Here is a 136,081-nt window from a genome sequence, read left to right as displayed (position 1 = left end):
ATCCCCAGTGCTGTTGTCTCTGTAGATAGGGTGCCAAGGGTAGGTGAAGAGCAGCAACAGCTTTCAGGGCTGGGCCCTTCCTTGTGGGAGAAGGAGCCGGACGTTTGCCTTTTCGGCAAGAGGCTCTGCCGCGGCCGAGCGCCATGAGATGTTGCGTCTCTGGGAAAGCACAGATCCCCACTGCTGTTGTGCCTGTAGATAGGGCGCCAAGGCACCGTGAAGAGCAGCAACAGCTTTCAAAGCTGGGCCATTCCTTGTGGGAGAAGGAGCCGGACGTTTGCCTTTTCGGCAAGAGGTTCTGCCGCGGCCGAGCGCCATGAGATGTTGCGTCTCTGGGAAAGCACAGATCCCCACTGCTGTTGTGCCTGTAGATAGGGCACCAAGGGTAGGTGAAGAGCAGCAAGAGCTTTCAGGGCTGGGCCATTCCCTGTGGGAGAAGGAGCCGGACGTTTGCCATTTCGGCAAGAGGCTCTGCCGTGGCCGAGCGCCATGAGATATTGCGTCTCTGGGAAAGCACAGATCCCCACTGCTGTTGTGCCTGTAGATAGGGCTCCAAGGCACCGTGAAGAGCAGCAACAGCTTTCAGGGCTGTGCCCTTCCCTGTGGGTGAAGGAGCCAGACGTTTGCCTTTTCGGCAAGAGGTTCTGCCACAGCCGGGCACCATGAGATGTTGCGTCTCTGGGAAAGCACAGATCCCCACTGCTGTTGTGCCTGTAGATAGGGCGCCAAGGCACCGTGAAGAGCAGCAAGAGCTTTCAGGGCTGGGCCCTTCCTTGTGGGAGAAGGAGCCGGACGTTTGCCTTTCCGGCAAGAGGCTCTGCCGCGGCCGAGCGCCATGAGATGTTGTGTCTCTGGGAAAGCACAGATCCCCAGTGCTGTTGTGCCTGTAGATAGGGTGCCAAGGCACCGTGAAGAGCAGCAAGAGCTTTCAGGGCTGGGCCCTTCCTTGTGGGAGAAGGAGCCGGACGTTTGCCTTTTCGGCAAGAGGCTCTGCCGCGGCCGAGCGCCATGAGATGTTGCGTCTCTGGGAAAGCACAGATCCCCACTGCTGTTGTGCCTGTAGATAGGGCGCCAAGGCACCGTGAAGAGCAGCAACAGTTTTCAGGGCTGAGCCCTTCCTTGTGGGAGAAGGAGCCGGACGTTTGCCTTTACGGCAAAGGCTCTGCCGTGGCCGAGCACCTTGAGATGTTGCGTCTCTGGGAAAGCACAGATCCCCAGTGCTGTTGTTCCTGTAGGTAGGGCGCCAAGGCACCGTGAAGAGCAACAAGAGCTTTCAGGGCTGGGCCCTTCTCTGTGGGTGAAGGAGCCGGACGTTTGCCTTTTCGGCAAGAGGCTCTGCCACAGCCGGGCGCCATGAGATCTTGCGTCTCTGGGAAAGCACAGATCCCCACTGCTGTTGTGCCTGTAGATAGGGTTCCAAGGCACCGTGAAGAGCAGCAACAGCTTTCAGGGCTGGGCCCTTCCTTGTGGGAGAAGGAGCCAGATGTTTGCCTTTTTGGCAAGAGGCTCTGCCGCGGCCGAGCGCCATGAGATGTTGCGTCTCTGGGAAAGCAAAGATCCCCAGTTCTGTTGTGCCTGTAGATAGGGTGCCAAGGCACCGTGAAGAGCAGGAAGAGCTTTCAGGGCTGTGCCCTTCCTTGTGGGAGAAGGAGCCGGACGTTTGCCTTTTTGGCAAGAGGCTCTGCCGCGGCCGAGCGCCATGAGATGTTGCGTCTCTGGGAAAGCACAGATCCCCAGTGCTGTTGTCTCTCTAGATAGGGTGCCAAGGGTAGGTGAAGAGCAGCAAGAGCTTTCAGGGCTGGGCCCTTCCTTGTGGGAGAAGGAGCCGGACGTTTGCCTTTTCGGCAAGAGGCTCTGCCGCGGCCGAGCGCCATGAGATGTTGCGTCTCTGGGAAAGCACAGATCCCCACTGCTGTTGTGCCTGTAGATAGGGCGCCAAGGCACCATGAAGAGCAGCAACAGCTTTCAAAGCTGGGCCATTCCTTGTGGGAGAAGGAGCCAGACGTTTGCCTTTTCGGCAAGAGGTTCTGCCGCGGCCGAGCGCCATGAGATGTTGCGTCTCTGGGAAAGCACAGATCCCCACTGCTGTTGTGCCTGTAGATAGGGCACCAAGGGTAGGTGAAGAGCAGCAAGAGCTTTCAGGGCTGGGCCATTCCCTGTGGGAGAAGGAGCCGGACGTTTGCCATTTCGGCAAGAGGCTCTGCCGTGGCCGAGCGCCATGAGATATTGCGTCTCTGGGAAAGCACAGATCCCCACTGCTGTTGTGCCTGTAGATAGGGCTCCAAGGCACCGTGAAGAGCAGCAACAGCTTTCAGGGCTGTGCCCTTCCCTGTGGGTGAAGGAGCCAGACGTTTGCCTTTTCGGCAAGAGGCTCTGCCACAGCCGGGCGCCATGAGATGTTGCGTCTCTGGGAAAGCACAGATCCCCACTGCTGTTGTGCCTGTAGATAGGGCGCCAAGGCACCGTGAAGAGCAGCAAGAGCTTTCAGGGCTGGGCCCTTCCTTGTGGGAGAAGGAGCCGGACGTTTGCTTTTTCGGCAAGAGGCTCTGCCGCGGCCGAGCGCCATGAGATGTTGCGTCTCTGGGAAAGCACAGATCCCCAGAGCTGTTGTGCCTGTAGATAGGGCGCCAAGGCACCCTGAAGAGCAGCAATAGCTTTCAGGGCTGGGCCCTTCCTTGTGGGAGAAGGAGCCGGACGTTTGCCTTTTTGGCAAGAGGCTCTGCCGCGGCCGAGCGCCATGAGATGTTGCATCTCTGGGAAAGCACAGATCCCCACTGCAGTTGTGCCTGTAGATAGGGTGCCAAGGCACCGTGAAGAGCAGCAAGAGCTTTCAGGGCTGGGACCTTCCTTGTGGGAGAAGGAGCAGAACGTTTGCCTTTTCGGCAAGAGGCTCTGCCGTGGCCGAGCGCCATGAGATGTTGCGTCTCTGGGAAAGCACAGATCCCCACTGCTGTGCCTGTAGATAGGGCTCCAAGGCACCGTGAAGAGCAACAAGAGCTTTCAGGTCTGGGCCCTTCTCTGTGGGTGAAGGAGCCGGCCGTTTGCCTTTTCGGCAAGAGGCTCTGCCACAGCCGGGCGCCATGAGATCTTGCGTCTCTGGGAAAGCACAGATCCCCACTGCTGTTGTGCCTGTAGATAGGGTTCCAAGGCACCGTGAAGAGCAACAAGAGCTTTCAGGGCTGGGCCCTTCCTTGTGGGAGAAGGAGCAGAACGTTTGCCTTTTCGGCAAGAGGCTCTGCCGCGGCCGAGCGCCATGAGATGTTGCGTCTCTGGGAAAGCACAGATCCCCACCTCTACTGTGCCTGTAGATAGGGTGCCAAGGCACCGTGAAGAGCAGCAAGAGCTTTCAGGGCTGGGCCCTTCCTTGTGGGAGAAGGAGCCAGATGTTTGCCTTTTTGGCAAGAGGCCCTGCCGCGGCCGAGCGCCATGAGATGTTGCGTCTCTGGGAAAGCACAGATCCCCAGTGCTGTTGTCTCTCTAGATAGGGTGCCAAGGGTAGGTGAAGAGCAGCAACAGCTTTCAGGGCTGGGCCCTTCCTTGTGGGAGAAGGAGCCGGACGTTTGCCTTTTCGGCAAGAGGCTCTGCCGCGGCCGAGCGCCATGAGATGTTGCGTCTCTGGGAAAGCACAGATCCCCACTGCTGTTGTGCCTGTAGATAGGGCGCCAAGGCACCGTGAAGAGCAGCAACAGCTTTCAAAGCTGGGCCATTCCTTGTGGGAGAAGGAGCCGGACGTTTGCCTTTTCGGCAAGAGGCTCTGCCGCGGCCGAGCGCCATGAGATCTTGCGTCTCTGGGAAAGCACAGATCCCCACTGCTGCTGTGCCTGTAGATAGGGCGCCAAGGCACCGTGAAGAGCAGGAAGTGCTTTCAGGGCTGTGCCCTTCCTTGTGGGAGAAGGAGCCGGACGTTTGCCTTTTCGGCAAGAGGCTCTGCCGCGGCCGAGCGCCATGAGATGTTGTGTCTCTGGGAAAGCACAGATCCCCAATGCTGTTGTGCCTGTAGATAGGGCGCCAAGGCACCGTGAAGAGCAGGAAGAGCTTTCAGGGCTGTGCCCTTCCTTGTGGGAGAAGGAGCCGGACGTTTGCCTTTTTGGCAAGAGGCTCTGCTGCGGCCGAGCGCCATGAGATGTTGCATCTCTGGGAAAGCACAGATCCCCACTGCAGTTGTGCCTGTAGATAGGGTGCCAAGGCACCGTGAAGAGCAGCAAGAGCTTTCAGGGCTGGGACCTTCCTTGTGGGAGAAGGAGCAGAACGTTTGCCTTTTCGGCAAGAGGCTCTGCCGTGGCCGAGCGCCATGAGATGTTGCGTCTCTGGGAAAGCACAGATCCCCACTGCTGTGCCTGTAGATAGGGCTCCAAGGCACCGTGAAGAGCAGCAAGAGCTTTCAGGGCTGGGCCCTTCTCTGTGGGTGAAGGAGCCGGACGTTTGCCTTTTCGGCAAGAGGCTCTGCCACAGCCGGGCGCCATGAGATGTTGCGTCTCTGGGACAGCAGAGATCCCCACTGCTTTTGTGCCTGTAGATAGGGTGCCAAGGCACCGTGAAGAGCAGCAACAGCTTTCAGGGCTGGGCCCTTCCTTGTGGGAGAAGGAGCAGAACGTTTGCCTTTTCGGCAAGAGGCTCTGCCGCGGCTGAGCGCCATGAGATGTTGCGTCTCTGGGAAAGCACAGATCCCCACTGCTGTTGTGCCTGTAGATAGCGTGCTAAGGCACCGTGAAGAGCAGCAAGAGCTTTTAGGGCTGGGCCCTTCCTTGTGGGAGAAGGAGCCAGACGTTTGCCTTTTTGGCAAGAGGCTCTGCCGCGGCCGAGCGCCATGAGATGTTGCGTCTCTGGGAAAGCACAGATCCCCACTGCTGTTGTGCCTGTAGATAGGGCGCCAAGGCACCGTGAAGAGCAGCAAGAGCTTTCAGGGCTGAGCCCTTCCATGTCGGAGAAGGAGCCGGACGTTTGCCTTTACGGCAAAGGCTCTGCCACGGCCGAGCACCATGAGATGTTGCGTCTCTGGGAAAGCACAGATCCCCAGTGCTGTTGTCCCTGTAGATAGGGCGCCAAGGCACCGTGAAGAGCAGCAAGAGCTTTCAGGGCTGGGCCCTTCCTTGTGGGAGAAGGAGCCGGACGTTTGCCTTTTCGGCAAGAGGCTCTGCCGCGGACGAGCACCATGAGATATTGCCTCTCTAGGAAAGCACAGATGCCCAGTGCTGTTGTGCCTGTAGATAGGGTTCCAAGGGTAGATGAAGAGCAGCAAGAGCTTTCAGGGCTGGGCCCTTCCTTGTGGGAGAAGCAGCCGGACGTTTGCCTTTTCGGCAATAGGCTCTGCCGTGGCCGAGCGCCATGAGATGTTGCGTCTCTGGGAAAGCACAGATCCCCACTGCTGTGCCTGTAGATAGGGTGCCAAGGCACTGTGAAGAGCAGCAAGAGCTTTCAGGGCTGGGCCCTTCCTTGTGGGAGTGGGAGGCGGACGTTTGCCTTTTCGGCAAGAGGCTCTGCCGCGGCCGAGCGCCATGACATGTTGCGTCTCTGGGAAAGCACAGATCCCACCTTCTGCTGTGCCTGTAGATAGGGCGCCAAGGCACTGTGAAGAGCAGCAACAGCTTTCAGGGCTGGGCCATTCCCTGTGGGAGAAGGAGCCGGACGTTTGCCTTTTCGGCAAGAGGCTCTGCCGCTGCCGAGCGCCATGAGATGTTGCGTCTCTGGGAAAGCACAGATCCCCAGTGCTGTTGTCCCTGTAGATAGGGCGCCAAGGCACCGTGAAGAGCAGCAAGAGCTTTCAGGGCTGTGCCCTTCCTTGTGGGAGAAGGAGCCAGACGTTTGCCTTTTCGGCAAGAGGCTCTGCCGCGGCCGAGCGCCATGAGATGTTGCGTCTCTGGGAAAGCACAGATCCCCACTGCTGTTGTGCCTGTAGATAGGGTGCCAGGGCACCGTGAAGAGCAGCAACAGCTAATCAGGGCTGAGCCCTTCTCTGTGGGTGAAGGAGCCGGAAGTTTGCCTTTTCGGCAAGAGGCTCTGCCGCGGCCGAGCGCCATGAGATGTTGCGTCTCTGGGAAAGCACAGATCCCCACTGCTGCTGTGCCTGTAGATAGGGCGCCAAGGCACTGTGAAGAGAAGCAACAGCTTTTAGGGCTGGGCCCTTCCTTGTGGGAGTGGGAGCCGGACGTTTGCCTTTTCGGCAAGAGGCTCTGCCGCGGCCGAGCGCCATGAGATGTTGTGTCTCTGGGAAAGCACAGATCCCCACCTCTGCTGTGCCTGTAGATAAGGTGCCAAGGCACCGTGAAGAGCAGCAAGAGCTTTCAGGGCTGGGCCCTTCCTTGTGGGAGAAGGAGCCAGATGTTTGCCTTTTTGGCAAGAGGCTCTGCCGCGGCCGAGCGCCATGAGATGTTGCGTCTCTGGGAAAGCACAGATCCCCAGTTCTGTTGTGCCTGTAGATAGGGCGCCAAGGCACCGTGAAGAGCAGCAACAGCTTTCAGGGCTGGGCCCTTCCTTGTGGGAGAATGAGCTGGACGTTTGCCTTTTCGGCAAGAGGCTCTGCCGCGGCCGAGCGCCATGAGATTTTGGGTCTCTGGGCAAGCACAGATCCCCAGTTCTGTTGTGCCTGTAGATAGGGTTCCAAGGGTAGGTGAAGAGCAGCAACAGCTTTCAGGGCTGGGCCCTTCCTTGTGGGAGAAGGAGCCGGACGTTTACCTTTTCGGCAAGAGGCTCTGCCGCGGCCGAGCGCCATGAGATGTTGCGTCTCTGGGAAAGCACAGATCCCCAGTGCTGTTGTGCCTGTAGATAGGGCGCCAAGGCACCGTGAAGAGCAGCAAGAGCTTTCAGGGCTGGGCCCTTCCTTGTGGGAGAAGGAGCCGGACGTTTGCCTTTTCGGCAAGAGGCTCTGCCGCGGCCGAGCGCCATGAGATGTTGCGTGTCTGGGAAAGCACAGATCCCCACTGCTGTTGTGCCTGTAGATAGGGTTCCAAGGGTAGGTGAAGAGCAGCAAGAGCTTTCAGGGCTGGGCCCTTCCCTGTGGGAGAAGGAGCCGGACGTTTGCCATTTCGGCAAGAGGCTCTGCCGTGGCCAAGCGCCATGAGATGTTGCGTCTCTGGGAAAGCACAGATCCCCACTGCTGTTGTGCCTGTAGATAGGGCGCCAAAGCACCGTGAAGAGCAGCAAGAGCTTTCAGGGCTGTGCCCTTCCTTGTGGGAGAAGGAGCCGGACGTTTGCCTTTTCGGCAAGAGGCTCTGCCGCGGCCGAGCGCCATGAGATGTTGCGTCTCTGGGAAAGCACAGATCCCCACTGCAGTTGTGCCTGTAGATAGGGCACCAAGGCACCGTGAAGAGCAGGAAGAGCTTTCAGGGCTGGGCCCTTCCTTGTGGGAGAAGGAGCCGGACGTTTGCCTTTTCGGCAAGAGGCTCTGCCACGGCCGAGCACCATGAGATGTTGCGTCTCTGGGAAAGCACAGATCCCCACTGCTGTTGTGCCTGTAGATAGGGTTCCAAGGGTAGGTGAAGAGCAGCAAGAGCTTTCAGGGCTGGGCCCTTCCTTGTGGGAGAAGGAGCCGGACGTTTGCCTTTTTGGCAAGAGGCTCTGCCGCGGCCGAGCGCCATGAGATGTTGCGTCTCTGGGAAAGCACAGATCCCCAGTTCTGTTGTGCCTGTAGATAGGGTTCCAAGGCACCGTGAAGAACAGCAAGAGCTTTCAGGGCTGGGCCCTTCCTTGTGGGAGAAGGAGCAGAACGATTGCCTTTTCGGCAAGAGGCTCTGCCGCGGCCGAGCGCCATGAGATGTTGCGTCTCTGGGAAAGCACAGATCCCCACTGCTGTGCCTGTAGATATGGTGCCAAGGCACCGTGAAGAGCAGTAACAGCTTTTAGGGCTGGGCCCTTCCTTGTGGGAGTGGGAGCCGGACGTTGGCCTTTTCGGCAAGAGGCTCTGCCGCGGCCGAGCACCATGAGATGTTGCGTCTCTGGGAAATCACAGATCCCCAGAGCTGTTGTGCCTGTAGATAGGGCGCCAAGGCACCGTGAAGAGCAGCAAGAGCTTTCAGGGCTGGGCCCTTCCTTGTGGGAGAAGGAGCAGAACGTTTGCCTTTTCGGCAAGAGGCTCTGCCGCGGCCGAGCGCCATGAGATGTTGCGTCTCTGGGAAAGCACAGATCCCCACTGCTGTTGTGCCTGTAGATAGGGTTCCAAGGGTAGGTGAAGAGCAGCAACAGCTTTCAGGGCTGGGCCCTTCCTTGTGGGAGAATGAGCCGGACGTTTGCCTTTTCGGCAAGAGGCTCTGCCGCGGCCGAGCGCCATGAGATGTTGCGTCTCTGGGAAAGCACAGATCCCCAGTGCTGTTGTGCCTGTAGATAGGGTGCCAAGGCACCGTGATTAGCAGCAAGAGCTTTCAGTGCTGGGCCCTTCCCTGTGGCTGAAGGAGCCGGACGTTTGCCTTTTCGGCAAAGGTTCTGCCACGGCCGAGCACCATGAGATGTTGCGTCTCTGGGAAAGCACAGATCCCCACTGCTGTTGTGCCTGTAGATAGGGCTCCAAGGCACCGTGAAGAGCAGCAAGAGCTTTCAGGGCTGGGCCCTTCCTTGTGGGAGAAGGAGCCGGACGTTTGCCTTTTCGGCAAGAGGCTCTGCCGCGGCCGAGCGCCATGAGATGTTGCGTCTCTGGGAAAGCACAGATCCCTACTGCTGTTGTGCCTGTAGATAGGGTTCCAAGGGTAGGTGAAGAGCAGCAAGAGCTTTCAGGGCTGGGCCCTTCCCTGTGGGTGAAAAAGCCGGACGTTTGCCATTTCGGCAAGAGGCTCTGCCGTGGCCGAGCGGCATGAGATGTTGCGTCTCTGGGAAAGCACAGATCCCCACTGCTGTTGTGCCTGTAGATAGGGCGCCAAGGCACCGTGAAGAGCAGCAAGAGCTTTCAGGGCTGGGCCCTTCCTTGTGGGAGAAGGCGCAGGACGTTTGCCTTTTCGGCAAGATGCTCTGGCGCGGCCGAGCGCCATGAGATGTTGCGTGTCTGGGAAAGCACAGATCCCCACTGCTGTTGTGCCTGTAGATAGGGTGCCAAGGCACCGTGAAGAGCAGCAACAGCTTTTAGGGCTGGGCCCTTCCTTGTGGGAGTGGGAGCAGAACGTTTGCCTTTTCGGCAAGAGGCTCTGCCGCGGCCGAGCGCCATGAGATGTTGCGTCTCTGGGAAAGCACAGATCCCCACTGCTGTTGTGCCTGTAGGTAGCGTGCTAAGGCACCGTGAAGAGCAGCAAGAGCTTTCAGGGCTGGGCCCTTCCTTGTGGGAGAAGGAGCCAGACGTTTGCCTTTTTGGCAAGAGGCTCTGCCGCGGCCGAGCGCCATGAGATGTTGCGTCTCTGGGAAAGCACAGATCCCCACTGCTGTTGTGCCTGTAGATAGGGCGCCAAGGCACCGTGAAGAGCAGCAAGAGCTTTCAGGGCTGAGCCCTTCCATGTCGGAGAAGGAGCCGGACGTTTGCCTTTACGGCAAAGGCTCTGCCACGGCCGAGCACCATGAGATGTTGCGTCTCTGGGAAAGCACAGATCCCCAGTGCTGTTGTCCCTGTAGATAGGGCGCCAAGGCACCGTGAAGAGCAGCAAGAGCTTTCAGGGCTGGGCCCTTCCTTGTGGGAGAAGGAGCCGGACGTTTGCCTTTTCGGCAAGAGGCTCTGCCGCGGACGAGCACCATGAGATATTGCCTCTCTAGGAAAGCACAGATGCCCAGTGCTGTTGTGCCTGTAGATAGGGTTCCAAGGGTAGATGAAGAGCAGCAAGAGCTTTCAGGGCTGGGCCCTTCCTTGTGGGAGAAGCAGCCGGACGTTTGCCTTTTCGGCAATAGGCTCTGCCGTGGCCGAGCGCCATGAGATGTTGCGTCTCTGGGAAAGCACAGATCCCCACTGCTGTGCCTGTAGATAGGGTGCCAAGGCACTGTGAAGAGCAGCAAGAGCTTTCAGGGCTGGGCCCTTCCTTGTGGGAGTGGGAGCCGGACGTTTGCCTTTTCGGCAAGAGGCTCTGCCGCGGCCGAGCGCCATGACATGTTGCGTCTCTGGGAAAGCACAGATCCCACCTTCTGCTGTGCCTGTAGATAGGGCGCCAAGGCACTGTGAAGAGCAGCAACAGCTTTCAGGGCTGGGCCATTCCCTGTGGGAGAAGGAGCCGGACGTTTGCCTTTTCGGCAAGAGGCTCTGCCGCTGCCGAGCGCCATGAGATGTTGCGTCTCTGGGAAAGCACAGATCCCCACTGCTGTTGTCCCTGTAGATAGGGCGCCAAGGCACCGTGAAGAGCAGCAAGAGCTTTCAGGGCTGTGCCCTTCCTTGTGGGAGAAGGAGCCAGACGTTTGCCTTTTCGGCAAGAGGCTCTGCCGCGGCCGAGCGCCATGAGATGTTGCGTCTCTGGGAAAGCACAGATCCCCACTGCTGTTGTGCCTGTAGATAGGGTGCCAGGGCACCGTGAAGAGCAGCAACAGCTAATCAGGGCTCGGCCCTTCCTTGTGGGAGAAGGAGCCAGATGTTTGCCTTTTCGGCAAGAGGCTCTGCCGCGGCCGAGCGCCATGAGATGTTGCGTGTCTGGGAAAGCACAGATCCCCACTGCTGTTGTGCCTGTAGATAGGGTGCCAAGGCACCGTGAAGAACAGCAAGAGCTTTCAGGGCTGGGCCCTTCCTTGTGGGAGAAGGAGCAGAACGTTTGCCTTTTTGGCAAGAGGCTCTGCCGCGGCCGAGCGCCATGAGATGTTGCGTCTCTGGGAAAGCATAGATCCCCAATGCAGTTGTGCCTGTAGATATGGTGCCAAGGCACCGTGAAGAGCAGCAAGAGCTGTCAGGGCTGGGCCCTTCCTTGTGGGACAAGGAGCCGGACGTTTGCCTTTTCGGCAAGAGGCTCTGCCGCGGCCGAGCGCCATGAGATGTTGCGTCTCTGGGAAAGCACAGATCCCCAGAGCTGTTGTGCCTGTAGATAGGGTGCCAAGGCACCGTGAAGAGCAGGAAGAGCTTTCAGGGCTGGGCCCTTCCTAGTGGGAGAAGGAGCCAGATGTTTGCCTTTTCGGCAAGAGGCTCTGCCGCGGCCGAGCGCCATGAGATGTTGCGTCTCTGGGAAAGCACAGATCCCCACTGCTGTTGTGCCTGTAGATAGCATGCTAAGGCACCGTGAAGAGCAGCAACAGCTTTCAGGGCTGGGCCCTTCCTTGTGGCGGAAGGAGGCGGACGTTTGCCTATTCGGCAAGAGGCTCTGCCGCGTCCGAGCGCAATGAGATGTTGCGTCTCTGGGAAAGCACAGATCCCCACTGCTGTTGTGCCTGTAGATAGGGCGCCAAGGCACCGTGAAGAGCAGCAAGAGCTTTCAGGGCTGGGCCCTTCACTGTGGGTGAAGGAGCCAGACGTTTGCCTTTTCGGCAAGAGGCTCTGCCGCGGCCGAGCGCCATGAGATGTTGCGTCTCTGGGAAAGCACAGATCCCCAGAGCTGTTGTGCCTGTAGATAGGGCGCCAAGGCACCGTGAAGAGCAGCAAGAGCTTTCAGGCTTGGGCCCTTCCTTGTGGGAGAAGGAGCCGGACGTTTGCCTTTTCGGCAAGAGGCTCTGCCACAGCCGGGTGCCATGAGATGTTGCGTCTCTGGGAAAGCACAGATCCCCACTGCTGTTGTGCCTGTAGATAGGGCTCCAAGGCACCGTGAAGAGCAGCAACAGCTTTCAGGGCTGGGCCCTTCCCTGTGGGTGAAGGAGCCAGACGTTTGCCATTTCGGCAAGAGGCTCTGCCACAGCCGGGCGCCATGAGATCTTGCGTCTCTGGTAAAGCACAGATCCCCAGTTCTGTTGTGCCTGTAGATAGGGCGCCAAGGCACCGTGAAGAGCAGCAACAGCTTTCAGGGCTGGGCCCTTCCTTGTGGGAGAAGGAGCCGGATGTTTGCCTTTTCGGCAAGAGGCTCTGCCGCGGCCCAGCGCCATGAGATGTTGCGTCTCTGGGAAAGCAGAGATCCCCACTGCTGTTGTGCCTGTAGATAGGGCGCCAAGGCACCGTGAAGAGCAGCAACAGCTTTCAGGGCTGGGCCCTTCACTGTGGGTGAAGGAGCCAGACGTTTGCCTTTTCGGCAAGAGGCTCTGCCGCGGCCCAGCGCCATGAGATGTTGCGTCTCTGGGAAAGCACATATCCCCAGTGCTGTTGTGCCTGTAGATAGGGCGCCAAGGCACCGTGAAGAGCAGCAAGAGCTTTCAGGCTTGGGCCCTTCCTTGTGGGAGAAGGAGCCAGACGTTTGCCTTTTCGGCAAGAGGCTCTGCCACAGCCGGGCGCCATGAGATGTTGCGTCTCTGGGAAAGCACAGATCCCCACTGCTGTTGTGCCTGTAGATAGGGCGCCAAGGCACCGTGAAGAGCAGCAACAGCTTTCAGGGCTGGGCCCTTCCTTGTGGGAGAAGGAGCCGGATGTTTGCCTTTTTGGCATGAGTCTCTGCCGCGGCCGAGCGCCATGAGATGTTGTGTCTCTGGGAAAGCACAGATCCCCAATGCTGTTGTGCCTGTAGATAGGGTGCCAAGGCACCGTGAAGAGCAGCAAGAGCTTTCAGGGCTGGGCCCTTCCTTGTGGGAGAAGGAGCCGGACGTTTGCCTTTTTGGCAAGAGGCTCTGCCGCGGCCGAGCGCCATGAGATGTTGCGTCTCTGGCAAAGCACAGATCCCCACTGCTGTTGTGCCTGTAGATAGGGCGCCAAGGCACCGTGAAGAGCAGCAATAGCTGTCAGGGCTGGGCCCTTCCTTGTGGGAGAAGGAGCCGGACGTTTGCCTTTTCGGCAAGAGGCTCTGCCGCAGCTGAGCTACATGAGATGTTGCGTCTCTGGGACAGCACAGATCCCCACTGCTGTTGTGCCTGTAGATAGGGTGCCAAGGCACCGTGAAGAGCAGCAAGAGCTTTCAGGGCTGGGCCCTTCCTTGTGGGAGAAGGAGCCGGACGTTTGCCTTTTCGGCAAGTGGCTCTGCCGCGGCCGAGCGCCATGAGATGTTGCGTCTCTGGGAAAGCACAGATCCCCACTGCTGCTGTGCCTGTGGATAGGGCGCCAAGGCACCGTGAAGAGCAGCAAGAGCTTTCAGGGCTGGGCCCTTCCTTGTGGGAGAAGGAGCAGAACGTTTGCCTCTTCGGCAAGAGGCTCTGCCGCGGCCGAGCGCCATGAGATGTTGCGTCTCTGGGAAAGCACAGATCCCCAATGCAGTTGTGCCTGTAGATATGGTGCCAAGGCACCGTGAAGAGCAGCAAGAGCTGTCAGGGCTGGGCCCTTCCTTGTGGGAAAAGGAGCCGGACGTTTGCCTTTTCGGCAAGAGGCTATGCCGCGGCCGAGCGCCATGAGATGTTGCGTCTCTGGGAAAGCACAGATCCCCACTGCTGTTGTGCCTGTAGATAGGGCGCCAAGGCACCGTGAAGAGCAGCAACAGCTTTCAGGGCTGGGCCCTTCCTTGTGGGAGAAGGAGCCGGATGTTTGCCTTTTCGGCAAGAGGCTCTGCCGCGGCCCAGCGCCATGAGATGTTGCGTCTCTGGGAAAGCAGAGATCCCCACTGCTGTTGTGCCTGTAGATAGGGCGCCAAGGCACCGTGAAGAGCAGCAACAGCTTTCAGGGCTGGGCCCTTCACTGTGGGTGAAGGAGCCAGACGTTTGCCTTTTCGGCAAGAGGCTCTGCCGCGGCCCAGCGCCATGAGATGTTGCATCTCTGGGAAAGCACATATCCCCAGTGCTGTTGTGCCTGTAGATAGGGCGCCAAGGCACCGTGAAGAGCAGCAAGAGCTTTCAGGCTTGGGCCCTTCCTTGTGGGAGAAGGAGCCAGACGTTTGCCTTTTCGGCAAGAGGCTCTGCCACAGCCGGGCGCCATGAGATGTTGCGTCTCTGGGAAAGCACAGATCCCCACTGCTGTTGTGCCTGTAGATAGGGCGCCAAGGCACCGTGAAGAGCAGCAACAGCTTTCAGGGCTGGGCCCTTCCTTGTGGGAGAAGGAGCCGGATGTTTGCCTTTTTGGCATGAGTCTCTGCCGCGGCCGAGCGCCATGAGATGTTGTGTCTCTGGGAAAGCACAGATCCCCAATGCTGTTGTGCCTGTAGATAGGGTGCCAAGGCACCGTGAAGAGCAGCAAGAGCTTTCAGGGCTGGGCCCTTCCTTGTGGGAGAAGGAGCCGGACGTTTGCCTTTTTGGCAAGAGGCTCTGCCGCGGCCGAGCGCCATGAGATGTTGCGTCTCTGGGAAAGCACAGATCCCCACTGCTGTTGTGCCTGTAGATAGGGCGCCAAGGCACCGTGAAGAGCAGCAATAGCTGTCAGGGCTGGGCCCTTCCTTGTGGGAGAAGGAGCCGGACGTTTGCCTTTTCGGCAAGAGGCTCTGCCGCAGCTGAGCTACATGAGATGTTGCGTCTCTGGGACAGCACAGATCCCCACTGCTGTTGTGCCTGTAGATAGGGTGCCAAGGCACCGTGAAGAGCAGCAAGAGCTTTCAGGGCTGGGCCCTTCCTTGTGGGAGAAGGAGCCGGACGTTTGCCTTTTCGGCAAGTGGCTCTGCCGCGGCCGAGCGCCATGAGATGTTGCGTCTCTGGGAAAGCACAGATCCCCACTGCTGCTGTGCCTGTGGATAGGGCGCCAAGGCACCGTGAAGAGCAGCAAGAGCTTTCAGGGCTGGGCCCTTCCTTGTGGGAGAAGGAGCAGAACGTTTGCCTCTTCGGCAAGAGGCTCTGCCGCGGCCGAGCGCCATGAGATGTTGCGTCTCTGGGAAAGCACAGATCCCCAATGCAGTTGTGCCTGCAGATATGGTGCCAAGGCACAGTGAAGAGCAGCAAGAGCTGTCAGGGCTGGGCCCTTCCTTGTGGGACAAGGAGCCGGACGTTTGCCTTTTCGGCAAGAGGCTATGCCGCGGCCGAGCGCCATGAGATGTTGCGTCTCTGGGAAAGCACAGATCCCCACTGCTGTTGTGCCTGTAGATAGCGTGCTAAGGCACCGTGAAGAGCAGCAACAGCTTTCAGGGCTGGGCCCTTCCTTGTGGGGGAAGGAGCCGGACGTTTGCCTTTTCGGCAAGAGGCTCTGCCGCGGCCCAGCGCCATGAGCTGTTGCGTCTCTGGGAAAGCAGAGATCCCCACTGCTTTTGTGCCTGTAGATAGGGCGCCAAGGCACCGTGAAGAGCAGCAACAGCTTTCAGGGCTGGGCCCTTCACTGTGGGTGAAGGAGCCAGACGTTTGCCTTTTCGGTAAGAGGCTCTGCCGCGGCCCAGCGCCATGAGATGTTGCGTCTCTGGGAAAGCACATATCCCCAGTGCTGTTGTGCCTGTAGATAGGGCGACAAGGCACCGTGAAGAGCAGCAAGAGCTTTCAGGCTTGGGCCCTTCCTTGTGGGAGAAGGAGCCAGACGTTTGCCTTTTCGGCAAGAGGCTCTGCCACAGACGGGCGCCATGAGATGTTGCGTCTCTGGGAAAGCACAGATCCCCACTGCTGTTGTGCCTGTAGATAGGGCTCCAAGGCACCGTGAAGAGCAGCAACAGCTTTCAGGGCTGGGCCCTATCCTGTGGGTGAAGGAGCCAGACGTTTGCCATTTCGGCAAGAGGCTCTGCCACAGCCGGGCGCCATGAGATGTTGCGTCTCTGGTAAAGCACAGATCCCCAGTTCTGTTGTGCCTGTAGATAGGGCGCCAAGGCACCGTGAAGAGCAGCAACAGCTTTCAGGGCTGGGCCCTTCCTTGTGGGAGAAGGAGCCGGACGTTTGCCTTTTCGGCAAGAGGCTCTGCCGCGGCCCAGCGCCATGAGATGTTGCGTCTCTGGGAAAGCAGAGATCCCCACTGCTGTTGTGCCTGTAGATAGGGTGCCAAGGCACTGTGAAGAGCAGCAAGAGCTTTCAGGGCTGGGCCCTTCCCTGTGGGTGAAGGAGCCAGACGTTTGCCTTTTCGGCAAGAGGCTCTGCCACAGCCGGGCGCCATGAGATCTTGCGTCTCTGGGAAAGCACAGATCCCCAGTTCTGTTGTGCCTGTAGATAGGGCGCCAAGGCACCGTGAAGAGCAGCAAGAGCTTTCAGGGCTGGGCCCTTCCTTGTGGGAGAAGGAGCCGGACGTTTGCCTTTTTGGCATGAGTCTCTGCCGCGGCCGAGCGCCATGAGATGTTGTGTCTCTGGGAAAGCACAGATCCCCAATGCTGTTGTGCCTGTAGATAGGGTGCCAAGGCACCGTGAAGAGCAGCAACAGCTTTCAGGGCTGGGCCCTTCCTTGTGGGAGAAGGAGACGGACGTTTGCCTTTTTGGCAAGAGGCTCTGCCGCGGCCGAGCGCCATGAGATGTTGCGTCTCTGGGAAAGCACAGATCCCCACTGCTGTTGTGCCTGTAGATAGGGCGCCAAGGCACCGTGAAGAGCAGCAACAGCTTTCAGTGCTGGGCCCTTCCTTGTGGGAGAAGGAGCCGGACGTTTGCCTTTTCGGCAATAGGCTCTGCCGCGGCCCAGCGCCATGAGATGTTGCGTCTCTGGGAAAGCACAGATCCCCACTGCTCTTGTGCGTGTAGATAGGGCTCCAAGGCACCGTGAAGAGCAGCAAGAGCTTTCAGGGCTGGGCCCTTCCTTGTGGGAGAAGGAGCCGGACGTTTGCCTTTTCGGCAAAGGCTCTGCCACGGCCGAGCACCATGAGATGTTGCGTCTCTAGGAAAGCACAGATCCCCACTGCTGTTGTGCCTGTAGATAGGGCGCCAAGGCACCGTGAAGAGCAGCAATAGCTGTCAGGGCTGGGCCCTTCCTTGTGGGAGAAGGAGCCGGACGTTTGCCTTTTCGGCAAGAGGCTCTGCCGCAGCTGAGCAACATGAGATGTTGCGTCTCTGGGACAGCACAGATCCCCACTGCTGTTGTGCCTGTAGATAGGGTGCCAAGGCACCGTGAAGAGCAGCAAGAGCTTTCAGGGCTGGGCCCTTCCTTGTGGGACAAGGAGCCGGACGTTTGCCTTTTCGGCAAGAGGCTCTGCCGCGGCCCAGCGCCATGAGATGTTGCGTCTCTGGGAAAGCACAGATCCCCACTGCTGTTGTGCCTGTAGATAGGGCTCCAAGGCACCGTGAAGAGCAGCAAGAGCTTTCAGGGCTGTGCCCTTCCTCGTGGAAGAATGAGCCGGACGTTTGCCTTTTCGGCAAGAGGCTCTGCCACGGCCCAGCACCATGAGATGTTGCGTCTCTAGGAAATCACAGATCCCCAGTTCTGTTGTGCCTGTAGATAAGGAGCCAAGGCATCGTGAAGAGCAGCAACAGCTTTCAGGGCTGGGCCCTTCCTTGTGGGAGAAGGAGCCAGATGTTTGCCTTTTCAGCAAGAGGCTCTGTCGCGGCCGGGCGCCATGAGATCTTGCGTCTCTGGGAAAGCACAGATCCCCACTGCTGTTGTGCCTGTAGATAGGGCGCCAAGGCACCGTGAAGAGCAGCAACAGCTTTCAGGGCTGGGCCCTTCCTTGTGGGAGAAGGAGCCGGACGTTTGCCTTTTTGGCAAGAGTCTCTGCCGCGGCCGAGCGCCATGAGATGTTGTGTCTCTGGGAAAGCACAGATCCCCACTGCTGTTGTGCCTGTAGATAGGGTGCCAAGGCACCGTGAAGAGCAGCAAGAGCTTTCAGGGCTGGGCCCTTCCTTGTGGGAGAAGGAGCCGGACGTTTGCCTTTTTGGCAAGAGGCTCTGCCGCGGCCGAGCGCCATGAGATGTTGTGTCTCTGGGAAAGCACAGATCCCCACTGCTGTTGTGCCTGTAGATAGGGTGCCAAGGCACCGTGAAGAGCAGCAACAGCTTTCAGGGCTGGGCCCTTCCTTGTGCGAGAAGGAGCCGGACGTTTGCCTTTTCGGCAATAGGCTCTGCCACAGCCGGGCGCCATGAGAAGTTGTGTCTCTGGGAAAGCACAGATCCCCAGTGCTGTTGTGCCTGTAGATAGGGCGCCAAGGCACCGTGAAGAGCAGCAACAGCTTTCAGGGCTGGGCCCCTCCTTGTGGGAGAAGGAGCCGGACGTTTGCCTTTTCGGCAAAGGCTCTGCCACGGCCGAGCACCATGAGATGTTGCGTCTCTAGGAAAGCACAGATCCCCAGTGCTGTTGTGCCTGTAGATAGGGCGCCAAGGCACCGTGAAGAGCAGCAACAGCTTTCAGGGCTGGGCCCTTCCTTGTGCGAGAAGGAGCCGGACGTTTGCTTTATCGGCAAGAGGCTCTGCCGCGGCCGAGCGCCATGAGATGTTGCGTGTCTGGGAAATCACAGATCCCCAGAGCTGTTGTGCCTGTAGATAGGGCGCCAAGGCACCGTGAAGAGCAGCAATAGCTGTCAGGGCTGGGCCCTTCCTTGTGGGAGAAGGAGCCGGACGTTTGCCTTTTCGGCAAGAGGCTCTGCCGCAGCTGAGCAACATGAGATGTTGCGTCTCTGGGACAGCACAGATCCCCACTGCTGTTGTGCCTGTAGATAGGGTGCCAAGGCACCGTGAAGAGCAGCAAGAGCTTTCAGGGCTGGGCCCTTCCTTGGGGGAGAAGGAGCCGGACGTTTGCCTTTTCGGCAAGTGGCTCTGCCGCGGCCGAGAGCCATGAGATGTTGCGTCTCTGGGAAAGCACAGATCCCCACTGCTGCTGTGCCTGTGGATAGGGCGCCAAGGCACCGTGAAGAGCAGCAACAGCTAATCAGGGCTGGGCCCTTCCTTGTGGGAGAAGGATCCAGATGTTTGCCTTTTCGGCAAGAGGCTCTGCCGCGGCCGAGCGCCATGAGATCTTGCGTCTCTGGGAAGCACAGATCCCCAGTTCTGTTGTGCCTGTAGATAGGGCGCCAAGGCACCGTGAAGAGCAGCAAGAGCTTTCAGGGCTGGGCCCTTCACTGTGGGTGAAGGAGCCAGACGTTTGCCTTTTCGGCAAGAGGCTCTGCCGCGGCCGAGCGCCATGAGATGTTGCGTCTCTGGGAAAGCACAGATCCCCACTGCTGTTGTGCCTGTAGATAGGGCGCCAAGGCACCGTGAAGAGCAGCAAGAGCTTTCAGGCTTGGGCCCTTCCTTGTGGGAGAAGGAGCCGGACGTTTGCCTTTTCGGCAAGAGGCTCTGCCACAGCCGGGCGCCATGAGATGTTGCGTCTCTGGGAAAGCACAGATCCCCACTGCTGTTGTGCCTGTAGATAGGGCTCCAAGGCACCGTGAAGAGCAGCAAGAGCTTTCAGGGCTGGGCCCTTCCCTGTGGGTGAAGGAGCCAGACGTTTGCCATTTCGGCAAGAGGCTCTGCCACAGCCGGGCGCCATGAGATCTTGCGTCTCTGGTAAAGCACAGATCCCCAGTTCTGTTGTGCCTGTAGATAGGGCGCCAAGGCACCGTGAAGAGCAGCAACAGCTTTCAGGGCTGGGCCCTTCCTTGTGGGAGAAGGAGCCGGATGTTTGCCTTTTCGGCAAGAGGCTCTGCCGCGGCCCAGCGCCATGAGATGTTGCGTCTCTGGGAAAGCAGAGATCCCCACTGCTGTTGTGCCTGTAGATAGGGCAGCAAGGCACCGTGAAGAGCAGCAAGAGGTTTCAGGGCTGGGCCCTTCCCTGTGGGTGAAGGAGCCAGACGTTTGCCTTTTCGGCAAGAGGCTCTGCCACAGCCGGCGCCATGAGATCTTGCGTCTCTGGGAAAGCACAGATCCCCAGTTCTGTTGTGCCTGTAGATAGGGCGCCAAGGCACCGTGAAGAGCAGCAACAGCTTTCAGGGCTGGGCCCTTCCTTGTGGGAGAAGGAGCCGGACGTTTGCCTTTTCGGCAAAGGCTCTGCCACGGCCGAGCACCATGAGATGTTGCGTCTCTAGGAAAGCACAGATCCCCAGTGCTGTTGTGCCTGTAGATAGGGCGCCAAGGCACCGTGAAGAGCAGCAACAGCTTTCAGGGCTGGGCCCTTCCTTGTGCGAGAAGGAGCCGGACGTTTGCTTTATCGGCAAGAGGCTCTGCCGCGGCCGAGCGCCATGAGATGTTGCGTGTCTGGGAAATCACAGATCCCCAGAGCTGTTGTGCCTGTAGATAGGGCGCCAAGGCACCGTGAAGAGCAGCAATAGCTGTCAGGGCTGGGCCCTTCCTTGTGGGAGAAGGAGCCGGACGTTTGCCTTTTCGGCAAGAGGCTCTGCCGCAGCTGAGCAACATGAGATGTTGCGTCTCTGGGACAGCACAGATCCCCACTGCTGTTGTGCCTGTAGATAGGGTGCCAAGGCACCGTGAAGAGCAGCAAGAGCTTTCAGGGCTGGGCCCTTCCTTGGGGGAGAAGGAGCCGGACGTTTGCCTTTTCGGCAAGTGGCTCTGCCGCGGCCGAGAGCCATGAGATGTTGCGTCTCTGGGAAAGCACAGATCCCCACTGCTGCTGTGCCTGTGGATAGGGCGCCAAGGCACCGTGAAGAGCAGCAACAGCTAATCAGGGCTGGGCCCTTCCTTGTGGGAGAAGGATCCAGATGTTTGCCTTTTCGGCAAGAGGCTCTGCCGCGGCCGAGCGCCATGAGATCTTGCGTCTCTGGGAAGCACAGATCCCCAGTTCTGTTGTGCCTGTAGATAGGGCGCCAAGGCACCGTGAAGAGCAGCAAGAGCTTTCAGGGCTGGGCCCTTCACTGTGGGTGAAGGAGCCAGACGTTTGCCTTTTCGGCAAGAGGCTCTGCCGCGGCCGAGCGCCATGAGATGTTGCGTCTCTGGGAAAGCACAGATCCCCACTGCTGTTGTGCCTGTAGATAGGGCGCCAAGGCACCGTGAAGAGCAGCAAGAGCTTTCAGGCTTGGGCCCTTCCTTGTGGGAGAAGGAGCCGGACGTTTGCCTTTTCGGCAAGAGGCTCTGCCACAGCCGGGCGCCATGAGATGTTGCGTCTCTGGGAAAGCACAGATCCCCACTGCTGTTGTGCCTGTAGATAGGGCTCCAAGGCACCGTGAAGAGCAGCAAGAGCTTTCAGGGCTGGGCCCTTCCCTGTGGGTGAAGGAGCCAGACGTTTGCCATTTCGGCAAGAGGCTCTGCCACAGCCGGGCGCCATGAGATCTTGCGTCTCTGGTAAAGCACAGATCCCCAGTTCTGTTGTGCCTGTAGATAGGGCGCCAAGGCACCGTGAAGAGCAGCAACAGCTTTCAGGGCTGGGCCCTTCCTTGTGGGAGAAGGAGCCGGATGTTTGCCTTTTCGGCAAGAGGCTCTGCCGCGGCCCAGCGCCATGAGATGTTGCGTCTCTGGGAAAGCAGAGATCCCCACTGCTGTTGTGCCTGTAGATAGGGCAGCAAGGCACCGTGAAGAGCAGCAAGAGGTTTCAGGGCTGGGCCCTTCCCTGTGGGTGAAGGAGCCAGACGTTTGCCTTTTCGGCAAGAGGCTCTGCCACAGCCGGCGCCATGAGATCTTGCGTCTCTGGGAAAGCACAGATCCCCAGTTCTGTTGTGCCTGTAGATAGGGCGCCAAGGCACCGTGAAGAGCAGCAACAGCTTTCAGGGCTGGGCCCTTCCTTGTGGGAGAAGGAGCCGGACGTTTGCCTTTTTGGCAAGAGTCTCTGCCGCGGCCGAGCGCCATGAGATGTTGTGTCTCTGGGAAAGCACAGATCCCCAGTGCTGTTGTGCCTGTAGATAGGGTGCCAAGGCACCGTGAAGAGCAGCAAGAGCTTTCAGGGCTGGGCCCTTCCTTGTGGGAGAAGGAGCCGGACGTTTGCCTTTTTGGCAAGAGGCTCTGCCGCGGCCGAGCGCCATGAGATGTTGCGTCTCTGGGAAAGCACAGATCCCCACTGCTGTTGTGCCTGTAGATAGGGTGCCAATGCACCGTGAAGAGCAGCAACAGCTTTCAGGGCTGGGCCCTTCCTTGTGGGAGAAGGAGCCGGACGTTTGCCTTTTCGGCAATAGGCTCTGCCACAGCCGGGCGCCATGAGAAGTTGTGTCTCTGGGAAAGCACAGATCCCCAGTGCTGTTGTGCCTGTAGATAGGGAGCCAAGGCACCGTGAAGAGCAGCAAGAGCTTTCAGGGCTGGGCCCTTCCTTGTGCGAGAAGGAGCCGGAGGTTTGCTTTATCGGCAAGAGGCTCTGCCGCGGCCGAGCGCCATGAGATGTTGCCTCTCTAGGAAAGCACAGATGCCCAGTGCTGTTATGCCTGTAGATAGGGCGCCAAGGCACCGTGAAGAGCAGCAAGAGCTGTCAGAGCTGGGCCCTTCCTTGTGGGAGAAGGAGCCGGACGTTTGCCTTTTCGGCAAGAGGCTCTGCCGCAGCTGAGCAACATGAGATGTTGCGTCTCTGGGACAGCACAGATCCCCACTGCTGTTGTGCCTGTAGATAGGGCGCCAAGGCACCGTGAAGAGCAGCAACAGCTTTCAGGGCTGGGCCCTTCACTGTGGGTGAAGGAGCCGGACGTTTGCCTTTTCGGCAAGAGGCTCTGCCGCGGCCCAGCGCCATGAGATGTTGCGTCTCTTGGAAAGCAGAGATCCCCACTGCTGTTGTGCCTGTAGATAGGGCGCCAAGGCACCGTGAAGAGCAGCAAGAGCTTTCAGGGCTGGGCCCTTCCTTGAGCGAGAAGGAGCCAGACGTTTGCCTTTTCGGCAAGAGGCTCTGCCGCGGCCGGGCGCCATGAGATGTTGCGTCTCTGGGAAAGCACAGATCCCCACTGCTGTTGTGCCTGTAGATAGGGTGCCAAGGCACCGTGAAGAGCAGCAACAGCTTTCAGGGCTGGGCCCTTCCTTGTGGGAGAAGGAGCCGGACGTTTGCCTTTTTGGCAAGAGGCTCTGCCGCGGCCGAGCGCCATGAGATGTTGCGTCTCTGGGAAAGCACAGATCCCCACTGCTGTTGTGCCTGTAGATAGGGCGCCAAGGCACCGTGAAGAGCAGCAACAGCTTTCAGGGCTGGGCCCTTCCTTGTGGGAGAAGGAGCCGGACGTTTGCCTTTTCGGCAAGAGGCTCTGCCGCGGCCCAGCGCCATGAGATGTTGCGTCTCTGGGAAAGCACAGATCCCCACTGCTCTTGTGCGTGTAGATAGGGCTCCAAGGCACCGTGAAGAGCAGCAAGAGCTTTCAGGGCTGGGCCCTTCCTTGTGGGAGAAGGAGCCGGACGTTTGCCTTTTCGGCAAAGGCTCTGCCACGGCCGAGCACCATGAGATGTTGCGTCTCTAGGAAAGCACAGATCCCCAGTGCTGTTGTGCCTGTAGATAGGGCGCCAAGGCACCGTGAAGAGCAGCAAGAGCTTTCAGGGCTGGGCCCTTCCTTGTGCGAGAAGGAGCCGGACGTTTGCTTTATCGGCAAGAGGCTCTGCCGCGGCCGAGCGCCATGAGATGTTGCATGTCTGGGAAATCACAGATCCCCAGAGCTGTTGTGCCTGTAGATAGGGCGCCAAGGCACCGTGAAGAGCAGCAATAGCTGTCAGGGCTGGGCCCTTCCTTGTGGGAGAAGGAGCCGGACGTTTGCCTTTTCGGCAAGAGGCTCTGCCGCAGCTGAGCAACATGAGATGTTGCGTCTCTGGGACAGCACAGATCCCCACTGCTGTTGTGCCTGTAGATAGGGTGCCAAGGCACCGTGAAGAGCAGCAAGAGCTTTCAGGGCTGGGCCCTTCCCTGTGGGAGAAGGAGCCGGACGTTTGCCTTTTCGGCAAGTGGCTCTGCCGCGGCCGAGAGCCATGAGATGTTGCGTCTCTGGGAAAGCACAGATCCCCACTGCTGCTGTGCCTGTGGATAGGGCGCCAAGGCACCGTGAAGAGCAGCAAGAGCTTTCAGGGCTGGGCCCTTCCTTGTGGGAGAAGGAGCAGAACGTTTGCCTTTTCGGCAAGAGGCTATGCCGCGGCCGAGCGCCATGAGATGTTGCGTCTCTGGGAAAGCACAGATCCCCACTGCTGTTGTGCCTGTAGATAGCGTGCTAAGGCACCGTGAAGAGCAGCAACAGCTTTCAGGGCTGGGCCCTTCCTTGTGGGACAAGGAGCCGGACGTTTGCCTTTTCGGCAAGAGGCTCTGCCGCGGCCCAGCGCCATGAGCTGTTGCGTCTCTGGGAAAGCAGAGATCCCCACTGCTGCTGTGCCTGTAGATAGGGCGCCAAGGCACCGTGAAGAGCAGCAACAGCTTTCAGGGCTGGGCCCTTCACTGTGGGTGAAGGAGCCAGACGTTTGCCTTTTCGGCAAGAGGCTCTGCCGCGGCCCAGCGCCATGAGATGTTGCGTCTCTGGGAAAGCACATATCCCCAGTGCTGTTGTGCCTGTAGATAGGGCGCCAAGGCACCGTGAAGAGCAGCAAGAGCTTTCAGGCTTGGGCCCTTCCTTGTGGGAGAAGGAGCCGGACGTTTGCCTTTTCGGCAAGAGGCTCTGCCACAGCCGGGCGCCATGAGATGTTGCGTCTCTGGGAAAGCACAGATCCCCACTGCTGTTGTGCCTGTAGATAGGGCTCCAAGGCACCGTGAAGAGCAGCAACAGCTTTCAGGGCTGGGCCCTATCCTGTGGGTGAAGGAGCCAGACGTTTGCCATTTCGGCAAGAGGCTCTGCCACAGCCGGGCGCCATGAGATCTTGCGTCTCTGGTAAAGCACAGATCCCCAGTTCTGTTGTGCCTGTAGATAGGGCGCCAAGGCACCGTGAAGAGCATCAAGAGCTTTCAGGGCTGGGCCCTTCCTTGTGGGAGAAGGAGCCGAACGTTTGCCTTTTCGGCAAGAGGCTCTGCCGCGGCCCAGCGCCATGAGATGTTGCGTCTCTGGGAAAGCAGAGATCCCCACTGCTGTTGTGCCTGTAGATAGGGCGCCAAGGCACCGTGAAGAGCAGCAAGAGCTTTCAGGGCTGGGCCCTTCCCTGTGGGTGAAGGAGCCAGACGTTTGCCTTTTCGGCAAGAGGCTCTGCCACAGCCGGGCGCCATGAGATGTTGCGTCTCTGGGAAAGCACAGATCCCCAGTTCTGTTGTGCCTGTAGATAGGGTGCCAAGGCACCGTGAAGAGCAGCAAGAGCTTTCAGGGCTGGGCCCTTCCTTGTGGGAGAAGGAGCCGGACGTTTGCCTTTTTGGCATGAGTCTCTGCCGCGGCCGAGCGCCATGAGATGTTGTGTCTCTGGGAAAGCACAGATCCCCAGTTCTGTTGTGCCTGTAGATAGGGTGCCAAGGCACCGTGAAGAGCAGCAAGAGCTTTCAGGGCTGGGCCCTTCCTTGTGGGAGAAGGAGACGGACGTTTGCCTTTTTGGCAAGAGGCTCTGCCGCGGCCGAGCGCCATGAGATGTTGCGTCTCTGGGAAAGCACAGATCCCCACTGCTGTTGTGCCTGTAGATAGGGCGCCAAGGCACCGTGAAGAGCAGCAACAGCTTTCAGGGCTGGGCCCTTCCTTGTGGGAGAAGGAGCCGGACGTTTGCCTTTTCGGCAAGACGCTCTGCCGCGGCCCAGCGCCATGAGATGTTGCGTCTCTGGGAAAGCACAGATCCCCACTGCTCTTGTGCGTGTAGATAGGGCTCCAAGGCACCGCGAAGAGCAGCAAGAGCTTTCAGGGCTGGGCCCTTCCTTGTGGGAGAAGGAGCCGGACGTTTGCCTTTTCGGCAAAGGCTCTGCCACGGCCGAGCACCATGAGATGTTGCGTCTCTAGGAAAGCACAGATCCCCAGTGCTGTTGTGCCTGTAGATAGGGCGCCAAGGCACCGTGAAGAGCAGCAAGAGCTTTCAGGGCTGGGCCCTTCCTTGTGCGAGAAGGAGCCGGACGTTTGCTTTATCGGCAAGAGGCTCTGCCGCGGCCGAGCGCCATGAGATGTTGCGTCTCTGGGAAAGCACAGATCCCCACTGCTGTTGTGCCTGTAGATAGGGCGCCAAGGCACCGTGAAGAGCAGCAATAGCTGTCAGGGCTGGGCCCTTCCTTGTGGGAGAAGGAGCCGGACGTTTGCCTTTTCGGCAAGAGGCTCTGCCGCAGCTGAGCAACATGAGATGTTGCGTCTCTGGGACAGCACAGATCCCCACTGCTGTTGTGCCTGTAGATAGGGTGCCAAGGCACCGTGAAGAGCAGCAAGAGCTTTCAGGGCTGGGCCCTTCCTTGTGGGACAAGGAGCCGGACGTTTGCCTTTCCGGCAAGAGGCTCTGCCGCGGCCGAGCGCCATGAGATGTTGCGTCTCTGGGAAAGCACAGATCCCCACTGCTGTTGTGCCTGTAGATAGGGCTCCAAGGCACCGTGAAGAGCCGCAACAGCTTTCAGGGCTGGGCCCTTCCCTGTGGGTGAAGGAGCCGGACGTTTGCCTTTTCGGCAAGAGGCTCTGCCACAGCCGGGCGCCATGAGATCTTGCGTCTCTGGGAAAGCACAGATCCCCAGAGCTGTTGTGCCTGTAGATAGGGCGCCAAGGCACCGTGAAGAGCAGCAACAGCTTTCAGGGCTGGGCCCTTCCTTGTGGGAGAAGGAGCTGGACGTTTGCCTTTTCGGCAAGAGGCTCTGCCGCGGCCGAGCGCCATGAGATGTTGCGTCTCTGGGAAAGCACAGATCCCCAGTGCTGTTGTGCCTGTAGATAGGGCTCCAAGGCACCGTGAAGAGCAGCAAGAGCTTTCAGGGCTGTGCCCTTCCTTGTGGAAGAATGAGCCGGACGTTTGCCTTTTCGGCAAGAGGCTCTGCCACGGCCCAGCACCATGAGATGTTGCGTCTCTAGGAAAGCACAGATCCCCAGTTCTGTTGTGCCTGTAGATAAGGAGCCAAGGCATCGTGAAGAGCAGCAACAGCTTTCAGGGCTGGGCCCTTCCTTGTGGGAGAAGGAGCCAGATGTTTGCCTTTTCAGCAAGAGGCTCTGTCGCGGCCGGGCGCCATGAGATGTTGCGTCTCTGGGAAAGCACAGATCCCCACTGCTGTTGTGCCTGTAGATAGGGCGCCAAGGCACCGTGAAGAGCAGCAACAGCTTTCAGGGCTGGGCCCTTCCTAGTGGGAGAAGGAGCCGGACGTTTGCCATTTCGGCAAGAGGCTCTGCCACAGCCGGGCGCCATGAGATCTTGCGTCTCTGGTAAAGCACAGATCCCCAGTTCTGTTGTGCCTGTAGATAGGGCGCCAAGGCACCGTGAAGAGCAGCAACAGCTTTCAGGGCTGGGCCCTTCCTTGTGGGAGAAGGAGCCGGATGTTTGCCTTTTCGGCAAGAGGCTCTGCCGCGGCCCAGCGCCATGAGATGTTGCGTCTCTGGGAAAGCAGAGATCCCCACTGCTGTTGTGCCTGTAGATAGGGCACCAAGGCACCGTGAAGAGCAGCAAGAGGTTTCAGGGCTGGGCCCTTCCCTGTGGGTGAAGGAGCCAGACGTTTGCCTTTTCGGCAAGAGGCTCTGCCACATCCGGCGCCATGAGATCTTGCGTCTCTGGGAAAGCACAGATCCCCAGTTCTGTTGTGCCTGTAGATAGGGCGCCAAGGCACCGTGAAGAGCAGCAACAGCTTTCAGGGCTGGGCCCTTCCTTGTGGGAGAAGGAGCCGGACGTTTGCCTTTTTGGCAAGAGTCTCTGCCGCGGCCGAGCGCCATGAGATGTTGTGTCTCTGGGAAAGCACAGATCCCCAGTGCTGTTGTGCCTGTAGATAGGGTGCCAAGGCACCGTGAAGAGCAGCAAGAGCTTTCAGGGCTGGGCCCTTCCTTGTGGGAGAAGGAGCCGGACGTTTGCCTTTTTGGCAAGAGGCTCTGCCGCGGCCGAGCGCCATGAGATGTTGCGTCTCTGGGAAAGCACAGATCCCCACTGCTGTTGTGCCTGTAGATAGGGTGCCAATGCACCGTGAAGAGCAGCAACAGCTTTCAGGGCTGGGCCCTTCCTTGTGGGAGAAGGAGCCGGACGTTTGCCTTTTCGGCAATAGGCTCTGCCACAGCCGGGCGCCATGAGAAGTTGTGTCTCTGGGAAAGCACAGATCCCCAGTGCTGTTGTGCCTGTAGATAGGGCACCAAGACACCGTGAAGAGCAGCAAGAGCTTTCAGGGCTGGGCCCTTCCTTGTGGGAGAAGGAGCCGGACGTTTGCCTTTTCGGCAAGAGGCTCTGCCGCGGCCCAGCGCCATGAGATGTTGCGTCTCTGGGAAAGCACAGATCCCCACTGCTCTTGTGCGTGTAGATAGGGCTCCAAGGCACCGTGAAGAGCAGCAAGAGCTTTCAGGGCTGGGCCCTTCCTTGTGGGAGAAGGAGCCGGACGTTTGCCTTTTCGGCAAAGGCTCTGCCACGGCCGAGCACCTTGAGATGTTGCGTCTCTAGGAAAGCACAGATCCCCAGTGCTGTTGTGCCTGTAGATAGGGAGCCAAGGCACCGTGAAGAGCAGCAAGAGCTTTCAGGGCTGGGCCCTTCCTTGTGCGAGAAGGAGCCGGAGGTTTGCTTTATCGGCAAGAGGCTCTGCCGCGGCCGAGCGCCATGAGATGTTGCCTCTCTAGGAAAGCACAGATGCCCAGTGCTGTTATGCCTGTAGATAGGGCGCCAAGGCACCGTGAAGAGCAGCAAGAGCTGTCAGAGCTGGGCCCTTCCTTGTGGGAGAAGGAGCCGGACGTTTGCCTTTTCGGCAAGAGGCTCTGCCGCAGCTGAGAAACATGAGATGTTGCGTCTCTGGGACAGCACAGATCCCCACTGCTGTTGTGCCTGTAGATAGGGCGCCAAGGCACCGTGAAGAGCAGCAACAGCTTTCAGGGCTGGGCCCTTCACTGTGGGTGAAGGAGCCGGACGTTTGCCTTTTCGGCAAGAGGCTCTGCCGCGGCCCAGCGCCATGAGATGTTGCGTCTCTTGGAAAGCACATATCCCCAGTGCTGTTGTGCCTGTAGATAGGGCGCCAAGGCACCGTGAAGAGCAGCAAGAGCTTTCAGGCTTGGGCCCTTCCTTGTGGGAGAAGGAGCCAGACGTTTGCCTTTTCGGCAAGAGGCTCTGCCACAGCCGGGCGCCATGAGATGTTGCGTCTCTGGGAAAGCACAGATCCCCACTGCTGTTGTGCCTGTAGATAGGGCGCCAAGGCACCGTGAAGAGCAGCAACAGCTTTCAGGGCTGGGCCCTTCCTTGTGGGAGAAGGAGCCGGACGTTTGCCTTTTTGGCAAGAGGCTCTGCCGCGGCCGAGCGCCATGAGATGTTGCGTCTCTGGGAAAGCACAGATCCCCACTGCTGTTGTGCCTGTAGATAGGGCGCCAAGGCACCGTGAAGAGCAGCAACAGCTTTCAGGGCTGGGCCCTTCCTTGTGGGAGAAGGAGCCGGACGTTTGCCTTTTCGGCAAGAGGCTCTGCCGCGGCCCAGCGCCATGAGATGTTGCGTCTCTGGGAAAGCACAGATCCCCACTGCTCTTGTGCGTGTAGATAGGGCTCCAAGGCACCGTGAAGAGCAGCAAGAGCTTTCAGGGCTGGGCCCTTCCTTGTGGGAGAAGGAGCCGGACGTTTGCCTTTTCGGCAAAGGCTCTGCCACGGCCGAGCACCATGAGATGTTGCGTCTCTAGGAAAGCACAGATCCCCAGTGCTGTTGTGCCTGTAGATAGGGCGCCAAGGCACCGTGAAGAGCAGCAACAGCTTTCAGGGCTGGGCCCTTCCTTGTGCGAGAAGGAGCCGGACGTTTGCTTTATCGGCAAGAGGCTCTGCCGCGGCCGAGCGCCATGAGATGTTGCATGTCTGGGAAATCACAGATCCCCAGAGCTGTTGTGCCTGTAGATAGGGCGCCAAGGCACCGTGAAGAGCAGCAATAGCTGTCAGGGCTGGGCCCTTCCTTGTGGGAGAAGGAGCCGGACGTTTGCCTTTTCGGCAAGAGGCTCTGCCGCAGCTGAGCAACATGAGATGTTGCGTCTCTGGGACAGCACAGATCCCCACTGCTGTTGTGCCTGTAGATAGGGTGCCAAGGCACCGTGAAGAGCAGCAAGAGCTTTCAGGGCTAGGCCCTTCCCTGTGGGAGAAGGAGCCGGACGTTTGCCTTTTCGGCAAGTGGCTCTGCCGCGGCCGAGAGCCATGAGATGTTGCGTCTCTGGGAAAGCACAGATCCCCACTGCTGCTGTGCCTGTGGATAGGGCGCCAAGGCACCGTGAAGAGCAGCAAGAGCTTTCAGGGCTGGGCCCTTCCTTGTGGGAGAAGGAGCAGAACGTTTGCCTTTTCGGCAAGAGGCTCTGCCGCGGCCGAGCGCCATGAGATGTTGCGTCTCTGGGAAAGCACAGATCCCCAATGCAGTTGTGCCTGTAGATATGGTGCCAAGGCACCGTGAAGAGCAGCAAGAGCTGTCAGGGCTGGGCCCTTCCTTGTGGGACAAGGAGCCGGACGTTTGCCTTTTCGGCAAGAGGCTATGCCGCGGCCGAGCGCCATGAGATGTTGCGTCTCTGGGAAAGCACAGATCCCCACTGCTGTTGTGCCTGTAGATAGCGTGCTAAGGCACCGTGAAGAGCAGCAACAGCTTTCAGGGCTGGGCCCTTCCTTGTGGGGGAAGGAGCCGGACGTTTGCCTTTTCGGCAAGAGGCTCTGCCGCGGCCCAGCGCCATGAGCTGTTGCGTCTCTGGGAAAGCAGAGATCCCCACTGCTGTTGTGCCTGTAGATAGGGCGCCAAGGCACCGTGAAGAGCAGCAACAGCTTTCAGGGCTGGGCCCTTCACTGTGGGTGAAGGAGCCAGACGTTTGCCTTTTCGGCAAGAGGCTCTGCCGCGGCCCAGCGCCATGAGATGTTGCGTCTCTGGGAAAGCACATATCCCCAGTGCTGTTGTGCCTGTAGATAGGGCGCCAAGGCACCGTGAAGAGCAGCAAGAGCTTTCAGGCTTGGGCCCTTCCTTGTGGGAGAAGGAGCCGGACGTTTGCCTTTTCGGCAAGAGGCTCTGCCACAGCCGGGCGCCATGAGATGTTGCGTCTCTGGGAAAGCACAGATCCCCACTGCTGTTGTGCCTGTAGATAGGGCTCCAAGGCACCGTGAAGAGCAGCAACAGCTTTCAGGGCTGGGCCCTATCCTGTGGGTGAAGGAGCCAGACGTTTGCCATTTCGGCAAGAGGCTCTGCCACAGCCGGGCGCCATGAGATCTTGCGTCTCTGGTAAAGCACAGATCCCCAGTTCTGTTGTGCCTGTAGATAGGGCGCCAAGGCACCGTGAAGAGCAGCAACAGCTTTCAGGGCTGGGCCCTTCCTTGTGGGAGAAGGAGCCGAACGTTTGCCTTTTCGGCAAGAGGCTCTGCCGCGGCCCAGCGCCATGAGATGTTGCGTCTCTGGGAAAGCAGAGATCCCCACTGCTGTTGTGCCTGTAGATAGGGCGCCAAGGCACCGTGAAGAGCAGCAAGAGCTTTCAGGGCTGGGCCCTTCCCTGTGGGTGAAGGAGCCAGACGTTTGCCTTTTCGGCAAGAGGCTCTGCCACAGCCGGGCGCCATGAGATGTTGCGTCTCTGGGAAAGCACAGATCCCCACTGCTGTTGTGCCTGTAGATAGGGCGCCAAGGCACCGTGAAGAGCAGCAACAGCTTTCAGGGCTGGGCCCTTCCTTGTGGGAGAAGGAGCCGGACGTTTGCCTTTTCGGCAAGAGGCTCTGCCGCGGCCCAGCGCCATGAGATGTTGCGTCTCTGGGAAAGCACAGATCCCCACTGCTCTTGTGCGTGTAGATAGGGCTCCAAGGCACCGTGAAGAGCAGCAAGAGCTTTCAGGGCTGGGCCCTTCCTTGTGGGAGAAGGAGCCGGAAGTTTGCCTTTTCGGCAAAGGCTCTGCCACGGCCGAGCACCATGAGATGTTGCGTCTCTAGGAAAGCACATATCCCCAGTGCTGTTGTGCCTGTAGATAGGGCGCCAAGGCACCGTGAAGAGCAGCAAGAGCTTTCAGGGCTGGGCCCTTCCTTGTGCGAGAAGGAGCCGGACGTTTGCTTTATCGGCAAGAGGCTCTGCCGCGGCCGAGCGCCATGAGATGTTGCGTGTCTGGGAAAGCACAGATCCCCACTGCTGTTGTGCCTGTAGATAGGGCGCCAAGGCACCGTGAAGAGCAGCAGTAGCTGTCAGGGCTGGGCCCTTCCTTGTGGGAGAAGGAGCCGGACGTTTGCCTTTTCGGCAAGAGGCTCTGCCGCAGCTGAGCAACATGAGATGTTGCGTCTCTGGGACAGCACAGATCCCCACTGCTGTTGTGCCTGTAGATAGGGTGCCAAGGCACCGTGAAGAGCAGCAAGAGCTTTCAGGGCTGGGCCCTTCCTTGTGGGACAAGGAGCCGGACGTTTGCCTTTTCGGCAAGAGGCTCTGCCGCGGCCGAGCGCCATGAGATGTTGCGTCTCTGGGAAAGCACAGATCCCCACTGCTGTTGTGCCTGTAGATAGGGCTCCAAGGCACCGTGAAGAGCCGCAACAGCTTTCAGGGCTGGGCCCTTCCCTGTGGGTGAAGGAGCCGGACGTTTGCCTTTTCGGCAAGAGGCTCTGCCACAGCCGGGCGCCATGAGATCTTGCGTCTCTGGGAAAGCACAGATCCCCAGAGCTGTTGTGCCTGTAGATAGGGAGCCAAGGCACCGTGAAGAGCAGCAACAGCTTTCAGGGCTGGGCCCTTCCTTGTGGGAGAAGGAGCTGGACGTTTGCCTTTTCGGCAAGAGGCTCTGCCGCGGCCGAGCGCCATGAGATGTTGCGTCTCTGGGAAAGCACAGATCCCCAGTGCTGTTGTGCCTGTAGATAGGGCTCCAAGGCACCGTGAAGAGCAGCAAGAGCTTTCAGGGCTGTGCCCTTCCTTGTGGAAGAATGAGCCGGACGTTTGCCTTTTCGGCAAGAGGCTCTGCCACGGCCCAGCACCATGAGATGTTGCGTCTCTAGGAAAGCACAGATCCCCAGTTCTGTTGTGCCTGTAGATAAGGAGCCAAGGCATCGTGAAGAGCAGCAACAGCTTTCAGGGCTGGGCCCTTCCTTGTGGGAGAAGGAGCCAGATGTTTGCCTTTTCAGCAAGAGGCTCTGTCGCGGCCGGGCGCCATGAGATGTTGCGTCTCTGGGAAAGCACAGATCCCCACTGCTGTTGTGCCTGTAGATAGGGCGCCAAGGCACCGTGAAGAGCAGCAACAGCTTTCAGGGCTGGGCCCTTCCTAGTGGGAGAAGGAGCCGGACGTTTGCCTTTTTGGCAAGAGTCTCTGCCGCGGCCGAGCGCCATGAGATGTTGTGTCTCTGGGAAAGCACAGATCCCCAATGCTGTTGTGCCTGTAGATAGGGTGCCAAGGCACCGTGAAGAGCAGCAAGAGCTTTCAGGGCTGGGCCCTTCCTTGTGGGAGAAGGAGCCGGACGTTTGCCTTTTTGGCAAGAGGCTCTGCCGCGGCCGAGCGCCATGAGATGTTGCGTCTCTGGGAAAGCACAGATCCCCACTGCTGTTGTGCCTGTAGATAGGGTGCCAAGGCACCGTGAAGAGCAGCAACAGCTTTCAGGGCTGGGCCCTTCCTTGTGCGAGAAGGAGCCGGACGTTTGCCTTTTCGGCAATAGGCTCTGCCACAGCCGGGCGCCATGAGAAGTTGTGTCTCTGGGAAAGCACAGATCCCCAGTGCTGTTGTGCCTGTAGATAGGGCGCCAAGGCACCGTGAAGAGCAGCAACAGCTTCCAGGGCTGGGCCCTTCCTTGTGCGAGAAGGAGCCGGACGTTTGCTTTATCGGCAAGAGGCTCTGCCGCGGCCGAGCGCCATGAGATGTTGCGTGTCTGGGAAATCACAGATCCCCAGAGCTGTTGTGCCTGTAGATAGGGCGCCAAGGCACCGTGAAGAGCAGCAATAGCTGTCAGGGCTGGGCCCTTCCTTGTGGGAGAAGGAGCCGGACGTTTGCCTTTTCGGCAAGAGGCTCTGCCGCAGCTGAGCAACATGAGATGTTGCGTCTCTGGGACAGCACAGATCCCCACTGCTGTTGTGCCTGTAGATAGGGTGCCAAGGCACCGTGAAGAGCAGCAAGAGCTTTCAGGGCTGGGCCCTTCCTTGTGGGAGAAGGAGCCGGACGTTTGCCTTTTCGGCAAGAGGCTCTGCTGCGGCCGAGCACCATGAGATGTTGCGTCTCTGGGAAAGCACAGATCCCCACTGCTGTTGTGCCTGTAGATAGGGCTCCAAGGCACCATGAAGAGCCGCAACAGCTTTCAGGGCTGGGCCCTTCCCTGTGGGTGAAGGAGCCGGACGTTTGCCTTTTCGGCAAGAGGCTCTGCCGCGGCCGAGCGCCATGAGATGTTGCGTCTCTGGGAAAGCACAGATCCCCAGAGCTGTTGTGCCTGTAGATAGGGCGCCAAGGCACCGTGAAGAGCAGCAACAGCTTTCAGGGCTGGGCCCTTCCTTGTGGGAGAAGGAGCTGGACGTTTGCCTTTTCGGCAAGAGGCTCTGCCGCGGCCGAGCGCCATGAGATGTTGCGTCTCTGGGAAAGCACAGATCCCCAGTGCTGCTGTGCCTGTAGATAGGGCTCCAAGGCACCGTGAAGAGCAGCAAGAGCTTTCAGGGCTGGGCCCTTCCTTGTGGGAGATGGAGCCGGACGTTTGCCTTTTCGGCAAGAGGCTCTGCCACGGCCCAGCACCATGAGATGTTGCGTCTCTAGGAAAGCACAGATCCCCAGTTCTGTTGTGCCTGTAGATAAGGAGCCAAGGCATCGTGAAGAGCAGCAACAGCTTTCAGGGCTGGGCCCTTCCTTGTGGGAGAAGGAGCCAGATGTTTGCCTTTTCAGCAAGAGGCTCTGTCGCGGCCGGGCGCCATGAGATCTTGCGTCTCTGGGAAAGCACAGATCCCCACTGCTGTTGTGCCTGTAGATAGGGCGCCAAGGCACCGTGAAGAGCAGCAACAGCTTTCAGGGCTGGGCCCTTCCTTGTGGGAGAAGGAGCCGGACGTTTGCCTTTTCGGCAAGAGGCTCTGCCGCAGCTGAGCAACATGAGATGTTGCGTCTCTGGGACAGCACAGATCCCCACTGCTGTTGTGCCTGTAGATAGGGTGCCAAGGCACCGTGAAGAGCAGCAACAGCTTTCAGGGCTGTGCCCTTCCTTGTGGGAGAAGGAGCCGGACGTTTGCCTTTTCGGCAATAGGCTCTGCCACAGCCGGGCGCCATGAGAAGTTGTGTCTCTGGGAAAGCACAGATCCCCAGTGCTGTTGTGCCTGTAGATAGGGCGCCAAGGCACCGTGAAGAGCAGCAACAGCTTTCAGGGCTGGGCCCTTCCTTGTGGGAGAAGGAGCCGGATGTTTGCCTTTTCGGCAAGAGGCTCTGCCGCGGCCCAGCGCCATGAGATGTTGCGTCTCTGGGAAAGCACAGATCCCCACTGCTCTTGTGCGTGTAGATAGGGCTCCAAGGCACCGTGAAGAGCAGCAAGAGCTTTCAGGGCTGGGCCCTTCCTTGTGGGAGAAGGAGCCGGACGTTTGCCTTTTCGGCAAAGGCTCTGCCACGGCTGAGCAACATGAGATGTTGCCTCTCTAGGAAAGCACAGATCCCCAGTGCTGTTGTGCCTGTAGATAGGGAGCCAAGGCACCGTGAAGAGCAGCAAGAGCTGTCAGGGCTGGGCCCTTCCTTGTGCGAGAAGGAGCCGGACGTTTGCTTTATCGGCAAGAGGCTCTGCCGCGGCCGAGCGCCATGAGATGTTGCGTCACTGGGAAATCACAGATCCCCAGAGCTGTTGTGCCTGTAGATAGGGCGCCAAGGCACCGTGAAGAGCAGCAATAGCTTTCAGGGCTGGGCCCTTCCTTGTGGGAGAAGGAGCCGGACGTTTGCCTTTTCGGCAAGAGGCTCTGCCGCGGCCGAGCACCATGAGATGTTGCGTCTCTAGGAAAGCACAGATGCCCAGTGCTGTTATGCCTGTACATAAGCCGCCAAGGCACCGTGAAGAGCAGCAAGAGCTGTCAGGGCTGGGCCCTTCCTTGTGGGAGAAGGAGCCGGACGTTTGCCTTTTCGGCAAGAGGCTCTGCCGCAGCTGAGCAACATGAGATGTTGCGTCTCTGGGACAGCACAGATCCCCACTGCTGTTGTGCCTGTAGATAGGGTGCCAAGGCACCGTGAAGAGCAGCAAGAGCTTTCAGGGCTGGGACCTTCCTTGGGGGAGAAGGAGCCGGACGTTTGCCTTTTCGGCAAGTGGCTCTGCCGCGGCCGAGAGCCATGAGATGTTGCGTCTCTGGGAAAGCACAGATCCCCACTGCTGCTGTGCCTGTGGATAGGGCGCCAAGGCACCGTGAAGAGCAGCAACAGCTAATCAGGGCTGGGCCCTTCCTTGTGGGAGAAGGAGCCAGATGTTTGCCTTTTCGGCAAGAGGCTCTGCCGCGGCCGAGCGCCATGAGATCTTGCGTCTCTGGGAAAGCACAGATCCCCACTGCTGTTGTGCCTGTAGATAGGGTGCCAAGGCACCGTGAAGAGCAGCAAGAGCTTTCAGGGCTGGGCCCTTCCTTGTGGGAGAAGGAGCAGAACGTTTGCCTTTTCGGCAAGAGGCTCTGCCGCGGCCGAGCGCCATGAGATGTTGCGTCTCTGGGAAAGCACATATCCCCACTGCTGTGCCTGTAGATAGGGTGCCAAGGCACCGTGAAGAGCAGCAAGAGCTTTCAGGGCTGGGCCCTTCCTTGTGGGAGAAGGAGCCGGACGTTTGCCTTTTCGGCAAGAGGCTCTGCCGCGGCCGAGCGCCATGAGATGTTGCGTCTCTGGGAAAGCACATATCCCCACTGCTGTGCCTGTAGATAGGGTGCCAAGGCACCGTGAAGAGCAGCAACAGCTTTCAGGGCTGTGCCCTTCCCTGTGGGTGAAGGAGCCGGACGTTTGCCTTTTCGGCAAGAGGCTCTGCCACAGCCGGGCGCCATGAGATCTTGCGTCTCTGGGAAAGCACAGATCCCCAGTGCTGTTGTGCCTGTAGATAGGGCACCAAGGCACCGTGAAGAGCAGCAAGAGCTTTCAGGGCTGGGCCCTTCCTTGTTGGAGAAGGAGCCGGACGTTTGCCTTTTCGGCAAGAGGCTCTGCCGCGGCCGAGCGCCATGAGATGTTGCGTCTCTGGGAAAGCACAGATCCCCAGAGCTGTTGTGCCTGTAGATAGGGCGCCAAGGCACCGTGAAGATCAGCAAGAGCTTTCAGGGCTGGGCCCTTCCTTGTTGGAGAAGGAGCCGGACGTTTGCCTTTTCGGCAAGAGGCTCTGCCGCGGCCGAGCGCCATGAGATGTTGTGTCTCTGGGAAAGCACAGATCCCCAATGCTGTTGTGCCTGTAGATAGGGTGCCAAGGCACCGTGAAGAGCAGCAAGAGCTTTCAGGGCTGGGCCCTTCCTTGTGGGAGAAGGAGCCGGACGTTTGCCTTTTTGGCAAGAGGCTCTGCCGCGGCCGAGCGCCATGAGATGTTGCGTCTCTGGGAAAGCACAGATCCCCACTGCTGTTGTGCCTGTAGATAGGGTGCCAAGGCACCGTGAAGAGCAGCAACAGCTTTCAGGGCTGTGCCCTTCCTTGTGGGAGAAGGAGCCGGACGTTTGCCTTTTCGGCAATAGGCTCTGCCACAGCCGGGCGCCATGAGAAGTTGTGTCTCTGGGAAAGCACAGATCCCCAGTGCTGTTGTGCCTGTAGATAGGGCGCCAAGGCACCGTGAAGAGCAGCAACAGCTTTCAGGGCTGGGCCCTTCCTTGTGGGAGAAGGAGCCGGATGTTTGCCTTTTCGGCAAGAGGCTCTGCCGCGGCCCAGCGCCATGAGATGTTGCGTCTCTGGGAAAGCACAGATCCCCACTGCTCTTGTGCGTGTAGATAGGGCTCCAAGGCACCGTGAAGAGCAGCAAGAGCTTTCAGGGCTGGGCCCTTCCTTGTGGGAGAAGGAGCCGGACGTTTGCCTTTTCGGCAAAGGCTCTGCCACGGCTGAGCAACATGAGATGTTGCCTCTCTAGGAAAGCACAGATCCCCAGTGCTGTTGTGCCTGTAGATAGGGAGCCAAGGCACCGTGAAGAGCAGCAAGAGCTTTCAGGGCTGGGCCCTTCCTTGTGCGAGAAGGAGCCGGACGTTTGCTTTATCGGCAAGAGGCTCTGCCGCGGCCGAGCGCCATGAGATGTTGCGTCACTGGGAAATCACAGATCCCCAGAGCTGTTGTGCCTGTAGATAGGGCGCCAAGGCACCGTGAAGAGCAGCAATAGCTTTCAGGGCTGGGCCCTTCCTTGTGGGAGAAGGAGCCGGACGTTTGCCTTTTCGGCAAGAGGCTCTGCCGCGGCCGAGCACCATGAGATGTTGCCTCTCTAGGAAAGCACAGATGCCCAGTGCTGTTATGCCTGTACATAAGCCGCCAAGGCACCGTGAAGAGCAGCAAGAGCTGTCAGGGCTGGGCCCTTCCTTGTGGGAGAAGGAGCCGGACGTTTGCCTTTTCGGCAAGAGGCTCTGCCGCAGCTGAGCAACATGAGATGTTGCGTCTCTGGGACAGCACAGATCCCCACTGCTGTTGTGCCTGTAGATAGGGTGCCAAGGCACCGTGAAGAGCAGCAAGAGCTTTCAGGGCTGGGACCTTCCTTGGGGGAGAAGGAGCCGGACGTTTGCCTTTTCGGCAAGTGGCTCTGCCGCGGCCGAGAGCCATGAGATGTTGCGTCTCTGGGAAAGCACAGATCCCCACTGCTGCTGTGCCTGTGGATAGGGCGCCAAGGCACCGTGAAGAGCAGCAACAGCTAATCAGGGCTCTGCCCTTCCTTGTGGGAGAAGGAGCCAGATGTTTGCCTTTTCGGCAAGAGGCTCTGCCGCGGCCGAGCGCCATGAGATCTTGCGTCTCTGGGAAAGCACAGATCCCCAGTTCTGTTGTGCCTGTAGATAGGGTGCCAAGGCACCGTGAAGAGCAGCAAGAGCTTTCAGGGCTGGGCCCTTCCTTGTGGGAGAAGGAGCAGAACGTTTGCCTTTTCGGCAAGAGGCTCTGCCGCGGCCGAGCGCCATGAGATGTTGCGTCTCTGGGAAAGCACATATCCCCACTGCTGTGCCTGTAGATAGGGTGCCAAGGCACCGTGAAGAGCAGCAAGAGCTTTCAGGGCTGGGCCCTTCCTTGTGGGAGAAGGAGCCGGACGTTTGCCTTTTCGGCAAGAGGCTCTGCCGCGGCCGAGCGCCATGAGATGTTGCGTCTCTGGGAAAGCACATATCCCCACTGCTGTGCCTGTAGATAGGGTGCCAAGGCACCGTGAAGAGCAGCAACAGCTTTCAGGGCTGTGCCCTTCCCTGTGGGTGAAGGAGCCGGACGTTTGCCTTTTCGGCAAGAGGCTCTGCCACAGCCGGGCGCCATGAGATCTTGCGTCTCTGGGAAAGCACAGATCCCCAGTGCTGTTGTGCCTGTAGATAGGGCACCAAGGCACCGTGAAGAGCAGCAAGAGCTTTCAGGGCTGGGCCCTTCCTTGTTGGAGAAGGAGCCGGACGTTTGCCTTTTCGGCAAGAGGCTCTGCCGCGAGCGAGCGCCATGAGATGTTGCGTCTCTGGGAAAGCACAGATCCCCAGAGCTGTTGTGCCTGTAGATAGGGTGCCAAGGCACCGTGAAGATCAGCAAGAGCTTTCAGGGCTGCGCCCTTCCTTGTGGGAGAAGGAGCCGGACGTTTGCCTTTTCGGCATTAGGCTCTGCCACAGACGGGCGCCATGAGATGTTGCGTCTCTGGGATAGCACAGATCCCCAGTGCTGTTGTGCCTGTAGATAGGGCGCCAAGGCACCGTGAAGAGCAGCAACAGCTTTCAGGGCTGGGCCCTTCCTTGTGGGAGAAGGAGCTGGACGTTTGCCTTTTCGGCAAGAGGCTCTGCCGCGGCCGAGCGCCATGAGATGTTGCGTCTCTGGGAAAGCACAGATCCCCACTGCTGCTGTGCCTGTAGATAGGGCTCCAAGGCACCGTGAAGAGCAGCAAGAGCTTTCAGGGCTGGGCCCTTCCTTGTGGGAGAAGGAGCCGGACGTTTGCCTTTTCGGCAAAGGCTCTGCCACGGCTGAGCAACATGAGATGTTGCCTCTCTAGGAAAGCACAGATCCCCAGTGCTGTTGTGCCTGTAGATAGGGAGCCAAGGCACCGTGAAGAGCAGCAAGAGCTTTCAGGGCTGGGCCCTTCCTTGTGCGAGAAGGAGCCGGACGTTTGCTTTATCGGCAAGAGGCTCTGCCGCGGCCGAGCGCCATGAGATGTTGCGTCACTGGGAAATCACAGATCCCCAGAGCTGTTGTGCCTGTAGATAGGGCGCCAAGGCACCGTGAAGAGCAGCAATAGCTTTCAGGGCTGGGCCCTTCCTTGTGGGAGAAGGAGCCGGACGTTTGCCTTTTCGGCAAGAGGCTCTGCCGCGGCCGAGCACCATGAGATGTTGCCTCTCTAGGAAAGCACAGATGCCCAGTGCTGTTATGCCTGTACATAAGCCGCCAAGGCACCGTGAAGAGCAGCAAGAGCTGTCAGGGCTGGGCCCTTTCTTGTGGGAGAAGGAGCCGGACGTTTGCCTTTTCGGCAAGAGGCTCTGCCGCAGCTGAGCAACATGAGATGTTGCGTCTCTGGGACAGCACAGATCCCCACTGCTGTTGTGCCTGTAGATAGGGTGCCAAGGCACCGTGAAGAGCAGCAAGAGCTTTCAGGGCTGGGACCTTCCTTGGGGGAGAAGGAGCCGGACGTTTGCCTTTTCGGCAAGTGGCTCTGCCGCGGCCGAGAGCCATGAGATGTTGCGTCTCTGGGAAAGCACAGATCACCACTGCTGCTGTGCCTGTGGATAGGGCGCCAAGGCACCGTGAAGAGCAGCAACAGCTAATCAGGGCTGGGCCCTTCCTTGTGGGAGAAGGAGCCAGATGTTTGCCTTTTCGGCAAGAGGCTCTGCCGCGGCCGAGCGCCATGAGATCTTGCGTCTCTGGGAAAGCACAGATCCCCAGTTCTGTTGTGCCTGTAGATAGGGTGCCAAGGCACCGTGAAGAGCAGCAAGAGCTTTCAGGGCTGGGCCCTTCCTTGTGGGAGAAGGAGCAGAACGTTTGCCTTTTCGGCAAGAGGCTCTGCCGCGGCCGAGCGCCATGAGATGTTGCGTCTCTGGGAAAGCACATATCCCCACTGCTGTGCCTGTAGATAGGGTGCCAAGGCACCGTGAAGAGCAGCAAGAGCTTTCAGGGCTGGGCCCTTCCTTGTGGGAGAAGGAGCCGGACGTTTGCCTTTTCGGCAAGAGGCTCTGCCGCGGCCGAGCGCCATGAGATGTTGCGTCTCTGGGAAAGCACAGATCCCCACTGCTGTTGTGCCTGTAGATAGGGCTCCAAGGCACCGTGAAGAGCAGCAAGAGCTTTCAGGGCTGTGCCCTTCCCTGTGGGTGAAGGAGCCGGACGTTTGCCTTTTCGGCAAGAGGCTCTGCCACAGCCGGGCGCCATGAGATCTTGCGTCTCTGGGAAAGCACAGATCCCCAGTGCTGTTGTGCCTGTAGATAGGGCACCAAGGCACCGTGAAGAGCAGCAAGAGCTTTCAGGGCTGGGCCCTTCCTTGTTGGAGAAGGAGCCGGACGTTTGCCTTTTCGGCAAGAGGCTCTGGCGCGGCCGAGCGCCATGAGATGTTGCGTCTCTGGGAAAGCACAGATCCCCAGAGCTGTTGTGCCTGTAGATAGGGCGCCAAGGCACCGTGAAGATCAGCAAGAGCTTTCAGGGCTGCGCCCTTCCTTGTGGGAGAAGGAGCCGGACGTTTGCCTTTTCGGCATTAGGCTCTGCCACAGACGGGCGCCATGAGATGTTGCGTCTCTGGGATAGCACAGATCCCCACTGCTGTTGTGCCTGTAGATAGGGCGCCAAGGCACCGTGAAGAGCAGCAACAGCTTTCAGGGCTGGGCCCTTCCTTGTGGGAGAAGGAGCTGGACGTTTGCCTTTTCGGCAAGAGGCTCTTCCGCGGCCGAGCGCCATGAGATGTTGCGTCTCTGGGAAAGCACAGATCCCCACTGCTGCTGTGCCTGTAGATAGGGCTCCAAGGCACCGTGAAGAGCAGCAAGAGCTTTCAGGGCTGGGCCCTTCCTTGTGGGAGAACGAGCCGGACGTTTGCCTTTTCGGCAAAGGCTCTGCCACGGCCGAGCACCATGAGATGTTGCGTCTCTAGGAAAGCACAGATCCCCAGTGCTGTTGTGCCTGTAGATAGGGTGCCAAGGCACCGTGAAGAGCAGCAAGAGCTTTCAGGGCTGGGCCCTTCCTTGTGGGAGAAGGAGCAGAAAGTTTGCCTTTTCGGCAAGAGGCTCTGCCGTGGCCGAGCGCCATGAGATGTTGCGTCTCTGGGAAAGCACAGATCCCCAATGCTGTGCCTGTAGATAGGGTGCCAAGGCACTGTGAAGAGCAGCAACAGCTTTCAGGGCTGGGCCCTTCCTTGTGGGAGTGGGAGCCGGACGTTTGCCTTTTCGGCAAGAGGCTCTGCCGCGGCCCAGCGCCATGAGCTGTTGCGTCTCTGGGAAAGCAGAGATACCCACTGCTGTTGTGCCTGTATATAGGGCGCCAAGGCACCGTGAAGAGCAGCAACAGCTTTCAGGGCTGGGCCCTTCACTGTGGGTGAAGGAGCCAGACGTTTGCCTTTTCGGCAAGAGGCTCTGCCGCGGCCCAGCGCCATGAGATGTTGCGTCTCTGGGAAAGCACATATCCCCAGTGCTGTTGTGCCTGTAGATAGGGCGCCAAGGCACCGTGAAGAGCAGCAAGAGCTTTCAGGCTTGGGCCCTTCCTTGTGGGAGAAGGAGCCGGACGTTTGCCTTTTCGGCAAGAGGCTCTGCCACAGCCGGGCGCCATGAGATGTTGCGTCTCTGGGAAAGCACAGATCCCCACTGCTGTTGTGCCTGTAGATAGGGCTCCAAGGCACCGTGAAGAGCAGCAACAGCTTTCAGGGCTGGGCCCTATCCTGTGGGTGAAGGAGCCAGACGTTTGCCATTTCGGCAAGAGGCTCTGCCACAGCCGGGCGCCATGAGATCTTGCGTCTCTGGTAAAGCACAGATCCCCAGTTCTGTTGTGCCTGTAGATAGGGCGCCAAGGCACCGTGAAGAGCATCAAGAGCTTTCAGGGCTGGGCCCTTCCTTGTGGGAGAAGGAGCCGAACGTTTGCCTTTTCGGCAAGAGGCTCTGCCGCGGCCCAGCGCCATGAGATGTTGCGTCTCTGGGAAAGCAGAGATCCCCACTGCTGTTGTGCCTGTAGATAGGGCGCCAAGGCACCGTGAAGAGCAGCAAGAGCTTTCAGGGCTGGGCCCTTCCCTGTGGGTGAAGGAGCCAGACGTTTGCCTTTTCGGCAAGAGGCTCTGCCACAGCCGGGCGCCATGAGATCTTGCGTCTCTGGGAAAGCACAGATCCCCAGTTCTGTTGTGCCTGTAGATAGGGCGCCAAGGCACCGTGAAGAGCAGCAAGAGCTTTCAGGGCTGGGCCCTTCCTTGTGGGAGAAGGAGCCGGACGTTTGCCTTTTTGGCAAGAGGCTCTGCCGCGGCCGAGCGCCATGAGATGTTGTGTCTCTGGGAAAGCACAGATCCCCAGTTCTGTTGTGCCTGTAGATAGGGTGCCAAGGCACCGTGAAGAGCAGCAACAGCTTTCAGGGCTGGGCCCTTCCTTGTGGGAGAAGGAGACGGACGTTTGCCTTTTTGGCAAGAGGCTCTGCCGCGGCCGAGCGCCATGAGATGTTGCGTCTCTGGGAAAGCACAGATCCCCACTGCTGTTGTGCCTGTAGATAGGGCGCCAAGGCACCGTGAAGAGCAGCAACAGCTTTCAGGGCTGGGCCCTTCCTTGTGGGAGAAGGAGCCGGACGTTTGCCTTTTCGGCAAGAGGCTCTGCCGCGGCCCAGCGCCATGAGATGTTGCGTCTCTGGGAAAGCACAGATCCCCACTGCTCTTGTGCGTGTAGATAGGGCTCCAAGGCACCGTGAAGAGCAGCAAGAGCTTTCAGGGCTGGGCCCTTCCTTGTGGGAGAAGGAGCCGGACGTTTGCCTTTTCGGCAAAGGCTCTGCCACGGCCGAGCACCATGAGATGTTGCGTCTCTAGGAAAGCACAGATCCCCAGTGCTGTTGTGCCTGTAGATAGGGCGCCAAGGCACCGTGAAGAGCAGCAAGAGCTTTCAGGGCTGGGCCCTTCCTTGTGCGAGAAGGAGCCGGACGTTTGCTTTATCGGCAAGAGGCTCTGCCGCGGCCGAGCGCCATGAGATGTTGCGTGTCTGGGAAAGCACAGATCCCCACTGCTGTTGTGCCTGTAGATAGGGCGCCAAGGCACCGTGAAGAGCAGCAATAGCTGTCAGGGCTGGGCCCTTCCTTGTGGGAGAAGGAGCCGGACGTTTGCCTTTTCGGCAAGAGGCTCTGCCGCAGCTGAGCAACATGAGATGTTGCGTCTCTGGGACAGCACAGATCCCCACTGCTGTTGTGCCTGTAGATAGGGTGCCAAGGCACCGTGAAGAGCAGCAAGAGCTTTCAGGGCTGGGCCCTTCCTTGTGGGACAAGGAGCCGGACGTTTGCCTTTTCGGCAAGAGGCTCTGCCGCGGCCGAGCGCCATGAGATGTTGCGTCTCTGGGAAAGCACAGATCCCCACTGCTGTTGTGCCTGTAGATAGGGCTCCAAGGCACCGTGAAGAGCAGCAACAGCTTTCAGGGCTGGGCCCTTCCTTGTGGGAGAAGGAGCTGGACGTTTGCCTTTTCGGCAAGAGGCTCTGCCGCGGCCGAGCGCCATGAGATGTTGCGTCTCTGGGAAAGCACAGATCCCCAGTGCTGTTGTGCCTGTAGATAGGGCTCCAAGGCACCGTGAAGAGCAGCAAGAGCTTTCAGGGCTGTGCCCTTCCTTGTGGAAGAATGAGCCGGACGTTTGCCTTTTCGGCAAGAGGCTCTGCCACGGCCCAGCACCATGAGATGTTGCGTCTCTAGGAAAGCACAGATCCCCAGTTCTGTTGTGCCTGTAGATAAGGAGCCAAGGCATCGTGAAGAGCAGCAACAGCTTTCAGGGCTGGGCCCTTCCTTGTGGGAGAAGGAGCCAGATGTTTGCCTTTTCAGCAAGAGGCTCTGTCGCGGCCGGGCGCCATGAGATGTTGCGTCTCTGGGAAAGCACAGATCCCCACTGCTGTTGTGCCTGTAGATAGGGCGCCAAGGCACCGTGAAGAGCAGCAACAGCTTTCAGGGCTGGGCCCTTCCTAGTGGGAGAAGGAGCCGGACGTTTGCCTTTTTGGCAAGAGTCTCTGCCGCGGCCGAGCGCCATGAGATGTTGTGTCTCTGGGAAAGCACAGATCCCCAATGCTGTTGTGCCTGTAGATAGGGTGCCAAGGCACCGTGAAGAGCAGGAAGAGCTTTCAGGGCTGGGCCCTTCCTTGTGGGAGAAGGAGCCGGACGTTTGCCTTTTTGGCAAGAGGCTCTGCCGCGGCCGAGCGCCATGAGATGTTGCGTCTCTGGGAAAGCACAGATCCCCACTGCTGTTGTGCCTGTAGATAGGGTGCCAAGGCACCGTGAAGAGCAGCAACAGCTTTCAGGGCTGGGCCCTTCCTTGTGCGAGAAGGAGCCGGACGTTTGCCTTTTCGGCAATAGGCTCTGCCACAGCCGGGCGCCATGAGAAGTTGTGTCTCTGGGAAAGCACAGATCCCCAGTGCTGTTGTGCCTGTAGATAGGGCACCAAGGCACCGTGAAGAGCAGCAACAGCTTCCAGGGCTGGGCCCTTCCTTGTGCGAGAAGGAGCCGGACGTTTGCTTTATCGGCAAGAGGCTCTGCCGCGGCCGAGCGCCATGAGATGTTGCGTGTCTGGGAAATCACAGATCCCCAGAGCTGTTGTGCCTGTAGATAGGGCGCCAAGGCACCGTGAAGAGCAGCAATAGCTGTCAGGGCTGTGCCCTTCCTTGTGGGAGAAGGAGCCGGACGTTTGCCTTTTCGGCAAGAGGCTCTGCCGCAGCTGAGCAACATGAGATGTTGCGTCTCTGGGACAGCACAGATCCCCACTGCTGTTGTGCCTGTAGATAGGGTGCCAAGGCACCGTGAAGAGCAGCAAGAGCTTTCAGGGCTGGGCCCTTCCTTGTGGGAGAAGGAGCCGGACGTTTGCCTTTTCGGCAAGAGGCTCTGCCGCGGCCGAGCGCCATGAGATGTTGCGTCTCTGGGAAAGCACAGATCCCCACTGCTGTTGTGCCTGTAGATAGGGCTCCAAGGCACCATGAAGAGCCGCAACAGCTTTCAGGGCTGGGCCCTTCCCTGTGGGTGAAGGAGCCGGACGTTTGCCTTTTCGGCAAGAGGCTCTGCCACAGCCGGGCGCCATGAGATCTTGCGTCTCTGGGAAAGCACAGATCCCCAGTGCTGTTGTGCCTGTAGATAGGGCACCAAGGCACCGTGAAGAGCAGCAAGAGCTTTCAGGGCTGGGCCCTTCCTTGTGGGAGAAGGAGCCGGACGTTTGCCTTTTCGGCAAGAGGCTCTGCCGCGGCCGAGCGCCATGAGATGTTGCGTCTCTGGGAAAGCACAGATCCCCAGAGCTGTTGTGCCTGTAGATAGGGTGCCAAGGCACCGTGAAGAGCAGCAACAGCTTTCAGGGCTGGGCCCTTCCTTGTGCGAGAAGGAGCCGGACGTTTGCCTTTTCGGCAATAGGCTCTGCCACAGCCGGGCGCCATGAGAAGTTGTGTCTCTGGGAAAGCACAGATCCCCAGTGCTGTTGTGCCTGTAGATAGGGCGCCAAGGCACCGTGAAGAGCAGCAACAGCTTCCAGGGCTGGGCCCTTCCTTGTGCGAGAAGGAGCCGGACGTTTGCTTTATCGGCAAGAGGCTCTGCCGCGGCCGAGCGCCATGAGATGTTGCGTGTCTGGGAAATCACAGATCCCCAGAGCTGTTGTGCCTGTAGATAGGGCGCCAAGGCACCGTGAAGAGCAGCAATAGCTGTCAGGGCTGTGCCCTTCCTTGTGGGAGAAGGAGCCGGACGTTTGCCTTTTCGGCAAGAGGCTCTGCCGCAGCTGAGCAACATGAGATGTTGCGTCTCTGGGACAGCACAGATCCCCACTGCTGTTGTGCCTGTAGATAGGGTGCCAAGGCACCGTGAAGAGCAGCAAGAGCTTTCAGGGCTGGGCCCTTCCTTGTGGGAGAAGGAGCCGGACGTTTGCCTTTTCGGCAAGAGGCTCTGCCGCGGCCGAGCGCCATGAGATGTTGCGTCTCTGGGAAAGCACAGATCCCCACTGCTGTTGTGCCTGTAGATAGGGCTCCAAGGCACCATGAAGAGCCGCAACAGCTTTCAGGGCTGGGCCCTTCCCTGTGGGTGAAGGAGCCGGACGTTTGCCTTTTCGGCAAGAGGCTCTGCCACAGCCGGGCGCCATGAGATCTTGCGTCTCTGGGAAAGCACAGATCCCCAGTGCTGTTGTGCCTGTAGATAGGGCACCAAGGCACCGTGAAGAGCAGCAAGAGCTTTCAGGGCTGGGCCCTTCCTTGTGGGAGAAGGAGCCGGACGTTTGCCTTTTCGGCAAGAGGCTCTGCCGCGGCCGAGCGCCATGAGATGTTGCGTCTCTGGGAAAGCACAGATCCCCAGAGCTGTTGTGCCTGTAGATAGGGCGCCAAGGCACCGTGAAGAGCAGCAACAGCTTTCAGGGCTGGGCCCTTCCTTGTGGGAGAAGGAGCTGGACGTTTGCCTTTTCGGCAAGAGGCTCTGCCGCGGCCGAGCGCCATGAGATGTTGCGTCTCTGGGAAAGCACAGATCCCCAGTGCTGCTGTGCCTGTAGATAGGGCTCCAAGGCACCGTGAAGAGCAGCAAGAGCTTTCAGGGCTGGGCCCTTCCTTGTGGGAGATGGAGCCGGACGTTTGCCTTTTCGGCAAGAGGCTCTGCCACGGCCCAGCACCATGAGATGTTGCGTCTCTAGGAAAGCACAGATCCCCAGTTCTGTTGTGCCTGTAGATAAGGAGCCAAGGCATCGTGAAGAGCAGCAACAGCTTTCAGGGCTGGGCCCTTCCTTGTGGGAGAAGGAGCCAGATGTTTGCCTTTTCAGCAAGAGGCTCTGTCGCGGCCGGGCGCCATGAGATCTTGCGTCTCTGGGAAAGCACAGATCCCCACTGCTGTTGTGCCTGTAGATAGGGTGCCAAGGCACCGTGAAGAGCAGCAACAGCTTTCAGGGCTGGGCCCTTCCTTGTGGGAGAAGGAGCCGGACGTTTGCCTTTTTGGCAAGAGTCTCTGCCGCGGCCGAGCGCCATGAGATGTTGTGTCTCTGGGAAAGCACAGATCCCCAATGCTGTTGTGCCTGTAGATAGGGTGCCAAGGCACCGTGAAGAGCAGCAAGAGCTTTCAGGGCTGGGCCCTTCCTTGTGGGAGAAGGAGCCGGACGTTTGCCTTTTTGGCAAGAGGCTCTGCCGCGGCTGAGCGCCATGAGATGTTGCGTCTCTGGGAAAGCACAGATCCCCACTGCTGTTGTGCCTGTAGATAGGGTGCCAAGGCACCGTGAAGAGCAGCAACAGCTTTCAGGTCTGTGCCCTTCCTTGTGGGAGAAGGAGCCGGACGTTTGCCTTTTCGGCAATAGGCTCTGCCACAGCCGGGCGCCATGAGAAGTTGTGTCTCTGGGAAAGCACAGATCCCCACTGCTGTTGTGCCTGTAGATAGGGCGCCAAGGCACCGTGAAGAGCAGCAAGAGCTTTCAGGGCTGGGCCCTTCCTTGTGGGAGAAGGAGCCGGACGTTTGCCTTTTCGGCAAGAGGCTCTGCCGCGGCCGAGCACCATGAGATGTTGCCTCTCTAGGAAAGCACAGATGCCCAGTGCTGTTATGCCTGTACATAAGCCGCCAAGGCACCGTGAAGAGCAGCAAGAGCTGTCAGGGCTGGGCCCTTCCTTGTGGGAGAAGGAGCCGGACGTTTGCCTTTTCGGCAAGAGGCTCTGCCGCAGCTGAGCAACATGAGATGTTGCGTCTCTGGGACAGCACAGATCCCCACTGCTGTTGTGCCTGTAGATAGGGTGCCAAGGCACCGTGAAGAGCAGCAAGAGCTTTCAGGGCTGGGACCTTCCTTGGGGGAGAAGGAGCCGGACGTTTGCCTTTTCGGCAAGTGGCTCTGCCGCGGCCGAGCGCCATGAGATGTTGCGTCTCTGGGAAAGCACAGATCCCCACTGCTGCTGTGCCTGTGGATAGGGCGCCAAGGCACCGTGAAGAGCAGCAACAGCTAATCAGGGCTGGGCCCTTCCTTGTGGGAGAAGGAGCCAGATGTTTGCCTTTTCGGCAAGAGGCTCTGCCGCGGCCGAGCGCCATGAGATCTTGCGTCTCTGGGAAAGCACAGATCCCCAGTTCTGTTGTGCCTGTAGATAGGGTGCCAAGGCACCGTGAAGAGCAGCAAGAGCTTTCAGGGCTGGGCCCTTCCTTGTGGGAGAAGGAGCAGAACGTTTGCCTTTTCGGCAAGAGGCTCTGCCGCGGCCGAGCGCCATGAGATGTTGCGTCTCTGGGAAAGCACATATCCCCACTGCTGTGCCTGTAGATAGGGTGCCAAGGCACCGTGAAGAGCAGCAAGAGCTTTCAGGGCTGGGCCCTTCCTTGTGGGAGAAGGAGCCGGACGTTTGCCTTTTCGGCAAGAGGCTCTGCCGCGGCCGAGCGCCATGAGATGTTGCGTCTCTGGGAAAGCACATATCCCCACTGCTGTGCCTGTAGATAGGGTGCCAAGGCACCGTGAAGAGCAGCAACAGCTTTCAGGGCTGTGCCCTTCCCTGTGGGTGAAGGAGCCGGACGTTTGCCTTTTTGGCAAGAGGCTCTGCCACAGCCGGGCGCCATGAGATCTTGCGTCTCTGGGAAAGCACAGATCCCCAGTGCTGTTGTGCCTGTAGATAGGGCACCAAGGCACCGTGAAGAGCAGCAAGAGCTTTCAGGGCTGGGCCCTTCCTTGTTGGAGAAGGAGCCGGACGTTTGCCTTTTCGGCAAGAGGCTCTGCCGCGGCCGAGCGCCATGAGATGTTGCGTCTCTGGGAAAGCACAGATCCCCAGAGCTGTTGTGCCTGTAGATAGGGCGCCAAGGCACCGTGAAGAGCAGCAACAGCTTTCAGGGCTGGGCCCTTCCTTGTGGGAGAAGGAGCTGGACGTTTGCCTTTTCGGCAAGAGGCTCTGCCGCGGCCGAGCGCCATGAGATGTTGCGTCTCTGGGAAAGCACAGATCCCCAGTGCTGCTGTGCCTGTAGATAGGGCTCCAAGGCACCGTGAAGAGCAGCAAGAGCTTTCAGGGCTGGGCCCTTCCTTGTGGGAGATGGAGCCGGACGTTTGCCTTTTCGGCAAGAGGCTCTGCCACAGCCCAGCACCATGAGATGTTGCGTCTCTAGGAAAGCACAGATCCCCAGTTCTGTTGTGCCTGTAGATAAGGAGCCAAGGCATCGTGAAGAGCAGCAACAGCTTTCAGGGCTGGGCCCTTCCTTGTGGGAGAAGGAGCCAGATGTTTGCCTTTTCAGCAAGAGGCTCTGTCGCGGCCGGGCGCCATGAGATCTTGCGTCTCTGGGAAAGCACAGATCCCCACTGCTGTTGTGCCTGTAGATAGGGTGCCAAGGCACCGTGAAGAGCAGCAACAGCTTTCAGGGCTGGGCCCTTCCTTGTGGGAGAAGGAGCCGGACGTTTGCCTTTTTGGCAAGAGTCTCTGCCGCGGCCGAGCGCCATGAGATGTTGTGTCTCTGGGAAAGCACAGATCCCCAGTGCTGTTGTGCCTGTAGATAGGGTGCCAAGGCACCGTGAAGAGCAGCAAGAGCTTTCAGGGCTGGGCCCTTCCTTGTGGGAGAAGGAGCCGGACGTTTGCCTTTTTGGCAAGAGGCTCTGCCGCGGCTGAGCGCCATGAGATGTTGCGTCTCTGGGAAAGCACAGATCCCCACTGCTGTTGTGCCTGTAGATAGGGTGCCAAGGCACCGTGAAGAGCAGCAACAGCTTTCAGGGCTGTGCCCTTCCTTGTGGGAGAAGGAGCCGGACGTTTGCCTTTTCGGCAATAGGCTCTGCCACAGCCGGGCGCCATGAGAAGTTGTGTCTCTGGGAAAGCACAGATCCCCACTGCTGTTGTGCCTGTAGATAGGGCGCCAAGGCACCGTGAAGAGCAGCAAGAGCTTTCAGGGCTGGGCCCTTCCTTGTGGGAGAAGGAGCCGGACGTTTGCCTTTTCGGCAAGAGGCTCTGCCGCGGCCGAGCACCATGAGATGTTGCCTCTCTAGGAAAGCACAGATGCCCAGTGCTGTTATGCCTGTACATAAGCCGCCAAGGCACCGTGAAGAGCAGCAAGAGCTGTCAGGGCTGGGCCCTTCCTTGTGGGAGAAGGAGCCGGACGTTTGCCTTTTCGGCAAGAGGCTCTGCCGCAGCTGAGCAACATGAGATGTTGCGTCTCTGGGACAGCACAGATCCCCACTGCTGTTGTGCCTGTGGATAGGGCGCCAAGGCACCGTGAAGAGCAGCAACAGCTAATCAGGGCTGGGCCCTTCCTTGTGGGAGAAGGAGCCAGATGTTTGCCTTTTCGGCAAGAGGCTCTGCCGCGGCCGAGCGCCATGAGATCTTGCGTCTCTGGGAAAGCACAGATCCCCAGTTCTGTTGTGCCTGTAGATAGGGTGCCAAGGCACCGTGAAGAGCAGCAAGAGCTTTCAGGGCTGGGCCCTTCCTTGTGGGAGAAGGAGCAGAACGTTTGCCTTTTCGGCAAGAGGCTCTGCCGCGGCCCGAGCGCCATGAGATGTTGCGTCTCTGGGAAAGGCACATATCCCCACTGCTGTGCCTGTAGATAGGGTGCCAAGGCACCGTGAAGAGCAGCAAGAGCTTTCAGGGCTGGGCCCTTCCTTGTGGGAGAAGGAGCCGGACGTTTGCCTTTTCGGCAAGAGGCGCTGCCGCGGCCGAGCGCCATGAGATGTTGCCGTCTCTGGGAAAGCACATATCCCCACTGCTGTGCCTGTAGATAGGGTGCCAAGGCACCGTGAAGAGCAGCAACAGCTTTCAGGGCTGTGCCCTTCCCTGTGGGTGAAGGAGCCGGACGTTTGCCTTTTTGGCAAGAGGCTCTGCCACAGCCGGGCGCCATGAGATATTGCGTCTCTGGGAAAGCACAGATCCCCAGGCTGTTGTGCCTGTAGATAGGGCACCAAGGCACCGTGAAGAGCAGCAAGAGCTTTCAGGGCTGGGCCCTTCCTTGTTGGAGAAGGAGCCGGACGTTTGCCTTTTCGGCAAGAGGCTCTGCCGCGGCCGAGCGCATGAGATGTTGCGTCTCTGGGAAAGCACAGATCCCCAGAGCTGTTGTGCCTGTAGATAGGGCGCCAAGGCACCGTGAAGATCAGCAAGAGCTTTCAGGCTGCGCCCTTCCTTGTGGGAGAAGGAGCCGGACGTTTGCCTTTTCGGCATTAGGCTCTGCCACAGACGGGCGCCATGAGATGTTGCGTCTCTGGGATAGCACAGATCCCCAGTGCTGTTGTGCCTGTAGATAGGGCGCCAAGGCACTGTGAAGAGCAGCAACAGCTTTCAGGGCTGGGCCCTTCCTTGTGGGAGAAGGAGCTGGACGTTTGCCTTTTCGGCAAGAGGCTCTGCCGCGGCCGAGCGCCATGAGATGTTGCATCTCTGGGAAAGCACAGATCCCCACTGCTGCTGTGCCTGTAGATAGGGCTCCAAGGCACCGTGAAGAGCAGCAAGAGCTTTCAGGGCTGGGCCCTTCCTTGTGGGAGAAGGAGCCGGACGTTTGCCTTTTCGGCAAAAGGCTCTGCCACGGCTGAGCAACATGAGATGTTGCCTCTCTAGGAAAGCACAGATCCCCAGTGCTGTTGTGCCTGTAGATAGGGAGCCAAGGCACCGTGAAGAGCAGCAAGAGCTTTCAGGGCTGGGCCCTTCCTTGTGCGAGAAGGAGCCGGACGTTTGCTTTATCGGCAAGAGGCTCTGCCGCGGCCGAGCGCCATGAGATGTTGCGTCACTGGGAAAATCACAGATCCCCAGAGCTGTTGTGCCTGTAGATAGGGCGCCAAGGCACCGTGAAGAGCAGCAATAGCTTTCAGGGCTGGGCCCCTTCCTTGTGGGAGAAGGAGCCGGACGTTTGCCTTTTTCGGCAAGAGGCTCTGCCGTGGCCGAGCACCATGAGATGTTGCCTCTCTAGGAAAGCACAGATGCCCAGTGCTGTTATGCCTGTACATAAGCCGCCAAGGCACCGTGAAGAGCAGCAAGAGCTGTCAGGGCTGGGCCCTTTCTTGTGGGAGAAGGAGCCGGACGTTTGCCTTTTCGGCAAGAGGCTCTGCCGCAGCTGAGCAACATGAGATGTTGCGTCTCTGGGACAGCACAGATCCCCACTGCTGTTGTGCCTGTAGATAGGGTGCCAAGGCACCGTGAAGAGCAGCAAGAGCTTTCAGGGCTGGGACCTTCCTTGGGGGAGAAGGAGCCGGACGTTTGCCTTTTCGGCAAGTGGCTCTGCCGCGGCCGAGAGCCATGAGATGTTGCGTCTCTGGGAAAGCACAGATCACCACTGCTGCTGTGCCTGTGGATAGGGCGCCAAGGCACCGTGAAGAGCAGCAACAGCTAATCAGGGCTGGGCCCTTCCTTGTGGGAGAAGGAGCCAGATGTTTGCCTTTTCGGCAAGAGGCTCTGCCGCGGCCGAGCGCCATGAGATCTTGCGTCTCTCGGAAAGCACAGATCCCCAGTTCTGTTGTGCCTGTAGATAGGGTGCCAAGGCACCGTGAAGAGCAGCAAGAGCTTTCAGGGCTGGGCCCTTCCTTGTGGGAGAAGGAGCAGAACGTTTGCCTTTTCGGCAAGAGGCTCTGCCGCGGCCGAGCGCCATGAGATGTTGCGTCTCTGGGAAAGCACATATCCCCACTGCTGTGCCTGTAGATAGGGTGCCAAGGCACCGTGAAGAGCAGCAAGAGCTTTCAGGGCTGGGCCCTTCCTTGTGGGAGAAGGAGCCGGACGTTTGCCTTTTCGGCAAGAGGCTCTGCCGCGGCCGAGCGCCATGAGATGTTGCGTCTCTGGGAAAGCACAGATCCCCACTGCTGTTGTGCCTGTAGATAGGGCTCCAAGGCACCGTGAAGAGCAGCAAGAGCTTTCAGGGCTGTGCCCTTCCCTGTGGGTGAAGGAGCCGGACGTTTGCCTTTTCGGCAAGAGGCTCTGCCACAGCCGGGCGCCATGAGATCTTGCGTCTCTGGGAAAGCACAGATCCCCAGTGCTGTTGTGCCTGTAGATAGGGCACCAAGGCACCGTGAAGAGCAGCAAGAGCTTTCAGGGCTGGGCCCTTCCTTGTTGGAGAAGGAGCCGGACGTTTGCCTTTTCGGCAAGAGGCTCTGCCGCGGCCGAGCGCCATGAGATGTTGCGTCTCTGGGAAAGCACAGATCCCCAGAGCTGTTGTGCCTGTAGATAGGGCGCCAAGGCACCGTGAAGATCAGCAAGAGCTTTCAGGGCTGCGCCCTTCCTTGTGGGAGAAGGAGCCGGACGTTTGCCTTTTCGGCATTAGGCTCTGCCACAGACGGGCGCCATGAGATGTTGCGTCTCTGGGATAGCACAGATCCCCAGTGCTGTTGTGCCTGTAGATAGGGCGCCAAGGCACCGTGAAGAGCAGCAACAGCTTTCAGGGCTGGGCCCTTCCTTCTGGGAGAAGGAGCTGGACGTTTGCCTTTTCGGCAAGAGGCTCTGCCGCGGCCCGAGCGCCATGAGATGTTGCGTCTCTGGGAAAGCACAGATCCCCACTGCTGCTGTGCCTGTAGATAGGGCTCCAAGGCACCGTGAAGAGCAGCAAGAGCTTTCAGGGCTGGGCCCTTCCTTGTGGGAGAACGAGCCGGACGTTTGCCTTTTCGGCAAAGGCTCTGCCACGGCCGAGCACCATGAGATGTTGCGTCTCTAGGAAAGCACAGATCCCCAGTGCTGTTGTGCCTTTAGATAGGGTGCCAAGGCACCGTGAAGAGCAGCAAGAGCTTTCAGGGCTGGGCCCTTCCTTGTGGGAGAAGGAGCAGAAAGTTTGCCTTTTCGGCAAGAGGCTCTGCCGTGGCCGAGCGCCATGAGATGTTGCGTCTCTGGGAAAGCACAGATCCCCAATGCTGTGCCTGTAGATAGGGTGCCAAGGCACCGTGAAGAGCAGCAACAGCTTTCAGGGCTGGGCCCTTCCTTGTGGGAGTGGGAGCCGGACGTTTGCCTTTTCGGCAAGAGGCTCTGCTGCGGCCGAGCGCCATGAGATGTTGCGTGTCTGGGAAAGCACAGATCCCACCTTCTGCTGTGCCTGTAGATATGGTGCCAAGGCACCGTGAAGAGCCGCAAGAGCTTTCAGGGCTGTGCCCTTCCCTGTGGGTGAAGGAGCCGGACGTTTGCCTTTTCGGCAAGAGGCTCTGCCGCGGCCGAGCGCCATGAGATGTTGCGTCTCTGGGAAATCACAGATCCCCAGAGCTGTTGTGCCTGTAGATAGGGCGCCAAGGCACTGTGAAGAGCAGCAAGAGCTTTCAGGGCTGGGCCCTTCCTTGTGGGAGAAGGAGCCGGACGTTTGCCTTTTCGGCAAGAGGCTCTGCCGCGGCCGAGAGCCATGAGATGTTGCCTCTATAGGAAAGCACAGATGCCCAGTGCTGTTGTGCCTGTAAATAATCCGCCAAGGCACCGTGAAGAGCCGCAAGAGCTGTCAGGGCTGGGCCCTTCCTTGTGGGAGAAGGAGCCGGACGTTTGCCTTTTCGGCAAGAGGCTCTGCCACAGCCGGGCGCCATGAGATCTTGCGTCTCTGGGAAAGCACAGATCCCCAGTGCTGTTGTGCCTGTAGATAGGGCACCAAGGCACCGTGAAGAGCAGCAAGAGCTTTCAGGGCTGGGCCCTTCCTTGTGGGAGAAGGAGCCGGACGTTTGCCTTTTCGGCAAGAGGCTCTGCCGCGGCCGAGCGCCATGAGATGTTGCGTCTCTGGGAAAGCACAGATCCCCACTGCTGTTGTGCCTGTAGATAGGGCTCCAAGGCACCGTGAAGAGCAGCAAGAGCTTTCAGGGCTGGGCCCTTCCTTGTGGGAGAAGGAGCCGGACGTTTGCCTTTTCGGCAAGAGGCTCTGCCGCGGCCGAGCGCCATGAGATGTTGCGTCTCTGGGAAAGCACAGATCCCCAGAGCTGTTGTGCCTGTAGATAGGGCGCCAAGGCACCGTGAAGAGCAGCAAGAGCTTTCAGGGCTGGGCCCTTCCTTGTGGGAGAAGGAGCCGGACGTTTGCCTTTTCGGCAAGAGGCTCTGCCGCGGCCGAGCGCCATGAGATGTTGCGTCTCTGGGAAAGCACAGATCCCCAGTGCTGCTGTGCCTGTTGATAGGGCTCCAAGGCACCGTGAAGAGCAGCAAGAGCTTTCAGGGCTGTGCCCTTCCTTGTGGGAGATGGAGCCGGACGTTTGCCTTTTCGGCAAGAGGCTCTGCCACTGCCCAGCACCATGAGATGTTGCGTCTCTAGGAAAGCACAGATCCCCAGTTCTGTTGTGCCTGTAGATAAGGAGCCAAGGCATCGTGAAGAGCAGCAACAGCTTTCAGGGCTGGGCCCTTCCTTGTGGGAGAAGGAGCCAGATGTTTGCCTTTTCAGCAAGAGGCTCTGTCGCGGCCGGGCGCCATGAGATCTTGCGTCTCTGGGAAAGCACAGATCCCCACTGCTGTTGTGCCTGTAGATAGGGCGCCAAGGCACCGTGAAGAGCAGCAACAGCTTTCAGGGCTGGGCCCTTCCTTGTGGGAGAAGGAGCCGGACGTTTGCCTTTTTGGCAAGAGTCTCTGCCGCGGCCGAGCGCCATGAGATGTTGTGTCTCTGGGAAAGCACAGATCCCCAATGCTGTTGTGCCTGTAGATAGGGTGCCAAGGCACCGTGAAGAGCAGCAAGAGCTTTCAGGGCTGGGCCCTTCATTGTGGGAGAAGGAGCCGGACGTTTGCCTTTTTGGCAAGAGGCTCTGCCGCGGCCGAGCGCCATGAGATGTTGCGTCTCTGGGAAAGCACAGATCCCCACTGCTGTTGTGCCTGTAGATAGGGTGCCAAGGCACCGTGAAGAGCAGCAACAGCTTTCAGGGCTGGGCCCTTCCTTGTGCGAGAAGGAGCCGGACGTTTGCCTTTTCGGCAATAGGCTCTGCCACAGCCGGGCGCCATGAGAAGTTGTGTCTCTGGGAAAGCACAGATCCCCAGTGCTGTTGTGCCTGTAGATAGGGCGCCAAGGCACCGTGAAGAGCAGCAACAGCTTTCAGGGCTGGGCCCTTCCTTGTGGGAGAAGGAGCCGGATGTTTGCCTTTTCGGCAAGAGGCTCTGCCGCGGCCCAGCGCCATGAGATGTTGCGTCTCTGGGAAAGCACAGATCCCCACTGCTCTTGTGCGTGTAGATAGGGCTCCAAGGCACCGTGAAGAGCAGCAAGAGCTTTCAGGGCTGGGCCCTTCCTTGTGGGAGAAGGAGCCGGACGTTTGCGTTTTCGGCAAAGGCTCTGCCACGGCTGAGCAACATGAGATGTTGCCTCTCTAGGAAAGCACAGATCCCCAGAGCTGTTGTGCCTGTAGATAGGGCGCCAAGGCACCGTGAAGAGCAGCAAGAGCTTTCAGGGCTGGGCCCTTCCTTGTGGGAGAAGGAGCCGGACGTTTGCCTTTTCGGCAAGAGGCTCTGCCGCGGCCGAGCACCATGAGATGTTGCCTCTCTAGGAAAGCACAGATGCCCAGTGCTGTTATGCCTGTACATAAGCCGCCAAGGCACCGTGAAGAGCAGCAAGAGCTGTCAGGGCTGGGCCCTTCCTTGTGGGAGAAGGAGCCGGACGTTTGCCTTTTCGGCAAGAGGCTCTGCCGCGGCCGAGCGCCATGAGATGTTGCGTCTCTGGGAAATCACAGATCCCCAGAGCTGTTGTGCCTGTAGATAGGGCGCCAAGGCACTGTGAAGAGCAGCAAGAGCTTTCAGGGCTGGGCCCTTCCTTGTGGGAGAAGGAGCCGGACGTTTGCCTTTTCGGCAAGAGGCTCTGCCGCGGCCGAGAGCCATGAGATGTTGCCTCTATAGGAAAGCACAGATGCCCAGTGCTGTTGTGCCTGTAAATAATCCGCCAAGGCACCGTGAAGAGCCGCAAGAGCTGTCAGGGCTGGGCCCTTCCTTGTGGGAGAAGGAGCCGGACGTTTGCCTTTTCGGCAAGAGGCTCTGCCACAGCCGGGCGCCATGAGATCTTGCGTCTCTGGGAAAGCACAGATCCCCAGTGCTGTTGTGCCTGTAGATAGGGCACCAAGGCACCGTGAAGAGCAGCAAGAGCTTTCAGGGCTGGGCCCTTCCTTGTGGGAGAAGGAGCCGGACGTTTGCCTTTTCGGCAAGAGGCTCTGCCGCGGCCGAGCGCCATGAGATGTTGCGTCTCTGGGAAAGCACAGATCCCCACTGCTGTTGTGCCTGTAGATAGGGCTCCAAGGCACCGTGAAGAGCAGCAAGAGCTTTCAGGGCTGGGCCCTTCCTTGTGGGAGAAGGAGCCGGACGTTTGCCTTTTCGGCAAGAGGCTCTGCCGCGGCCGAGCGCCATGAGATGTTGCGTCTCTGGGAAAGCACAGATCCCCAGAGCTGTTGTGCCTGTAGATAGGGCGCCAAGGCACCGTGAAGAGCAGCAAGAGCTTTCAGGGCTGGGCCCTTCCTTGTGGGAGAAGGAGCCGGACGTTTGCCTTTTCGGCAAGAGGCTCTGCCGCGGCCGAGCGCCATGAGATGTTGCGTCTCTGGGAAAGCACAGATCCCCAGTGCTGCTGTGCCTGTTGATAGGGCTCCAAGGCACCGTGAAGAGCAGCAAGAGCTTTCAGGGCTGTGCCCTTCCTTGTGGGAGATGGAGCCGGACGTTTGCCTTTTCGGCAAGAGGCTCTGCCACTGCCCAGCACCATGAGATGTTGCGTCTCTAGGAAAGCACAGATCCCCAGTTCTGTTGTGCCTGTAGATAAGGAGCCAAGGCATCGTGAAGAGCAGCAACAGCTTTCAGGGCTGGGCCCTTCCTTGTGGGAGAAGGAGCCAGATGTTTGCCTTTTCAGCAAGAGGCTCTGTCGCGGCCGGGCGCCATGAGATCTTGCGTCTCTGGGAAAGCACAGATCCCCACTGCTGTTGTGCCTGTAGATAGGGCGCCAAGGCACCGTGAAGAGCAGCAACAGCTTTCAGGGCTGGGCCCTTCCTTGTGGGAGAAGGAGCCGGACGTTTGCCTTTTTGGCAAGAGTCTCTGCCGCGGCCGAGCGCCATGAGATGTTGTGTCTCTGGGAAAGCACAGATCCCCAATGCTGTTGTGCCTGTAGATAGGGTGCCAAGGCACCGTGAAGAGCAGCAAGAGCTTTCAGGGCTGGGCCCTTCATTGTGGGAGAAGGAGCCGGACGTTTGCCTTTTTGGCAAGAGGCTCTGCCGCGGCCGAGCGCCATGAGATGTTGCGTCTCTGGGAAAGCACAGATCCCCACTGCTGTTGTGCCTGTAGATAGGGTGCCAAGGCACCGTGAAGAGCAGCAACAGCTTTCAGGGCTGGGCCCTTCCTTGTGCGAGAAGGAGCCGGACGTTTGCCTTTTCGGCAATAGGCTCTGCCACAGCCGGGCGCCATGAGAAGTTGTGTCTCTGGGAAAGCACAGATCCCCAGTGCTGTTGTGCCTGTAGATAGGGCGCCAAGGCACCGTGAAGAGCAGCAACAGCTTTCAGGGCTGGGCCCTTCCTTGTGGGAGAAGGAGCCGGATGTTTGCCTTTTCGGCAAGAGGCTCTGCCGCGGCCCAGCGCCATGAGATGTTGCGTCTCTGGGAAAGCACAGATCCCCACTGCTCTTGTGCGTGTAGATAGGGCTCCAAGGCACCGTGAAGAGCAGCAAGAGCTTTCAGGGCTGGGCCCTTCCTTGTGGGAGAAGGAGCCGGACGTTTGCGTTTTCGGCAAAGGCTCTGCCACGGCTGAGCAACATGAGATGTTGCCTCTCTAGGAAAGCACAGATCCCCAGAGCTGTTGTGCCTGTAGATAGGGCGCCAAGGCACCGTGAAGAGCAGCAAGAGCTTTCAGGGCTGGGCCCTTCCTTGTGGGAGAAGGAGCCGGACGTTTGCCTTTTCGGCAAGAGGCTCTGCCGCGGCCGAGCACCATGAGATGTTGCCTCTCTAGGAAAGCACAGATGCCCAGTGCTGTTATGCCTGTACATAAGCCGCCAAGGCACCGTGAAGAGCAGCAAGAGCTGTCAGGGCTGGGCCCTTCCTTGTGGGAGAAGGAGCCGGACGTTTGCCTTTTCGGCAAGAGGCTCTGCCGCAGCTGAGCAACATGAGATGTTGCGTCTCTGGGACAGCACAGATCCCCACTGCTGTTGTGCCTGTAGATAGGGTGCCAAGGCACCGTGAAGAGCAGCAAGAGCTTTCAGGGCTGGGACCTTCCTGTGGGGAGAAGGAGCCGGACGTTTGCCTTTTCGGCAAGTGGCTCTGCCGCGGCCGAGAGCCATGAGATGTTGCGTCTCTGGGAAAGCACAGATCCCCACTGCTGCTGTGCCTGTGGATAGGGCGCCAAGGCACCGTGAAGAGCAGCAACAGCTAATCAGGGCTGGGCTCTTCCTTGTGGGAGAAGGAGCCAGATGTTTGCCTTTTCGGCAAGAGGCTCTGCCGCGGCCGAGCGCCATGAGATCTTGCGTCTCTGGGAAAGCACAGATCCCCAGTTCTGTTGTGCCTGTAGATAGGGTGCCAAGGCACCGTGAAGAGCAGCAAGAGCTTTCAGGGCTGGGCCCTTCCTTGTGGGAGAAGGAGCAGAACGTTTGCCTTTTCGGCAAGAGGCTCTGACGCGGCCGAGCGCCATGAGATGTTGCGTCTCTGGGAAAGCACATATCCCCACTGCTGTGCCTGTAGATAGGGTGCCAAGGCACCGTGAAGAGCAGCAAGAGCTTTCAGGGCTGGGCCCTTCCTTGTGGGAGAAGGAGCCGGACGTTTGCCTTTTCGGCAAGAGGCTCTGCCGCGGCCGAGCGCCATGAGATGTTGCGTCTCTGGGAAAGCACATATCCCCACTGCTGTGCCTGTAGATAGGGTGCCAAGGCACCGTGAAGAGCAGCAACAGCTTTCAGGGCTGTGCCCTTCCCTGTGGGTGAAGGAGCCGGACGTTTGCCTTTTCGGCAAGAGGCTCTGCCACAGCCGGGCGCCATGAGATCTTGCGTCTCTGGGAAAGCACAGATCCCCAGTGCTGTTGTGCCTGTAGATAGGGCGCCAAGGCACCGTGAAGATCAGCAAGAGCTTTCAGGGCTGCGCCCTTCCTTGTGGGAGAAGGAGCCGGACGTTTGCCTTTTCGGCATTAGGCTCTGCCACAGACGGGCGCCATGAGATGTTGCGTCTCTGGGATAGCACAGATCCCCAGTGCTGTTGTGCCTGTAGATAGGGCGCCAAGGCACCGTGAAGAGCAGCAACAGCTTTCAGGGCTGGGCCCTTCCTTGTGGGAGAAGGAGCTGGACGTTTGCCTTTTCGGCAAGAGGCTCTGCCGCGGCCGAGCGCCATGAGATGTTGCGTCTCTGGGAAAGCACAGATCCCCACTGCTGCTGTGCCTGTAGATAGGGCTCCAAGGCACCGTGAAGAGCAGCAAGAGCTTTCAGGGCTGGGCCCTTCCTTGTGGGAGAAGGAGCCGGACGTTTGCCTTTTCGGCAAAGGCTCTGCCACGGCTGAGCAACATGAGATGTTGCCTCTCTAGGAAAGCACAGATCCCCAGTGCTGTTGTGCCTGTAGATAGGGAGCCAAGGCACCGTGAAGAGCAGCAAGAGCTTTCAGGGCTGGGCCCTTCCTTGTGCGAGAAGGAGCCGGACGTTTGCTTTATCGGCAAGAGGCTCTGCCGCGGCCGAGCGCCATGAGATGTTGCGTCACTGGGAAATCACAGATCCCCAGAGCTGTTGTGCCTGTAGATAGGGCGCCAAGGCACCGTGAAGAGCAGCAATAGCTTTCAGGGCTGGGCCCTTCCTTGTGGGAGAAGGAGCCGGACGTTTGCCTTTTCGGCAAGAGGCTCTGCCGCGGCCGAGCACCATGAGATGTTGCCTCTCTAGGAAAGCACAGATGCCCAGTGCTGTTATGCCTGTACATAAGCCGCCAAGGCACCGTGAAGAGCAGCAAGAGCTGTCAGGGCTGGGCCCTTTCTTGTGGGAGAAGGAGCCGGACGTTTGCCTTTTCGGCAAGAGGCTCTGCCGCAGCTGAGCAACATGAGATGTTGCGTCTCTGGGACAGCACAGATCCCCACTGCTGTTGTGCCTGTAGATAGGGTGCCAAGGCACCGTGAAGAGCAGCAAGAGCTTTCAGGGCTGGGACCTTCCTTGGGGGAGAAGGAGCCGGACGTTTGCCTTTTCGGCAAGTGGCTCTGCCGCGGCCGAGAGCCATGAGATGTTGCGTCTCTGGGAAAGCACAGATCACCACTGCTGCTGTGCCTGTGGATAGGGCGCCAAGGCACCGTGAAGAGCAGCAAGAGCTTTCAGGGCTGGGCCCTTCCTTGTGGGAGAAGGAGCCAGATGTTTGCCTTTTCGGCAAGAGGCTCTGCCGCGGCCGAGAGCCATGAGATCTTGCGTCTCTGGGAAAGCACAGATCCCCAGTTCTGTTGTGCCTGTAGATAGGGTGCCAAGGCACCGTGAAGAGCAGCAAGAGCTTTCAGGGCTGGGCCCTTCCTTGTGGGAGAAGGAGCAGAACGTTTGCCTTTTCGGCAAGAGGCTCTGCCGCGGCCGAGCGCCATGAGATGTTGCGTCTCTGGGAAAGCACATATCCCCACTGCTGTGCCTGTAGATAGGGTGCCAAGGCACCGTGAAGAGCAGCAAGAGCTTTCAGGGCTGGGCCCTTCCTTGTGGGAGAAGGAGCCGGACGTTTGCCTTTTCGGCAAGAGGCTCTGCCGCGGCCGAGCGCCATGAGATGTTGCGTCTCTGGGAAAGCACAGATCCCCACTGCTGTTGTGCCTGTAGATAGGGCTCCAAGGCACCGTGAAGAGCAGCAAGAGCTTTCAGGGCTGTGCCCTTCCCTGTGGGTGAAGGAGCCGGACGTTTGCCTTTTCGGCAAGAGGCTCTGCCACAGCCGGGCGCCATGAGATCTTGCGTCTCTGGGAAAGCACAGATCCCCAGTGCTGTTGTGCCTGTAGATAGGGCACCAAGGCACCGTGAAGAGCAGCAAGAGCTTTCAGGGCTGGGCCCTTCCTTGTTGGAGAAGGAGCCGGACATTTGCCTTTTCGGCAAGAGGCTCTGCCGCGGCCGAGCGCCATGAGATGTTGCGTCTCTGGGAAAGCACAGATCCCCAGAGCTGTTGTGCCTGTAGATAGGGCGCCAAGGCACCGTGAAGATCAGCAAGAGCTTTCAGGGCTGCGCCCTTCCTTGTTGGAGAAGGAGCCGGACATTTGCCTTTTCGGCAAGAGGCTCTGCCGCGGCCGAGCACCATGAGATGTTGCCTCTATAGGAAAGCACAGATGCCCAGTGCTGTTGTGCCTGTAAATAAGCCGCCAAGGCACCGTGAAGAGCCGCAAGAGCTGTCAGGGCTGGGCCCTTCCTTGTGGGAGAAGGAGCCGGACGTTTTCCTTTTTGGCAAGAGGCTCTGCCGCGGCTGAGCAACATGAGATGTTTCGCCTCTGGGAAAGCACAGATCCCCACTGCTGTTGTGCCTGTAGATACGGTGCCAAGGCACCGTGAAGAGCAGCAAGAGCTTTCAGGGCTGCGCCCTTCCTTGTGGGAGAAGGAGCCAGATGTTTGCCTTTTCGGCAAGAGGCTCTGCCGCGGCCGAGCGCCATGAGATGTTGCGTCTCTGGGAAAGCACAGATCCCCACTGCTGTTGTGCCTGGAGATAGGGCGCCAAGGCACCGTGAAGAGCAGCAACAGCTTTCAGGGCTGGGCCCTTCCTTGTGGGAGATGTAGCAGAAAGTTTGCCTTTTCGGCAAGAGGCTCTGCCGCGGCCGAGTGCCATGAGATATTGCGTGTCTGGGAAAGCACAGATCCCCACTGCTGTGCCTGTAGAAATGGTGCCAAGGCACCGTGAAGAGCAGCAAGAGCTTTCAGGGCTGTGCCCTTCCCTGTGGGTGAAGGAGCCGGACGTTTGCCTTTTCGGCAAGAGGCTCTGCCGCAGCCGGGCGGCATGAGATGTTGCGTCTCTGGGATAGCACAGATCCCCAGTGCTGTTGTGCCTGTAGATAAGCCGCCAAGGCACCGTGAAGAGCCGCAAGAGCTGTCAGGGCTGGGCCCTTCCTTGTGGGAGAAGGAGCCGGACGTTTTCCTTTTCGGCAAGAGGCTCTGCCGCGGCTGAGCAACATGAGATGTTTCGCCTCTGGGAAAGCACAGATCCCCACTGCTGTTGTGCCTGTAGATACGGTGCCAAGGCACCGTGAAGAGCAGCAAGAGCTTTCAGGGCTGCGCCCTTCCTTGTGGGAGAAGGAGCCAGATGTTTGCCTTTTCGGCAAGAGGCTCTGCCGCGGCCGAGCGCCATGAGATGTTGCGTCTCTGGGAAAGCACAGATCCCCACTGCTGTTGTGCCTGGAGATAGGGTGCCAAGGCACCGTGAAGAGCAGCAACAGCTTTCAGGGCTGGGCCCTTCCTTGTGGGAGAAGGAGCAGAACGTTTGCCTTTTCGGCAAGAGGCTCTGCCGCGGCCGAGCGCCATGAGATATTGCGTGTCTGGGAAAGCACAGATCCCTACTGCTGTGCCTGTAGATATGGTGCCAAGGCACCGTGAAGAGCAGCAAGAGCTTTCAGGGCTGTTCCCTTCCCTGTGGGTGAAGGAGCCGGACGTTTGCCTTTTCGGCAAGAGGCTCTGCCGCGGCCGAGCGCCATGAGATGTTGCGTCTCTGGGAAAGCACAGATCCCCAGAGCTGTTGTGCCTGTAGATAGGGCGCCAAGGCACTGTGAAGAGCAGCAATAGCTTTCAGGGCTGGGCCCTTCCTTGTGGGAGAAGGAGCAGGACGTTTGCCTTTTCGGCAAGAGGCTCTGCCGCGGCCGAGCACCATGAGATGTTGCCTCTATAGGAAAGCACAGATGCCCAGTGCTGTTGTGCCTGTAGATAAGCCGCCAAGGCACCGTGAAGAGCCGCAAGAGCTGTCAGGGCTGGGCCCTTCCTTGTGGGAGAAGGAGCCGGACGTTTTCCTTTTCGGCAAGAGGCTCTGCCGCGGCTGAGCAACATGAGATGTTTCGCCTCTGGGAAAGCACAGATCCCCACTGCTGTTGTGCCTGTAGATACGGTGCCAAGGCACCGTGAAGAGCAGCAAGAGCTTTCAGGGCTGCGCCCTTCCTTGTGGGAGAAGGAGCCAGATGTTTGCCTTTTCGGCAAGAGGCTCTGCCGCGGCCGAGCGCCATGAGATGTTGCGTCTCTGGGAAAGCACAGATCCCCACTGCTGTTGTGCCTGGAGATAGGGCGCCAAGGCACCGTGAAGAGCAGCAACAGCTTTCAGGGCTGGGCCCTTCCTTGTGGGAGAAGGAGCAGAACGTTTGCCTTTTCGGCAAGAGGCTCTGCCGCGGCCGAGCGCCATGAGATATTGCGTGTCTGGGAAAGCACAGATCCCCACTGCTGTGCCTGTAGATATGGTGCCAAGGCACCGTGAAGAGCAGCAAGAGCTTTCAGGGCTGTGCCCTTCCCTGTGGGTGAAGGAGCCGGACGTTTGCCTTTTCGGCAAGAGGCTCTGCCGCGGCCGAGCGCCATGAGATGTTGCGTCTCTGGGAAAGCACAGATCCCCAGTGCTGCTGTGCCTGTAGATAGGGCTCCAAGGCACCGTGAAGAGCAGCAAGAGCTTTCAGGGCTGTGCCCTTCCTTGTGGGAGAAGGAGCCAGACGTTTGCCTATTCGGCAAGAGGCTCTGCCACGGCCGAGCACCATGAGATGTTGCGTCTCTAGGAAAGCACAGATCCCCAGTGAAGTTGTCCCTGTAGATAGGGTGCCAAGGCACCGTGAAGAGCAGCAACAGCTTTCAGGGCTGGGCCCTTCCTTGTGGGAGTGGGAGCCGGACGTTTGCCTTTTCGGCAAGACGCTCTGCCGCGGCCGAGCGCCATGAGATGTTGCGTCTCTGGGAAAGCACAGATCCCCACTGCTGTTGTGCCTGGAGATAGGGTGCCAAGGCACCGTGAAGAGCAGCAAGAGCTTTCAGGGCTGGGCCCTTCCTTGTGGGAGAAGGAGCAGAAAGTTTGCCTTTTTGGCAAGAGGCTCTGCCGTGGCCGAGCGCCATGAGATGTTGCGTCTCTGGGAAAGCACAGATCCCCACTGCTGCTGTACCTGTAGATAGGGTGCCAAGGCACTGTGAAGAGCAGCAACAGCTTTCAGGGCTGGGCCCTTCCTTGTGGGAGTGGGAGCCGGACGTTTGCCTTTTCGGCAAGACGCTCTGCCGCGGCCGAGCGCCATATGATGTTGCGTCTCTGGGAAAGCACAGATCCCCAGTGCTGTTGTGCCTTAGATAGGGCTCCAAGGCACCGTGAAGAGCAGCAACAGCTTTCAGGGCTGTGCCCTTCTCTGTGGGTGAAGGAGCCGGACGTTTGCCTTTTCGGCAAGAGGCTCTGCCGCGGCCGAGCGCCATGAGATGTTGCGTCTCTGGGAAAGCACAGATCCCCACTGCTGCTGTGCCTGTAGATAGGGCGCCAAGGCACCGTGAAGAGCAGCAAGAGCTTTCAGGGCTGGGCCCTTCCTTGTGGGAGAAGGAGCCGGATGTTTGCCTTTTCGGCAAGAGGCTCTGCCGCGGCCGAGCGCCATGAGATGTTGCGTCTCTGGGAAAGCACAGATCCCCACTGCTGTTGTGCCTGTAGATAGGGCGCCAAGGCACCGTGAAGAGCAGCAACAGCTTTCAGGGCTGGGCCCTTCCTTGTGGGAGAAGGAGCCGGACGTTTGCCTTTTCGGCAAGAGGCTCTGCCACGGCCGAGCACCATGAGATGTTACGTCTCTAGGAAAGCACAGATCCCCAGTGCTGTTGTGCCTGTAGATAGGGTGCCAAGGCACCGTGAAGAGCAGCAACAGCTTTCAGGGCTGGGCCCTTCCTTGTGGGAGAAGAGCCGGACGTTTGCTTTTTCGGCAAGAGGCTCAGCCGCGGCCGAGCACCATGAGATGTTGCCTCTCTAGGAAAGCACAGATGCCCAGTGCTGTTGTGCCTGTAGATAAGGCGCCAAGGCACCGTGAAGAGCAGCAAGAGCTTTCAGGGCTGGACCCTTCCTTGTGGGAGAAGGAGCCGGACGTTTGCCTTTTCGGCAAGAGGCTCTGCCGCGGCCGAGCGCCATGAGATGTTGCGTCTCTGGGAAAGCACAGATCCCCACTGCTGTTGTGCCTGTAGATACGGTGCCAAGGCACCGTGAAGAGCAGCAAGAGCTTTCAGGGCTGCGCCCTTCCTTGTGGGAGAAGGAGCCAGATGTTTGCCTTTTCGGCAAGAAGCTCTGCCGCGGCCGAGCGCCATGAGATGTTGCGTCTCTGGGAAAGCACAGATCCCCACTGCTGTTGTGCCTGGAGATAGGGCGCCAAGGCACCGTGAAGAGCAGCAACAGCTTTCAGGGCTGGGCCCTTCCTTGTGGGAGAAGGAGCAGAACGTTTGCCTTTTCGGCAAGAGGCTCTGCCGCGGCCGAGCGCCATGAGATATTGCGTGTCTGGGAAAGCAAAGATCCCTACTGCTGTGCCTGTAGATATGGTGCCAAGGCACCGTGAAGAGCAGCAAGAGCTTTCAGGGCTGTTCCCTTCCCTGTGGGTGAAGGAGCCGGACGTTTGCCTTTTCGGCAAGAGGCTCTGCCGCGGCCAAGCGCCATGAGATGTTGCGTCTCTGGGAAAGCACAGATCCCCAATGCTGTTGTGCCTGTAGATAGGGCGCCAAGGCACTGTGAAGAGCAGCAATAGCTTTCAGGGCTGGGCCCTTCCTTGTGGGAGAAGGAGCAGGACGTTTGCCTTTTCGGCAAGAGGCTCTGCCGCGGCCGAGCACCATGAGATGTTGCCTCTATAGGAAAGCACAGATGCCCAGTGCTGTTGTGCCTGTAGATAAGCCGCCAAGGCACCGTGAAGAGCCGCAAGAGCTGTCAGGGCTGGGCCCTTCCTTGTGGGAGAAGGAGCCGGACGTTTTCCTTTTCGGCAAGAGGCTCTGCCGCGGCTGAGCAACATGAGATGTTTCGCCTCTGGGAAAGCACAGATCCCCACTGCTGTTGTGCCTGTAGATACGGTGCCAAGGCACCGTGAAGAGCAGCAAGAGCTTTCAGGGCTGCGCCCTTCCTTGTGGGAGAAGGAGCCAGATGTTTGCCTTTTCGGCAAGAGGCTCTGCCGCGGCCGAGCGCCATGAGATGTTGCGTCTCTGGGAAAGCACAGATCCCCACTGCTGTTGTTCCTGGAGATAGGGCGCCAAGGCACCGTGAAGAGCAGCAACAGCTTTCAGGGCTGGGCCCTTCCTTGTGGGAGAAGGAGCAGAACGTTTGCCTTTTCGGCAAGAGGCTCTGCCGCGGCCGAGCGCCATGAGATATTGCGTGTCTGGGAAAGCACATTTCCCCACTGCTGTGCCTGTAGATATGGTGCCAAGGCACCGTGAAGAGCAGCAAGAGCTTTCAGGGCTGTGCCCTTCCCTGTGGGTGAAGGAGCCGGACGTTTGCCTTTTCGGCAAGAGGCTCTGCCGCGGCCGAGCGCCATGAGATGTTGCGTCTCTGGGAAAGCACAGATCCCCAGTGCTGCTGTGCCTGTAGATAGGGCTCCAAGGCACCATGAAGAGCAGCAAGAGCTTTCAGGGCTGTGCCCTTCCTTGCGGGAGAAGGAGCCAGACGTTTGCCTTTTCGGCAAGAGGCTCTGCCACGGCCGAGCACCATGAGATGTTGCGTCTCTAGGAAAGCACAGATCCCCAGTGATGTTGTCCCTGTAGATAGGGCGCCAAGGCACCGTGAAGAGCAGCAACAGCTTTCAGGGCTGGGCCCTTCCTTGTGGGAGAAGAGCCGGACGTTTGCCTTTTCGGCAAGACGCTCTGCCGCGGCCGAGCGCCATGAGATGTTGCGTCTCTGGGAAAGCACAGATCCCCACTGCTGTTGTGCCTGGAGATAGGGTGCCAAGGCACCGTGAAGAGCAGCAAGAGCTTTCAGGGCTGGGCCCTTCCTTGTGGGAGAAGGAGCAGAAAGTTTGCCTTTTTGGCAAGAGGCTCTGCCGTGGCCGAGCGCCATGAGATGTTGCGTCTCTGGGAAAGCACAGATCCCCACTGCTGCTGTACCTGTAGATAGGGTGCCAAGGCACTGTGAAGAGCAGCAACAGCTTTCAGGGCTGGGCCCTTCCTTGTGGGAGTGGGAGCCGGACGTTTGCCTTTTCGGCAAGACGCTCTGCCGCGGCCGAGCGCCATATGATGTTGCGTCTCTGGGAAAGCACAGATCCCCAGTGCTGTTGTGCCTTAGATAGGGCTCCAAGGCACCGTGAAGAGCAGCAACAGCTTTCAGGGCTGTGCCCTTCTCTGTGGGTGAAGGAGCCGGACGTTTGCCTTTTCGGCAAGAGGCTCTGCCACAGCCGGGCGGCATGAGATGTTGCGTCTCTGGGAAAGCACAGATCCCCAGTGCTGTTGTGCCTGTAGATAGGGCTCCAAGGCACCGTGAAGAGCAGCAAGAGCTTTCAGGGCTGGGCCCTTCCTTGTGGGAGAAGGAGCCGGATGTTTGCCTTTTCGGCAAGAGGCTCTGCCGCGGCCGAGCGCCATGAGATGTTGCGTCTCTGGGAAAGCACAGATCCCCACTGCTGTTGTGCCTGTAGATAGGGCGCCAAGGCACCGTGAAGAGCAGCAAGAGCTTTCAGGGCTGGGCCCTTCCTTGTGGGAGAAGGAGCCGGACGTTTGCCTTTTCGGCAAGAGGCTCTGCCACAGCCGGGCGCCATGAGATGTTGCGTCTCTGGGAAAGCACAGATCCCCAGTGCTGTTGTGCCTGTAGATAGGGCTCCAAGGCACCGTGAAGAGCAGCAAGAGCTTTCAGGGCTGGGCCCTTCCTTGTGGGAGAAGGAGCCGGACGTTTGCCTTTTCGGCAAGAGGCTCTGCCGCGGCCGAGCGCCATGAGATGTTGCGTCTCTGGGAAAGCACAGATCCCCAGTGCTGCTGTGCCTGTAGATAGGGCGCCAAGGCACCTTGAAGAGCAGCAACAGCTTTCAGGGCTGTGCCCTTCCTTGTGGGAGAAGGAGCCGGACGTTTGCCTTTTCGGCAAGAGGCTCTGCCGCGGCCGAGCGCCATGAGATCTTGCGTCTCTGGGAAAGCATAGATCCCCAGTTCTGTTGTGCCTGTAGATAGGGTGCCAAGGCACCGTGAAGAGCAGCAAGAGCTTTCAGGGCTGGGCCCTTCCTTGTGGGAGAAGGAGCAGAAAGTTTGCCTTTTCGGCAAAAGGCTCTGCCGTGGCCGAGTGCCATGAGATGTTGCGTCTCTGGGAAAGCACAGATCCCCAATGCTGTGCCTGTAGATAGGGTGCCAAGGCACTGTGAAGAGCAGCAACAGCTTTCAGGGCTGGGCCCTTCCTTGTGGGAGTGGGAGCCGGACGTTTGCCTTTTCGGCAAGAGGCTCTGCCGCGGCCGAGCGCCATGAGATGTTGCGTCTCTGGGAAAGCACAGATCCCACCTTCTGCTGTGCCTGTAGATAGGGCGCCAAGGTACTGTGAAGAGCAGCAAGAGCTTTCAGGGCTGGGCCCTTCCCTGTGGGAGAAGGAGCCAGACGTTTGCCTTTTCGGCAAGAGGCTCTGCCGCGGCCGAGCGCCATGAGATGTTGCGTCTCTGGGAAAGCACAAATCCCCAGTGCTGTTGTGCCTGTAGATAGGGTGCCAGGGCACCGTGAAGAGCAGCAACAGCTAATCAGGGCTGGGCCCTTCCTTGTGGGAGAAGGAGCCAGATGTTTGCCTTTTCGGCAAGAGGCTCTGCCGCGGCCGAGCGCCATGAGATGTTGCGTCTCTGGGAAAGCACAGATCCCCACTGCTGTTGTGCCTGGAGATAGGGCGCCAAGGCACCGTGAAGAGCAGCAACAGCTTTCAGGGCTGGGCCCTTCCTTGTGGGAGAAGGAGCAGAATGTTTGCCTTTTCGGCAAGAGGCTCTGCCGCGGCCGAGCGCCATGAGATATTGCGTGTCTGGGAAAGCAAAGATCCCTACTGCTGTGCCTGTAGATATGGTGCCAAGGCACCGTGAAGAGCAGCAAGAGCTTTCAGGGCTGTTCCCTTCCCTGTGGGTGAAGGAGCCGGACGTTTGCCTTTTCGGCAAGAGGCTCTGCCGCGGCCAAGCGCCATGAGATGTTGCGTCTCTGGGAAAGCACAGATCCCCAATGCTGTTGTGCCTGTAGATAGGGCGCCAAGGCACTGTGAAGAGCAGCAATAGCTTTCAGGGCTGGGCCCTTCCTTGTGGGAGAAGGAGCAGGACGTTTGCCTTTTCGGCAAGAGGCTCTGCCGCGGCCGAGCACCATGAGATGTTGCCTCTATAGGAAAGCACAGATGCCCAGTGCTGTTGTGCCTGTAGATAAGCCGCCAAGGCACCGTGAAGAGCCGCAAGAGCTGTCAGGGCTGGGCCCTTCCTTGTGGGAGAAGGAGCCGGACGTTTTCCTTTTCGGCAAGAGGCTCTGCCGCGGCTGAGCAACATGAGATGTTTCGCCTCTGGGAAAGCACAGATCCCCACTGCTGTTGTGCCTGTAGATACGGTGCCAAGGCACCGTGAAGAGCAGCAAGAGCTTTCAGGGCTGCGCCCTTCCTTGTGGGAGAAGGAGCCAGATGTTTGCCTTTTCGGCAAGAGGCTCTGCCGCGGCCGAGCGCCATGAGATGTTGCGTCTCTGGGAAAGCACAGATCCCCACTGCTGTTGTTCCTGGAGATAGGGCGCCAAGGCACCGTGAAGAGCAGCAACAGCTTTCAGGGCTGGGCCCTTCCTTGTGGGAGAAGGAGCAGAACGTTTGCCTTTTCGGCAAGAGGCTCTGCCGCGGCCGAGCGCCATGAGATATTGCGTGTCTGGGAAAGCACATTTCCCCACTGCTGTGCCTGTAGATATGGTGCCAAGGCACCGTGAAGAGCAGCAAGAGCTTTCAGGGCTGTGCCCTTCCCTGTGGGTGAAGGAGCCGGACGTTTGCCTTTTCGGCAAGAGGCTCTGCCGCGGCCGAGCGCCATGAGATGTTGCGTCTCTGGGAAAGCACAGATCCCCAGTGCTGCTGTGCCTGTAGATAGGGCTCCAAGGCACCATGAAGAGCAGCAAGAGCTTTCAGGGCTGTGCCCTTCCTTGCGGGAGAAGGAGCCAGACGTTTGCCTTTTCGGCAAGAGGCTCTGCCACGGCCGAGCACCATGAGATGTTGCATCTCTAGGAAAGCACAGATCCCCAGTGATGTTGTCCCTGTAGATAGGGCGCCAAGGCACCGTGAAGAGCAGCAACAGCTTTCAGGGCTGGGCCCTTCCTTGTGGGAGAAGAGCCGGACGTTTGCCTTTTCGGCAAGACGCTCTGCCGCGGCCGAGCGCCATGAGATGTTGCGTCTCTGGGAAAGCACAGATCCCCACTGCTGTTGTGCCTGGAGATAGGGTGCCAAGGCACCGTGAAGAGCAGCAAGAGCTTTCAGGGCTGGGCCCTTCCTTGTGGGAGAAGGAGCAGAAAGTTTGCCTTTTTGGCAAGAGGCTCTGCCGTGGCCGAGCGCCATGAGATGTTGCGTCTCTGGGAAAGCACAGATCCCCACTGCTGCTGTACCTGTAGATAGGGTGCCAAGGCACTGTGAAGAGCAGCAACAGCTTTCAGGGCTGGGCCCTTCCTTGTGGGAGTGGGAGCCGGACGTTTGCCTTTTCGGCAAGACGCTCTTCCGCGGCCGAGCGCCATATGATGTTGCGTCTCTGGGAAAGCACAGATCCCCAGTGCTGTTGTGCCTTAGATAGGGCTCCAAGGCACCGTGAAGAGCAGCAACAGCTTTCAGGGCTGTGCCCTTCTCTGTGGGTGAAGGAGCCGGACGTTTGCCTTTTCGGCAAGAGGCTCTGCCACAGCCGGGCGGCATGAGATGTTGCGTCTCTGGGAAAGCACAGATCCCCAGTGCTGTTGTGCCTGTAGATAGGGCTCCAAGGCACCGTGAAGAGCAGCAAGAGCTTTCAGGGCTGGGCCCTTCCTTGTGGGAGAAGGAGCCGGATGTTTGCCTTTTCGGCAAGAGGCTCTGCCGCGGCCGAGCGCCATGAGATGTTGCGTCTCTGGGAAAGCACAGATCCCCACTGCTGTTGTGCCTGTAGATAGGGCGCCAAGGCACCGTGAAGAGCAGCAACAGCTTTCAGGGCTGGGCCCTTCCTTGTGGGAGAAGGAGCCGGACGTTTGCCTTTTCGGCAAGAGGCTCTGCCACAGCCGGGCGCCATGAGATGTTGCGTCTCTGGGAAAGCACAGATCCCCAGTGCTGTTGTGCCTGTAGATAGGGCGCCAAGGCACCGTGAAGAGCAGCAACAGCTTTCAGGGCTGGGCCCTTCCTTGTGGGAGAAGGAGCCGGACGTTTGCCTTTTCGGCAAGAGGCTCTGCCGCGGCCGAGCGCCATGAGATGTTGCGTCTCTGGGAAAGCACAGATCCCCACTGCTGCTGTGCCTGTAGATAGGGCTCCAAGGCACCTTGAAGAGCAGCAACAGCTTTCAGGGCTGTGCCCTTCCTTGTGGGAGAAGGAGCCGGACGTTTGCCTTTTCGGCAAGAGGCTCTGCCGCGGCCGAGCGCCATGAGATCTTGCGTCTCTGGGAAAGCATAGATCCCCAGTTCTGTTGTGCCTGTAGATAGGGTGCCAAGGCACCGTGAAGAGCAGCAAGAGCTTTCAGGGCTGGGCCCTTCCTTGTGGGAGAAGGAGCAGAAAGTTTGCCTTTTCGGCAAAAGGCTCTGCCGTGGCCGAGTGCCATGAGATGTTGCGTCTCTGGGAAAGCACAGATCCCCAATGCTGTGCCTGTAGATAGGGTGCCAAGGCACTGTGAAGAGCAGCAACAGCTTTCAGGGCTGGGCCCTTCCTTGTGGGAGTGGGAGCCGGACGTTTGCCTTTTCGGCAAGAGGCTCTGCCGCGGCCGAGCGCCATGAGATGTTGCGTCTCTGGGAAAGCACAGATCCCACCTTCTGCTGTGCCTGTAGATAGGGCGCCAAGGTACTGTGAAGAGCAGCAAGAGCTTTCAGGGCTGGGCCCTTCCCTGTGGGAGAAGGAGCCAGACGTTTGCCTTTTCGGCAAGAGGCTCTGCCGCGGCCGAGCGCCATGAGATGTTGCGTCTCTGGGAAAGCACAAATCCCCAGTGCTGTTGTGCCTGTAGATAGGGTGCCAGGGCACCGTGAAGAGCAGCAACAGCTAATCAGGGCTGGGCCCTTCCTTGTGGGAGAAGGAGCCAGATGTTTGCCTTTTCGGCAAGAGGCTCTGCCGCGGCCGAGCGCCATGAGATGTTGCGTGTCTGGGAAAGCACAGATCCCCACTGCTGTTGTGCCTGTAGATAGGGCGCCAAGGCACCGTGAAGAGCAGCAACAGCTTTCAGGGCTGGGCCCTTCCTTGTGCGAGAAGGAGCAGAACGTTTGCCTTTTCGGCAAGAGGCTCTGCCGCGGCCGAGCGCCATGAGATGTTGCGTCTCTGGGAAAGCACAGATCCCATCTTCTGCTGTGCCTGTAGATAGGGCGCCAAGGTACTGTGAAGAGCAGCAAGAGCTTTCAGGGCTGGGCCCTTCCCTGTGGGAGAAGGAGCCGGACGTTTGCCTTTTCGGCAAGAGGCTCTGCCTAGGCCGAGCGCCATGAGATGTTGCGTCTCTGGGAAAGCACAGATCCCCACTGCTGTTGTGCCTGTAGATAGGGTGCCAAGGGTAGGTGAAGAGCAGCAACAGCTTTCAGGGCTGGGCCCTTCCCTGTGGGAGAAGGAGCCAGACGTTTGCCTTTTCGGCAAGACGCTCTGCCGCGGCCGAGCGCCATGAGATGTTGCGTCTCTGGGAAAGCACAGATCCCCACTGCTGTTGTGCCTGTAGATAGGGTGCCAGGGCACCGTGAAGAGCAGCAACAGCTAATCAGGGCTGGGCCCTTCCTTGTGGGAGAAGGAGCCAGATGTTTGCCTTTTCGGCAAGAGGCTCTGCCGCGGCCGAGCGCCATGAGATGTTGCGTGTCTGGGAAAGCACAGATCCCCAGTTCTGTTGAGCCTGTAGATAGGGTGCCAAGGCACCGTGAAGAGCAGCAAGAGCTTTCAGGGCTGGGCCCTTCCTTGTGGGAGAAGGAGCAGAACGTTTGCCTTTTCGGCAAGAGGCTCTGCCGCGGCCGAGCGCCATGAGATGTTGCGTCTCTGGGAAAGCACAGATCCCCAGTGATGTTGTCCCTGTAGATAGGGCGCCAAGGCACCGTGAAGAGCAGCAACAGCTTTCAGAGCTGGGCCCTTCCTTGTGGGAGAAGGAGCCGGACGTTTGCCTTTTCGGCAAGACGCTCTGCCGCGGCCGAGCGCCATGAGATGTTGCGTCTCTGGGAAAGCACAGATCCCCACTGCTGTTGTGCCTGTAGATAGGGTGCCAAGGCACTGTGAAGAGCAGCAAGAGCTTTCAGGGCTGGGCCCTTCCTTGTGGGAGAAGGAGCAGAAAGTTTGCCTTTTTGGCAAGAGGCTCTGCCGTGGCCGAGCGCCATGAGATGTTGCGTCTCTGGGAAAGCACAGATCCCCACTGCTGCTGTACCTGTAGATAGGGTGCCAAGGCACTGTGAAGAGCAGCAACAGCTTTCAGGGCTGGGCCCTTCCTTGTGGGAGTGGGAGCCGGACGTTTGCCTTTTCGGCAAGACGCTCTGCCGCGGCCGAGCGCCATGAGATGTTGCGTCTCTGGGAAAGCACAGATCCCCAGTGCTGTTGTGCCTTAGATAGGGCTCCAAGGCACCGTGAAGAGCAGCAACAGCTTTCAGGGCTGTGCCCTTCTCTGTGGGTGAAGGAGCCGGACGTTTGCCTTTTCGGCAAGAGGCTCTGCCACAGCCGGGCGGCATGAGATGTTGCGTCTCTGGGAAAGCACAGATCCCCAGTGCTGTTGTGCCTGTAGATAGGGCTCCAAGGCACCGTGAAGAGCAGCAAGAGCTTTCAGGGCTGGGCCCTTCCTTGTGGGAGAAGGAGCCGGATGTTTGCCTTTTCGGCAAGAGGCTCTGCCGCGGCCCAGCGCCATGAGATGTTGCATCTCTGGGAAAGCACAGATCCCCACTGCTGTTGTGCCTGTAGATAGGGCGCCAAGGCACCGTGAAGATCAGCAAGAGCTTTCAGGGCTGGGCCCTTCCTTGTGGGAGAAGGAGCCGGACGTTTGCCTTTTCGGCAAGAGGCTCTGCCACAGCCGGGCGCCATGAGATGTTGCGTCTCTGGGAAAGCACAGATCCCCACTGCTGTTGTGCCTGTAGATAGGGCGCCAAGGCACCGTGAAGAGCAGCAAGAGCTTTCAGGGCTGGGCCCTTCCTTGTGGGAGAAGGAGCCGGACGTTTGCCTTTTCGGCAAGAGGCTCTGCCGCGGCCGAGCGCCATGAGATGTTGCGTCTCTGGGAAAGCACAGATCCCCAGTGCTGCTGTGCCTGTAGATAGGGCTCCAAGGCACCTTGAAGAGCAGCAACAGCTTTCAGGGCTGTGCCCTTCCTTGTGGGAGAAGGAGCCGGACGTTTGCCTTTTCGGCAAGAGGCTCTGCCGCGGCCGAGCGCCATGAGATCTTGCGTCTCTGGGAAAGCATAGATCCCCAGTTCTGTTGTGCCTGTAGATAGGGTGCCAAGGCACCGTGAAGAGCAGCAAGAGCTTTCAGGGCTGGGCCCTTCCTTGTGGGAGAAGGAGCAGAAAGTTTGCCTTTTCGGCAAAAGGCTCTGCCGTGGCCGAGTGCCATGAGATGTTGCGTCTCTGGGAAAGCACAGATCCCCAATGCTGTGCCTGTAGATAGGGTGCCAAGGCACTGTGAAGAGCAGCAACAGCTTTCAGGGCTGGGCCCTTCCTTGTGGGAGTGGGAGCCGGACGTTTGCCTTTTCGGCAAGAGGCTCTGCCGCGGCCGAGCGCCATGAGATGTTGCGTCTCTGGGAAAGCACAGATCCCACCTTCTGCTGTGCCTGTAGATAGGGCGCCAAGGTACTGTGAAGAGCAGCAAGAGCTTTCAGGGCTGGGCCCTTCCCTGTGGGAGAAGGAGCCAGACGTTTGCCTTTTCGGCAAGAGGCTCTGCCGCGGCCGAGCGCCATGAGATGTTGCGTCTCTGGGAAAGCACAAATCCCCAGTGCTGTTGTGCCTGTAGATAGGGTGCCAGGGCACCGTGAAGAGCAGCAACAGCTAATCAGGGCTGGGCCCTTCCTTGTGGGAGAAGGAGCCAGATGTTTGCCTTTTCGGCAAGAGGCTCTGCCGCGGCCGAGCGCCATGAGATGTTGCGTGTCTGGGAAAGCACAGATCCCCACTGCTGTTGTGCCTGTAGATAGGGCGCCAAGGCACCGTGAAGAGCAGCAACAGCTTTCAGGGCTGGGCCCTTCCTTGTGCGAGAAGGAGCAAAACGTTTGCCTTTTCGGCAAGAGGCTCTGCCGCGGCCGAGCGCCATGAGATGTTGCGTCTCTGGGAAAGCACAGATCCCATCTTCTGCTGTGCCTGTAGATAGGGCGCCAAGGTACTGTGAAGAGCAGCAAGAGCTTTCAGGGCTGGGCCCTTCCCTGTGGGAGAAGGAGCCGGACGTTTGCCTTTTCGGCAAGAGGCTCTGCCTAGGCCGAGCGCCATGAGATGTTGCGTCTCTGGGAAAGCACAGATCCCCACTGCTGTTGTGCCTGTAGATAGGGTGCCAAGGGTAGGTGAAGAGCAGCAACAGCTTTCAGGGCTGGGCCCTTCCCTGTGGGAGAAGGAGCCAGACGTTTGCCTTTTCGGCAAGAGGCTCTGCCGCGGCCGAGCGCCATGAGATGTTGCGTCTCTGGGAAAGCACAGATCCCCACTGCTGTTGTGCCTGTAGATAGGGTGCCAGGGCACCGTGAAGAGCAGCAACAGCTAATCAGGGCTGGGCCCTTCCTTGTGGGAGAAGGAGCCAGATGTTTGCCTTTTCGGCAAGAGGCTCTGCCGCGGCCGAGCGCCATGAGATGTTGCGTGTCTGGGAAAGCACAGATCCCCAGTTCTGTTGAGCCTGTAGATAGGGTGCCAAGGCACCGTGAAGAGCAGCAAGAGCTTTCAGGGCTGGGCCCTTACTTGTGGGAGAAGGAGCAGAACGTTTGCCTTTTCGGCAAGAGGCTCTGCCGCGGCCGAGCGCCATGAGATGTTGCGTCTCTGGGAAAGCACAGATCCCCAGTGATGTTGTCCCTGTAGATAGGGCGCCAAGGCACCGTGAAGAGCAGCAACAGCTTTCAGAGCTGGGCCCTTCCTTGTGGGAGAAGGAGCCGGACGTTTGCCTTTTCGGCAAGACGCTCTGCCGCGGCCGAGCGCCATGAGATGTTGCGTCTCTGGGAAAGCACAGATCCCCACTGCTGTTGTGCCTGTAGATAGGGTGCCAAGGCACTGTGAAGAGCAGCAAGAGCTTTCAGGGCTGGGCCCTTCCTTGTGGGAGAAGGAGCAGAAAGTTTGCATTTTTGGCAAGAGGCTCTGCCGTGGCCGAGCGCCATGAGATGTTGCGTCTCTGGGAAAGCACAGATCCCCACTGCTGCTGTACCTGTAGATAGGGCTCCAAGGCACCGTGAAGAGCAGCAACAGCTTTCAGGGCTGTGCCCTTCTCTGTGGGTGAAGGAGCCGGACGTTTGCCTTTTCGGCAAGAGGCTCTGCCACAGCCGGGCGGCATGAGATGTTGCGTCTCTGGGAAAGCACAGATCCCCAGTGCTGTTGTGCCTGTAGATAGGGCTCCAAGGCACCGTGAAGAGCAGCAAGAGCTTTCAGGGCTGGGCCCTTCCTTGTGGGAGAAGGAGCCGGATGTTTGCCTTTTCGGCAAGAGGCTCTGCCGCGGCCGAGCGCCATGAGATGTTGCGTCTCTGGGAAAGCACAGATCCCCACTGCTGTTGTGCCTGTAGATAGGGCGCCAAGGCACCGTGAAGATCAGCAAGAGCTTTCAGGGCTGGGCCCTTCCTTGTGGGAGAAGGAGCCGGACGTTTGCCTTTTCGGCAAGAGGCTCTGCCACAGCCGGGCGCCATGAGATGTTGCGTCTCTGGGAAAGCACAGATCCCCAGTGCTGTTGTGCCTGTAGATAGGGCGCCAAGGCACCGTGAAGAGCAGCAAGAGCTTTCAGGGCTGGGCCCTTCCTTGTGGGAGAAGGAGCCGGACGTTTGCCTTTTCGGCAAGACGTTCTGCCGCGGCCGAGCGCCATGAGATGTTGCGTCTCTGGGAAAGCACAGATCCCCAGTGCTGCTGTGCCTGTAGATAGGGCTCCAAGGCACCTTGAAGAGCAGCAACAGCTTTCAGGGCTGGGCCCTTCCTTGTGGGAGAAGAGCCGGACGTTTGCTTTTTCGGCAAGAGGCTCTGCCGCGGCCGAGCGCCATGAGATGTTGCCTCTCTAGGAAAGCACAGATGCCCAGTGCTGTTGTGCCTGTAGATAAGGCGCCAAGGCACCGTGAAGAGCAGCAACAGCTTTCAGGGCTGGGCCCTTCCTTGTGGGAGAAGGAGCCAGATGTTTGCCTTTTCGGCAAGAGGCTCTGCCGCGGCCGAGCGCCATGAGATCTTGCGTCTCTGGGAAAGCATAGATCCCCAGTTCTGTTGTGCCTGTAGATAGGGTGCCAAGGCACCGTGAAAAGCAGCAAGAGCTTTCAGGGCTGGGCCCTTCCTTGTGGGAGAAGGAGCAGAAAGTTTGCCTTTTCGGCAAAAGGCTCTGCCGTGGCCGAGTGCCATGAGATGTTGCGTGTCTGGGAAAGCACAGATCCCCAATGCTGTGCCTGTAGATAGGGTGCCAAGGCACTGTGAAGAGCAGCAAGAGCTTTCAGGGCTGGGCCCTTCCTTGTGGGAGTGGGAGCCGGACGTTTGCCTTTTCGGCAAGAGGCTCTGCCGCGGCCGAGCGCCATGAGATGTTGCGTCTCTGGGAAAGCACAGATCCCACCTTCTGCTGTGCCTGTAGATAGGGCGCCAAGGTACTGTGAAGAGCAGCAAGAGCTTTCAGGGCTGGACCCTTCCCTGTGGGAGAAGGAGCCAGACGTTTGCCTTTTCGGCAAGAGGCTCTGCCGCGGCCGAGCGCCATGAGATGTTGCGTCTCTGGGAAAGCACAAATCCCCAATGCTGTTGTGCCTGTAGATAGGGTGCCAGGGCACCGTGAAGAGCAGCAACAGCTAATCAGGGCTGGGCCCTTCCTTGTGGGAGAAGGAGCCAGAAGTTCGCCTGTTCGGCAAGAGGACTGCCGCGGCCGAGCGCCATGAGATGTTGCGTGTCTGGGAAAGCACAGATCCCCACTGCTGTTGTGCCTGTAGATAGGGCGCCAAGGCACCGTGAAGAGCAGCAACAGCTTTCAGGGCTGGGCCCTTCCTTGTGCGAGAAGGAGCAGAACGTTTGCCTTTTCGGCAAGAGGCTCTGCCGCGGCCGAGCGCCATGAGATGTTGCGTCTCTGGGAAAGCACAGATCCCACCTTCTGCTGTGCCTGTAGATAGGGCGCCAAGGTACTGTGAAGAGCAGCAAGAGCTTTCAGGGCTGGGCCCTTCCTTGTGGCAGAAGGAGCCGGACGTTTGCCTTTTCGGCAAGAGGCTCTGCCTAGGCCGAGCGCCATGAGATGTTGCGTCTCTGGGAAAACACAGATCCCCACTGCTGTTGTCCCTGTAGATAGGGTGCCAAGGGTAGGTGAAGAGCAGCAACAGCTTTCAGGGCTGGGCCCTTCCCTGTGGGAGAAGGAGCCAGACGTTTGCCTTTTCGGCAAGAGGCTCTGCCGCGGCCGAGCGCCATGAGATGTTGCGTCTCTGGGAAAGCACAGATCCCCACTGCTGTTGTGCCTGTAGATAGGGTGCCAGGGCACCGTGAAGAGCAGCAACAGCTAATCAGGGCTGGGCCCTTCCTTGTGGGAGAAGGAGCCAGATGTTTGCCTTTTCGGCAAGAGGCTCTGCCGCGGCCGAGCGCCATGAGATGTTGCGTGTCTGGGAAAGCACAGATCCCCAGTTCTGTTGAGCCTGTAGATAGGGTGCCAAGGCACCGTGAAGAGCAGCAAGAGCTTTCAGGGCTGGGCCCTTCCTTGTGGGAGAAGGAGCAGAACGTTTGCCTTTTCGGCAAGAGGCTCTGCCGCGGCCGAGCGCCATGAGATGTTGCGTCTCTGGGAAAGCACAGATCCCCAGTTCTGCTGTGCCTGTAGATAGGGTGCCAAGGCACCGTGAAGAGCAGGAAGAGCTTTCAGGGCTGTGCCCTTCCTTGTGGGAGAAGGAGCCAGATGTTTGCCTTTTCGGCAAGAGGCTCTGCCGCGGCCGAGCGCCATGAGATGTTGCGTCTCTGGGAAAGCACAGATCCCCAGTTCTGTTGTGCCTGTAGATAGCGTGCTAAGGCACCGTGAAGAGCAGCAACAGCTTTCAGGACTGGGCCCTTCCTTGTGGGAGAAGGAGCAGAAAGTTTGCCTTTTCGGCAAGAGGCTCTGCCGCGGCCGAGCGCCATGAGATGTTGCGTGTCTGGGAAAGCACAGATCCCCACTGCTGTTGTGCCTGTAGATAGGGCGCCAAGGCACCGTGAAGAGCAGCAACAGCTTTCAGGGCTGGGCCCTTCTCTGTGGGTGAAGGAGCCGGACGTTTGCCTTTTCGGCAAGAGGCTCTGCCACAGCCGGGCGCCATGAGATCTTGCGTCTCTGGGAAAGCACAGATCCCCACTGCTGTTGTGCCTGTAGATAGGGTGCCAAGGCACCGTGAAGAGCAGCAACAGCTTTCAGGGCTGGGCCCTTCCTTGTGGGAGAAGGAGCAGAACGTTTGCCTTTTCGGCAAGAGGCTCTGCCGCGGCCGAGCGCCATGAGATGTTGCGTCTCTGGGAAAGCACAGATCCCACCTTCTGCTGTGCCTGTAGATAGGGCGCCAAGGCACCGTGAAGAGCAGCAACAGCTTTCAGGGCTGGGCCCTTCCCTGTGGGAGAAGGAGCCGGACGTTTGCCTTTTCGGCAAGAGGCTCTGCCGCGGCCGAGCGCCATGAGATGTTGCGTGTCTGGGAAAGCACAGATCCCCACTGCTGTTGTGCCTGTAGATAGGGTGCCAGGGCACCGTGAAGAGCAGCAACAGCTAATCAGGGCTGGGCCCTTCCTTGTGGGAGAAGGAGCCAGAACGTTTGCCTTTTCGGCAAGAGGCTCTGCCGCGGCCGAGCGCCATGAGATGTTGCGTGTCTGGGAAAGCACAGATCCCCACTGCTGTTGTGCCTGTAGATAGGGCGCCAAGGCACCGTGAAGAGCAGCAACAGCTTTCAGGGCTGGGCCCTTCCTTGTGCGAGAAGGAGCAGAACGTTTGCCTTTTCGGCAAGAGGCTCTGCCGCGGCCGAGCGCCATGAGATGTTGCGTCTCTGGGAAAGCACAGATCCCACCTTCTGCTGTGCCTGTAGATAGGGCGCCAAGGCACTGTGAAGAGCAGCAACAGCTTTCAGGGCTGGGCCCTTCCTTGTGGGAGAAGGAGCCGGACGTTTGCCTTTTCGGCAAGAGGCTCTGCCGAGGCCGAGCGCCATGAGATGTTGCGTCTCTGGGAAAGCACAGATCCCCACTGCTGTTGTCCCTGTAGATAGGGCGCCAAGGCACCGTGAAGAGCAGCAACAGCTTTCAGGGCTGCGCCCTTCCTTGTGGGAGAAGGAGCCAGATGTTTGCCTTTTCGGCAAGAGGCTCTGCCGCGGCCGAGCGCCATGAGATGTTGCGTCTCTGGGAAAGCACAGATCCCCACTGCTGCTGTGCCTGTGGATAGGGCGCCAAGGCACCGTGAAGAGCAGCAACAGCTAATCAAGGCTGGGCCCTTCCTTGTGGGAGAAGGAGCCAGATGTTTGCCTTTTCGGCAAGAGGCTCTGCCGCGGCCGAGCGCCATGAGATGTTGCGTCTCTGGGAAAGCACAGATCCCCAGAGCTGTTGTGCCTGTAGATAGGGCGCCAAGGCACCGTGAAGATCAGCAAGAGCTTTCAGGGCTGGGCCCTTCCTTGTGGGAGAAGGAGCCGGACGTTTGCCTTTTCGGCATTAGGCTCTGCCACAGACGGGCGCCATGAGATGTTGCGTCTCTGGGATAGCACAGATCCCCACTGCTGTTGTGCCTGTAGATAGGGCGCCAAGGCACCGTGAAGAGCAGCAACAGCTTTCAGGGCTGGGCCCTTCCTTGTGGGAGAAGGAGCCGCACGTTTGCCTTTTCGGCAAGAGGCTCTGCCGCTGCCGAGCGCCATGAGATGTTGCGTCTCTGGGAAAGCACAGATCCCCACTGCTGCTGTGCCTGTACATAGGGCTCCAAGGCACCGTGAAGAGCAGCAAGAGCTTTCAGGGCTGTGCCCTTCCTTGTGGGAGAACGAGCCGGACGTTTGCCTTTTCGGCAAAGGCTCTGCCACCGCCGAGCACCATGAGATGTTGCGTCTCTAGGAAAGCACAGATCCCCAGTGCTGTTGTGCCTGTAGATAGGGTGCGAAGGCACCGTGAAGAGCAGCAAGAGCTTTCAGGGCTGGGCCCTTCCTTTTGGGAGAAGGAGCAGAAAGTTTGCCTTTTCGGCAAGAGGCTCTGCCGTGGCCGAGCGCCATGAGATGTTGCGTCTCTGGGAAAGCACAGATCCCCAATGCTGTGCCTGTAGATAGGGTGCCAAGGCACTGTGAAGAGCAGCAACAGCTTTCAGGGCTGGGCCCTTCCTTGTGGGAGTGGGAGCCGGACGTTTGCCTTTTCGGCAAGAGGCTTTGCCGCGGCCGAGCGCCATGAGATGTTGCGTCTCTGGGAAAGCACAGATCCCACCTTCTGCTGTGCCTGTAGATAGGGCGCCAAGGCACTGTGAAGAGCAGCAAGAACTTTCAGGGCTGGGCCCTTCCCTGTGGGAGAAGGAGCCGGACGTATGCGTTTTCGGCAACAGGCTCTGCCACGGCCGAGCACCATGAGATGTTGCGTGTCTGGGAAATCACAGATCCCCACTGCTGTTGTGCCTGTAGATAGGGCGCCAAGGCACCGTGAAGAGCCGCAAGAGCTGTCAGGGCTGGGCCCTTCCTTGTGGGAGAAGGAGCCGGACGTTTTCCTTTTCGGCAAGAGGCTCTGCCGCGGCTGAGCAACATGAGATGTTTCGCCTCTGGGAAAGCACAGATCCCCACTGCTGTTGTGCCTGTAGATAGGGCACCAAGGCACCGTGAAGAGCAGCAACAGCTTTCAGGGCTGCGCCCTTCCTTGTGGGAGAAGGAGCCAGATGTTTGCCTTTTCGGCAAGAGGCTCTGCCGCGGCCGAGCGCCATGAGATGTTGCGTCTCTGGGAAAGCACAGATCCCCACTGCTGCTGTGCCTGTGGATAGGGCGCCAAGGCACCGTGAAGAGCAGCAACAGCTAATCAGGGCTGGGCCCTTCCTTGTGGGAGAAGGAGCCAGATGTTTGCCTTTTCGGCAAGAGGCTCTGCTGCGGCCGAGCGCCATGAGATGTTGCGTGTCTGGGAAAGCACAGATCCCCAGTTCTGTTGTGCCTGTAGATAGGGTGCCAAGGCACCGTGAAGATCAGCAATAGCTTTCAGGGCTGGGCCCTTCCTTGTGGGAGAAGGAGCAGAACGATTGCCTTTTCGGCAAGAGGCTCTGCCGCGGCCGAGCGCCATGAGATGTTGCGTCTCTGGGAAAGCACAGATCCCCACTGCTGCTGTGCCTGTAGATAGGGCGCCAAGGCACCGTGAAGATCAGCAAGAGCTTTCAGGGCTGGGCCCTTCCCTGTGGGAGAAGGAGCCGGACGTTTGCCTTTTCGGCATTAGGCTCTGCCATAGACGGGCGCCATGAGATGTTGCGTCTCTGGGATAGCACAGATCCCCAGTGCTGTTGTGCCTGTAGATAGGGCGCCAAGGCACCGTGAAGAGCAGCAACAGCTTTCAGGGCTGGGCCCTTCCTTGTGGGAGAAGGAGCCGCACGTTTGCCTTTTCGGCAAGAGGCTCTGCCGCGGCAGAGCGCCATGAGATGTTGCGTCTCTGGGAAAGCACAGATCCCCACTGCTGCTGTGCCTGTAGATAGGGCTCCAAGGCACCGTGAAGAGCAGCAAGAGCTTTCAGGCCTGTGCCCTTCCTTGTGGGAGAAGGAGCCGCACGTTTGCCTTTTCGGCAAGAGGCTCTGCCGCGGCTGAGCAACATGAGATGTTTCGCCTCTGGGAAAGCACAGATCCCCACTGCTGTTGTGCCTGGAGATAGGGCGCCAAGGCACCGTGAAGAGCAGCAACAGCTTTCAGGGCTGGGCCCTTCCTTGTGGGAGAAGGAGCAGAACGTTTACCTTTTCGGCAAGAGGCTCTGCCGCGGCCGAGCGCCATGAGATATTGCGTCTCTGGGAAAGCACAGATCCCCACTGCTGTGCCTGTAGATATGGTGCCAAGGCACCGTGAAGAGCAGCAAGAGCTATCAGGGCTGTGCCCTTCCCTGTGGGTGAAGGAGCCGGACGTTTGCCTTTTCGGCAAGAGGCTCTGCCGCGGCCGAGCGCCATGAGATGTTGCGTCTCTGGGAAAGCACAGATCCCCAGAGCTGTTGTGCCTGTAGATAGGGCGCCAAGGCACCGTGAAGAGAAGCAATAGCTTTCAGGGCTGGGCCCTTCCTTGTGGGAGAAGGAGCCGGACGTTTGCCTTTTCGGCAAGAGGCTCTGCCGCGGCCGAGCACCATGAGATGTTGCCTCTATAGGAAAGCACAGATGCCCAGTGCTGTTGTGCCTGTAGATAAGCCGCCAAGGCACCGTGAAGAGCCTCAAGAGCTGTCAGGGCTGGGCCCTTCCTTGTGGGAGAAGGAGCCGGACGTTTGCCTTTTCGGCAAGAGGCTCTGCCACGGCCGAGCACCATGAGATGTTGCGTCTCTAGGAAAGCACAGATCCCCAGTGCTGTTGTGCCTGTAGACAGGGTGCCAAGGCACCGTGAAGAGCAGCAACAGCTTTCAGGGCTGTGCCCTTCCCTGTGGGTGAAGGAGCCGGACGTTTGCCTTTTCGGCAAGAGGCTCTGCCGCGGCCGAGCGCCATGAGATGTTGCGTCTCTGGGAAAGCACAGATCCCCACTGCTGTTGTGCCTGTAGATAGGGCACCAAGGCACCGTGAAGAGCAGAAAGAGCTTTCAGGCCTGGACCCTTCCTTGTGGGAGAAAAAGCCGGACGTTTGCCTTTTCGGCAAGAGGCTCTGCCGCGGCCGAGCGCCATGAGATGTTGCGTCTCTGGGAAAGCACAGATCCCCAGTGCTGCTGTGCCTGTAGATATGGTGCCAAGGCACCGTGAAGAGCAGCAAGAGCTTTCAGGGCTGGGCCCTTCCTTGTTGGAGAAGGAGCCAGACATTTGCCTTTTCGGCAAGAGGCTCTGCCGCGGCCGAGCGCCATGAGATGTTGCGTCTCTGGGAAAGCACAGATCCCCAGAGCTGTTGTGCCTGTAGATAGGGCACCAAGGCACCGTGAAGATCAGCAAGAGCTTTCAGGGCTGGGCCCTTCCTTGTGGGAGAAGGAGCCGGACGTTTGCCTTTTCGGCAAGAGGCTCTGCCACAGACGGGCGCCATGAGATGTTGCGTCTCTGGGATAGCACAGATCCCCAGTGCTGTTGTGCCTGTAGATAGGGCGCCAAGGCACCGTGAAGAGCAGCAAGAGCTTTCAGGGCTGTGCCCTTCCTTGTGGGAGAACGAGCCGGACGTTTGCCTTTTCGGCAAAGGCTCTGCAACGGGCCGAGCACCATGAGATGTTGCGTCTCTAGGAAAGCACAGATCCCCAGTGCTGTTGTGCCTGTAGATAGGGTGCCAAGGCACCGTGAAGAGCAGCAAGAGCTTTCAGGGCTGGGCCCTTCCTTGTGGGAGAAGGAGCAGAATGTTTGCCTTTTCGGCAAGAGGCTCTGCCGTGGCCGAGCGCCATGAGATGTTGCGTCTCTGGGAAAGCACAGATCCCCAATGCTGTGCCTGTAGATAGGGTGCCAAGGCACTGTGAAGAGCAGCAACAGCTTTCAGGGCTGGGCCCTTCCTTGTGGGAGTGGGAGCCAGACGTTTGCCTTTTCGGCAAGAGGCTTTGCCGCGGCCGAGCGCCATGAGATGTTGCGTGTCTGGGAAAGCACAGATCCCACCTTCTGCTGTGCCTGTAGATAGGGCGCCAAGGCACTGTGAAGAGCAGCAAGAACTTTCAGGGCTGGGCCCTTCCCTGTGGGAGAAGGAGCCGGACGTTTGCGTTTTCGGCAAGAGGCTCTGCCACGGCCGAGCACCATGAAATGTTGCGTGTCTGGGAAATCACAGATCCCCAGAGCTGTTGTGCCTGTAGATAGGGCGCCAAGGCACCGTGAAGAGCAGCGATAGCTTTCAGGGCTGGGCCCTTCCTTGTGGGAGAAGGAGCCGGACGTTTGCCTTTTCGGCAAGAGGCTCTGCCGCGGCCGAGCACCATGAGATGTTGCCTCTATAGGAAAGCACAGATGCCCAGTGCTGTTGTGCCTGTAGATAAGCCGCCAAGGCACCGTGAAGAGCCGCAAGAGCTGTCAGGGCTGGGCCCTTCCTTGTGGGAGAAGGAGCCGGACGTTTTCCTTTTCGGCAAGAGGCTCTGCCGCGGCTGAGCAACATGAGATGTTTCGCCTCTGGGAAAGCACAGATCCCCACTGCTGTTGTGCCTGTAGATCGGGCACCAAGGCACCGTGAAGAGCAGCAACAGCTTTCAGGGCTGCGCCCTTCCTTGTGGGAGAAGGAGCCAGATGTTTGCCTTTTCGGCAAGAGGCTCTGCCGCGGCCGAGCGCCATGAGATGTTGCGTCTCTGGGAAAGCACAGATCCCCACTGCTGCTGTACCTGTGGATAGGGCGCCAAGGCACCGTGAAGAGCAGCAACAGCTAATCAGGGCTGGGCCCTTCCTTGTGGGAGAAGGAGCCAGATGTTTGCCTTTTCGGCAAGAGGCTCTGCCGCGGCCGAGCGCCATGAGATGTTGCGTCTCTGGGAAAGCACAGATCCCCAGAGCTGTTGTGCCTGTAGATAGGGCGCCAAGGCACCGTGAAGATCAGCAAGAGCTTTCAGGGCTGGGCCCTTCCTTGTGGGAGAAGGAGCCGGACGTTTGCCTTTTCGGCAAGAGGCTCTGCCACAGACGGGCGCCATGAGATGTTGCGTCTCTGGGATAGCACAGATCCCCACTACTGTTGTGCCTGTAGATAGGGCGCCAAGGCACCGTGAAGAGCAGCAACAGCTTTCAGGGCTGGGCCCTTCCTTGTGGGAGAACGAGCCGGACGTTTGCCTTTTCGGCAAAGGCTCTGCCACCGCCGAGCACCATGAGATGTTGCGTCTCTGGGAAAGCACAGATCCCCAGTGCTGTTGTGCCTGTAGATAGGGTGCCAAGGCACCGTGAAGAGCAGCAAGAGCTTTCAGGGCTGGGCCCTTCCTTTTGGGAGAAGGAGCAGAAAGTTTGCCTTTTCGGCAAGAGGCTCTGCCGTGGCCGAGCGCCATGAGATGTTGCGTCTCTGGGAAAGCACAGATCCCCAATGCTGTGCCTGTAGATAGGGTGCCAAGGCACTGTGAAGAGCAGCAACAGCTTTCAGGGCTGGGCCCTTCCTTGTGGGAGTGGGAGCCGGACGTTTGCCTTTTCGGCAAGAGGCTTTGCCGCGGCCGAGCGCCATGAGATGTTGCGTCTCTGGGAAAGCACAGATCCCACCTTCTGCTGTGCCTGTAGATAGGGCGCCAAGGCACTGTGAAGAGCAGCAAGAACTTTCAGGGCTGGGCCCTTCCCTGTGGGAGAAGGAGCCGGACGTATGCGTTTTCGGCAAGAGGCTCTGCCGCGGCCGAGCACCATGAGATGTTGCGTGTCTGGGAAATCACAGATGCCCAGTGCTGTTGTGCCTGTAGATAAGCCGCCAAGGCACCGTGAAGAGCCGCAAGAGCTGTCAGGGCTGGGCCCTTCCTTGTGGGAGAAGGAGCCGGACGTTTTCCTTTTCGGCAAGAGGCTCTGCCGCGGCTGAGCATCATGAGATGTTTCGCCTCTGGGAAAGCACAGATCCCCACTGCTGTTGTGCCTGTAGATAGGGCACCAAGGCACCGTGAAGAGCAGCAACAGCTTTCAGGGCTGCGCCCTTCCTTGTGGGAGAAGGAGCCAGATGTTTGCCTTTTCGGCAAGAGGCTCTGCCGCGGCCGAGCGCCATGAGATGTTGCGTCTCTGGGAAAGCACAGATCCCCACTGCTGCTGTGCCTGTGGATAGGGCGCCAAGGCACCGTGAAGAGCAGCAACAGCTAATCAGGGCTGGGCCCTTCCTTGTGGGAGAAGGAGCCAGATGTTTGCCTTTTCGGCAAGAGGCTCTGCCGCGGCCGAGCGCCATGAGATGTTGCGTGTCTGGGAAAGCACAGATCCCCAGTTCTGTTGTGCCTGTAGATAGGGTGCCAAGGCACCGTGAAGATCAGCAATAGCTTTCAGGGCTGGGCCCTTCCTTGTGGGAGAAGGAGCAGAACGATTGCCTTTTCGGCAAGAGGCTCTGCCGCGGCCGAGCGCCATGAGATGTTGCGTCTCTGGGAAAGCACAGATCCCCACTGCTGCTGTGCCTGTAGATAGGGCGCCAAGGCACCGTGAAGATCAGCAAGAGCTTTCAGGGCTGGGCCCTTCCCTGTGGGAGAAGGAGCCGGACGTTTGCCTTTTCGGCATTAGGCTCTGCCACAGACGGGCGCCATGAGATGTTGCGTCTCTGGGATAGCACAGATCCCCAGTGCTGTTGTGCCTGTAGATAGGGCGCCAAGGCACCGTGAAGAGCAGCAACAGCTTTCAGGGCTGGGCCCTTCCTTGTGGGAGAAGGAGCCGGACGTTTGCCTTTTCGGCAAGAGGCTCTGCCGCGGCCGAGCGCCATGAGATGTTGCGTCTCTGGGAAAGCACAGATCCCCACTGCTGCTGTGCCTGTAGATAGGGCTCCAAGGCACCGTGAAGAGCAGCAAGAGCTTTCAGGGCTGTGCTCTTCCTTGTGGGAGAACGAGCCAGACGTTTGCCTTTTCGGCAAAGGCTCTGCCACGGCCGAGCACCATGAGATGTTGCGTCTCTAGGAAAGCACAGATCCCCAGTGCTGTTGTGCCTGTAGATAGGGTGCCAAGGCACCGTGAAGAGCAGCAAGAGCTTTCAGGGCTGGGCCCTTCCTTGTGGGAGAAGGAGCAGAAAGTTTGCCTTTTCGGCAAGAGGCTCTGCCGTGGCCGAGCGCCATGAGATGTTGCGTCTCTGGGAAAGCACAGATCCCCAATGCTGTGCCTGTAGATAGGGTGCCAAGGCACTGTGAAGAGCAGCAAGAGCTTTCAGGGCTGGGCCCTTCCTTGTGGGAGTGGGAGCCGGACGTTTGCCTTTTCGGCAAGAGGCTCTGCCGCGGCCGAGCGCCATGAGATGTTGCGTCTCTGGGAAAGCACAGATCCCACCTTCTGCTGTGCCTGTAGATAGGGCGCCAAGGCACTGTGAAGAGCAGCAAGAGCTTTCAGGGCTGGGCCCTTCCCTGTGGGAGAAGGAGCCGGACGTTTGCCTTTTCGGCAAGAGGCTCTGCCACGGCCGAGCACCATGAGATGTTGCGTGTCTGGGAAATCACAGATCCCCAGAGCTGTTGTGCCTGTAGATAGGGCGCCAAGGCACCGTGAAGAGCAGCAATAGCTTTCAGGGCTGGGCCCTTCCTTGTGGGAGAAGGAGCCGGACGTTTGCCTTTTCGGCAAGAGGCTCTGCCGCGGCCGAGCGCCATGAGATGTTGCCTCTATAGGAAAGCACAGATGCCCAGTGCTGTTGTGCCTGTAGATAAGCCGCCAAGGCACCGTGAAGAGCCGCAAGAGCTGTCAGGGCTGGGCCCTTCCTTGTGGGAGAAGGAGCCGGACGTTTTCCTTTTCGGCAAGAGGCTCTGCCGCGGCTGAGCAACATGAGATGTTTCGCCTCTGGGAAAGCACAGATCCCCACTGCTGTTGTGCCTGTAGATACGGTGCCAAGGCACCGTGAAGAGCAGCAAGAGCTTTCAGGGCTGGGCCCTTCCTTGTGGGAGAAGGAGCCGGACGTTTGCCTTTTCGGCAAGAGGCTCTGCCGCGGCCGAGCGCCATGAGATGTTGCGTCTCTGGGAAAGCACAGATCCCCAGAGATGTTGTGCCTGTAGATAGGGCGCCAAGGCACCGTGAAGAGCAGCAACAGCTTTCAGGGCTGTGCCCTTCTCTGTGGGTGAAGGAGCCGGACGTTTGCCTTTTCGGCAAGACGCTCTGCCGCGGCCGAGCGCCATGAGATGTTGCGTCTCTGGGAAAGCACAGATCCCCAGTGCTGTTGTGCCTGTAGATAGGGCTCCAAGGCACCGTGAAGAGCAGCAAGAGCTTTCAGGGCTGGGCCCTTCCTTGTGGGAGAAGGAGCCGGACGTTTGCCTTTTTGGCAAGAGGCTCTGCCGCGGCCGAGCGCCATGAGATGTTGCCTCTCTAGGAAAGCACAGATGCCCAGTGCTGTTGTGCCTGTAGATAAGGCGCCAAGGCACCGTGAAGAGCAGCAACAGCTTTCAGGGCTGGACCCTTCCTTGTGGGAGAAGGAGCCAGATGTTTGCCTTTTCGGCAAGAGGCTCTGCCGCGGCCGAGCGCCATGAGATCTTGCGTCTCTGGGAAAGCATAGATCCCCACTGCTGTTGTGCCTGTAGATAGGGTGCCAAGGCACCGTGAAGAGCAGCAAGAGCTTTCAGGGCTGGGCCCTTCCTTGTGGGAGAAGGAGCAGAAAGTTTGCCTTTTCGGCAAGAGGCTCTGCCGTGGCCGAGCGCCATGAGATGTTGCGTCTCTGGGAAAGCACAGATCCCCACTGCTGCTGTGCCTGTAGATAGGGTGCCAAGGCACTGTGAAGAGCAGCAAGAGCTTTCAGGGCTGGGCTCTTCCTTGTGGGAGTGGGAGCCGGACGTTTGCCTTTTCGGCAAGACGCTCTGCCGCGGCCGAGCGCCATGAGATGTTGCGTCTCTGGGAAAGCACAGATCCCCAGTGCTGTTGTGCCTTAGATAGGGCTCCAAGGCACCGTGAAGAGCAGCAAGAGCTTTCAGGGCTGTGCCCTTCTCTGTGGGTGAAGGAGCCGGACGTTTGCCTTTTCGGCAAGAGGCTCTGCCACAGCCGGGCGGCATGAGATGTTGCGTCTCTGGGAAAGCACAGATCCCCAGTGCTGTTGTGCCTGTAGATAGGGCTCCAAGGCACCGTGAAGAGCAGCAAGAGCTTTCAGGGCTGGGCCCTTCCTTGTGGGAGAAGGAGCCGGACGTTTGCCTTTTCGGCAAGAGGCTCTGCCGCGGCCGAGCGCCATGAGATGTTGCGTCTCTGGGAAAGCACAGATCCCCACTGCTGTTGTGCCTGTAGATAGGGCTCCAAGGCACCGTGAAGAGCAGCAAGAGCTTTCAGGGCTGGGCCCTTCCTTGTGGGAGAAGGAGCCGGACGTTTGCCTTTTCGGCAAGAGGCTCTGCCGCGGCCGAGCGCCATGAGATGTTGCGTCTCTGGGAAAGCACAGATCCCCAGAGCTGTTGTGCCTGTAGATAGGGCGCCAAGGCACCGTGAAGAGCAGCAAGAGCTTTCAGGGCTGGGCCCTTCCTTGTGGGAGAAGGAGCCGGACGTTTGCCTTTTCGGCAAGAGGCTCTGCCACAGCCGGGCGCCATGAGATGTTGCGTCTCTGGGAAAGCACAGATCCCCACTGCTGTTGTGCCTGTAGATAGGGCGCCAAGGCACCGTGAAGAGCAGCAACAGCTTTCAGGGCTGGGCCCTTCCCTGTGGGAGAAGGAGCCGGACGTTTGCCTTTTCGGCAAGAGGCTCTGCCGAGGCCGAGCGCCATGAGATGTTGCGTCTCTGGGAAAGCACAGATCCCCACTGCTGTTGTCCCTGTAGATAGGGTGCCAAGGGTAGGTGAAGAGCAGCAACAGCTTTCAGGGCTGGGCCCTTCCTTGTGGGAGTGGAAGCCGGACGTTTGCCTTTTCGGCAAGACGCTCTGCCGCGGCCAAGCGCCATGAGATGTTGCGTCTCTGGGAAAGCACAGATCCCCACTGCTGTTGTGCCTGTAAATAGGGCGCCAAGGCACCGTGAAGAGCAGCAACAGCTTTCAGGGCTGGGCCCTTCCCTGTGGGTGAAGGAGCCGGACGTTTGCCTTTTCGGCAAGAGGCTCTGCCACAGCCGGGCGCCATGAGATCTTGCGTCTCTGGGAAAGCACAGATCCCCAGTTCTGTTGTGCCTGTAGATAGGGTGCCAAGGCACCGTGAAGAGCAGCAACAGCTTTCAGGGCTGGGCCCTTCCTTGTGGGAGAAGGAGCAGAACGTTTGCCTTTTCGGCAAGAGGCTCTGCCGCGGCCGAGCGCCATGAGATGTTGCATCTCTGGGAAAGCACAGATCCCTAGTTCTGTTGTGACTGTAGATAGGGTGCCAAGGCACCGTGAAGAGCAGCAACAGCTTTCAGGGCTGGGCCCTTCCTTGTGGGAGAATTAGCCGGACGTTTGCCTTTTTGGCAAGAGGCTCTGCCGCGGCCGAGCGCCATGAGATGTTGCGTCTCTGGGAAAGCACAGATCCCCAGTGCTGTTGTGCCTGTAGATAGGGTGCCAAGGCACCGTGAAGAGCAGCAAGAGCTTTCAGGGCTGGGCCCTTCCTTGTGGGAGAAGGAGCCGGACGTTTGCCTTTTTGGCAAGAGGCTCTGCCGCGGCCGAGCGCCATGAGATGTTGCGTCTCTGGGAAAGCACAGATCCCCAGTTCTGCTGTGCCTGTAGATAGGGTGCCAAGGCACCGTGAAGAGCAGCAACAGCTAATCAGGGCTGGGCCCTTCCTTGTGGGAGAAGGAGGCAGATATTTGCCTTTTCGGCAAGAGGCTCTGCCGCGGCCGAGCGCCATGAGATGTTGCGTGTCTGGGAAAGCACAGATCCCCACTGCTGTTGTGCCTGTAGATAGGGCGCCAAGGCACCGTGAAGAGCAGCAACAGCTTTCAGGGCTGGGCCCTTCCTTGTGCGAGAAGGAGCAGAACGTTTGCCTTTTCGGCAAGAGGCTCTGCCGCGGCCGAGCGCCATGAGATGTTGCGTCTCTGGGAAAGCACAGATCCCACCTTCTGCTGTGCCTGTAGATAGGGCGCCAAGGCACTGTGAAGAGCAGCAAGAGCTTTCAGGGCTGGGCCCTTCCCTGTGGGAGAAGGAGCCGGACGTTTGCCTTTTCGGCAAGAGGCTCTGCCGAGGCCGAGCGCCATGAGATGTTGCGTCTCTGGATAAGCACAGATCCCCACTGCTGTTGTCCCTGTAGATAGGGTGTCAGGGCACCGTGAAGAGCAGCAACAGCTAATCAGGGCTGGGCCCTTCCTTGTGGGAGAAGGAGCCAGATGTTTGCCTTTTCGGCAAGAGGCTCTGCCGCGGCCGAGCGCCATGAGATGTTGCGTCTCTGGGAAAGCACAGATCCCCAGTTCTGTTGTGCCTGTAGATATGGTGCCAAGGCACTGTGAAGAGCAGCAACAGCTTTCAGGACTGGGCCCTTCCTTGTGGGAGAAGGAGCAGAACGTTTGCCTTTTCGGCAAGAGGCTCTGCCGTGGCCGAGCGCCATGAGATGTTGCGTCTCTGGGACAGCACAGATCCCCACTGCTGTTGTGCCTGTAGATAGGGTGCCAAGGCACCGTGAAGAGCAGCAAGAGCTTTCAGGGCTGGGCCCTTCCTAGTGGGAGAAGGAGCCGGACGTTTGCCTTTTCGGCAAGAGGCTCTGCCGCGGCCGAGCGCCATGAGATGTTGCGTGTCTGGGAAAGCACAGATCCCCACTGCTCTTGTGCCTGTAGATAGGGCTCCAAGGCACCGTGAAGAGCAGCAAGAACTTTCAGGGCTGTGCCATTCCTTGTGGGAGAAGGAGCCGGACGTTTGCCTTTTCGGCAAAGGCTCTGCCACGGCCTAGCACCATGAGATGTTGCGTCTCTGGGAAAGCACAGATCCCCAGTGCTGTTGTCCCTGTAGATAAGGCGCCAAGGCACCGTGAAGAGCAGCAACAGCTTTCAGGGCTGGGCCCTTCCTTGTGGGAGAAGGAGCCAGATGTTTGCCTTTTCGGCAAAGGCTTTGCCACGGCCTAGCACCATGAGATGTTGCGTCTCTGGGAAAGCACAGATCCCCAGTGCTGTTGTGCCTGTAGATAGGGCGCCAAGGCACCGTGAAGAGCAGCAATAGCTAATCAGGGCTGGGCCCTTCCTTGTGGGAGAAGGAGCCAGATGTTTGCCTTTTCGGCAAGAGGCTCTGCCGCGGCCGAGCGCCATGAGATGTTGCATCTCTGGGAAAGCACAGATCCCCACTGCTGTGCCTGTAGATATGGTGCCAAGGCACCGTGAAGAGCAGCAACAGCTTTTAGGGCTGGGCCCTTCCTTGTGGGAGTGGGAGCCGGACGTTTGCCTTTCCGGCAAGAGGCTCTGCTGCGGCCGAGCGCCATGAGATGTTGTGTCTCTGGGAAAGCACAGATCCCCAATGCTGTTGTGCCTGTAGATAGGGTGCCAAGGCACCGTGAAGAGCAGCAAGAGCTTTCAGAGCTGGGCCCTTCCTTGTGGGAGAAGGAGCCGGACGTTTGCCTTTTTGGCAAGAGGCTCTGCCGCGGCCGAGCGCCATGAGATGTTGCGTCTCTGGGAAAGCACAGATCCCCAGTTCTGCTGTGCCTGTAGATAGGGTGCCAAGGCACCGTGAAGAGCAGCAAGAGCTTTCAGGGCTGGGCCCTTCCTAGTGGGAGAAGGAGCCGGACGTTTGCCTTTTCGGCAAGAGGCTCTGCCGCGGCCGAGCGCCATGAGATGTTGCGTGTCTGGGAAAGCACAGATCCCCACTGCTCTTGTGCCTGTAGATAGGGCTCCAAGGCACCGTGAAGAGCAGCAAGAACTTTCAGGGCTGTGCCATTCCTTGTGGGAGAAGGAGCCGGACGTTTGCCTTTTCGGCAAAGGCTCTGCCACGGCCTACCACCATGAGATGTTGCGTCTCTGGGAAAGCACAGATCCCCAGTGCTGTTGTCCCTGTAAATAAGGCGCCAAGGCACCGTGAAGAGCAGCAACAGCTTTCAGGGCTGGGCCCTTCCTTGTGGGAGAAGGAGCCGGATGTTTGCTTTGTCGGCAAGAGGCTCTGCCGCGGCCGAGTGCCATGAGATGTTGCATCTCTGGGAAAGCACAGATCCCCACTGCTGCTGTGCCTGTAGATAGGGCGCCAAGGCACCCTGAAGAGCAGCAATAGCTAATCAGGGCTGGGCCCTTCCTTGTGGGAGAAGGAGCCAGATGTTTGCCTTTTCGGCAAGAGGCTCTGCCGCGGCCGAGCGCCATGAGATGTTGCGTCTCTGGGAAAGCACAGATCCCCAGTGCTGTTGTGCCTGTAGATAGGGTGCCAAGGCACCGTGAAGGGCAGCAAGAGCTTTCAGGGCTGGGCCCTTCCTTGTGGGAGAAGGAGCAGAACGTTTGCCTTTTCGGCAAGAGGCTCTGCCGCGGCCGAGCGCCATGAGATGTTGCGTCTCTGGGAAAGCACAGATCCCCACTGCTGTGCCTGTAGATATGGTGCCAAGGCACCGTGAAGAGCAGCAACAGCTTTTAGGGCTGGGCCCTTCCTTGTGGGAGTGGGAGCCGGACGTTTGCCTTTCCGGCAAGAGGCTCTGCCGCGGCCGAGCGCCATGAGATGTTGTGTCTCTGGGAAAGCACAGATCCCCAATGCTGTTGTGCCTGTAGATAGGGTGCCAAGGCACCGTGAAGAGCAGCAAGAGCTTTCAGAGCTGGGCCCTTCCTTGTGGGAGAAGGAGCCGGACGTTTGCCTTTTTGGCAAGAGGCTCTGCCGCGGCCGAGCGCCATGAGATGTTGCGTCTCTGGGAAAGCACAGATCCCCAGTTCTGCTGTGCCTGTAGATAGGGTGCCAAGGCACCGTGAAGAGCAGCAACAGCTAATCAGGGCTGGGCCCTTCCTTGTGGGAGAAGGAGGCAGATGTTTGCCTTTTCGGCAAGAGGCTCTGCCGCGGCCGAGCGCCATGAGATGTTGCGTGTCTGGGAAAGCACAGATCCCCACTGCTGTTGTGCCTGTAGATAGGGCGCCAAGGCACCGTGAAGAGCAGCAACAGCTTTCAGGGCTGGGCCCTTCCTTGTGCGAGAAGGAGCAGAACGTTTGCCTTTTCGGCAAGAGGCTCTGCCGCGGCCGAGTGCCATGAGATGTTGCGTCTCTGGGAAAGCACAGATCCCACCTTCTGCTGTGCCTGTAGATAGGGCGCCAAGGCACTGTGAAGAGCAGCAAGAGCTTTCAGGGCTGGGCCCTTCCCTGTGGGAGAAGGAGCCGGACGTTTGCCTTTTCGGCAAGAGGCTCTGCCGAGGCCGAGCGCCATGAGATGTTGCGTCTCTGGGAAAGCACAGATCCCCACTGCTGTTGTCCCTGTAGATAGGGTGCCAAGGGTAGGTGAAGAGCAGCAACAGCTTTCAGGGCTGGGCCCTTCCCTGTGGGAGAAGGAGCCAGACGTTTGCCTTTTCGGCAAAGGCTCTGCCACGGCCTAGCACCATGAGATGTTGCGTCTCTGGGAAAGCACAGATCCCCAGTGCTGTTGTCCCTGTAGATAAGGCGGCAAGGCACCGTGAAGAGCAGCAAGAGCTTTCAGGGCTGGGCCCTTCCTTGTGGGAGAAGGAGCCGGATGTTTGCTTTGTCGGCAAGAGGCTCTGCCGCGGCCGAGTGCCATGAGATGTTGCGTCTCTGGGAAAGCACAGATCCCCACTGCTGCTGTGCCTGTAGATAGGGCGCCAAGGCACCGTGAAGAGCAGCAAGAGCTTTCAGGGCTGGGCCCTTCCTTGTGGGAGAAGGAGCCGGACATTTGCTTTGTCGGCAAGAGGCTCTGCCGCGGCCGAGCGCCATGAGATCTTGCGTCTCTGGGAAAGCACAGATCCCCAGTGCTGTTGTGCCTGTAGATAGGGTGCCAAGGCACCGTGAAGAGCAGCAAGAGCTTTCAGGGCTGGGCCCTTCCTAGTGGGAGAAGGAGCCGGACGTTTGCCTTTTCGGCAAGAGGCTCTGCCGCGGCCGAGCGCCATGAGATGTTGCGTGTCTGGGAAAGCACAGATCCCCACTGATCTTGTGCCTGTAGATAGGGCTCCAAGGCACCGTGAAGAGCAGCAAGAACTTTCAGGGCTGTGCCCTTCCTTGTGGGAGAAGGAGCCGGACGTTTGCCTTTTCGGCAAAGGCTCTGCCACGGCCTAGCACCATGAGATGTTGCGTCTCTGGGAAAGCACAGATCCCCACTGCTGCTGTGCCTGTAGATAAGGCGCCAAGGCACCGTGAAGAGCAGCAAGAGCTTTCAGGGCTGGGCCCTTCCTTGTGGGAGAAGGAGCCGGACATTTGTTTTGTCGGCAAGAGGCTCTGCCGCGGCCGAGCGCCATGAGATGTTGCGTGTCTGGGAAAGCACAGATCCCCACTGCTGTTGTGCCTGTAGATAGGGCGCCAAGGCACTGTGAAGAGCAGCAAGAGCTTTCAGGGCTGGGCCCTTCCCTGTGGGAGAAGGAGCCGGACGTTTGCCTTTTCAGCAAGAGGCTCTGCCGAGGCCGAGCGCCATGAGATGTTGCGTCTCTGGATAAGCACAGATCCCCACTGCTGTTGTCCCTGTAGATAGGGTGCCAAGGGTAGGTGAAGAGCAGCAACAGCTTTCTGGGCTGGGCCCTTCCCTGTGGGAGAAGGAGCCAGACGTTTGCCTTTTCGGCAAGAGGCTCTGCCGCGGCCGAGCGCCATGAGATGTTGCGTCTCTGGGAAAGCACAGATCCCCACTGCTGTTGTGCCTGTAGATAGGGTGTCAGGGCACCGTGAAGAGCAGCAACAGCTAATCAGGGCTGGGCCCTTCCTTGTGGGAGAAGGAGCCAGACGTTTGCCTTTTCGGCAAGAGGCTCTGCCGCGGCCGAGCGCCATGAGATGTTGCGTCTCTGGGAAAGCACAGATCCCCAGTGCTGTTGTGCCTGTAGATAGGGTGCCAAGGCACCGTGAAGAGCAGCAAGAGCTTTCAGGGCTGGGCCCTTCCTTGTGGGAGAAGGAGCAGAACGTTTGCCTTTTCGGCAAGAGGCTCTGCCGCGGCCGAGCGCCATGAGATGTTGCGTCTCTGGGAAAGCACAGATCCCCAGTTCTGCTGTGCCTGTAGATAGGGTGCCAAGGCACCGTGAAGAGCAGGAAGAGCTTTCAGGGCTGGGCCCTTCCTAGTGGGAGAAGGAGCCAGATGTTTGCCTTTTCGGCAAGAGGCTCTGCCGCGGCCGAGCGCCATGAGATGTTGCGTCTCTGGGAAAGCACAGATCCCCAGTTCTGTTGTGCCTGTAGATATGGTGCCAAGGCACTGTGAAGAGCAGCAACAGCTTTCAGGACTGGGCCCTTCCTTGTGGGAGAAGGAGCAGAACGTTTGCCTTTTCGGCAAGAGGCTCTGCCGTGGCCGAGCGCCATGAGATGTTGCGTCTCTGGGAAAGCACAGATCCCCACTGCTGTTGTGCCTGTAGATAGGGTGCCAAGGCACCGTGAAGAGCAGCAAGAGCTTTCAGGGCTGGGCCCTTCCTTGTGGGAGAAGGAGCCGGACGTTTGCCTTTTCGGCAAGAGGCTCTGCCGCGGCCGAGCGCCATGAGATGTTGCGTGTCTGGGAAAGCACAGATCCCCACTGCTCTTGTGCCTGTAGATAGGGCTCCAAGGCACCGTGAAGAGCAGCAAGAACTTTCAGGGCTGTGCCATTCCTTGTGGGAGAAGGAGCCGGACGTTTGCCTTTTCGGCAAAGGCTCTGCCACGGCCTAGCACCATGAGATGTTGCGTCTCTGGGAAAGCACAGATCCCCAGTGCTGTTGTCCCTGTAGATAAGGCGCCAAGGCACCGTGAAGAGCAGCAACAGCTTTCAGGGCTGGGCCCTTCCTTGTGGGAGAAGGAGCCGGATGTTTGCTTTGTCGGCAAGAGGCTCTGCCGCGGCCGAGTGCCATGACATGTTGCATCTCTGGGAAAGCACAGATCCCCACTGCTGCTGTGCCTGTAGATAGGGCGCCAAGGCACCCTGAAGAGCAGCAATAGCTTTTAGGGCTGGGCCCTTCCTTGTGGGAGAAGGAGCCGGACGTTTGCCTTTTCGGCAAGAGGCTCTGCCGCGGCCGAGCGCCATGAGATGTTGCGTCTCTGGGAAAGCACAGATCCCCAGTGCTGTTGTGCCTGTAGATAGGGTGCCAAGGCACCGTGAAGGGCAGCAAGAGCTTTCAGGGCTGGGCCCTTCCTTGTGGGAGAAGGAGCAGAACGTTTGCCTTTTCGGCAAGAGGCTCTGCCGCGGCCGAGCGCCATGAGATGTTGCGTCTCTGGGAAAGCACAGATCCCCACTGCTGTGCCTGTAGATATGGTGCCAAGGCACCGTGAAGAGCAGCAACAGCTTTTAGGGCTGGGCCCTTCCTTGTGGGAGTGGGAGCCGGACGTTTGCCTTTCCGGCAAGAGGCTCTGCCGCGGCCGAGCGCCATGAGATGTTGCGTCTCTGGGAAAGCACAGATCCCCACTGCTCTTGTGCCTGTAGATAGGGCGCCAAGGCACCGTGAAGAGCAGCAACAGCTTTCAGGACTGGGCCCTTCCTTGTGGGAGAAGGAGCAGAACGTTTGCCTTTTCGGCAAGAGGCTCTGCCGCGGCCGAGCGCCATGAGATGTTGCGTCTCTGGGAAAGCACAGATCCCCAGTGCTGTTGTGCCTGTAGATAGGGTGCCAAGGCACCGTGAAGAGCAGCAAGAGCTTTCAGGGCTGGGCCCTTCCTAGTGGGAGAAGGAGCCGGACGTTTGCCTTTTCGGCAAGAGGCTCTGCCGCGGCCGAGCGCCATGAGATGTTGCGTGTCTGGGAAAGCACAGATCCCCACTGCTCTTGTGCCTGTAGATAGGGCTCCAAGGCACCGTGAAGAGCAGCAAGAACTTTCAGGGCTGTGCCCTTCCTTGTGGGAGAAGGAGCCGGAAGTTTGCCTTTTCGGCAAAGGCTCTGCCACGGCCTAGCACCATGAGATGTTGCGTCTCTGGGAAAGCACAGATCCCCACTGCTGCTGTGCCTGTAGATAAGGCGCCAAGGCACCGTGAAGAGCAGCAAGAGCTTTCAGGGCTGGGCCCTTCCTTGTGGGAGAAGGAGCCGGACATTTGCTTTGTCGGCAAGAGGCTCTGCCGCGGGCCGAGCGCCATGATATGTTGCGTCTCTGGGAAAGCACAGATCCCCAGTGCTGTTGTGCCTGTAGATAGGGTGCCAAGGCACTGTGAAGAGCAGCAAGAGCTTTCAGGGCTGGGCCCTTCCTTGTGGGAGTGGGAGCCGGACGTTTGCCTTTTCGGCAGGACGCTCGGCCGCGGCTGAGCAACATGAGATGTTTCGCCTCTGGGAAAGCACAGATCCCCACTGCTGTTGTGCCTGTAAATAGGGCGCCAAGGCACCGTGAAGAGCAGCAACAGCTTTCAGGGCTGGGCCCTTCTCTGTGGGAGAAGGAGCAGAACGTTTGCCTTTTCGGCAAGAGGCTCTGCCGCGGCCGAGCGCCATGAGATCTTGCGTCTCTGGGAAAGCACAGATCGCCAGTGCTGTTGTGCCTGTAGATAGGGTGCCAAGGCACCGTGAAGAGCAGCAACAGCTTTCAGGGCTGGGCCCTTCCTTGTGGGAGAAGGAGCAGAACGTTTGCCTTTGCGGCAAGAGGCTCTGCCGCGGCCGAGCGCCATGAGATGTTGCGTCTCTGGGAAAGCACAGATCCCCAGTGCTGCTGTGCCTGTAGATAGGGCGCCAAGGCACTGTGAAGAGAAGCAACAGCTTTCAGGGCTGGGCCATTCCCTGTGGGAGAAGGAGCCGGACGTTTGCCTTTTCGGCAAGAGGCTCTGCCGCGGCCGAGCGCCATGAGATGTTGCGTCTCTGGGAAAGCACAGATCCCTAGTTCTGTTGTGAGTGTAGATAGGGTGCCAAGGCACCGTGAAGAGCAGCAAGAGCTTTCAGGGCTGGGCCCTTCCTTGTGGGAGAATTCGCCGGACGTTTGCCTTTTTGGCAAGAGGTTCTGCCGCGGCCGAGCGCCATGAGATGTTGCGTCTCTGGGAAAGCACAGATCCCCACTGCTCTTGTGCCTGTAGATAGGGCGCCAAGGCACCGTGAAGAGCAGCAACAGCTTTCAGGGCTGAGCCCTTCCTTGTGGGAGAAGGAGCCGGATGTTTGCCTTTACGGCAAAGGCTCTGCCGCGGGCCGAGCACCATGAGATGTTGCGTCTCTAGGAAAGCACAGATCCCCAGTGCTGTTGTCCCTGTAGATAGGGCGCCAAGGCACCGTGAAGAGCAGCAACAGCTTTCAGGCCTGGGCCCTTCCTTGTGGGAGTGGGAGCCGGATGTTTTCTTTTTCGGCAAGAGGCTCTGCCGCGGCCGAGCGCCATGAGATGTTGCGTCTCTGGGAAATCACAGATCCCCAGAGCTGCTGTGCCTGTAGATAGGGCGCCAAGGCACCCTGAAGAGCAGCAATAGCTTTTAGGGCTGGGCCCTTCCTTGTGGGAGAAGGAGCCGGACGTTTGCCTTTTCGGCAAGAGGCTCTGCCGCGGCCGAGCGCCATGAGATGTTGCCTCTATAGGAAAGCACAGATGCCCAGTGCTGTTGTGCCTGTAGATAAGCCGCCAAGGCACCGTGAAGAGCCGCAAGAGCTGTCAGGGCTGGGCCCTTCCTTGTGGGAGAAGGAGCCGGACGTTTTCCTTTTCGGCAAGAGGCTCTGCCGCGGCTGAGCAACATGAGATGTTTCGCCTCTGGGAAAGCACAGATCCCCACTGCTGTTGTGCCTGTAGATACGGTGCCAAGGCACCGTGAAGAGCAGCAAGAGCTTTCAGGGCTGGGCCCTTCCTTGTGGGAGAAGGAGCCGGACGTTTGCCTTTTCGGCAAGAGGCTCTGCCGCGGCCGAGCGCCATGAGATGTTGCGTCTCTGGGAAAGCACAGATCCCCACTGCTGTTGTGCCTGTAGATAGGGCGCCAAGGCACCGTGAAGAGCAGCAACAGCTTTCAGGGCTGTGCCCTTCTCTGTGGGTGAAGGAGCCGGACGTTTGCCTTTTCGGCAAGACGCTCTGCCGCGGCCGAGCGCCATGAGATGTTGCGTCTCTGGGAAAGCACAGATCCCCAGTGCTGTTGTGCCTGTAGATAGGGCTCCAAGGCACCGTGAAGAGCAGCAAGAGCTTTCAGGGCTGGGCCCTTCCTTGTGGGAGAAGGAGCCGGACGTTTGCCTTTTTGGCAAGAGGCTCTGCCGCGGCCGAGCGCCATGAGATGTTGCCTCTCTAGGAAAGCACAGATGCCCAGTGCTGTTGTGCCTGTAGATAAGGCGCCAAGGCACCGTGAAGAGCAGCAACAGCTTTCAGGGCTGGACCCTTCCTTGTGGGAGAAGGAGCCAGATGTTTGCCTTTTCGGCAAGAGGCTCTGCCGCGGCCGAGCGCCATGAGATCTTGCGTCTCTGGGAAAGCATAGATCCCCACTGCTGTTGTGCCTGTAGATAGGGTGCCAAGGCACCGTGAAGAGCAGCAAGAGCTTTCAGGGCTGGGCCCTTCCTTGTGGGAGAAGGAGCAGAAAGTTTGCCTTTTCGGCAAGAGGCTCTGCCGTGGCCGAGCGCCATGAGATGTTGCGTCTCTGGGAAAGCACAGATCCCCACTGCTGCTGTGCCTGTAGATAGGGTGCCAAGGCACTGTGAAGAGCAGCAAGAGCTTTCAGGGCTGGGCTCTTCCTTGTGGGAGTGGGAGCCGGACGTTTGCCTTTTCGGCAAGACGCTCTGCCGCGGGCCGAGCGCCATGAGATGTTGCGTCTCTGGGAAAGCACAGATCCCCAGTGCTGTTGTGCCTTAGATAGGGCTCCAAGGCACCGTGAAGAGCAGCAAGAGCTTTCAGGGCTGTGCCCTTCTCTGTGGGTGAAGGAGCCGGACGTTTGCCTTTTCGGCAAGAGGCTCTGCCACAGCCGGGCGGCATGAGATGTTGCGTCTCTGGGAAAGCACAGATCCCCAGTGCTGTTGTGCCTGTAGATAGGGCTCCAAGGCACCGTGAAGAGCAGCAAGAGCTTTCAGGGCTGGGCCCTTCCTTGTGGGAGAAGGAGCCGGACGTTTGCCTTTTCGGCAAGAGGCTCTGCCGCGGCCGAGCGCCATGAGATGTTGCGTCTCTGGGAAAGCACAGATCCCCACTGCTGTTGTGCCTGTAGATAGGGCTCCAAGGCACCGTGAAGAGCAGCAAGAGCTTTCAGGGCTGGGCCCTTCCTTGTGGGAGAAGGAGCCGGACGTTTGCCTTTTCGGCAAGAGGCTCTGCCGCGGCCGAGCGCCATGAGATGTTGCGTCTCTGGGAAAGCACAGATCCCCAGAGCTGTTGTGCCTGTAGATAGGGCGCCAAGGCACCGTGAAGAGCAGCAAGAGCTTTCAGGGCTGGGCCCTTCCTTGTGGGAGAAGGAGCCGGACGTTTGCCTTTTCGGCAAGAGGCTCTGCCACAGCCGGGCGCCATGAGATGTTGCGTCTCTGGGAAAGCACAGATCCCCACTGCTGTTGTGCCTGTAGATAGGGCGCCAAGGCACCGTGAAGAGCAGCAACAGCTTTCAGGGCTGGGCCCTTCCCTGTGGGAGAAGGAGCCGGACGTTTGCCTTTTCGGCAAGAGGCTCTGCCGAGGCCGAGCGCCATGAGATGTTGCGTCTCTGGGAAAGCACAGATCCCCACTGCTGTTGTCCCTGTAGATAGGGTGCCAAGGGTAGGTGAAGAGCAGCAACAGCTTTCAGGGCTGGGCCCTTCCCTGTGGGAGAAGGAGCCAGACGTTTGCCTTTTCGGCAAGAGGCTCTGCCGCGGCCGAGCGCCATGAGATGTTGCGTCTCTGGGAAAGCACAGATCCCACCTTCTGCTGTGCCTGTAGATAGGGCGCCAAGGCACTGTGAAGAGCAGCAAGAGCTTTCAGGGCTGGGCCCTTCCCTGTGGGAGAAGGAGCCGGACGTTTGCCTTTTCGGCAAGTGGCTCTGCCGAGGGCCGAGCGCCATGAGATGTTGCGTCTCTGGGAAAGCACAGATCCCCAGTGCTGTTGTGCCTGTAGATAGGGTGCCAAGGCACTGTGAAGAGCAGCAAGAGCTTTCAGGGCTGGGCCCTTCCTTGTGGGAGTGGAAGCCGGACGTTTGCCTTTTCGGCAAGACGCTCTGCCGCGGCCAAGCGCCATGAGATGTTGCGTCTCTGGGAAAGCACAGATCCCCACTGCTGTTGTGCCTGTAAATAGGGCGCCAAGGCACCGTGAAGAGCAGCAACAGCTTTCAGGGCTGGGCCCTTCCCTGTGGGTGAAGGAGCCGGACGTTTGCCTTTTCGGCAAGAGGCTCTGCCACAGCCGGGCGCCATGAGATCTTGCGTCTCTGGGAAAGCACAGATCCCCAGTTCTGTTGTGCCTGTAGATAGGGTGCCAAGGCACCGTGAAGAGCAGCAACAGCTTTCAGGGCTGGGCCCTTCCTTGTGGGAGAAGGAGCAGAACGTTTGCCTTTTCGGCAAGAGGCTCTGCCGCGGCCGAGCGCCATGAGATGTTGCATCTCTGGGAAAGCACAGATCCCTAGTTCTGTTGTGACTGTAGATAGGGTGCCAAGGCACCGTGAAGAGCAGCAACAGCTTTCAGGGCTGGGCCCTTCCTTGTGGGAGAATTAGCCGGACGTTTGCCTTTTTGGCAAGAGGCTCTGCCGCGGCTCGAGCGCCATGAGATGTTGCGTCTCTGGGAAAGCACAGATCCCCAGTGCTGTTGTGCCTGTAGATAGGGTGCCAAGGCACCGTGAAGAGCAGCAAGAGCTTTCAGGGCTGGGCCCTTCCTTGTGGGAGAAGGAGCCGGACGTTTGCCTTTTTGGCAAGAGGCTCTGCCGCGGCCGAGCGCCATGAGATGTTGCGTCTCTGGGAAAGCACAGATCCCCAGTTCTGCTGTGCCTGTAGATAGGGTGCCAAGGCACCGTGAAGAGCAGCAACAGCTAATCAGGGCTGGGCCCTTCCTTGTGGGAGAAGGAGGCAGATATTTGCCTTTTCGGCAAGAGGCTCTGCCGCGGCCGAGCGCCATGAGATGTTGCGTGTCTGGGAAAGCACAGATCCCCACTGCTGTTGTGCCTGTAGATAGGGCGCCAAGGCACCGTGAAGAGCAGCAACAGCTTTCAGGGGCTGGGGCCCTTCCTTGTGCGAGAAGGGAGCAGAACGTTTGCCTTTTCGGCAAGAGGCTCTGCCGCGGCCGAGCGCCATGAGATGTTGCGTCTCTGGGAAAGCACAGATCCCACCTTCTGCTGTGCCTGTAGATAGGGCGCCAAGGCACTGTGAAGAGCAGCAAGAGCTTTCAGGGCTGGGCCCTTCCCTGTGGGAGAAGGAGCCGGACGTTTGCCTTTTCGGCAAGAGGCTCTGCCGAGGGCCGAGCGCCATGAGATGTTGCGTCTCTGGATAAGCACAGATCCCCACTGCTGTTGTCCCTGTAGATAGGGTGTCAGGGCACCGTGAAGAGCAGCAACAGCTAATCAGGGCTGGGCCCTTCCTTGTGGGAGAAGGAGCCAGATGTTTGCCTTTTCGGCAAGAGGCTCTGCCGCGGCCGAGCGCCATGAGATGTTGCGTCTCTGGGAAAGCACAGATCCCCAGTTCTGTTGTGCCTGTAGATATGGTGCCAAGGCACTGTGAAGAGCAGCAACAGCTTTCAGGACTGGGCCCTTCCTTGTGGGAGAAGGAGCAGAACGTTTGCCTTTTTCGGCAAGAGGCTCTGCCGTGGCCGAGCGCCATGAGATGTTGCGTCTCTGGGGACAGCACAGATCCCCCACTGCTGTTGTGCCTGTAGATAGGGTGCCAAGGCACCGTGAAGAGCAGCAAGAGCTTTTCAGGGCTGGGCCCTTCCTAGTGGGAGAAGGAGCCGGACGTTTGCCTTTTCGGCAAGAGGCTCTGCCGCGGCCGAGCGCCATGAGATGTTGCGTGTCTGGGGAAAGCACAGATCCCCACTGCTCTTGTGCCTGTAGATAGGGCTCCAAGGCACCGTGAAGAGCAGCAAGAACTTTCAGGGCTGTGCCATTCCTTGTGGGAGAAGGAGCCGGACGTTTGCCTTTTCGGCAAAGGCTCTGCCACGGCCTAGCACCATGAGATGTTGCGTCTCTGGGAAAGCACAGATCCCCAGTGCTGTTGTCCCTGTAGATAAGGCGCCAAGGCACCGTGAAGAGCAGCAACAGCTTTTCAGGGCTGGGCCCTTCCTTGTGGGAGAAGGAGCCAGATGTTTGCCTTTTCGGCAAAGGCTTTGCCACGGCCTAGCACCATGAGATGTTGCGTCTCTGGGAAAGCACAGATCCCCAGTGCTGTTGTGCCTGTAGATAGGGCGCCAAGGCACCGTGAAGAGCAGCAATAGCTAATCAGGGCTGGGCCCCTTCCTTGTGGGAGAAGGAGCCAGATGTTTGCCTTTTCGGCAAGAGGCTCTGCCGCGGCCGAGCGCCATGAGATGTTGCGTCTCCTGGGGAAAGCACAGATCCCCAGTGCTGTTGTGCCTGTAGATAGGGGTGCCAAGGCACCGTGAAGGGCAGGCAACAGCTTTCAGGGCTGGGCCCTTCCTTGTGGGAGAAGGAGCAGAACGTTTGCCTTTTCGGCAAGAGGCCTCTGCCGCGGCCGAGCGCCCATGAGATGTTGCATCTCTGGGAAAGCACAGATCCCCACTGCTGTGCCTGTAGATATGGTGCCAAGGCACCGTGAAGAGCAGCAACAGCTTTTAGGGCTGGGCCCTTCCTTGTGGGAGTGGGAGCCGGACGTTTGCCTTTCCGGCAAGAGGCTCTGCTGCGGCCGAGCGCCATGAGATGTTGTGTCTCTGGGAAAGCACAGATCCCCAATGCTGTTGTGCCTGTAGATAGGGTGCCAAGGCACCGTGAAGAGCAGCAAGAGCTTTCAGAGCTGGGCCCTTCCTTGTGGGAGAAGGAGCCGGACGTTTGCCTTTTTGGCAAGAGGCTCTGCCGCGGCCGAGCGCCATGAGATGTTGCGTCTCTGGGAAAGCACAGATCCCCAGTTCTGCTGTGCCTGTAGATAGGGGTGCCAAGGCACCGTGAAGAGCAGCAAGAGCTTTCAGGGCTGGGCCCTTCCTAGTGGGAGAAGGAGCCGGACGTTTGCCTTTTCGGCAAGAGGCTCTGCCGCGGCCGAGCGCCATGAGATGTTGCGTGTCTGGGAAAGCACAGATCCCCACTGCTCTTGTGCCTGTAGATAGGGCTCCAAGGCACCGTGAAGAGCAGCAAGAACTTTCAGGGCTGTGCCATTCCTTGTGGGAGAAGGAGCCGGACGTTTGCCTTTTCGGCAAAGGCTCTGCCACGGCCTACCACCATGAGATGTTGCGTCTCTGGGAAAGCACAGATCCCCAGTGCTGTTGTCCCTGTAAATAAGGCGCCAAGGCACCGTGAAGAGCAGCAACAGCTTTCAGGGCTGGGCCCTTCCTTGTGGGAGAAGGAGCCGGATGTTTGCTTTGTCGGCAAGAGGCTCTGCCGCGGCCGAGTGCCATGAGATGTTGCATCTCTGGGAAAGCACAGATCCCCACTGCTGCTGTGCCTGTAGATAGGGCGCCAAGGCACCCTGAAGAGCAGCAATAGCTAATCAGGGCTGGGCCCTTCCTTGTGGGAGAAGGAGCCAGATGTTTGCCTTTTCGGCAAGAGGCTCTGCCGCGGCCGAGCGCCATGAGATGTTGCGTCTCTGGGAAAGCACAGATCCCCAGTGCTGTTGTGCCTGTAGATAGGGTGCCAAGGCACCGTGAAGGGCAGCAAGAGCTTTCAGGGCTGGGCCCTTCCTTGTGGGAGAAGGAGCAGAACGTTTGCCTTTTCGGCAAGAGGCTCTGCCGCGGCCGAGCGCCATGAGATGTTGCGTCTCTGGGAAAGCACAGATCCCCACTGCTGTGCCTGTAGATATGGTGCCAAGGCACCGTGAAGAGCAGCAACAGCTTTTAGGGCTGGGCCCTTCCTTGTGGGAGTGGGAGCCGGACGTTTGCCTTTCCGGCAAGAGGCTCTGCCGCGGCCGAGCGCCATGAGATGTTGTGTCTCTGGGAAAGCACAGATCCCCAATGCTGTTGTGCCTGTAGATAGGGTGCCAAGGCACCGTGAAGAGCAGCAAGAGCTTTCAGAGCTGGGCCCTTCCTTGTGGGAGAAGGAGCCGGACGTTTGCCTTTTTGGCAAGAGGCTCTGCCGCGGCCGAGCGCCATGAGATGTTGCGTCTCTGGGAAAGCACAGATCCCCAGTTCTGCTGTGCCTGTAGATAGGGTGCCAAGGCACCGTGAAGAGCAGCAACAGCTAATCAGGGCTGGGCCCTTCCTTGTGGGAGAAGGAGGCAGATGTTTGCCTTTTCGGCAAGAGGCTCTGCCGCGGCCGAGCGCCATGAGATGTTGCGTGTCTGGGAAAGCACAGATCCCCACTGCTGTTGTGCCTGTAGATAGGGCGCCAAGGCACCGTGAAGAGCAGCAAGAGCTTTCAGGGCTGGGCCCTTCCTTGTGCGAGAAGGAGCAGAACGTTTGCCTTTTCGGCAAGAGGCTCTGCCGCGGCCGAGTGCCATGAGATGTTGCGTCTCTGGGAAAGCACAGATCCCACCTTCTGCTGTGCCTGTAGATAGGGCGCCAAGGCACTGTGAAGAGCAGCAAGAGCTTTCAGGGCTGGGCCCTTCCCTGTGGGAGAAGGAGCCGGACGTTTGCCTTTTCGGCAAGAGGCTCTGCCGAGGCCGAGCGCCATGAGATGTTGCGTCTCTGGGAAAGCACAGATCCCCACTGCTGTTGTCCCTGTAGATAGGGTGCCAAGGGTAGGTGAAGAGCAGCAACAGCTTTCAGGGCTGGGCCCTTCCCTGTGGGAGAAGGAGCCAGACGTTTGCCTTTTCGGCAAAGGCTCTGCCACGGCCTAGCACCATGAGATGTTGCGTCTCTGGGAAAGCACAGATCCCCAGTGCTGTTGTCCCTGTAGATAAGGCGGCAAGGCACCGTGAAGAGCAGCAAGAGCTTTCAGGGCTGGGCCCTTCCTTGTGGGAGAAGGAGCCGGATGTTTGCTTTGTCGGCAAGAGGCTCTGCCGCGGCCGAGTGCCATGAGATGTTGCGTCTCTGGGAAAGCACAGATCCCCACTGCTGCTGTGCCTGTAGATAGGGCGCCAAGGCACCGTGAAGAGCAGCAAGAGCTTTCAGGGCTGGGCCCTTCCTTGTGGGAGAAGGAGCCGGACATTTGCCTTTTCGGCAAGAGGCTCTGCCGCGGCCGAGCGCCATGAGATCTTGCGTGTCTGGGAAAGCACAGATCCCCACTGATCTTGTGCCTGTAGATAGGGCTCCAAGGCACCGTGAAGAGCAGCAAGAACTTTCAGGGCTGTGCCCTTCCTTGTGGGAGAAGGAGCCGGACGTTTGCCTTTTCGGCAAAGGCTCTGCCACGGCCTAGCACCATGAGATGTTGCGTCTCTCGGAAAGCACAGATCCCCACTGCTGCTGTGCCTGTAGATAAGGCGCCAAGGCACCGTGAAGAGCAGCAAGAGCTTTCAGGGCTGGGCCCTTCCTTGTGGGAGAAGGAGCCGGACATTTGTTTTGTCGGCAAGAGGCTCTGCCGCGGCCGAGCGCCATGAGATGTTGCGTGTCTGGGAAAGCACAGATCCCCACTGCTGTTGTGCCTGTAGATAGGGCGCCAAGGCACTGTGAAGAGCAGCAAGAGCTTTCAGGGCTGGGCCCTTCCCTGTGGGAGAAGGAGCCGGACGTTTGCCTTTTCAGCAAGAGGCTCTGCCGAGGCCGAGCGCCATGAGATGTTGCGTCTCTGGATAAGCACAGATCCCCACTGCTGTTGTCCCTGTAGATAGGGTGCCAAGGGTAGGTGAAGAGCAGCAACAGCTTTCTGGGCTGGGCCCTTCCCTGTGGGAGAAGGAGCCAGACGTTTGCCTTTTCGGCAAGAGGCTCTGCCGCGGCCGAGCGCCATGAGATGTTGCGTCTCTGGGAAAGCACAGATCCCCACTGCTGTTGTGCCTGTAGATAGGGTGTCAGGGCACCGTGAAGAGCAGCAACAGCTAATCAGGGCTGGGCCCTTCCTTGTGGGAGAAGGAGCCAGATGTTTGCCTTTTCGGCAAGAGGCTCTGCCGCGGCCGAGCGCCATGAGATGTTGCGTCTCTGGGAAAGCACAGATCCCCAGTGCTGTTGTGCCTGTAGATAGGGTGCCAAGGCACCGTGAAGAGCAGCAAGAGCTTTCAGGGCTGGGCCCTTCCTTGTGGGAGAAGGAGCAGAACGTTTGCCTTTTCGGCAAGAGGCTCTGCCGCGGCCGAGCGCCATGAGATGTTGCGTCTCTGGGAAAGCACAGATCCCCAGTTCTGCTGTGCCTGTAGATAGGGTGCCAAGGCACCGTGAAGAGCAGGAAGAGCTTTCAGGGCTGGGCCCTTCCTAGTGGGAGAAGGAGCCAGATGTTTGCCTTTTCGGCAAGAGGCTCTGCCGCGGCCGAGCGCCATGAGATGTTGCGTCTCTGGGAAAGCACAGATCCCCAGTTCTGTTGTGCCTGTAGATATGGTGCCAAGGCACTGTGAAGAGCAGCAACAGCTTTCAGGACTGGGCCCTTCCTTGTGGGAGAAGGAGCAGAACGTTTGCCTTTTCGGCAAGAGGCTCTGCCGTGGCCGAGCGCCATGAGATGTTGCGTCTCTGGGAAAGCACAGATCCCCACTGCTGTTGTGCCTGTAGATAGGGTGCCAAGGCACCGTGAAGAGCAGCAAGAGCTTTCAGGGCTGGGCCCTTCCTTGTGGGAGAAGGAGCCGGACGTTTGCCTTTTCGGCAAGAGGCTCTGCCGCGGCCGAGCGCCATGAGATGTTGCGTGTCTGGGAAAGCACAGATCCCCACTGCTCTTGTGCCTGTAGATAGGGCTCCAAGGCACCGTGAAGAGCAGCAAGAACTTTCAGGGCTGTGCCATTCCTTGTGGGAGAAGGAGCCGGACGTTTGCCTTTTCGGCAAAGGCTCTGCCACGGCCTAGCACCATGAGATGTTGCGTCTCTGGGAAAGCACAGATCCCCAGTGCTGTTGTCCCTGTAGATAAGGCGCCAAGGCACCGTGAAGAGCAGCAACAGCTTTCAGGGCTGGGCCCTTCCTTGTGGGAGAAGGAGCCGGATGTTTGCTTTGTCGGCAAGAGGCTCTGCCGCGGCCGAGTGCCATGACATGTTGCATCTCTGGGAAAGCACAGATCCCCACTGCTGCTGTGCCTGTAGATAGGGCGCCAAGGCACCCTGAAGAGCAGCAATAGCTTTTAGGGCTGGGCCCTTCCTTGTGGGAGAAGGAGCCGGACGTTTGCCTTTTCGGCAAGAGGCTCTGCCGCGGCCGAGCGCCATGAGATGTTGCGTCTCTGGGAAAGCACAGATCCCCAGTGCTGTTGTGCCTGTAGATAGGGTGCCAAGGCACCGTGAAGGGCAGCAAGAGCTTTCAGGGCTGGGCCCTTCCTTGTGGGAGAAGGAGCAGAACGTTTGCCTTTTCGGCAAGAGGCTCTGCCGCGGCCGAGCGCCATGAGATGTTGCGTCTCTGGGAAAGCACAGATCCCCACTGCTGTGCCTGTAGATATGGTGCCAAGGCACCGTGAAGAGCAGCAACAGCTTTTAGGGCTGGGCCCTTCCTTGTGGGAGTGGGAGCCGGACGTTTGCCTTTCCGGCAAGAGGCTCTGCCGCGGCCGAGCGCCATGAGATGTTGCGTCTCTGGGAAAGCACAGATCCCCACTGCTCTTGTGCCTGTAGATAGGGCGCCAAGGCACCGTGAAGAGCAGCAACAGCTTTCAGGACTGGGCCCTTCCTTGTGGGAGAAGGAGCAGAACGTTTGCCTTTTCGGCAAGAGGCTCTGCCGCGGCCGAGCGCCATGAGATGTTGCGTCTCTGGGAAAGCACAGATCCCCAGTGCTGTTGTGCCTGTAGATAGGGTGCCAAGGCACCGTGAAGAGCAGCAAGAGCTTTCAGGGCTGGGCCCTTCCTAGTGGGAGAAGGAGCCGGACGTTTGCCTTTTCGGCAAGAGGCTCTGCCGCGGCCGAGCGCCATGAGATGTTGCGTGTCTGGGAAAGCACAGATCCCCACTGCTCTTGTGCCTGTAGATAGGGCTCCAAGGCACCGTGAAGAGCAGCAAGAACTTTCAGGGCTGTGCCCTTCCTTGTGGGAGAAGGAGCCGGAAGTTTGCCTTTTCGGCAAAGGCTCTGCCACGGCCTAGCACCATGAGATGTTGCGTCTCTGGGAAAGCACAGATCCCCACTGCTGCTGTGCCTGTAGATAAGGCGCCAAGGCACCGTGAAGAGCAGCAAGAGCTTTCAGGGCTGGGCCCTTCCTTGTGGGAGAAGGAGCCGGACATTTGCTTTGTCGGCAAGAGGCTCTGCCGCGGCCGAGCGCCATGATATGTTGCGTCTCTGGGAAAGCACAGATCCCCAGTGCTGTTGTGCCTGTAGATAGGGTGCCAAGGCACTGTGAAGAGCAGCAAGAGCTTTCAGGGCTGGGCCCTTCCTTGTGGGAGTGGGAGCCGGACGTTTGCCTTTTCGGCAGGACGCTCGGCCGCGGCTGAGCAACATGAGATGTTTCGCCTCTGGGAAAGCACAGATCCCCACTGCTGTTGTGCCTGTAAATAGGGCGCCAAGGCACCGTGAAGAGCAGCAACAGCTTTCAGGGCTGGGCCCTTCTCTGTGGGAGAAGGAGCAGAACGTTTGCCTTTTCGGCAAGAGGCTCTGCCGCGGCCGAGCGCCATGAGATCTTGCGTCTCTGGGAAAGCACAGATCGCCAGTGCTGTTGTGCCTGTAGATAGGGTGCCAAGGCACCGTGAAGAGCAGCAACAGCTTTCAGGGCTGGGCCCTTCCTTGTGGGAGAAGGAGCAGAACGTTTGCCTTTGCGGCAAGAGGCTCTGCCGCGGCCGAGCGCCATGAGATGTTGCGTCTCTGGGAAAGCACAGATCCCCAGTGCTGCTGTGCCTGTAGATAGGGCGCCAAGGCACTGTGAAGAGAAGCAACAGCTTTCAGGGCTGGGCCATTCCCTGTGGGAGAAGGAGCCGGACGTTTGCCTTTTCGGCAAGAGGCTCTGCCGCGGCCGAGCGCCATGAGATGTTGCGTCTCTGGGAAAGCACAGATCCCTAGTTCTGTTGTGAGTGTAGATAGGGTGCCAAGGCACCGTGAAGAGCAGCAAGAGCTTTCAGGGCTGGGCCCTTCCTTGTGGGAGAATCCGCCGGACGTTTGCCTTTTTGGCAAGAGGTTCTGCCGCGGCCGAGCGCCATGAGATGTTGCGTCTCTGGGAAAGCACAGATCCCCACTGCTCTTGTGCCTGTAGATAGGGCGCCAAGGCACCGTGAAGAGCAGCAACAGCTTTCAGGGCTGAGCCCTTCCTTGTGGGAGAAGGAGCCGGATGTTTGCCTTTACGGCAAAGGCTCTGCCGCGGCCGAGCACCATGAGATGTTGCGTCTCTAGGAAAGCACAGATCCCCAGTGCTGTTGTCCCTGTAGATAGGGCGCCAAGGCACCGTGAAGAGCAGCAACAGCTTTCAGGCCTGGGCCCTTCCTTGTGGGAGTGGGAGCCGGATGTTTTCTTTTTCGGCAAGAGGCTCTGCCGCGGCCGAGCGCCATGAGATGTTGCGTCTCTGGGAAATCACAGATCCCCAGAGCTGCTGTGCCTGTAGATAGGGCGCCAAGGCACCCTGAAGAGCAGCAATAGCTTTTAGGGCTGGGCCCTTCCTTGTGGGAGAAGGAGCCGGACGTTTGCCTTTTCGGCAAGAGGCTCTGCCGCGGCCGAGCGCCATGAGATGTTGCGTCTCTGGGAAATCACAGATCCCCAGAGCTGCTGTGCCTGTAGATAGGGCGCCAAGGCACCCTGAAGAGCAGCAATAGCTAATCAGGGCTGGGCCCTTCCTTGTGGGAGTGGGAGCCGGACGTTTGCCTTTTCGGCAAGAGGCTCTGCCGCGGCCGAGCGCCATGAGATGTTGCGTCTCTGGGAAAGCACAGATCCCCAGTGCTGTTGTGCCTGTAGATAGGGTGCCAAGGCACCGTGAAGAGCAGCAACAGCTTTCAGGGCTGGGCCCTTCCTTGTGGGAGAAGGAGCAGAACGTTTGCCTTTTCGGCAAGAGGCTCTGCCGCGGCCGAGCGCCATGAGATGTTGCGTCTCTGGGAAAGCACAGATCCCCAGTGCTGCTGTGCCTGTAGATAGGGCGCCAAGGCACTGTGAAGAGAAGCAACAGCTTTCAGGGCTGGGCCATTCCCTGTGGGAGAAGGAGCCGGACGTTTGCCTTTTCGGCAAGAGGCTCTGCCGCGGCCGAGCGCCATGAGATGTTGCGTCTCTGGGAAAGCACAGATCCCCACTGCTGTTGTGCCTGTAGATAGGGTGCCAGGGCACCGTGAAGAGCAGCAACAGCTAATCAGGGCTGGGCCCTTCCTTGTGGGAGAAGGAGCCGGATGTTTGCCTTTTCGGCAAGAGGCTCTGCCGCGGCCGAGCGCCATGAGATGTTGCGTGTCTGGGAAAGCACAGATCCCTAGTTCTGTTGTGAGTGTAGATAGGGTGCCAAGGCACCGTGAAGAGCAGCAACAGCTTTCAGGGCTGGGCCCTTCCTTGTGGGAGAATTAGCCGGACTTTTGCCTTTTTGGCAAGAGGCTCTGCCGCGGCCGAGCGCCATGAGATGTTGCGTCTCTGGGAAAGCACAGATCCCCAGTGCTCTTGTGCCTGTAGATAGGGCGCCAAGGCACCGTGAAGAGCAGCAACAGCTTTCAGGGCTGGGCCCTTCCTTGTGGGAGAAGGAGCCGGACGTTTGCCTTTACGGCAAAGGGCTGCCGCGTCCGAGCACCATGAGATGTTGCGTCTCTAGGAAAGCACAGATCCCCACTGCTGTTGTCCCTGTAGATAGGGCGCCAAGGCACCGTGAAGAGCAGCAACAGCTTTCAGGGCTGGGCCCTTCCTTGTGGGTGTGGGAGCCGGACGTTTGCTTTTTCGGCAAGAGGCTCTGCCGCGGCCGAACGCCATGAGATGTTGCGTCTCTGGGAAAGCACAGATCCCCACTGCTGCTGTGCCTGTAGATAGCGTGCTAAGGCACCGTGAAGAGCAGCAACAGCTTTCAGGGCTGGGCCCTTCCTTGTGGGAGAAGGAGCAGAACGTTTGCCTTTTCGGCAAGAGGCTCTGCCGCGGCCGAGCGCCATGAGATGTTGCGTCTCTGGGAAAGCACAGATCCCCAGTGCTGTTGTGCCTGTAGATAGGGTGCCAAGGCACCGTGAAGAGCAGCAAGAGCTTTCAGGGCTGGGCCCTTCCTAGTGGGAGAAGGAGCCGGACGTTTGCCTTTTCGGCAAGAGGCTCTGCCGCGGCCGAGCGCCATGAGATGTTGCGTGTCTGGGAAAGCACAGATCCCCACTGCTCTTGTGCCTGTAGATAGGGCTCCAAGGCACCGTGAAGAGCAGCAAGAACTTTCAGGGCTGTGCCCTTCCTTGTGGGAGAAGGAGCCGGAAGTTTGCCTTTTCGGCAAAGGCTCTGCCAGGGCCTAGCACCATGAGATGTTGCGTCTCTGGGAAAGCACAGATCCCCACTGCTGCTGTGCCTGTAGATAAGGTGCCAAGGCACTGTGAAGAGCAGCAAGAGCTTTCAGGGCTGGGCCCTTCCTTGTGGGAGTGGGAGCCGGACGTTTGCCTTTTCGGCAAGACGCTCGGCCGCGGCTGAGCAACATGAGATGTTTCGCCTCTGGGAAAGCACAGATCCCCACTGCTGTTGTGCCTGTAAATAGGGCGCCAAGGCACCGTGAAGAGCAGCAACAGCTTTCAGGGCTGGGCCCTTCTCTGTGGGAGAAGGAGCAGAACGTTTGCCTTTTCGGCAAGAGGCTCTGCCGCGGCCGAGCGCCATGAGATCTTGCGTCTCTGGGAAAGCACAGATCCCCAGAGCTGTTGTGCCTGTAGATAGGGTGCCAAGGCACCGTGAAGAGCAGCAACAGCTTTCAGGGCTGGGCCCTTCCTTGTGGGAGAAGGAGCAGAACGTTTGCCTTTTCGGCAAGAGGCTCTGCCGCGGCCGAGCGCCATGAGATGTTGCGTCTCTGGGAAAACACAGATCCCCAGTGCTGCTGTGCCTGTAGATAGGGCGCCAAGGCACTGTGAAGAGAAGCAACAGCTTTCAGGGCTGGGCCATTCCCTGTGGGAGAAGGAGCCGGACGTTTGCCTTTTCGGCAAGAGGCTCTGCCGCGGCCGAGCGCCATGAGATGTTGCGTCTCTGGGAAAGCACAGATCCCTAGTTCTGTTGTGAGTGTAGATAGGGTGCCAAGGCACCGTGAAGAGCAGCAAGAGCTTTCAGGGCTGGGCCCTTCCTTGTGGGAGTGGGAGCCGGATGTTTTCTTTTTCGGCAAGAGGCTCTGCCGCGGCCGAGCGCCATGAGATGTTGCGTCTCTGGGAAATCACAGATCCCCAGAGCTGCTGTGCCTGTATATAGGGCGCCAAGGCACCCTGAAGAGCAGCAATAGCTAATCAGGGCTGGGCCCTTCCTTGTGGGAGAAGGAGCCAGATGTTTGCCTTTTCGGCAAGAGGCTCTGCCGCGGCCGAGCGCCATGAGATGTTGCATCTCTGGGAAAGCACAGATCCCCAGTGCTGTTGTGCCTGTAGATAGGGTGCCAAGGCACCGTGAAGGGCAGCAAGAGCTTTCAGGGCTGGGCCCTTCCTTGTGGGAGTGGGAGCCGGACGTTTGCCTTTTTGGCAAGAGGCTCTGCCGCGGCCGAGCGCCATGAGATGTTGCGTCTCTGGGAAAGCACAGATCCCCAGTTCTGCTGTGCCTGTAGATAGGGTGCCAAGGCACCGTGAAGAGCAGCAACAGCTAATCAGGGCTGGGCCCTTCCTTGTGGGAGAAGGAGGCAGATGTTTGCCTTTTCGGCAAGAGGCTCTGCCGCGGCCGAGCGCCATGAGATTTTGCGTGTCTGGGAAAGCACAGATCCCCACTGCTGTTGTGCCTGTAGATAGGGCGCCAAGGCACCGTGAAGAGCAGCAACAGCTTTCAGGGCTGGGCCCTTCCTTGTGCGAGAAGGAGCAGAACGTTTGCCTTTTCGGCAAGAGGCTCTGCCGCGGCCGAGCGCCATGAGATGTTGCGTCTCTGGGAAAGCACAGATCCCACCTTCTGCTGTGCCTGTAGATAGGGCGCCAAGGCACCGTGAAGAGCAGCAAGAGCTTTCAGGGCTGGGCCCTTCCCTGTGGGAGAAGGAGCCGGACGTTTGCCTTTTCGGCAAGAGGCTCTGCCGAGGCCGAGCGCCATGAGATGTTGCGTCTCTGGGAAAGCACAGATCCCCACTGCTGTTGTCCCTGTAGATAGGGTGCCAAGGCACCGTGAAGAGCAGCAAGAGCTTTCAGGGCTGGGCCCTTCCTTGTGGGAGAAGGAGCCGGACGTTTGCCTTTTCGGCAAAGGCTCTGCCACGGCCTAGCACCATGAGATGTTGCGTCTCTGGGAAAGCACAGATCCCCACTGCTGTTGTCCCTGTAGATAAGGCGCCAAGGCACCGTGAAGAGCAGCAACAGCTTTCAGGGCTGGGCCCTTCCTTGTGGGAGAAGGAGCCGGATGTTTGCTTTGTCGGCAAGAGGCTCTGCCGCGGCCGAGTGCCATGAGATGTTGCGTCTCTGGGAAAGCACAGATCCCCACTGCTGCTGTGCCTGTAGATAGGGCGCCAAGGCACCGTGAAGAGCAGCAAGAGCTTTCAGGGCTGGGCCCTTCCTTGTGGGAGAAGGAGCCGGACATTTGCTTTGTCGGCAAGAGGCTCTGCCGCGGCCGAGCGCCATGAGATCTTGCGTCTCTGGGAAAGCACAGATCCCCAGTTCTGTTGTGCCTGTAGATAGGGTGCCAAGGCACCGTGAAGAGCAGCAAGAGCTTTCAGGGCTGGGCCCTTCCTTGTGGGAGAAGGAGCAGAACGTTTGCCTTTTCGGCAAGAGGCTCTGCCGTGGCCGAGCGCCATGAGATGTTGCTTCTCTGGGAAAGCACAGATCCCCACTGCTGTTGTGCCTGTAGATAGGGTGCCAAGGCACTGTGAAGAGCAGCAAGAGCTTTCAGGGCTGGGCCCTTCCTTGTGGGAGTGGGAGCCGGACGTTTGCCTTTTCGGCAAGAGGCTCTGCCGCGGCCGAGCGCCATGAGATGTTGCGTCTCTGGGAAAGCACAGATCCCCAGTGCTGTTGTGCCTGTAGATAGGGTGCCAAGGCACCGTGAAGAGCAGCAACAGCTTTCAGGGCTGGGCCCTTCCTTGTGGGAGAAGGAGCAGAACGTTTGCCTTTTCGGCAAGAGGCTCTGCCGCGGCCGAGCGCCATGAGATGTTGCGTCTCTGGGAAAGCACAGATCCCCAGTGCTGCTGTGCCTGTAGATAGGGCGCCAAGGCACTGTGAAGAGAAGCAACAGCTTTCAGGGCTGGGCCATTCCCTGTGGGAGAAGGAGCCGGACGTTTGCCTTTTCGGCAAGAGGCTCTGCCGCGGCCGAGCGCCATGAGATGTTGCGTCTCTGGGAAAGCACAGATCCCCACTGCTGTTGTGCCTGTAGATAGGGTGCCAGGGCACCGTGAAGAGCAGCAACAGCTAATCAGGGCTGGGCCCTTCCTTGTGGGAGAAGGAGCCGGATGTTTGCCTTTTCGGCAAGAGGCTCTGCCGCGGCCGAGCGCCATGAGATGTTGCGTGTCTGGGAAAGCACAGATCCCTAGTTCTGTTGTGAGTGTAGATAGGGTGCCAAGGCACCGTGAAGAGCAGCAAGAGCTTTCAGGGCTGGGCCCTTCCTTGTGGGAGAATTAGCCGGACTTTTGCCTTTTTGGCAAGAGGCCCTGCCGCGGCCGAGCGCCATGAGATGTTGCGTCTCTGGGAAAGCACAGATCCCCACTGCTCTTGTGCCTGTAGATAGGGCGCCAAGGCACCGTGAAGAGCAGCAACAGCTTTCAGGGCTGGGCCCTTCCTTGTGGGAGAAGGAGCCGGACGTTTGCCTTTACGGCAAAGGGCTGCCGCTTCCGAGCACCATGAGATGTTGCGTCTCTAGGAAAGCACAGATCCCCAGTGCTGTTGTCCCTGTAGATAGGGCGCCAAGGCACCGTGAAGAGCAGCAACAGCTTTCAGGCCTGGGCCCTTCCTTGTGGGAGTGGGAGCCGGACATTTGCTTTTTCGGCAAGAGGCTCTGCCGCGGCCGAACGCCATGAGATGTTGCGTGTCTGGGAAAGCACAGATCCCCAGAGCTGCTGTGCCTGTAGATAGGGCTCCAAGGCACCGTGAAGAGCAGCAAGAACTTTCAGGGCTGTGCCCTTCCTTGTGGGAGAAGGAGCCGGAAGTTTGCCTTTTCGGCAAAGGCTCTGCCACGGCCTAGCACCATGAGATGTTGCGTCTCTGGGAAAGCACAGATCCCCACTGCTGCTGTGCCTGTAGATAAGGCGCCAAGGCACCGTGAAGAGCAGCAAGAGCTTTCAGGGCTGGGCCCTTCCTTGTGGGAGAAGGAGCCGGACATTTGCTTTGTCGGCAAGAGGCTCTGCCGGGGCCGAGCGCCATGAGATGTTGCGTCTCTGGGAAAGCACAGATCCCCAGTTCTGTTGTGCCTGTAGATAGGGTGCCAAGGCACCGTGAAGAGCAGCAAGAGCTTTCAGGGCTGGGCCCTTCCTTGTGGGAGAAGGAGCAGAACGTTTGCCTTTTCGGCAAGAGGCTCTGCCGTGGCCGAGCGCCATGATATGTTGCGTCTCTGGGAAAGCACAGATCCCCAGTGCTGTTGTGCCTGTAGATAGGGTGCCAAGGCACTGTGAAGAGCAGCAAGAGCTTTCAGGGCTGGGCCCTTCCTTGTGGGAGTGGGAGCCGGACGTTTGCCTTTTCGGCAAGACGCTCGGCCGCGGCTGAGCAACATGAGATGTTTCGCCTCTGGGAAAGCACAGATCCCCACTGCTGTTGTGCCTGTAAATAGGGTGCCAAGGCACCGTGAAGAGCAGCAACAGCTTTCAGGGCTGGGCCCTTCTCTGTGGGAGAAGGAGCAGAACGTTTGCCTTTTCGGCAAGAGGCTCTGCCGCGGCCGAGCGCCATGAGATCTTGCGTCTCTGGGAAAGCACAGATCGCCAGTGCTGTTGTGCCTGTAGATAGGGTGCCAAGGCACCGTGAAGAGCAGCAACAGCTTTCAGGGCTGGGCCCTTCCTTGTGGGAGAAGGAGCAGAACGTTTGCCTTTTCGGCAAGAGGCTCTGCCGCGGCCGAGCGCCATGAGATGTTGCGTCTCTGGGAAAGCACAGATCCCCAGTGCTGCTGTGCCTGTAGATAGGGCGCCAAGGCACTGTGAAGAGAAGCAACAGCTTTCAGGGCTGGGCCATTCCCTGTGGGAGAAGGAGCCGGACGTTTGCCTTTTCGGCAAGAGGCTCTGCCGCGGCCGAGCGCCATGAGATGTTGCGTCTCTGGGAAAGCACAGATCCCTAGTTCTGTTGTGAGTGTAGATAGGGTGCCAAGGCACCGTGAAGAGCAGCAAGAGCTTTCAGGGCTGGGCCCTTCCTTGTGGGAGAATTCGCCGGACGTTTGCCTTTTCGGCAAGAGGCTCTGCCGCGGCCGAGCGCCATGAGATGTTGCGTCTCTGGGAAAGCACAGATCCCTAGTTCTGTTGTGAGTGTAGATAGGGTGCCAAGGCACCGTGAAGAGCAGCAAGAGCTTTCAGGGCTGGGCCCTTCCTTGTGGGAGAAGGAGCAGAACGTTTGCCTTTTCGGCAAGAGGCTCTGCCGTGGCCGAGCGCCATGAGATGTTGCGTCTCTGGGAAAGCACAGATCCCCACTGCTCTTGTGCCTGTAGATAGGGCGCCAAGGCACCGTGAAGAGCAGCAACAGCTTTCAGGGCTGAGCCCTTCCTTGTGGGAGAAGTAGCCGGATGTTTGCCTTTACGGCAAAGGCTCTGCCGCGGCCGAGCACCATGAGATGTTGCGTCTCTAGGAAAGCACAGATCCCCAGTGCTGTTGTCCCTGTAGATAGGGCGCCAAGGCACCGTGAAGAGCAGCAACAGCTTTCAGGCCTGGGCCCTTCCTTGTGGGAGTGGGAGCCGGATGTTTTCTTTTTCGGCAAGAGGCTCTGCCGCGGCCGAGCGCCATGAGATGTTGCGTCTCTGGGAAATCACAGATCCCCAGAGCTGCTGTGCCTGTAGATAGGGCGCCAAGGCACCCTGAAGAGCAGCAATAGCTTTTAGGGCTGGGCCCTTCCTTGTGGGAGAAGGAGCCGGACGTTTGCCTTTTCGGCAAGAGGCTCTGCCGCGGCCGAGCGCCATGAGATGTTGCGTCTCTGGGAAATCACACATCCCCAGAGCTGCTGTGCCTGTAGATAGGGCGCCAAGGCACCCTGAAGAGCAGCAATAGCTAATCAGGGCTGGGCCCTTCCTTGTGGGAGAAGGAGCCAGATATTTGCCTTTTCGGCAAGAGGCTCTGCCGCGGCCGAGCGCCATGAGATGTTGCGTCTCTGGGAAAGCACAGATCCCCAGTGCTGTTGTGCCTGTAGATAGGGTGCCAAGGCACCGTGAAGGGCAGCAAGAGCTTTCAGGGCTGGGCCCTTCCTTGTGGGAGAAGGAGCAGAACGTTTGCCTTTTCGGCAAGAGGCTCTGCCGCGGCCGAGCGCCATGAGATGTTGCGTCTCTGGGAAAGCACAGATCCCCACTGCTGTGCCTGTAGATATGGTGCCAAGGCACCGTGAAGAGCAGCAACAGCTTTTAGGGCTGGGCCCTTCCTTGTGGGAGTGGGAGCCGGACGTTTGCCTTTCCGGCAAGAGGCTCTGCCGCGGCCGAGCGCCATGAGATGTTGTGTCTCTGGGAAAGCACAGATCCCCAATGCTGTTGTCCCTGTAGATAGGGCGCCAAGGCACCGTGAAGAGCAGCAACAGCTTTCAGGCCTGGGCCCTTCCTTGTGGGAGTGGGAGCCGGATGTTTTCTTTTTCGGCAAGAGGCTCTGCCGCGGCCGAGCGCCATGAGATGTTGCGTCTCTGGGAAATCACAGATCCCCAGAGCTGCTGTGCCTGTAGATAGGGCGCCAAGGCACCCTGAAGAGCAGCAATAGCTTTTAGGGCTGGGCCCTTCCTTGTGGGAGAAGGAGCCGGACGTTTGCCTTTTCGGCAAGAGGCTCTGCCGCGGCCGAGCGCCATGAGATGTTGCGTCTCTGGGAAATCACAGATCCCCAGAGCTGCTGTGCCTGTAGATAGGGCGCCAAGGCACCCTGAAGAGCAGCAATAGCTAATCAGGGCTGGGCCCTTCCTTGTGGGAGAAGGAGCCAGATGTTTGCCTTTTCGGCAAGAGGCTCTGCCGCGGCCGAGCGCCATGAGATGTTGCGTCTCTGGGAAAGCACAGATCCCCAGTGCTGTTGTGCCTGTAGATAGGGTGCCAAGGCACCGTGAATGGCAGCAAGAGCTTTCAGGGCTGGGCCCTTCCTTGTGGGAGAAGGAGCAGAACGTTTGCCTTTTCGGCAAGAGGCTCTGCCGCGGCCGAGCGCCATGAGATGTTGCGTCTCTGGGAAAGCACAGATCCCCACTGCTGTGCCTGTAGATATGGTGCCAAGGCACCGTGAAGAGCAGCAACAGCTTTTAGGGCTGGGCCCTTCCTTGTGGGAGAAGGAGCCGGAAGTTTGCCTTTTCGGCAAAGGCTCTGCCACGGCCTAGCACCATGAGATGTTGCGTCTCTGGGAAAGCACAGATCCCCACTGCTGCTGTGCCTGTAGATAAGGCGCCAAGGCACCGTGAAGAGCAGCAAGAGCTTTCAGGGCTGGGCCCTTCCTTGTGGGAGAAGGAGCCGGACATTTGCTTTGTCGGCAAGAGGCTCTGCCGGGGCCGAGCGCCATGAGATGTTGCGTCTCTGGGAAAGCACAGATCCCCAGTTCTGTTGTGCCTGTAGATAGGGTGCCAAGGCACCGTGAAGAGCAGCAAGAGCTTTCAGGGCTGGGCCCTTCCTTGTGGGAGAAGGAGCAGAACGTTTGCCTTTTCGGCAAGAGGCTCTGCCGTGGCCGAGCGCCATGATATGTTGCGTCTCTGGGAAAGCACAGATCCCCAGTGCTGTTGTGCCTGTAGATAGGGTGCCAAGGCACTGTGAAGAGCAGCAAGAGCTTTCAGGGCTGGGCCCTTCCTTGTGGGAGTGGGAGCCGGACGTTTGCCTTTTCGGCAAGACGCTCGGCCGCGGCTGAGCAACATGAGATGTTTCGCCTCTGGGAAAGCACAGATCCCCACTGCTGTTGTGCCTGTAAATAGGGCGCCAAGGCACCGTGAAGAGCAGCAACAGCTTTCAGGGCTGGGCCCTTCTCTGTGGGAGAAGGAGCAGAACGTTTGCCTTTTCGGCAAGAGGCTCTGCCGCGGCCGAGCGCCATGAGATCTTGCGTCTCTGGGAAAGCACAGATCGCCAGTGCTGTTGTGCCTGTAGATAGGGTGCCAAGGCACCGTGAAGAGCAGCAAGAGCTTTCAGGGCTGGGCCCTTCCTTGTGGGAGAAGGAGCAGAACGTTTGCCTTTTCGGCAAGAGGCTCTGCCGCGGCCGAGCGCCATGAGATGTTGCGTCTCTGGGAAAGCACAGATCCCTAGTTCTGTTGTGAGTGTAGATAGGGTGCCAAGGCACCGTGAAGAGCAGCAAGAGCTTTCAGGGCTGGGCCCTTCCTTGTGGGAGAACGAGCCGGACGTTTGCCTTTTCGGCAAGAGGCTCTGCCGTGGCCGAGCGCCATGAGATGTTGCGTCTCTGGGAAAGCACAGATCCCCACTGCTCTTGTGCCTGTAGATAGGGCGCCAAGGCACCGTGAAGAGCAGCAACAGCTTTCAGGGCTGAGCCCTTCCTTGTGGGAGAAGTAGCCGGATGTTTGCCTTTACGGCAAAGGCTCTGCCGCGGCCGAGCACCATGAGATGTTGCGTCTCTAGGAAAGCACAGATCCCCAGTGCTGTTGTCCCTGTAGATAGGGCGCCAAGGCACCGTGAAGAGCAGCAACAGCTTTCAGGCCTGGGCCCTTCCTTGTGGGAGTGGGAGCCGGATGTTTTCTTTTTCGGCAAGAGGCTCTGCCGCGGCCGAGCGCCATGAGATGTTGCGTCTCTGGGAAATCACAGATCCCCAGAGCTGCTGTGCCTGTAGATAGGGCGCCAAGGCACCCTGAAGAGCAGCAATAGCTTTTAGGGCTGGGCCCTTCCTTGTGGGAGAAGGAGCCGGACGTTTGCCTTTTCGGCAAGAGGCTCTGCCGCGGCCGAGCGCCATGAGATGTTGCGTCTCTGGGAAATCACACATCCCCAGAGCTGCTGTGCCTGTAGATAGGGCGCCAAGGCACCCTGAAGAGCAGCAATAGCTAATCAGGGCTGGGCCCTTCCTTGTGGGAGAAGGAGCCAGATATTTGCCTTTTCGGCAAGAGGCTCTGCCGCGGCCGAGCGCCATGAGATGTTGCGTCTCTGGGAAAGCACAGATCCCCAGTGCTGTTGTGCCTGTAGATAGGGTGCCAAGGCACCGTGAAGGGCAGCAAGAGCTTTCAGGGCTGGGCCCTTCCTTGTGGGAGAAGGAGCAGAACGTTTGCCTTTTCGGCAAGAGGCTCTGCCGCGGCCGAGCGCCATGAGATGTTGCGTCTCTGGGAAAGCACAGATCCCCACTGCTGTGCCTGTAGATATGGTGCCAAGGCACCGTGAAGAGCAGCAACAGCTTTTAGGGCTGGGCCCTTCCTTGTGGGAGTGGGAGCCGGACGTTTGCCTTTCCGGCAAGAGGCTCTGCCGCGGCCGAGCGCCATGAGATGTTGTGTCTCTGGGAAAGCACAGATCCCCAATGCTGTTGTCCCTGTAGATAGGGCGCCAAGGCACCGTGAAGAGCAGCAACAGCTTTCAGGCCTGGGCCCTTCCTTGTGGGAGTGGGAGCCGGATGTTTTCTTTTTCGGCAAGAGGCTCTGCCGCGGCCGAGCGCCATGAGATGTTGCGTCTCTGGGAAATCACAGATCCCCAGAGCTGCTGTGCCTGTAGATAGGGCGCCAAGGCACCCTGAAGAGCAGCAATAGCTTTTAGGGCTGGGCCCTTCCTTGTGGGAGAAGGAGCCGGACGTTTGCCTTTTCGGCAAGAGGCTCTGCCGCGGCCGAGCGCCATGAGATGTTGCGTCTCTGGGAAAGCACAGATCCCCAGTGCTGTTGTGCCTGTAGATAGGGTGCCAAGGCACCGTGAAGGGCAGCAAGAGCTTTCAGGGCTGGGCCCTTCCTTGTGGGAGAAGGAGCAGAACGTTTGCCTTTTCGGCAAGAGGCTCTGCCGCGGCCGAGCGCCATGAGATGTTGCGTCTCTGGGAAAGCACAGATCCCCACTGCTGTGCCTGTAGATATGGTGCCAAGGCACCGTGAAGAGCAGCAACAGCTTTTAGGGCTGGGCCCTTCCTTGTGGGAGTGGGAGCCGGACGTTTGCCTTTCCGGCAAGAGGCTCTGCCGCGGCCGAGCGCCATGAGATGTTGTGTCTCTGGGAAAGCACATATCCCCAATGCTGTTTTGCCTGTAGATAGGGTGCCAAGGCACCGTGAAGAGCAGCAAGAGCTTTCAGAGCTGGGCCCTTCCTTGTGGGAGAAGGAGCCGGACGTTTGCCTTTTTGGCAAGAGGCTCTGCCGCGGCCGAGCGCCATGAGATGTTGCGTCTCTGGGAAAGCACAGATCCCCACTGCTGCTGTGCCTGTAGATAGGGTGCCAAGGCACCGTGAAGAGCAGCAACAGCTAATCAGGGCTGGGCCCTTCCTTGTGGGAGAAGGAGGCAGATGTTTGCCTTTTCGGCAAGAGGCTCTGCCGCGGCCGAGCGCCATGAGATGTTGCGTGTCTGGGAAAGCACAGATCCCCACTGCTGTTGTGCCTGTAGATAGGGCACCAAGGCACCGTGAAGAGCAGCAACAGCTTTCAGGGCTGGGCCCTTCCTTGTGCGAGAAGGAGCAGAACGTTTGCCTTTTCGGCAAGAGGCTCTGCCGCGGCCGAGCGCCATGAGATATTGCGTCTCTGGGAAAGCACAGATCCCACCTTCTGCTGTGCCTGTAGATAGGGCGCCAAGGCACTGTGAAGAGCAGCAAGAGCTTTCAGGGCTGGGCCCTTCCCTGTGGGAGAAGGAGCCGGACGTTTGCCTTTTCGGCAAGAGGCTCTGCCGAGGCCGAGCGCCATGAGATGTTGCGTCTCTGGGAAAGCACAGATCCCCACTGCTGTTGTCCCTGTAGATAGGGTGCCAAGGGTAGGTGAAGAGCAGCAACAGCTTTCAGGGCTGGGCCCTTCCCTGTGGGAGAAGGAGCCAGACGTTTGCCTTTTCGGCAAGAGGCTCTGCCGCGGCCTAGCACCATGAGATGTTGCGTCTCTGGGAAAGCACAGATCCCCACTGCTGTTGTCCCTGTAGATAAGGCGCCAAGGCACCGTGAAGAGCAGCAACAGCTTTCAGGGCTGGGCCCTTCCTTGTGGGAGAAGGAGCCGGATGTTTGCTTTGTCGGCAAGAGGCTCTGCCGCGGCCGAGCGCCATGAGATGTTGCGTCTCTGGGAAAGCACAGATCCCCACTGCTGCTGTGCCTGTAGATAGGGCACCAAGGCACCGTGAAGAGCAGCAAGAGCTTTCAGGGCTGGGCCCTTCCTTGTGGCAGAAGGAGCCGGACATTTGCTTTGTCGGCAAGAGGCTCTGCCGCGGCCGAGCGCCATGAGATCTTGCGTCTCTGGGAAAGCACAGATCCCCAGTTCTGTTGTGCCTGTAGATAGGGTGCCAAGGCACCGTGAAGAGCAGCAACAGCTTTCAGGGCTGGGCCCTTCCTTGTGGGAGAAGGAGCAGAACGTTTGCCTTTTCGGCAAGAGGCTCTGCCGTGGCCGAGCGCCATGAGATGTTGCTTCTCTGGGAAAGCACAGATCCCCACTGCTGTTGTGCCTGTAGATAGGGTGCCAAGGCACTGTGAAGAGCAGCAAGAGCTTTCAGGGCTGGGCCCTTCCTTGTGGGAGTGGGAGCCGGACGTTTGCCTTTTCGGCAAGACGCTCTGCCGCGGCCGAGCGCCATGAGATGTTGCGTCTCTGGGAAAGCACAGATCCCTAGTTCTGTTGTGAGTGTAGATAGGGTGCCAAGGCACCGTGAAGAGCAGCAAGAGCTTTCAGGGCTGGGCCCTTCCTTGTGGGAGAATTAGCCGGACTTTTGCCTTTTTGGCAAGAGGCCCTGCCGCGGCCGAGCGCCATGAGATGTTGCGTCTCTGGGAAAGCACAGATCCCCACTGCTCTTGTGCCTGTAGATAGGGCGCCAAGGCACCGTGAAGAGCAGCAACAGCTTTCAGGGCTGGGCCCTTCCTTGTGGGAGAAGGAGCCGGACGTTTGCCTTTACGGCAAAGGGCTGCCGCGTCCGAGCACCATGAGATGTTGCGTCTCTAGGAAAGCACAGATCCCCAGTGCTGTTGTGAGTGTAGATAGGGCGCCAAGGCACCGTGAAGAGCAGCAATAGCTTTTAGGGCTGGGCACTTCCTTGTGGGAGAAGGAGCCGGACGTTTGCCTTTTCGGCAAGAGGCTCTGCCGCGGCCGAGCGCCATGAGATGTTGCGTCTCTGGGAAATCACAGATCCCCAGAGCTGTTGTGCCTGTAGATAGGGCACCAAGGCACCCTGAAGAGCAGCAATAGCTAATCAGGGCTGGGCCCTTCCTTGTGGGAGAAGGAGCCGGACGTTTGCCTTTTCGGCAAGAGGCTCTGCCGCGGCCGAGCGCCATGAGATGTTGCGTCTCTGGGAAAGCACAGATCCCCAGTGCTGTTGTGCCTGTAGATAGCGTGCTAAGGCACCGTGAAGAGCAGCAACAGCTTTCAGGACTGGGCCCTTCCTTGTGGGAGAAGGAGCAGAACGTTTGCCTTTTCGGCAAGAGGCTCTGCCGCGGCCGAGCGCCATGAGATGTTGCGTCTCTGGGAAAGCACAGATCCCCAGTGCTGTTGTGCCTGTAGATAGGGTGCCAAGGCACCGTGAAGAGCAGCAACAGCTTTCAGGGCTGGGCCCTTCCTAGTGGGAGAAGGAGCCGGACGTTTGCCTTTTCGGCAAGAGGCTCTGCCGCGGCCGAGCGCCATGAGATGTTGCGTGTCTGGGAAAGCACAGATCCCCACTGCTCTTGTGCCTGTAGATAGGGCTCCAAGGCACCGTGAAGAGCAGCAAGAACTTTCAGGGCTGTGCCCTTCCTTGTGGGAGAAGGAGCCGGAAGTTTGCCTTTTCGGCAAAGGCTCTGCCACGGCCTAGCACCATGAGATGTTGCGTCTCTGGGAAAGCACAGATCCCCACTGCTGCTGTGCCTGTAGATAAGGCGCCAAGGCACCGTGAAGAGCAGCAAGAGCTTTCAGGGCTGGGCCCTTCCTTGTGGGAGAAGGAGCAGAACGTTTGCCTTTTCGGCAAGAGGCTCTGCCGTGGCCGAGCGCCATGATATGTTGCGTCTCTGGGAAAGCACAGATCCCCAGTGCTGTTGTGCCTGTAGATAGGGTGCCAAGGCACTGTGAAGAGCAGCAAGAGCTTTCAGGCCTGGGCCCTTCCTTGTGGGAGTGGGAGCCGGACGTTTGCCTTTTCGGCAAGACGCTCGGCCGCGGCTGAGCAACATGAGATGTTTCGCCTCTGGGAAAGCACAGATCCCCACTGCTGTTGTGCCTGTAAATAGGGCGCCAAGGCACCGTGAAGAGCAGCAACAGCTTTCAGGGCTGGGCCCTTCTCTGTGGGAGAAGGAGCAGAACGTTTGCCTTTTCGGCAAGAGGCTCTGCCGCGGCCGAGCGCCATGAGATATTGCGTCTCTGGGAAAGCACAGATCGCCAGTGCTGTTGTGCCTGTAGATAGGGTGCCAAGGCACCGTGAAGAGCAGCAACAGCTTTCAGGGCTGGGCCCTTCCTTGTGGGAGAAGGAGCAGAACGTTTGCCTTTTCGGCAAGAGGCTCTGCCGCGGCCGAACGCCATGAGATGTTGCGTCTCTGGGAAAGCACAGATCCCCAGTGCTGCTGTGCCTGTAGATAGGGCGCCAAGGCACTGTGAAGAGAAGCAACAGCTTTCAGGGCTGGGCCATTCCCTGTGGGAGAAGGAGCCGGACGTTTGCCTTTTCGGCAAGAGGCTCTGCCGCGGCCGAGCGCCATGAGATGTTGCGTCTCTGGGAAAGCACAGATCCCTAGTTCTGTTGTGAGTGTAGATAGGGTGCCAAGGCACCGTGAAGAGCAGCAAGAGCTTTCAGGGCTGGGCCCTTCCTTGTGGGAGAATTCGCCGGACGTTTGCCTTTTTGGCAAGAGGCTCTGCCGCGGCCGAGCGCCATGAGATGTTGCGTGTCTGGGAAAGCACAGATCCCCACTGCTCTTGTGCCTGTAGATAGGGCGCCAAGGCACCGTGAAGAGCAGCAACAGCTTTCAGGGCTGAGCCCTTCCTTGTGGGAGAAGGAGCCGGATGTTTGCCTTTACGGCAAAGGCTCTGCCGCGGCCGAGCACCATGAGATGTTGCGTCTCTAGGAAAGCACAGATCCCCAGTGCTGTTGTCCCTGTAAATAGGGAGCCAAGGCACCGTGAAGAGCAGCAACAGCTTTCAGGCCTGGGCCCTTCCTTGTGGGAGTGGGAGCCGGATGTTTTCTTTTTCGGCAAGAGGCTCTGCCGCGGCCGAGCGCCATGAGATGTTGCGTCTCTGGGAAATCACAGATCCCCAGAGCTGCTGTGCCTGTAGATAGGGCGCCAAGGCACCCTGAAGAGCAGCAATAGCTTTTAGGGCTGGGCCCATCCTTGTGGGAGAAGGAGCCGGACGTTTGCCTTTTCGGCAAGAGGCTCTGCCGCGGCCGAGCGCCATGAGACGTTGCGTCTCTGGGAAATCACAGATCCCCAGAGCTGCTGTGCCTGTAGATAGGGCGCCAAGGCACCCTGAAGAGCAGCAATAGCTAATCAGTGCTGGGCCCTTCCTTGTGGGAGAAGGAGCCAGATGTTTGCCTTTTCGGCAAGAGGCTCTGCCGCGGCCAAGCGCCATGAGATGTTGCGTGTCTGGGAAAGCACAGATCCCCACTGCTGTTGTGCCTGTAGATAGGGCGCCAAGGCACCGTGAAGAGCAGCAACAGCTTTCAGGGCTGGGCCCTTCCTTGTGCGAGAAGGAGCAGAACGTTTGCCTTTTCGGCAAGAGGCTCTGCCGCGGCCGAGCGCCATGAGATGTTGCGTCTCTGGGAAAGCACAGATCCCACCTTCTGCTGTGCCTGTAGATAGGGCGCCAAGGCACCGTGAAGAGCAGCAAGAGCTTTCAGGGCTGGGCCCTTCCCTGTGGGAGAAGGAGCCGGACGTTTGCCTTTTCGGCAAGAGGCTCTGCCGAGGCCGAGCGCCATGAGATGTTGCGTCTCTGGGAAAGCACAGATCCCCACTGCTGTTGTCCCTGTAGATAGGGTGCCAAGGCACCGTGAAGAGCAGCAAGAGCTTTCAGGGCTGGGCCCTTCCTTGTGGGAGAAGGAGCCGGACGTTTGCCTTTTCGGCAAAGGCTCTGCCACGGCCTAGCACCATGAGATGTTGCGTCTCTGGGAAAGCACAGATCCCCACTGCTGTTGTCCCTGTAGATAAGGCGCCAAGGCACCGTGAAGAGCAGCAACAGCTTTCAGGGCTGGGCCCTTCCTTGTGGGAGAAGGAGCCGGATGTTTGCTTTGTCGGCAAGAGGCTCTGCCGCGGCCGAGTGCCATGAGATGTTGCGTCTCTGGGAAAGCACAGATCCCCACTGCTGCTGTGCCTGTAGATAGGGCGCCAAGGCACCGTGAAGAGCAGCAAGAGCTTTCAGGGCTGGGCCCTTCCTTGTGGGAGAAGGAGCCGGACATTTGCTTTGTCGGCAAGAGGCTCTGCCGCGGCCGAGCGCCATGAGATCTTGCGTCTCTGGGAAAGCACAGATCCCCAGTTCTGTTGTGCCTGTAGATAGGGTGCCAAGGCACCGTGAAGAGCAGCAAGAGCTTTCAGGGCTGGGCCCTTCCTTGTGGGAGAAGGAGCAGAACGTTTGCCTTTTCGGCAAGAGGCTCTGCCGTGGCCGAGCGCCATGAGATGTTGCTTCTCTGGGAAAGCACAGATCCCCACTGCTGTTGTGCCTGTAGATAGGGTGCCAAGGCACTGTGAAGAGCAGCAAGAGCTTTCAGGGCTGGGCCCTTCCTTGTGGGAGTGGGAGCCGGACGTTTGCCTTTTCGGCAAGAGGCTCTGCCGCGGCCGAGCGCCATGAGATGTTGCGTCTCTGGGAAAGCACAGATCCCCAGTGCTGTTGTGCCTGTAGATAGGGTGCCAAGGCACCGTGAAGAGCAGCAACAGCTTTCAGGGCTGGGCCCTTCCTTGTGGGAGAAGGAGCAGAACGTTTGCCTTTTCGGCAAGAGGCTCTGCCGCGGCCGAGCGCCATGAGATGTTGCGTCTCTGGGAAAGCACAGATCCCCAGTGCTGCTGTGCCTGTAGATAGGGCGCCAAGGCACTGTGAAGAGAAGCAACAGCTTTCAGGGCTGGGCCATTCCCTGTGGGAGAAGGAGCCGGACGTTTGCCTTTTCGGCAAGAGGCTCTGCCGCGGCCGAGCGCCATGAGATGTTGCGTCTCTGGGAAAGCACAGATCCCCACTGCTGTTGTGCCTGTAGATAGGGTGCCAAGGCACCGTGAAGAGCAGCAACAGCTAATCAGGGCTGGGCCCTTCCTTGTGGGAGAAGGAGCCGGATGTTTGCCTTTTCGGCAAGAGGCTCTGCCGCGGCCGAGCGCCATGAGATGTTGCGTGTCTGGGAAAGCACAGATCCCTAGTTCTGTTGTGAGTGTAGATAGGGTGCCAAGGCACCGTGAAGAGCAGCAAGAGCTTTCAGGGCTGGGCCCTTCCTTGTGGGAGAATTAGCCGGACTTTTGCCTTTTTGGCAAGAGGCCCTGCCGCGGCCGAGCGCCATGAGATGTTGCGTCTCTGGGAAAGCACAGATCCCCACTGCTCTTGTGCCTGTAGATAGGGCGCCAAGGCACCGTGAAGAGCAGCAACAGCTTTCAGGGCTGGGCCCTTCCTTGTGGGAGAAGGAGCCGGACGTTTGCCTTTACGGCAAGAGGCTCTGCCGCGGCCGAACGCCATGAGATGTTGCGTGTCTGGGAAAGCACAGATCCCCAGAGCTGCTGTGCCTGTAGATAGGGCGCCAAGGCACCCTGAAGAGCAGCAATAGCTTTTAGGGCTGGGCACTTCCTTGTGGGAGAAGGAGCCGGACGTTTGCCTTTTCGGCAAGAGGCTCTGCCGCGGCCGAGCGCCATGAGATGTTGCGTGTCTGGGAAAGCACAGATCCCCACTGCTCTTGTGCCTGTAGATAGGGCTCCAAGGCACCGTGAAGAGCAGCAAGAACTTTCAGGGCTGTGCCCTTCCTTGTGGGAGAAGGAGCCGGAAGTTTGCCTTTTCGGCAAAGGCTCTGCCACGGCCTAGCACCATGAGATGTTGCGTCTCTGGGAAAGCACAGATCCCCACTGCTGCTGTGCCTGTAGATAAGGCGCCAAGGCACCGTGAAGAGCAGCAAGAGCTTTCAGGGCTGGGCCCTTCCTTGTGGGAGAAGGAGCCGGACATTTGCTTTGTCGGCAAGAGGCTCTGCCGGGGCCGAGCGCCATGAGATGTTGCGTCTCTGGGAAAGCACAGATCCCCAGTTCTGTTGTGCCTGTAGATAGGGTGCCAAGGCACCGTGAAGAGCAGCAAGAGCTTTCAGGGCTGGGCCCTTCCTTGTGGGAGAAGGAGCAGAACGTTTGCCTTTTCGGCAAGAGGCTCTGCCGTGGCAGAGCGCCATGATATGTTGCGTCTCTGGGAAAGCACAGATCCCCAGTGCTGTTGTGCCTGTAGATAGGGTGCCAAGGCACTGTGAAGAGCAGCAAGAGCTTTCAGGGCTGGGCCCTTCCTTGTGGGAGTGGGAGCCGGACGTTTGCCTTTTCGGCAAGACGCTCGGCCGCGGCTGAGCAACATGAGATGTTTCGCCTCTGGGAAAGCACAGATCCCCACTGCTGTTGTGCCTGTAAATAGGGCGCCAAGGCACCGTGAAGAGCAGCAACAGCTTTCAGGGCTGGGCCCTTCTCTGTGGGAGAAGGAGCAGAACGTTTGCCTTTTCGGCAAGAGGCTCTGCCGCGGCCGAGCGCCATGAGATCTTGCGTCTCTGGGAAAGCACAGATCGCCAGTGCTGTTGTGCCTGTAGATAGGGTGCCAAGGCACCGTGAAGAGCAGCAACAGCTTTCAGGGCTGGGCCCTTCCTTGTGGGAGAAGGAGCAGAACGTTTGCCTTTTCGGCAAGAGGCTCTGCCGCGGCCGAGCGCCATGAGATGTTGCGTCTCTGGGAAAGCACAGATCCCCAGTGCTGCTGTGCCTGTAGATAGGGCGCCAAGGCACTGTGAAGAGAAGCAACAGCTTTCAGGGCTGGGCCATTCCCTGTGGGAGAAGGAGCCGGACGTTTGCCTTTTCGGCAAGAGGCTCTGCCGCGGCCGAGCGCCATGAGATGTTGCGTCTCTGGGAAAGCACAGATCCCTAGTTCTGTTGTGAGTGTAGATAGGGTGCCAAGGCACCGTGAAGAGCAGCAAGAGCTTTCAGGGCTGGGCCCTTCCTTGTGGGAGAATTCGCCGGACGTTTGCCTTTTTGGCAAGAGGCTCTGCCGCGGCCGAGCGCCATGAGATGTTGCGTCTCTGGGAAAGCACAGATCCCTAGTTCTGTTGTGAGTGTAGATAGGGTGCCAAGGCACCGTGAAGAGCAGCAAGAGCTTTCAGGGCTGGGCCCTTCCTTGTGGGAGAAGGAGCAGAACGTTTGCCTTTTCGGCAAGAGGCTCTGCCGTGGCCGAGCGCCATGAGATGTTGCGTCTCTGGGAAAGCACAGATCCCCACTGCTCTTGTGCCTGTAGATAGGGCGCCAAGGCACCGTGAAGAGCAGCAACAGCTTTCAGGGCTGAGCCCTTCCTTGTGGGAGAAGTAGCCGGATGTTTGCCTTTACGGCAAAGGCTCTGCCGCGGCCGAGCACCATGAGATGTTGCGTCTCTAGGAAAGCACAGATCCCCAGTGCTGTTGTCCCTGTAGATAGGGCGCCAAGGCACCGTGAAGAGCAGCAACAGCTTTCAGGCCTGGGCCCTTCCTTGTGGGAGTGGGAGCCGGATGTTTTCTTTTTCGGCAAGAGGCTCTGCCGCGGCCGAGCGCCATGAGATGTTGCGTCTCTGGGAAATCACAGATCCCCAGAGCTGCTGTGCCTGTAGATAGGGCGCCAAGGCACCCTGAAGAGCAGCAAGAGCTTTTAGGGCTGGGCCCTTCCTTGTGGGAGAAGGAGCCGGACGTTTGCCTTTTCGGCAAGAGGCTCTGCCGCGGCCGAGCGCCATGAGATGTTGCGTCTCTGGGAAATCACACATCCCCAGAGCTGCTGTGCCTGTAGATAGGGCGCCAAGGCACCCTGAAGAGCAGCAATAGCTAATCAGGGCTGGGCCCTTCCTTGTGGGAGAAGGAGCCAGATATTTGCCTTTTCGGCAAGAGGCTCTGCCGCGGCCGAGCGCCATGAGATGTTGCGTCTCTGGGAAAGCACAGATCCCCAGTGCTGTTGTGCCTGTAGATAGGGTGCCAAGGCACCGTGAAGGGCAGCAAGAGCTTTCAGGGCTGGGCCCTTCCTTGTGGGAGAAGGAGCAGAACGTTTGCCTTTTCGGCAAGAGGCTCTGCCGCGGCCGAGCGCCATGAGATGTTGCGTCTCTGGGAAAGCACAGATCCCCACTGCTGTGCCTGTAGATATGGTGCCAAGGCACCGTGAAGAGCAGCAACAGCTTTTAGGGCTGGGCCCTTCCTTGTGGGAGTGGGAGCCGGACGTTTGCCTTTCCGGCAAGAGGCTCTGCCGCGGCCGAGCGCCATGAGATGTTGTGTCTCTGGGAAAGCACAGATCCCCAATGCTGTTGTCCCTGTAGATAGGGCGCCAAGGCACCGTGAAGAGCAGCAACAGCTTTCAGGCCTGGGCCCTTCCTTGTGGGAGTGGGAGCCGGATGTTTTCTTTTTCGGCAAGAGGCTCTGCCGCGGCCGAGCGCCATGAGATGTTGCGTCTCTGGGAAATCACAGATCCCCAGAGCTGCTGTGCCTGTAGATAGGGCGCCAAGGCACCCTGAAGAGCAGCAATAGCTTTTAGGGCTGGGCCCTTCCTTGTGGGAGAAGGAGCCGGACGTTTGCCTTTTCGGCAAGAGGCTCTGCCGCGGCCGAGCGCCATGAGATGTTGCGTCTCTGGGAAATCACAGATCCCCAGAGCTGCTGTGCCTGTAGATAGGGCGCCAAGGCACCCTGAAGAGCAGCAATAGCTAATCAGGGCTGGGCCCTTCCTTGTGGGAGAAGGAGCCAGATGTTTGCCTTTTCGGCAAGAGGCTCTGCCGCGGCCGAGCGCCATGAGATGTTGCGTCTCTGGGAAAGCACAGATCCCCAGTGCTGTTGTGCCTGTAGATAGGGTGCCAAGGCACCGTGAAGGGCAGCAAGAGCTTTCAGGGCTGGGCCCTTCCTTGTGGGAGAAGGAGCAGAACGTTTGCCTTTTCGGCAAGAGGCTCTGCCGCGGCCGAGCGCCATGAGATGTTGCGTCTCTGGGAAAGCACAGATCCCCACTGCTGTGCCTGTAGATATGGTGCCAAGGCACCGTGAAGAGCAGCAACAGCTTTTAGGGCTGGGCCCTTCCTTGTGGGAGTGGGAGCCGGACGTTTGCCTTTCCGGCAAGAGGCTCTGCCGCGGACGAGCGCCATGAGATGTTGTGTCTCTGGGAAAGCACATATCCCCAATGCTGTTTTGCCTGTAGATAGGGTGCCAAGGCACCGTGAAGAGCAGCAAGAGCTTTCAGAGCTGGGCCCTTCCTTGTGGGAGAAGGAGCCGGACGTTTGCCTTTTTGGCAAGAGGCTCTGCCGCGGCCGAGCGCCATGAGATGTTGCGTCTCTGGGAAAGCACAGATCCCCACTGCTGCTGTGCCTGTAGATAGGGTGCCAAGGCACCGTGAAGAGCAGCAACAGCTAATCAGGGCTGGGCCCTTCCTTGTGGGAGAAGGAGGCAGATGTTTGCCTTTTCGGCAAGAGGCTCTGCCGCGGCCGAGCGCCATGAGATGTTGCGTGTCTGGGAAAGCACAGATCCCCACTGCTGTTGTGCCTGTAGATAGGGCGCCAAGGCACCGTGAAGAGCAGCAACAGCTTTCAGGGCTGGGCCCTTCCTTGTGCGAGAAGGAGCAGAACGTTTGCCTTTTCGGCAAGACGCTCTGCCGCGGCCGAGCGCCATGAGATGTTGCGTCTCTGGGAAAGCACAGATCCCACCTTCTGCTGTGCCTGTAGATAGGGCGCCAAGGCACTGTGAAGAGCAGCAAGAGCTTTCAGGG

This window comes from Harpia harpyja, chromosome 4 (assembly GCF_026419915.1).
Source record: "Harpia harpyja isolate bHarHar1 chromosome 4, bHarHar1 primary haplotype, whole genome shotgun sequence".
Taxonomy (NCBI): Eukaryota; Metazoa; Chordata; class Aves; order Accipitriformes; family Accipitridae; genus Harpia; species Harpia harpyja.
Note: the sequence above shows the minus strand (reverse complement) of the source record.